This window comes from Hypanus sabinus, chromosome 17, assembly GCF_030144855.1.
Source record: "Hypanus sabinus isolate sHypSab1 chromosome 17, sHypSab1.hap1, whole genome shotgun sequence".
Classification (NCBI taxonomy): Eukaryota; Metazoa; Chordata; class Chondrichthyes; order Myliobatiformes; family Dasyatidae; genus Hypanus; species Hypanus sabinus.
Genome location: NC_082722.1, coordinates 18897224 through 19041402, shown reverse-complemented (window position 1 = coordinate 19041402; position 144179 = coordinate 18897224). Strand labels below are relative to the sequence as shown.

General features: G+C 42.1%; 1 protein-coding gene across 1 annotated transcript; it reads left to right on the top strand.

Annotated features, from left to right (window-relative positions):
* Positions 1–63034: 63034 nt before the first annotated feature.
* On the top strand, positions 63035–133480 carry LOC132407120 (adhesion G-protein coupled receptor G1-like). Its single transcript, XM_059993415.1, has 15 exons — positions 63035–63143; positions 101498–101539; positions 102482–102523; positions 111103–111144; positions 115991–116030; positions 119142–119283; positions 119991–120131; positions 120554–120673; positions 125054–125096; positions 125184–125287; positions 126704–126831; positions 128252–128520; positions 130418–130517; positions 132100–132377; positions 132672–133480. The coding sequence occupies exons 1-15, from the start codon at positions 63035–63037 to the stop codon at positions 132749–132751; spliced, it is 1680 nt and encodes a 559-aa protein (XP_059849398.1). The 3' UTR covers positions 132752–133480.
* Positions 133481–144179: the final 10699 nt, after the last annotated feature.

The following is a 144179-nucleotide window of genomic DNA, read 5'->3' as shown; positions in this document are numbered from 1 at the left end:
TTGGTCGGAGGCACTTCAGCCTAACTGTCGGCTCAAGGAAGGTGTAAAGGTCACTGCAAAACTCACCATTGTCTCTCCTAAACCCAACTACGTGTAAATCAAACTAACAGCATATTGGACCTATATTTAGTCATAGCTCTCGTCGTGGATACTTGCTTCGATGTTCAGCTTCACGTCTTCTTTAAAACATGTACATCTGCGTACGCTGCAAGTTCCTGTTTCTGACTAAATGCAGATGCAATTTTGATACTGAGAAGGTGCAGAGCGGCAGAGGCCAACTTGTTAATCTCGTAAATTGTGACCTGTGAAAGTAAGTCATATTGACCGTTAGTTCATCATGCTGCAGCTGCAGAGCCGCCCGAGTCTGAAAGAAAGTGGTCACGTGTATCTGTATCTCATTGATTGTCAGCGGCAAGCTGTAACCGCAGTGTTTGCCTTTTTAAATAATTTTTCTTTTTCTGATTTTCCCTTCGGGCTGAAATCTCCTGTTACGAGCCATCTCTCGCACACAGAGTAATGCTCGTGCGCATTTTAACATCCAACCTTTCATATGAAGGTTAATGCAATCTATTTAAGGGAGCAGTTGAATTCTAAGATCAAAGCAGCCTTTGTGCAACCGACGCTTTGCGATACTAATGTTGCAAATGATCATTTTAAGGATTGCCGATGGTCAAATTGACCTGCTGTTTCTGTGGGATTCGGGCATTTTGAAAACTGCAATTGTAAAAAAATATTTGGGAGATAAAGTTCGATCAAAAAGCTGCCATCTCATATTTAGAAGATTGAAAGGTGGGCATTCTCCCTGGGTCTCAGTGTCTTCCTGCTTTGCAGTAACTTCGGTCATTCTGGGAATAACCTGAAGCCGAGGTACTCTTGCAACTTTCGAGGCATTATCTGGCTATAAAAATTTTCGTGACGCTATTATGGAGTTGAGAAGATTTTCCCGTTTTTTCCCCCCTTTTTAATTTAAAAATTTTAATTTCATTGAAATCATCAACCATCGTCTAACACAGACCCTGGATGTAAAGCAAAGATAATGGTGACTGTGCAAAAGGGAAACATCGGTGATCGGGTGAAACATTTCCAGACATGTAGATTCACAAGCTTTGTAATTAGTGAAATTTCGTAAAATATCATAGGATTTACATTGTCGTACCAGGTTATAATGCTTGTTTTCACAATGTCAGGTTTTATTTAAAATCACATATTCCTATCAATATACGAATATCTACAAAAATTCTCACGTTAAGATCCACTCTCTGCATTTTTGCACAGTCACTTCAAACTGAGGAGCCATTTGTATTCCCGCCAAATGTTGAAAGCAGATTCTGGGGGTAAGTTGAAATAATCAGTGTAAGTATTTTACAAATAAATATATAATGCAGCTAGAATGGCTTCTTTGTGCTTGACAAAGTTCTAAGATTCTATAGAATTAACATCGATTTTGTTACCCAAAGTAAGATAGTCTAAAGATACTTTCTGAACGTGTGCAGCAGTACCTGTTATTCTAATATTGCGTTTTTTGCATTACATTCACCTTTATCTTTTGTGAATCTTATCCCCTCTCATCTAAAGTGTGTTTCTTTTTTTCCAGGCTGAGTTACATTGTGTTCTTAGCTACTTCAGAAGTACAGGTTACAAAATCTACCTCAAACTATTTACTTACTTTTTGCTCTTCACTCGATTCTAAAGATAACCATACGACTCAGTACCATGGTCCTACCTCCAGCAGAGTATCACTGAAGGGATTCCTTCATATATGAGTTTGTATTGTGTAAATGGCCATATCGGGTACCATGATGACAGTGAGAATCAATTCGGAATTGATTTACTTTGCTTCTGTTCATCATAATGAAGCAATAATACCTACCGAGCATTTAGTCGGAGGAAAATATTTCCTTCTCATTGGGGTGACTCCATAATAGCCATCATTGAAAATGTTCTTTTGTAATTTCAGTTCAGTTTCACAATATTATGAAAGCCATGAATTTTATTTATACAGTCCGGACACATGATGTGGATCACAACACGTTTCCATATTTGTTGTTAATATTGGGTTAGGTGCCAAATAATCTGATCAAGGGAGAAGCTTTGAAATAGAAATATTTATCATTTAAATCAAGGTGAATGCTGTACTTTATTTTGTAAGACCCAACACAAAGGAACCTGCGGCTTCGAATCAATAAATGCATTGCAAATATCACGAACTTACAGTTGAACGTTTCTGTAGAATTCCATTACTCAACTTGTATGCATCACAATATTGTTTGAAGTAAACCAAATACAATTCGGTTCTACGACTCACTCATATAATTTAATCGCTAAAGGAACATCGGGTTGATATTTGAAGAAAAGCTAAACAGTGCAATGTTTTCTTGAACTTAATTTTTCTCTTTTGTCTCCACTTTCATTGTCGCATTATGCTAATCACTTTATTTTCTCTTTTTCTCTCTCTGTTTTGCAGATAATTTCTGTTCTGCTTGTTTCTCTCCTGTTCACTTGTGAACTCTGGTGAACCTCCGGAATACTGCAAGTATCCAGGGTGATATTTCCTGTTGGCAATTTATTTTCCCTCATATCTCCTAAGAAGCAATGTTTCAAATTTTTTAAAAAATACGGGCTTTTGATATAGCATGCATTATCTTTAAGCCTCCGTATCAGAGAACTGAAAATCATTTTTATTCAGCAGTCATCAGAAAACTATTTAGTTACCTATTTTGATATTTGCTAACAGACGAAGTATTTGGTATGTTAGCTCTATGGGAATAGTCAAAATTTGAAGGAAGATAGAAAATAAGTAACCACCCTCGTGAGTTTCTATATTGGAAAAGTGATGGTTTATATTTGTGAAGCAAATTATTTTGTTTATTATCCCTGCTTTAAATGCTTGCATGCAGGCTGATATGGCAATAAAATCTGACGAATTTGCTGACCTTTGAAAAGTTTGTTAAAAATCTGCAGTTGTGAAATAATAAGCACAACATTTGGATTCCCGCGAACATCAAGATAATTTGACAACTGCAACTAATGGACGTTGGCGGAACACAAAACATTAAGTAAGTGGCAAGACAGTACTTTCCAAAAATGATCCATTTGGCAATAAAATGGAGACAAGACACTTCCGGCGCTGGAACATGGAGAAACACAATCAGCGCTAACGCAACTCAACGCGCCAGGCAGCATCATGGGAGGGAAATAGACAGTCGACGGCTGGGACCGAGGCTCTTCATCTGCACTTTATTGTACAGCCAGGAAATTAGATAGTGAGGAACATCGAAATTAAACCTTCCAATCTTCAGCCTCGGTCTTTCCCTTTCCGTTTTTGTAACTGTTGGAAGTTTGAAATAATTTTTAAAGATTTTACTTTTTATTATTTAAATAATTTATATTTGCTTACTTGAAACTTTATAAATGATTTAAATACTTTAAGAAGAATTTTTTTGGCAATCTATTTAAGATCAAAAATTGTCTCTCAAGTTACTTCTCCGTTTTATATGTGCGGGTCACTTAGACACTCGAACGCCCGAGATACCATCTATAATGCTGAACTCTTATAATGCACATGGCCTCGTTATACTGTATAGAACATTCCAAATATTCTATGATCTCAAATACGGAGAGTTTCTACAGATAATATTGTTCGGATATCTTGCCAAGGTTACTAATGAGTTCTGCTGGGATAGGACTCACCATAATCAACATAAGTTGGAAAAACACAGAAGAAAAGTAAATGTAGAAGGTTTTGGAAATAACCGATTAGTTTGGCTCCTTCGCTGGAGAGAAAAGTCTGCTGGGAAGCTTTCACCATGCAATAAACCCGAAAAAAATCTTAATCTGGCTTTTTCCACAGTTGCTTCCTGAGTCGCGTGGACTCCAAATTTGCAAAATCTAAGGCATTTGCGTCCTTCCACACGCAAATCACGCACACCAGATACTACCCAGCTCATTTACTACCTTGTTTCTTTCCATTTGTCATTTATAAATATAATGAAACTTCGTGGTCCTAGAGCAATCTCCAGATGCTCACCAGTTCGCCCTTTAGTCCAATATGAGTATTTTTTTCCTGAATCGCAGCTCTCGAGCCTTCACACTCGAATCATTTCAACATTCAACTCAAAAAAATAATCTTCAGTTCCCATTTTGTTAATCGACTCTGCTGTGGAACATTTCTGATACGCTTTGACAATACGGTATTAAATAAATGTACCATAATAAAATGCCAGTGTCCATAATTCAAATATAGCCTTTGTTTTAACTGAGAATCCGAAGATTTCTTCAGTATTTAAACTGAAATATTTCAAAATATTTGTCCACGTTCCAGAGCTCTGCTCTTGTTACTACACAAATGACAACACGGTAAAACACGGTTAATTGCCATTCAGCATTCTGAGAATTTAAACTGACTGAAAATACTATGCATATATAGACAATACTTGTCCAGCATTTTTAGGAACTGTGCATACATTCATGCAAGGCAATTTGTTCTCAGTATCTTATCTTACCCTTAAATGGTATCACCTAAATTTCGAGAGGCAACTGCATTAGCTAAAAATAATCGACATTTTTTTCCAACTGGACATTTTCACGATACATTTGTTCGGCGGATTAAAGGAGAGTTTCTCTCCTGGCATTGACTAGTCGAGTTCTAAAGAACGGTCTCTGTCTGAAATGTCGACTGTTTATTCAATTCCATCGATGCTGCCTTAACTGCGGAGTAGCTTCAGCATAGTGTACTGTAGCTCTGGATTTTCCACCTCAGCAGAAAATCTTGCATTTATAAATTTTATCCTGCCTAGGATTACAAATTGCAATTATTCGATGTTCTTAGAAAAATATTCGAATATTTAAAACAGGTGTTTAACTGATATAAAAATGGTTGATATCAGTTTGTTGTTTTCGAATGACATATCGTGAGTACAGAAACACATACTTTGCAGAAATAGCTTTACACCTAATTTACTTAAATTAACTTTCTTACTTTTCACTTAAGCGTTAAACGCGATAACGTGGTCACCTGCAACTTACTCTCCTGAGGCGGTGAAGCCTCTGACCGCATGGAGTTTCCATGACGTCACCAGCTAACCGTGAGTGCAGTTACTTTGCTGTGTGTGCGTCCTGTTTGGCAAATACATCTGTACCGGGTGCATCTTCTCATTGCAAAGGTAGAAAAGTTCGCAACCACACACACACCCACACACACACACACACACACACACACACGCACACACACACACATACAATATTACACAATAGGCGGCATGAACATTTATTTAGATATAGTTTCAAAATCTTGACCATATCTTGATGGAGAACAGCAAGAATAATAATTTTAAGCACTTTCATCAGGAAGCTTACTAACCCTTCCTTCCAATTCCTCATCCAGGTCAATTATAAAAATTACGAAGAGTAAGGGTCCCAGAACAGATCCCTGAGGCACTCCACTGGTGACTGACCTCCATGCAGATTATGACCCGTCTACAACCACCTTTTGCCTTCTGTGTGCAAGCCAGTTCTTGGTCCACAAAGCAATGTCCTCTTGGATTCCATGCCACCTTACTTTCTCAATAAGCCTTGCATGGGGTAACTTATGAAGTGACTTGCTGAAATCCATATACACTACATCTCCTACTCTTCCTTCATATATTTAGTTACGTCCTCAAAAAATTCAACCAGGCTCGTAAGGCACGACCTGCCCTTGGCAAAGCTATGCTGACTATTACTAATCATATTATACCTCTCTACATGTTCATAAATCCTGCCTCTCAGGATCTTCTCTATCAACTTACCAACCACTGAGGTAAGTCTCACTGGTCTATAATTTCCTGGTCTATCTCTACTCCCTTCCTCGAATAAAGGAACAACATTCGCAACCCTCCAATCCTCTGGAACCTCTCCCATCCCTATTGATGATGAAAAAATCATCACCAGAGGCCCAGCAATCTCCTCCCTCACCTCCCACACTAGCCTGGGGTACATCTCATCTGGGCCTGGAGACTTATCCAACTTGATGCTTTCCAAAGCTCCAGCACATCCTCTTTCTATATATCTACATGCTCAAGCTTTTCAATCTGCTGCAAGTCGTCACTATTATCACCAAGAGCCTTTTCCATAGTGCCCCTGTGCTTCAAATTTACAATCAGCAAGCTCATGCAAAGTATTATTATGATTATTTTGAGCTGGTAAAGCGTAAAGTGCAAGCATAGACAAACAAGCTATTTTCGCAACTGCTAGCAAAATTCAGACTGTTGTTTAGTATTTTGGCTATCTGGAGATGTTTCAAAAATACTACTGTGTAGACCTAATTGTTTAATGCTTTTGTATAATGACATTGGGTTGATATCATTGTACAAAGTGTAGGTATCAGTATTGGGACAAGGTATAGCCTGCTCATGTTCCATAGTCTCTCAATTATCTCTTTTAATATCAAGTTATTTTCACTCATTGATTTCTGTATATTGTGTATTTTTGGACTGGCTATATCTATTAAGTAAGTTGTTTTTGCTTGTTTATTCTGTAATATTTATATGTGAATGGTTATTATAAATGATCCCATTTGTAATAATGGATTAGGTGTAATATAGCTTGTGAGACTCTGACTATCAAGCTGAACCAGACGCACATTCATCGTAAGGTATGGTTCCACTTCTGAGTTTGAAATTTAAAGCAAGATTTTGGTAAATAATGTTTGCTGCTTGATTGCCCCTATGTAAGTAATCGGATTGACTTCAACTGCTGCAAGATCCTGTAATGTGCTGGATTGTTTCTGATTTCTCTGGACTTTTTCTGCATGAATCGTCTTACCTTTCTTGGTTTTCTTATTCTGTATTTTTGATAATTAACCACCTGGTCCTGTATGCCACGAGGAACCATTTTGTTCTGAGAAGCGGTCTCCAACTCCGAGCCAGGCATTCGATGCTTCCTTGATGACATCTAATCTGTCCAGATCCTGGGGATCTCCCCAAGGACTGTCATATTCTTCCATTAGTTAAGTTTTTTTTTCCCCACTACAGTTATTATTTCTTCATTTTTCTGGTCTGTACTTTAATTTCAGTTTAGTGGTGTGTTCTTATCAGAATTGCACATGCTCGACTAAAATAATGAATCCTGGTTTCATTGATGAAAGTATAGCCTCAGAAGTTTTATCTGCCTGTTGTAAATTTTATTTATGCATGTTATTCCTCTTCCCCCTTCTGTCCAAAGTAGTGTTAATCTAAGTACGTTCAAATGTACATTGTCTTTTCTAAAATTTATAATTTTATTTCTTACTTTTCCTTGTAAATTTTCCAGATGGGTTTCAACCCAAGATATTATGCTAGCAGAATATGTTTGTGGGTATTATTATTAATATTATTAGTATTATATAAATACCATAGTTGTCAACGTATGCGAGTAGCCAGATATCCTGTGCCGAGTGATCAGAGATGGTTCCTTTGAACAATTGACATTACCATTGCGGAGCTCTGCAGCCTTTCTACTGACTGTTCGATTTTATTCCCCATAAGCATCTGATCTTTATGGAATATTCATTGTAATCATTGCTTGAACATCGCAGGAAAGCTTACGTGAGCTTACTGTTGTTGGTACTGCTTTTCCTAACCTGGTATCAGGTAATTTTGCACACCCATCTACTTTAAATTAGGTACTCCCTTTCAAACAGTCCATTTGCACGATGATAGTTTGTCTGGATATTTTCACGTTCTAGATGCATCTTTTAAGCAAACTCCCATTCTTGAAATGTTCCTCCTGATTTTGGTAACAACAATTTTGGTATCCACAATATTAAGCTAAAATTCACAGCAGTAAGAATAGTACTCAACAAAATGTGAATTGATATCTTACAAAGAATATTTAAAATTAAAGGTATCTGTGCAATAGTTATTAACAATGACAGAGTATTCCACATTAACAATCACCAGTATTTTGGCATCAACAACTAGAAAAGAAACATAAATCAACTGAAGTTTAATTTAAGGTCCAAAATCCTGAAAATATATTTTCATACGACAGCAACAGTTTATCGAAGACTCAGCCAGTTTGATAGCATGAAAATAATGTGCAGTGCAATAACATCAGACAGATTGTTCCGAGATTGGTAATTTTCCTGTTCATATTTTCCCTTATATTCCTTGTTACGGAGTGTAGATTACACAGCAATTCTGTTTGCAATGTTTTATTTGTGCCCCCTCCCCCAATATGTAGGATTGATTTATAAATATTAGCCAACTCGTTGGCGTATGTAACAGCCTATTTTCTCAATAAATATCTTTTGCACCGTTATAAAGGTAGAAGAAGGATATACTGAGCAGGCAGCATTGTTTACCCTTGTTCTGTATTTAATTTATTTGCTGAAAGATTCAGCAAGAACTGAGCCTTCCTATTGTATGAGCAGCCCAGCCAGCAACCTACTTAACTAAATCCAGTCTAATCAGAGCAGAATTTATAATGATGGATTAACCTACAAACCGATACATCTTCAGACTGTCAGAGGAAACTAGAGCACCTGGAGGAAGCTCACATGGTTCACGGGGAGAAATTAGAAATTCTTTTTTAAAAATGGCGCCAGAATTGAACTCTAAACTCCGGAAAGCCCTGAAATGTGACAGTGTTGCACTAACCATTATGCTACCATAGCGCCTATAATTACAAAATCACACTAAATTGTCTGAAAATAAGTCGCATTTTAACACAATTTACTTTCAGCTATATTTGCACATGATCTGTGACTTATAATATGATGTGTGGTATTCACTGGATGTTCTCTGTGCTGGAATTTATGGAATTTCAAGAAGATGTTTTACAGTGATTGAACATGAATTGCATGTTGTATAAGCCAGTCTGCCTCTCAAATTGAACTAAAATGTGATTCATCTTTAGTCAAATTACAAATGGTGTGTACCATACTGTAGCCTTCAGCTCGAGAAATACTGTTAATTCTTGGTGACAATAGTTTTAAAACATTTCTTCACATCAATGATAATATCATCCTAATTCTTTCTATTTGCTATCCAAGTATCTCCCCCTTCATTCCATGATTATGAAACCTTCCCTAAAATTTTAAATTACCAAAATAGCCTGGTGCATGGAAGTTCACTGCTGACACCTTATAAGGTGTTGGTCAGTGCATATTTGTAATATTGTGAGAGATTTTGTTCACTATGGAAGGAGAGGTGTCCTGGGCCTGGAGAATGTCCACAGGAGCTTCACGAACATGATCCCAGACATAAAATGATTAACAGTTGGATGTCTCTGTGCCTGTCATGGATGGAGTTCATCGGGTCATAAGACCATCAGAGATAGGAGCTGAATTAGGCCATTTGGCCCATTGAGTCTGCTCTGCCATTGCATCAAGGATCATCCAATTTTCCTCTGAGTTGCAATCTCCTGCCTTCTCCCCATATCCTTCATGACCTAATTAAGAATCTATCAACCTCAACTCAAATATACCTAAAGACTCTCCCATCATAGGAGACATACTGTCCAGATACACTCTATCCTTTCACTATCTGAGAAGCTTCAATAAAGTTACCACTCATCCTTTTGAATTCTAGTAAATGTAGGCCCAAAGCCATCAAACGCTCTTCATATGAGGAGCAGGGTTGGGGGAGTGGAATGGTGTGAGTGATCTCAATGAAACATGCCAGATACTGAGAAGCCCATGGAGAGCAGACGTGGAGAACTGTTTCCCTTTTGTAGCAGAGCCTAGGATCAAAGTTTACAGGTGTACATTGACGGGATATTTCTTGGAATGAGCAAGAATTTTTTCCATCAGAGGGTGCTGAAACTGTGGAATTCGCTGCCAGAGAAGGCTGCAGCAGCCAAGTTATTGGACGTATTTTAAGGCAGAGATTGAAATGGTGTTAATTGGTAAGGCAATTAAAGTTTATGAGTAGAAGACAGGAGAATGGGATTGAAAAGTAACAACCTGGATTCAATGGCAGAGCAGAATGGATGAGCTCAATTTCCTGATTCTACTGTGTTCTCATAGTCTTTTCATCACTTCCGAACTCTTGAAGCATTATTAAACTAATTAACCTTTCTTATAAGAAGTCTTTGAAGGGACTATAGTAAGGCGTAAAAAAATTGTTGGATCGGTAATCAACAACTGGAGTTTTTGGTTTTCATTTGTAGATTGCTCAAAATGGAAGGTAATCAAAATGATTCACTTCTCTTTTTCTTTTGTATTTGAGCACTGCTGTCCCTAAAGCCAGTTAAACTAGTCAAATGTATTCATATATAGCTTCAAATGGAGTCTATTTATCAATTCATTTACTATTTATTTATTATTATTTTTAATTGCATTATGTTCCACAGTGGTTATTTGTCAATATTTCTCTGCAGTTTTCATTAATTTTATTATATTTCTCAGTTCTATCTCAATGCCTGCAAGGAAATGAATCTCAAGGTTGTATATGGTGATATATGCATACTTTGAAAATAAAGTTAATTCCAACTTCGAACTTTTCAGCTTTAAACTTTTCAAACAGTCATATAACAGGAACACACACACATACACACACACACACACACAGTGATTGATAAGTTCATGGCCTAAGGTAAAAGGATTCAATTTTAGAAAACCTAGCATACATATTTTTCAACATAGTCCCCTCCTACATTTACACACTTAGTCCAGCAGTTGTGGAGCATACAGATCCTTTCTCTGTAGAAGTGGTCCACAGCAGGGATGATTGATAAGTTTGTGTCTAAGGTAGAAGGAGATGAGTTATTAACTTCAAACTTTCTCCATTATCACGCAAAGAGTTGAACAGCATGTCCATGTAATGAGAGCGACTTGGACCTCTAGGTGGTCCACAGAAGGGGTGACTGATATGTTTGTGGTCTAAGGTAGAAGGAGATGAGTTATATAGCTATTTGTTTGAAGTTAATAACTCATCTCCTTCTACCTCAGGCCACGAACTTATCAATCACCCCTTGTATGTGATGTGTGTCTATTTATTTATATGTGTGTGTGTGTGTGTGTGTGTGTGTCTGCGCACGCGCGTATACGTATCATATCTTTGGGCTGGTAATGGGCACTCCAGGACTGTGTGCAGAGCCGGACAGCATTGGGCTACAAGGTGTTTAGAGTACCTAAAGCACCTAATTATTGTTTAACAAGATTTGTTAATTCCTTATATTTCCTTGTTACTTTTATTTCAAATAGCTCAGGATTTCTGTGTGCCTTGTATTATTGAAGAGTACAGTCTGCTCTCCCTATTGCTAATTTGGAGAAAGTTGCAGCGGTGGAGTTGCCCAGCTGAGTCACTGATGATCTGCTTTTATTCATGTGTGTAAATTCTGATCACCATATCTACAGGTGTGTCCACATGACAGATTACCCCTTCAAGACCCTTTATAATTTTTTTCATCCTCATCTGAAAGAATTAGGAGTCTGGCAAGATGCCAGAAAAGTCCACACAGTGTGATAAAGTTTGTGAGCTCCTGTGACATATCAGCTAAAGCTAAACCAATCTACAGAACCCTAAGTTTTCATATACTTTAGTGAAGAATTTTACTCCACCCAGAACACCCAATGTGTGCTCAACAGAGGGAAGAATAAACTTCTACCACCTCACTGCATTATTCAGTTTTGTTAGATCAACACAGACCTTCACTGTGCCATCTGGCTTGGATCAGGAACAGTGCCCTCACACCAGCCGGTAATTCCATTCACTCTCATTATGATGTCAAGCACCTCCAATCTCTTAAATTCAGTTTTGATGTTGTTTATCAGTGGAGGGTATACGCCTCGCGGTGGTCAGAGAGTAGGGTGTCACTCCTGGCCTCAGTAAGATAAGGTAATCTTCTTTCAGTACCACCAGACCACAGAACAATGACCTGTACATTTCCTGCTGCCGAGCATTGTTTAGCCAATCCATTCTTGCAGTGGTTCAGCTTCAAGATGGCTTGTCATTCCAGTAGTTTTGACAAGGGATTCTGAACAATATAGGCGTCCTCTTTTAACTGTTTCTCATTTTTTATGGATGAAAGCAGTAAACACCTATTTCATCTACAGGAACGGGGGTGTATACAGCAAATATGATCCCCTATGAGCTCAATATTTTTATATGAGATTTGGAAACTGATTATCTTTCAAGCAATCATACATTTTTCAATTCATCCTTCCTCCCCCCATCTCTGTCTTTTATAAGAAAACCAAGGGCATTCATGAGGATGTCAAAAAGGGGAACTAAACACCCCTGTAGTCCATCTCCAGGATGCATCTCCAGCATTCCACTGGATGTCAGGTGGCCCGAGGAATTGACGGACTTGATAGCTCACTCGAGGTGATCATTTGCTTTCACACACTTTCAGGTACAGAATTTAATCTGTGGCTCACAATCAGAAGCAGTAATCTCCCAAAGGCCTCATAGAGACTGACACACTGCTAACCAGAAGCATAATATTGTACCCTTCCACCAGGTCCAGAGTCATCCAGTCCCAAAGAGCCAAATATAACTCAACCAGCAAGTCATTGCTTCAGGGAGTTTTATTCAAGTCAAAGTTCAAAGCACATTTTTAGACAAGATATGCTTACTTTATACAACCTTGAGATTTGTCTCCTTACAGAGAGACGCAAAACAAAGATACTCAATAGAACCCATTAACAAACGAACGTAAAACAGCCAATGGCCAGTGAAAAATCCAAATCGTGCAAACAATAAAAGTAAATAAATTGCCTTCAGAACTGCAGTTCATGAAAGTGAGTCCACAGACATGAAACCAGGCATCACTACAGACAATTCATGAACAAGCCCCTGACTCAGTTCAGTGCAGAGACCAGTAAACCTCCCGGAGCAGTGAGCTGAACCAGCCGGTCCCCCACTTCCAGTCCCAAAACCCTCACTTTTTCTATCTGGCCCTGCGCTTAAATAATCCAAGTCTCCAGTCATTCCTTGCTCTCAGACCCAGGCACTGCTGCCTTAATGTCCTTTTGGACCCAAGCCCCCACTGCCTTAGTTTAACCCAAAGGCAAACTTCCAGTTAAACCCGACACTTAAATTGATCAAAATGTGGGTCTTTCCACGACCTTAGGTCTGGGTTCTGTTTTGCCTTGGTTTTGCCACATTGTCCTCCTAACAATGCCAAACATTTACTCATTTCCAGCTGTTGGATCCGGACCCCACCGCCTCGGTTTGGCCTTTATACGATACACCACAGCAGTCCTGCAATTCAAGATTTCAGTTCACACTCACAAGAATGTCAGGTCGCTCAAAAACTGAACTCCAATTGGGGAATTGCAAGCTATTGTTTGTACTAGATCTCTGGTTCCCCTTTATATTCTATTTGCTTATTCTCTTCTTCCTGTCTTATTTTCCTTTACACTTCTGCAGTTTATTGCACTCAACCTGGCCTTACAAAAAGCTCTGGTGGGACTGCAGATTTCCTGAAGGTAAATGCTTTGAGGAGAAAGGTGCTTCAAAGTAAAGCAGGACCTCCAAGAATTTAAAAAGCAGTGATGTCTTTACACTGTTGGTTTCACTCAAACTTTTTAATTAGCAAATTATGCAATTTCAGGGTAATTTCCTATGAAACTAGAAAAGAATAGTTATGTTCAGAATACTGTAGATAAGATAACGTTACCAGATATTACAAAATATAGAAATTTGAGTGTTTTTGCTGCAGTATTTAATTAACAGATTGGTTCAGAGAAATATATACTGAAATTTCAGCTCATTGCTTACTAAATGCTCTAGATTCTGAATGAAGTACTAGATATCAACAGATCTCTCCTTATTTTCAAACAGATGATTTTACTGATATACCACAATCGTTCTCTATGTTTTTATTACCTATGACTCTCCTGTAACATTGTCCTGTAATTTATTGTATTGTTCATATTCCTGATACAAATATTCCATTTCCAAATTTAGTCGCTCATTTTCTTTGGGAAGTTCCTTGAAGAGAACTCCCAAACAGAAAATGTTTCTGTTATTTTACTGAAGTTATTGTTCATCTTAGTTTGTTTAGTTAAAGATCTCTCAATCAACTTTGTTACTTGATTAAACATTTATCAGCAAAGTTAGAATTTTCTTTTAATATTCCAAGGGTATTATATATTTACGTATTTAATTCACCAATTTGTTTCAAAATTCTTAGTTTTCTAAACTATCCCTGAATATTCCTATGGGATATCTGGATTTGTACACAAGATCATCTAAGTAAGAAAAATAATATTAAAACTTTGCAAGTAAATCACCAGCTGTTAGAAATCAGAGATAAAAACAGAAAAGAAAATTCTCTATTTCTAAGACAACAAGGGAAGGTGGGAAAATGTTTAACATTTCATCAAATAAGGTAATCACCTAGAAGATTAACTTACTTGCAGCATATTTTCACCATTTTCTGATTTTATGACAACATAAACTGTTACAAGTTATGCACAATTCTCAGTATCATTCTTAAGGTCAGACACCAGGTCTTTAATATACAGAGATGTTGCAGGATTCCATCAAGGGATTGCGGACTTAAAAATACGTGATAAAAATAGTTTCTAAACATCAGTAGAAATCAGAAAGAGATGTTTGAAAAATGTGTGGTTTTTCCAGAACCAGAAGTTACAGCTTGTTCTGATGAATAAGTCAATAAAGAAGATGACACAGATCCAGAAATTTGGAAAGGTCTGTAGAAGAAGAGAAAAGAATTTTCTTCCTCGTGTGACTGCTACACTCAAGATTGTACTGCCCATTTTAGTATTGGAATCAAATGCAACAGAAATTATCAACAGCTTTTGCATTTCAAATACTAAACAGAGAGTTTCAGCAAGTAAGTTTGTAAAGCGAAACTCAAATATTCAGCTCCTTCCTGGAGCTGAACAAAGCAGAATAGAATCAACAGAATAGATAAAAGGGTTATGACAGTCCAAAGGAACTCTTCACATAAGTGCTGGAAGTCTTAGCATTTCTGGCTTAAAAAGTGGACATTTTCTAAATTGCAAATTGATTTCAATTAACCAATATCTGTTTGAAATGTAAACATGAATATTGAATTATGGCAAACTATAAACCTTCTTGAATAATATCAACTTTCCATCTTGTTCTTCCATTCAGATTTGGAAAAGATACATTACTGTGATGAAAAACATATCTGTATGAATCCCTGACTTATAACAACTTTAAAATAGAGGAGCAACATTCAGTAGTATTGAGAACATCAAATCCATTCATCAGAAGCAGAGGAGAAGGATCACACCTATTTTTTTCTAACAACAAGACATGAAATTAATTGAAAGGAAAAGAAGGAAGGTCTGGAATGTGAGGCTAACTTTGTTTTTATTTCAAGCGAGGTGATCATGTTGCCAAAGTTTAAAGCAAATTTTATTATCAAAGTACATATGTCACCAAGATTGACTTTCCTGTGGGCATATGCAGCAAATCTATAGAATACTAACTATAATGGGATCAGTGAAAGATTATCCAGACTGCAGAAGTTAACTGCAAACGCAAATATATATAAAAAATTAATAACAAGACCAGAGACAATGAGATAAAGAGTCCTTAATGTGAAATCATTGTTTGTAGAAAAATTTCAAAGATGGGACAACTGAGTGTAGTTATAGACAATAGACAATAGATGCAGAAGTAGACCATTCGGCCCCTCAAGTCTGCACCGCCATTCTGAGATCATGGCTGATCATTCACTGTCAATACCCAGTCCCTGACTTGTCCCCATATCCCTTGATTCCCCTATCCATCAGATATCTATCTAGCTCCTTCTTGAAAGCATCCAGAGAATTGGCCTCCACTGTCTTCCGAGGCAGTGCATTCCACACCTCCACAACTCTCTGGGAGAAGAAGTTCTTCCTCAACTCTGTTTTAAATAACTGACCTCTTATTCTCAATCCATGCCCTCTGGTACTGGACTCTCCAAACATCTGGAACATATTTCCTGCCTCAATCCTATCAAATCCTTTAATTATCTTAAACATTTCAATCAGATCCCCTCTCAATCTCCTCAATTCCAGCGTGTACAAGCCCAGTCTCTCCAATCTCTCTGCGTAAGACAGCCCTGATATCCCAGGAATCAACCTAGTGAATCTACGCTGCACTTCCTCAATTGCCAGAATGTCCCAAACCTGGAGACCAAAACTGTACACAATATTCCAGGTGTGGCCTCACCAGGGCCCAGTACAAATGCAAAAGGACATCCTTGCCTTTGTACTCAATTCCCCTTGTAACAAAGGCCATTTGCCCTCTTCACTGCCTGTTGCACTTGGTCATTCACCTTCATTGACTGGTGAACTAGGACTCCTAGGTCTCTTTGCATTTCTCCCTTACCTAACTCTACACCATTCAGACAATACTCTGCCCTCTTGTTCCTGCTTCCAAAGTGGATAACTTCACATTTATTCACATTGAATGACATCTGCCAAGTATCTGCCCGCTCACCCAGCCTATCCAAGTCTCCCTGTATTCTCCTAACGTCCTCTTCGCATGTCACATTGCCACCCAGTTTAGTATCATCAGCAAACTTGCTGATATAGTTTTCAATGCCCTCATCTAAATCATTGACATAAATCGTAAAGAGCTGTGGTCCCAATACAGAGCCCTGTGGTACCCCACTAGTCACCTCCAGCCAGTCCGAGAAACACCCATTCACTGCTACCCTTTGCTTTCTATCTGCCAACCAGTTTTCTATCCATGTTGAAACCCTGCCCCCAATGCCATGAGCTCTGATTTTACTCACCAATCTCCTATGTGGCACCTTATCGAATGCCTTCTGAAAATCTAGGTACACAACATCCACTGGCTTACCCTCATCTAACATCCTTGTTACACCCTCAAAAAACTCCAACAGATTAGTCAAGCATGATTTGCCCTTGGTAAATCCATGCTGGCTCGGCCTAATCCTATTACTGCCATCAAGATGTGCCGCTATTTCGTCCTTAATAATGGACTCAAGCATCTTCCCCACGACTGACGTTAGGCTAACAGGGCGATAGTTCTCCGTTTTCTCCTTCCCTCCCTTCTTGAAAGGTGGGATAACATTAGCCACTCTCCAATCTTCAGGAACTGATCCTGAATCTAAGGAACATTGGAAAATGATTACCAATGCATCCGCAATTTCCTGAGCCACCTCTTTTAGAACCCTCAGATGCAGACCATCTGGACCCGGGGATTTATTAGCCTTCAGTCCTACCAGTCTACTCATCACAGTTTCTTTCCTAATGTCAATCTGTCTCAATTCCTCTGATATCTTATGACCCTGGCCCATCCATTCATCTATGAGATTGCTTGTGTCCTCCCTGGTGAAGACAGATCTAAAGTATGCATTAAATTCTGTTGCCATTTCCCTGTTTCCCATAACAATTTCTCCCAATTCATTCTTCAAGGGGCCAACATTGTTCTTAACTATCTTCTTTCTCTTTTTTTCTCTAAAAAAGCTTTTGCTATCCCCTTTTATGTTCCTGGCTAGACTGAACTCATACCTAATTTTTTCTCTCCGTATTGCTTTTTTAGTTAAGATCTGCTGTTCCTTAAAACTTTCCCAATCATCTGTATTCCCACTCATCTTAGCCCTGTCATACTTCTTTTTCTTTAATGCTATACAATCTCTAACTTCCTTTGTCAACCACTGTGGCCCCTTCCCCCTCTTTGAATCCTTCCTTCTCATTGGAATGAACTGCTTTTGCATCTTTTGTATTATGCCCAAGAATATCTGCCACTGCCCCTTCTATCCAAGAGCCTATTGGTTGAGGGGTAGTAACTGTTCTTGAACCTGGTGCTGTGAGTCCTGAGACTCCTGTACCTTCTACCTGATGGCAGCAGTGAGAAGAGAGCATGACCTGGGCGATTGGGATCTGTGATAATGGATGCTGCATTCTAATGACAGCATTTCATGCAGATTTGGTCAGTGGTTGGGAGAACTTTACCCATGATGTACTGGGCTGAACTCACTACCTTTTGTAGGATTTTCTGTACAAAAGTATTGGTGTTTCCCTACCAGGCTGTGATGCAGCCAGTCAATGTATCAATACTACATTTCAATAGAAGTTTGTCTTATACCGAATTTCTGTGGACTCTGAAGGAGGGAGAGGCGCTGTCATGGTTTCTTCACCATTGCACTTGCGTGCTGGTTCCAGAACAGATCTTCGAATATAGTGGTACCCAGGAATTTAAAGTTGTTAACCCTCTCCACTTCTGATTATCCGATGAAGTCCGGCTCAGTGACCTCTGGTTTCCCTCTCCTGAAGTCTATCATCAGTTCCAAACATATTTTTCACTCTGCTTTCAAAATATAAACCTTTCCTTAAAAACAAACATTTTAAGTAAAGTGGAATACATTCAAAAACAGAGGATTAAATATCAATAGAATGTAACAAACAGATACATAAAATTCCTGGCTGAAAACTTACCATGCTTAGCTCAGGGTTCTGAAGAACAACTGTATACAAAATGATAACATGTACTCTTTGTTGACTATTTTGTCAGCTTTCAACATTTGCTGTTTTCACAAAAGTGAGTTTAAGGAAATTGCCATGATCACAACATTTGGCAATAAGTTTTTTGTTGAAAACATAAATCACTAGAATTGTTTTTTTCCTGGGCCTTTGTTTCTGTGATTACGCAGGTTATATCCTAGTGGCAAACCTCCAAGTTGTTGTAAAGTCACGGTGAGAAACGTAGAGCCTCATGTGGATTGGAGTATGATTATGAATACAGATGAACCAATGTTCAGAAAATATTTCCCATATACGCAATACCACATACTGGAGACAACCTTATTGTATAGTATAGGCTGTAGACCAGGGGTGGGCAAACTTTTTGACTTGTGGGCCACAAAGGGTTCTAAAATTTGACAGGGGGGCTGGACCAGAAGCAGATGGATGGAGTGTTTTGGTAATACACCTCATAAGAGAAAATAAAATATCATGAGATATGTAGAAAACATGTGCTTTAATTTCAATTGAAAATGAACAAATGCATTACAACGAAATATCTGTCTTTGAAGTCCCATGATATTTAGCTATTTATTGAAATGACTTTTAAAACACTGAAAATTACATGAATAAAATACAGCTTTTTTAATAGTAACAGTTATTATTTTAAAGCACTGAAAATTCTGTTGTCCTTCAAGATATTATCATCATCACTCTCCTCCTGACTGTCTTTATTTCAAAAACGGTAGGAGATGCAGGTCTACTTGTCCTGCTCCTTCTTATTCAATTCTCCCCTGTGCCAAAACTCAACAACGACCAGCACAAAGACAGAACAGTGACAGCGCGCCAGTATGCGGAGCGCGTTATTTGATCTGGAGAGCATTTTTTATTTTGAGAACGTACGTGCACCTGCGCACTACTCAGGTCCATCACTTAACAGAAATGACATGTAACATGTAAAGCTTATTGAAAAAAATATTTTCAAATGCATTTTTTACATAACACAACGAAGAAACTTATTTTTAATTTCAGTGGGAACAGTGTTGTTGGTCTCCCTTTTTAGCCAGCGCATCAAAGTCTGGATTTAGTTTTGTTGTCGCAATTCTCAGGATGGATCTGAGGTGTTGGTCAGTTAACTTGGATCTGTGGCTGGCTTTGTTGATGTTCATGACACTGAACGCCTGTTCACACAAATAGGTCGAGCCGAACAAAGAGTAAAGCGCAAATGTGGAGTAATACGCTGCACCTCAACAAAGGTCAATGTATATAGAGTGCATCATCTATTGGGAAAACGCCAGAATTGCGGGGAAAAAATGTTAACAAGGTTTATTAATATAATTTCATCAAGTTCTGCAGGCCGGATTAAAAAACTTAACGGGCCGCATATGGCCCCCGGGCCGTAGTTTGCCCATTCCTGCTGTAGACAAATGTAATTTGGAAAAATTAACTTCATTCATTACCTGTCTATTATAACTTGGCTGCAATGAATTTAAACTGGTTGTTTTTGTTGCTTCACATTTAGACTCAATATTGGCTGGAGTTAACTTTGAATGTCTCTCTGAACTTGTATTGGTCATAATTTTTGCATTCAGGTGATCAGTAAAGCATTCTTTTTGAACTAATAGAATGAAGTGATGTCAAACAGTTTTGTCTATCAACATTGCAGAGGGAAGATAATGATTCATGATGTGCCATTTGGCCAGTAGAAGGCACTCTTGATCTGAGGAAGCTGGCAGTATCATCTACACAGATACTTTTGCTGCTTCTGTATGTGGTATTCGTTTTCAAGTCTGGGCAGATTAAGAGAATGAAAAGCAGGAAATGATCATTTTTGCATTAAAAATTAACTTGATAATTTAGTATTATCAATATTCAGTTAATCTTACTAAACAATGAAGCTCTCTGTTACCCTTTCTTAGATATATATTAATGAAGAGGTTATTTGCTTTTATTTGGTAGAAATAGAAATTTCCCCTGGCCTAATGATACCTGTGATACTCCAGATTTACATTTTTGTTTTTCATTTAAATTTCATCTGAAAATGCTGCTCTCAATCCCTCACTGTAATGTCTACAAACTTTAATCCAACAGATTGTAAAGAGGATCGGACTGCTGATTGATACGCTCTGTAATCATCTCAAAGTCACTTTCTTCACTATCTGAAAAAATTGCACTCAGTTGCCACTGAATGTCTGTTCATGGCCTTTTGCTGCTGGAACACATCCACTTCAAGGTTCAACTTATTGTGCATTCAGAGATGCTCATCTGCATACCACTGTTGTAATGTGTTGTTACTTGAGCTTCTGTTACATTTCCCTCAGCTTCAACTAGTTGGGCAATTCTCCTCTAACTTCTCTTATTGACAAGATGTTTTTGCGCACTGAACTGCTGCAGATTGGATGGTTTTTGTTTTCCCACCCAATTCCCTGTAAATTCTCAACACTTCTCCCCCTCTCCACCTTAACAATGATAGCGTTCCTCCTGCCGTCCCCTACCACACAATGATCCTCTGTATCCAACACATCACCCTCCACAACTAACGCCTCCCCAAAAGTATGCTACCACTGAAGGTATTTTACCAATTTCCACCCCCAATTTTTCACAGGGATCACGTACACCGCTATTTCCATATCTATTCATCCCTCCCCACTGATCTCCTAAGTGCTACACCTCTCTTTTCACGTATTCCCTTCCCCTCCATTCAAGGTCCCAAACAGTCCTTCCAGCTGAGGCAATATTTAACCAGTGAATTTGCTGGAGTCATCTATTGTGTCTGATACTCCCAATGCAGCCTCCTCTGTATTGGTGAGATCCGTCGTAAACTGGGGGACCGCTTCGTCATGCACCTCTGCTCTATCTGCTGAAAGTGGTATTTCACAGTGGCAATTTTAATTCTGATTTATTCTTTAATAAATTAACATTTTTAATTACAAGTCCTGCTACAATAAGTTCTTCCCAAGAAACCAAAATGTACACAACATTTGTCTAACAGGGACACCAACTGAACCAACTTTCATGTTTTTCAGGAGTTTGAACACAGATTAATTTATCCGATAACCCAAACCATTCAAAATACTATGAAGGTTCATAAAGGGAATTAAAATAACTGAAAAAGGTTTCAAACAATGCAAGAAAATGAAATAAAACAGTGGAAATGTTTAAAATTATTTCAGAGTATTTAAGTGAACTCAGCAAATGAATGGCCTCACTGATTGCAATTTATTCCATGGTATCTACCTGATCATTATATCCACCAATGTCAGCCTGAGAAAATCTGGGAAAAAGGTGCTTTCAAGTTCAGTAACTTTCATGAGAAAGGCACATATACTGAGAAATAGTGAATCAAAATCAGGTTTACTATCACCGGTGTATGTCGTGAAATGTGTTAACTTAGTGGCAGCAGTACAAAGCAGTACAAGATAAATATAGAAAAAGAAATAAATATTTTTTTAATTACAGGGACTTTGCTCCAAACACCAATTGGAAAATACAGAACACAAAAAAAACACAGAAATATATACCAAGAAATATTTATCACCTGTTCATTTAATGATGATTGACAACCTTATTTAGGTAATTGGGGATCAACAGCTACACCAGTTGTGTCTCATGTAAAACTGATCCATATGCTACAAGGAGTAACTGGCTTCTCAGCAAAGAACATATCATCCCTGGACTCAATGAATGGAAGCCTGCAACTGGTTACAGTGCAGTTCTCTTATGGAACTGCTGGTTACCTCTCAACATGATACAGTCCATCAAAGGTTTAGAGATTTCAGTAGAAATAACTTCCTTACATCATTTTCTGCATGTTTTGCACATTAATATGATGTTATTAAGCAGAAACTATTGCAGATCCATATAAAATTATGCACCCATCTCATCCATGTTTCTGTCTGAACTCCATAAATCATTTAAATTATGATAATAAAGACTGAAGAACCCATGTTCTGATACAAAGTTGGAAGACATTACTTACCAAGGAGAAGAGTACATTTACCTCCAGATTGACAATTGAATTTCTTGACAAGTCTAATAATTTCAGTCTCTTGAAATTTAAAAATGCATCAGCTAGAATGGCAATTTTATCATGGTAGGATCCATGCAGTGACAGAGTCTCCACCTCATCTAAGCAGAAGGCAAATAATTTAAATGTATCTCTCCTTTACTCCTTCACCAATGACATATTTCTGAAATACAATGTGTATTTATTCATTCCATTTTAATGCAAACATCACAATTGTAGTTTGATGAAAACATTGAAGAGGATTTGATAACATAAGGATAAGGATTTGGAAAAACATAAGGATTTGATAGGATTGAGGCAGGAAATATGTTCCAGATGTTGGGAGAGTCCAGTACCAGAGGGCATGGATTGAGAATAAGAGGTCAGTTATTTAAAACAGAGTTGAGGAAGAGCTTCTTCTCCCAGAGAGTTGTGGAATGCACTGCCTCGGAAGACGGTGGAGGCCAATTCTCTGGATGCTTTCAAGAAGGAGCTGGATAGATATCTGATGGATAGGGGAATCAAGGGATATGGGGACAAGGCAGGGACTGGGTATTGATAGTGAATGATCAGCCATGATCTCAGAATGGCGGTGCAGACTCGAGGGGCCGAATGGTCTACTTCTGCACCTATTGTCTATTGTCTATTGTCTATTGATCATGAAGTATATTCTCAAAGGTTGTCTTAAGAAAATATAATCTGCAGAATTTTGTTGGAAAAATAAAAGACATCCATGAACATCGCACATGTTGTTAATTAGCAAGTTATTACCAATCAACTGTCAAGGAAAAGATATCTCTTACATGGAAAAATGATGGCAGGACATGCAGTGATTTGCTACTTTCCATTGTTTTAACTATTAAGCACAGACAAAGTCATGAAAGAAATCAAGAGGCACAGTATCTGACTTCATCATACATAAACATAAGTAAAGTCACTGGTATATTTCATCAGCAGAATAAACATAGTTACAAGTGAAAAATGTGTGAAATCCAAAGGTAATATTTTGAGAGGCTCTGAAAAAATGTTCTATTCGACATTGATATAAATACACTGCAGTAAATATCAAGAGAATAGGAAGCAATAATAATAATACTTTATTCATCCTGAGTGGAAAATTCTTTCATTACAGCAGCAACATTTAAAACCACACTTAGTGGAGAAGAAGCTCTGTGAGGCCTTTCCTTGGCCAGGGATGGTGAACACAGTGACTGAGGCTTTTGCAAATTTGCTAAATGACTGTTATAGTTACCTCCTCAATAATACAAAAGATATATTTATATACAGCAGATCAATGTTTTCACATGGACAGCCCCATGTTGAAGATAGACCAGTGGAGCATGTATTAATAGAAATATATATATTTTAAGTTAATTCCATTGTCTATGAACAGAAATATTCCTGTAACTTTTATTTTTTTCCGTTTGTATCACTGGGTGAAAATAATTACCTTAATCAGCTGCAGTGATCAGCTGCATTGAATCTCAGCCATCCACTTGTGACCACCAACATCCACAATTTCAAAAGCCAAAGTATCCTTGAACGTCTTTTCCAATGTCTACAGCAAATGAAGATCATTCTGCAGCTCTTTGCTACCCCCAGCCAGGCAGAACATCGTGCTTTATTTGAATACTTTTAATTTTGATGAATTGAGTATCTGAGGGTCAATCATCCAAAAAATAGTATAGAGTGTCTTTCCTTTGTCATTACTGTGGGCATGTGGAGACTGGATTCCAGTCTGGGATGGAGTCTGCAATGCACCAGATGCAAGGGGCTGCAGAGGGTTTTAGACTCATCCAGTTCCATCATGGCCACAGTCTCCTCACCAGCAAGGAGATTTTCAATAGGGGCTGCCTCAAGAAGGCCCATCCAGAACATCTACTTCACATTTCTACCATTGGTAAGGAGGTGTAGGAGCCTGAAGACACACACTCAATGGTTTAGAAACAGCGTCATCACCTCTGCCATCATATTTCTGAATGAAAAAAACACTGGCACCATCAGAATCCAGGAATATGTCTGACCAGAGTTCACATCTCTAATTTAATCTCGGAAATGATTTGTTGGATTCCAGCCGTTTCAATCACCTGGCCCATTGATCCACACTGGCTTCTGAAACTCTAATTTGACCTTTTAAAAATTCTTAAATCTGTCATTAATTTCTCTGACATTCAGCATTCAATCTAAAGGGTCCATGGGCTCCCACCCACACTTCATTTCATCTGCAACACTCACGTCCTTTCCACAGCCTTTTATGCAAGTACCTTCCGCCTCTGAGCAGAGTTCCTAAACTCCCTTCCTGTATATATAAACACAGGAGCAGGGACCTCTTTGATCATTCATGGAGATCATCATTGTTCTATGATGTACCTGCCAAGACCTCATATCCCATAATACTTATCAGCCTGAGGTGAACTTGACACTTGTAGAAAACTTCTACCGTACCTTTGTTTGTGCAAGTGCTTTCTAACTATTCCACAGCAAGACTAGGATGTATTTTCAGAGATCCTCACCATTGGACTCCTCTACCCTGATAGAGTGATTTTCTTCTTAACTACCTTCTCAGCTTCCCATTCATATTCAATGTTTTGATTGTCCTCTTTAACCTAGTAACCACAACTTCTTTTAGTGTAACTAGAAACCTCCTACAAGAAATATATTTGAACTGCTGGTAAACTAACATCAACTGAAAATCAACTGTAAGTTCAGTTCCAGAAGGTCACAAAGGACTTCTGAAATACAGACTGTAAAGTGAGGAAATTGACAAAAGTGGGTCTTTCTCAAACAAGATTTGACATAATTTATCTGATACATTTTCCCCAGAAAGGCTTTGAAGTGTGACTGCCGGCCTGGAGACTAAAAGCTTCTCCGGATGCTAATAGTTATGGAACTCTTTCCAACGTAAACTACTCTCTCATGAAAAATTGGTAACACAGGACTAATTGGAAGTAATGAGGTACATTCTGAAAGGCAAAGAATTTAGTACTGAAGAGCCAATCACAGGAGAGGGGTCTGCATCAATTGCCTGTCAGTGATGGATATCTGGGGGACAAAACCCTGAGCTACTTCCAAAGGACTCCATTCGAGTTTGGTGACCTGTGCAAACTGAGGAGGCAGGTCCCTTTGTTGGATCACCAGGCTGAATTGTCACCTGAACCAGAGTTGCCTTTTACCAGAGTTGGATAGGAAACTGCAAATTTCAATTTTGAAATCTCTCTGAAATTGCCGGTGTACAGAGACTATATCAGTGTTCAGCATTTACTGTTGAATGTTGTATTCCTTATTGTATAACCCTATATGATACAATCTTACTTTGATTTCTTATAATGGCCTTGTTAAATTAATTACATTGTTTATATTAGTTGCAGTGTCACTTGATTTAACTTTGCCTTTAAAGAGTGCTGGAATGTGCTGTTCCAGAAGTTAGCTTGCTTCTCTTTTCCTGGATGGGTCAGGCTCAACACAAACAGGGATAAGGCTAACTATTTTGGGAAATCTCATCTTATAATGCTGTGCACATGAACACCAACAGGATAGGTAGAAAATTGAAAGAGGTCTTCCAAAGTGAGTTGGAAAAAGGCCTGATGTTCAACTGCCAGACATATACATAGTTCTACTAGTGTCCATTTCCATAGAGCTAGTTGGATCTAAGGTGATTGATGAATTCGGGAACACTATTTGCATTATGTGGGACTGAATTGGCCATAGTGCTCTAACAATTATGAAAACCAGTGTGCTGTGTTTTCTTCTGCCAGTAATCTGACTTTCTATAACACAAAGCATCTTTGGAATAAAAATACCATTATGGCAGAGCTACTTGCAACTTGTGTTACCACATATTTACAGACATTTTTATACAAGGTCTTTCATCTAACCAACAGTAAAGCTATCGCTAAAGAGCTAGGCTTTATTTTATTTACTGAATGACTGGAGAGTTTTCTGCTTTCAAAATGCATCACCAAAAATTGAATACAATTGAATTGACTTTATTACTTACATCCTTCATATATATCAGAAGTAAAAGTATTTACATTACACCTCCGTTCAAATATGCAATGTATAATGATAGATAATAAATAAATAATAAATACAGGACAGTCAATGTAATATAGAAATACAGTCGCTTCAGCATAAATTAAGCAGTATAATGGCCTGGTGGAAAAAGCTGTCCTGGAGTCTGTTCGTCCTGGCTTTTATTCTGTGGTACCATTTCCCGGATGGTAGCAGCTGGAACAGTTTGTGATTGGGTGACTCGGGTATCCCCAATGATCCTTTGGGCTCTTTTTACTCACATATCTTTATAAATGTCCTGAATCAAGGGAAGTTCACATCTACCAATGTGCTGGGACTCTTCAGAGTCCTGCAATTGGGAGAAGTACAGTTCCTATACAGGCAATGATGCAGCCAGTCAGGATGCTCTCAATCATACTCCTATAGAAAGTTCTTAGAAGCTGAGGGGCCATACCAAACTTCTTCATCCATCTGAGGTGGAAGTGGCACTGTTGTACCTTTTTCACCACACAGCCGGTATTTACAGACCATGTGAGATCTTCGGTGATGCTTATGCTAAGGAACTTATGCATAAAGCTGTTCACCATCTCAACCCCAGATCCATTGATTGCAATAGGGGCTAGCCTGTCTCCATTCCTCTTGTAGTCCACAACTAGCTCCTTTGTTTTGGCAATGTTGAGGGAGAGATTATTTTCTTGACACCACTGTGTCAAGGCGATGACTTCCTCTCTGTAGGCTGCCTCATTATTGTTTGAGATTAGGCCAATCACTGTAGGGTCTTCAGAAAATTTAATTAGCAGTTTGGAGCAGACCACCCTTCAAAGCATTTGCTTATTATTGAGGTGAGTGCAACAGAATGCCTATCATTCAGATATGACACCTTGGTCCTTTTGGGTACAGGGACAATGGTGGATGTTTAGAAGCAGGAGGGCACTCTACACTGGGAGAGGGAGAGATTAAAAATGTCTGTAAACACACCTGCCAGTTGTGCAGTGGACATCCTGAGTACTCACCCTGGGATGCTGTCCAGTCCCGTGGCCTATCAACTGTCCACCTGCTGAAACCACCTGCATACTTCAGCCTCAGAGATGACCAAGCTGACAGTCACATCATCTGCTGATCTCCTCAGGGGCTCGGTATTGGCAACATTGAATCAAGCATAAAAAAGACTTAGCTCATCTGGGAGAGAAGCATCGATGTTGGAAACTCCATTGCGTTAAGCTTTGAAGTTTACAATGGTGTGCAGACCATGTCATAAACTGCATGTGTTGGTGGAAAAATGAGTCTGAATCTTGTCTCTGTATTGTTGTTTCACTGCCTTGATGACTTTGCGCAGATTGTAGCTACATGGGGCAGAGTTTGTTAAGTGTGTCCAGGACGGATTCCTGGACACACATTGTATGTTGACAGGCCGACTAGGAGGAATGCCATACTAGATCAAGTATTAGGTAATGAACTGGGTCAGGTCACAGATCTCTCAGCGGCTGAGCATCTACCTAGGGGACAGTGACCACTGCTCCCTGACCTTTAACATTATCATGGAAAATGATAGAATCAGAGAGGATAGGAAAACGTTTAATTGGGGAAAGGCAAATTATGAGGCTATAATGCTAGAACTTGCAGGTGTGAATTGGAATGATGTTTTTGCAGGGAGATGTACTATGGACATGTGGTCAATGTTTAGGGATCTCTTGCAGGATATTAGGGATGAATTTGTCCCAGTGAAAAAGATAAAGAATGGGACGGTGACGGAACCATGGGTACAAGTGAGGTAGCAAATCTGGTCAGATGGAAGAAGGCAGCATACTTGAGGTTTAGGAAGCAAGGAGCAGATGAGTCTATTGAGGAATATAGGGTAGCAAGAAAGGAGCTTAAGAAAGGGCTGAGGAGAGCAAGAAGGGGGCATGAGAAGACCTTGGTGAGTAGGGAAAAAGGAACACCCCAAGGCATTCTTCACTTATGTGAAGAACAAAAGGTTGACAGGAGTGAAGATAGGACCAATTAGAGATAAAGGTGGGAAGATGTGCCTGGAGGCTGTGGAAGTGAGCGAGGTCCTCAATGAATACTTCTCTTCGGTATTCACCACTGAGAGGGAACTTGATGACAGTGAGGACAATATGAGCGAGGTTGAAGTTCTGAAGCATGTTGATATTAAGGCAGAAGAGGTGATGGAGTTGTTAAAATACATTAGGAAGGATAAGTCCCCAGGGCCTGATGGAGTATTCCCCAAGCTGCTCCTCGAGGTGAAGGAAGAGATTACTGAGCCTCTGGCTAGGATCTTTATGTCTTCGTTGTTCACGGGAATGGTACCGGAGGATTGGAGGGAGGGGAATGCTGTCACCTTGTTCAAAAAAGTTAGTAGGGTTGATCCGGGTAATTATAGACCAGTGAGCCTTATGTCTGTGGTGGGAAAGCTGTTGGAAAAGATTCTTAGAGACAGAATCTATGGGCATTTAGAGAATCATGGACTACCAGGGACAGTCAGCATGGCTTTGTGAAGGGTAGATTGTGTCTAACAAGCCTGATAGACTTCTTTGAGGAGGTGACCATGCATATAAATGAGGTTACTGGATGTGATCTACATGGATTTTAGTAAGGCATTTGACAAGGTTCCACATGGTAGGCTTATTCAGAATGTCAGAAGGCATGGGATCCAGGGAAGTTTGGCCAGGTGGATTCAGAATTGGCTTGCCTGCAGAAAGCAGAGGGTCGTGGTGGAGGGAGTACATTCAGACTGGAGGGTTGCGACTAGTGGTGTCCCACAAGGATCGGTTCTGGGACCTCTACTTTTCATGATTTTTATTAACAACCTAGATGTGGGGGTGGAAGGGTGGGTTGGCAAGTTTGCAGATGACACAAAGGTTGGTGGTGTTGTGGATAGTATAGAGGATTGTTGAAGATTGCAGATAGACATTGATAGGATGCAGAAGTGGGCTGAGAAGTGGCAGATGGAGTTCTGAGATGGTACACTTTGGAAGGACAAACTCCAAGGCAGAGTACAAAGTAAATGGCAGGATACTTGGAAGTGTGGAGGAGTAGAGGGATCTGGGGGGTACATGTCCACAGGTCCCTGAAAGTTTCCTCACAGGTAGATAGGGTAGTTAAGAAAGCTTATAGAATGTTAGCTTTCATAAGTCGAGGGATAGAGTTTAAAAGTCATGGGGTAATGATGCAGCTCTATAAAACTCTGGTTAGGCCACACTTAGAGTACTGTGTCCAGTTCTGGCCACCTCACTATAGGAAGGATGTGAAAGCACTGGAAAGGGTACAGAGGAGATTTACCAGGATGCTGCCTGGTTTAGAGAGTATGCATTATGATCAGAGATTAAGGGATCCAGGGTTTTACTCTCTGGGTTAGAAGGAAGATGAGAGGAAACACAATCGAGGTATACAAAATATTAAGAGGAATAGATAGAGTGGACAGCCAGTGCCTCTTCCCCAGGGCACCACTGCTCAATACAAGAGGACATGGCTTTAAGGTAAGGGGTGGAATGTTCAAGGGGGATATTAGAGGAAGGTTTTTTACTCAGAGAGTGGTTGGTGCGTGGAATGCACTGTCTAAGTCAGTGGTGGAGGCAGATACTCTAGTGAAATTTAAGAGACTACTAGACAGGTATATGGAGGAATTTAAGGTGGGAGGTTATATAGGAGGCAGGGTTTAAGGGTCGCACAGCATCATAGGCTGAAGGGCCTGTATTGTGCTGTATTGTTCTATGTTCTCTGTTCTATTTTATGAGCTCTTGCTGATTACCGGCAGTGTGAGCTCTGTAACACTCAGTGAGTGCTGCTCGTACAGAACTGTTGATCCAGTGTTTCTGGTTTGGAAAGACCCTGACTGATTCCTGGGGGACAACATCCACAATTCACTTCCGGATAAAACTCCTGACCCCTTCAGTGAACTCGGAGACATCCTCATCATGGAAGACATTGCACTTGACATCATCAAAGCAGTCTTGCAGCATGGAGGCCGATTGTTCAGACCAACCATGGACGGTTTGAACTTGCTCCGGATGGACAACAGTGAACAGTTTTGCTCAGGATGGACAACAGTGAACAGTTTTGCTCAGGAGGGACAACAGCAGACGGTTTTGCTCAGGAGGGACAACAGCAGACGGTTTTGCTCAGGATTGTCAACAATGGACGGTTTTGCTCAGGAGGGACAACAGTGGGCGGCTTTGCTCAGGATGGACAACAGTGGACGGTTTTGCTCAGGAGGGACAACAGCGGACGGTTTTGCTCAGGAGGGACAACAGCAGACGGTTTTGCTCAGGATGGACAACAATGGACGGTTTTGCTCAGGAGGGACAACAGTGGACGGTTTTGCTCAGGAGGGACAACAGCAGACGGTTTTGCTCAGGATGGACAACAGCAGACGGTTTTGCTCAGGATGGACAACAATGGATGGTTTTGCTCAGGATGGACAAAAATGGACGGTTTTGCTCAGGAGGGACAACAGTGGACGGTTTTGCTCAGGAGGGACAACAGCGGGCGGTTTTGCTCAGGATGGACAACAATGGACGGTTTTGCTCAGGATGGACAACAATGGACGGTTTTGCTCAGGAGGGACAACAGCGGACGGTTTTGCTCAGGAGGGACAACAGCAGACGGTTTTGCTCAGGATGGACAACAATGGACGGTTTTGCTCAGGAGGGACAACAATGGACGGTTTTGCTCAGGAGGGACAACAGTGGACGGTTTTGCTCAGGATGGACAACAGCAGACGGTTTTGCTCAGGAGGGACAACAATGGACGGTTTTGCTCAGGAGGGACAACAGTGGACGGTTTTGCTCAGGATGGACAACAGTGGACGGTTTTGCTCAGGATGGACAACAGTGGACGGTTTTGCTCAGGAGGGACAACAATGGACGGTTTTGCTCAGGAGGGACAACAGCAGATGGCTTTGCTCAGGATGGACAACAATGGACGGTTTTGCTCAGGAGGGACAACAATGGACGGTTTTGCTCAGGAGGGACAACAGCAGACGGCTTTGCTCAGGATGGACAACAATGGACGGTTTTGCTCAGGAGGGACAACAGTGGACGGTTTTGCTCAGGATGGACAACAATGGATGGTTTTGCTCAGGAGGGACAACAGTGGACGGTTTTGCTCAGGAGGGACAACAGTGGACGGTTCTGCTCAGGATGGACAACAATGGACGGTTTTGCTCAGGAGGGACAACAATGGATGGTTTTGCTCAGGATGGACAACAATGGACGGTTTTGCTCAGGAGGGACAACAGTGGATGGTTTTGCTCAGGAGGGACAACAGCGGACGGTTTTGCTCAGGAGGGACAACAGCGGATGGTTTTGCTCAGGAGGGACAACAATGGATGGTTTTGCTCAGGAGGGACAACAGTGGACGGTTTTGCTCAGGATGGACAACAATGGACGGTTTTGCTCAGGAGGGACAACAGCGGATGGTTTTGCTCAGGAGGGACAACAGCAGACGGTTTTGCTCAGGAGGGACAACAGCAGATGGTTTTGCTCAGGAGGGACAACAGCAGACGGTTTTGCTCAGGAGGGACAACAGCAGATGGTTTTGCTCAGGAGGGACAACAGCAGACGGTTTTGCTCAGGATGGACAACAGCGGACGGTTTTGCTCAGGATGGACAACAGCGGACGGTTCTGCTCAGGATGGACAACAATGGACGGTTTTGCTCAGGAGGGACAACAATGGACGGTTTTGCTCAGGAGGGACAACAATGGACGGTTTTGCTCAGGATGGACAACAGCAGACGGTTTTGCTCAGGAGGGACAACAGTGGACAGTTCTGCTCAGGATGGACAACAATGGACGGTTTTGCTCAGGAGGGACAACAGCGGACGGTTTTGCTCAGGATGGACAACAATGGACAGTTTTGCTCAGGAGGGACAACAGCGGATGGTTTTGCTCAGGAGGGACAACAGTGGACGGTTTTGCTCAGGATGGACAACAATGGACAGTTTTGCTCAGGATGGACAAGAGCTGATGGTTTTGCTCAGGTGAGACAACAGTGAACAGTTTTGCTCAGGATGGACAACAGTGGATGGTTTTGATCAGGATGGACAAGAGCTGATGGTTTTGCTCAAGATGGTGCTGCTCTGTTCCAACTTTACAGTATACCTTTGATCTCTGTGATTTCCTTCGCATTCCTTGTTCAAGTAATTGATAGTCACATCAGATACTTAAGATCTTTTTATCATCTTTCTGTACCTTGTGGTCAGAATCAAATTATTTTAACAAGAATGACATATTCGCTATAAGACAACAACATACCCAGGTTTCAGGTGCAAGTAAACATTTCTGCTTATTTTCAAAGCAAGATGTATTAGACTTCACTGTTCTTTTAAAATATATTACAGCTAAGAATCTGGAACTCTTCATGCATCTCAGAGACTAGCATACTTTGAATATTTTGATTTGTTTCTCTTTCGACTTGTTGGCACTGTTTAAGCTCTGGGTTGGAATGGACAGAAGTAGTTTTTAGAATCATTCACTAATAGACAGGGTATTAGTCAGCAGTGCCTAAAACAAATTAAAACACTTTTATATCATTTTGAAGTCACACCTTGCTACACTGCATTTACCTCAGTCTCCAGTTCCTTCTGCATCGCACCCCGAATCAATTCACATCTTCACATCCTGTATCCATTTGATCTCCCTCCTGTGATCCCATCAAACATTTTGAACAAAATACTCATGTGCAACCTTGGCCTTCAACTCTGCACTCGCACCCTTGAAACACAGGCAGGCCTCTTGCCCTATGCACACCATTGGAACACCTGCACGTCACTGCATGTGCAACTTTGCAACCAGCGCACCTGAGATGCCTGCGCGCAACCGCGCAACTACCTTCCATTCCTGGTGTGTGCACACCTCAGATTCCAACCTCTGACCCCTGAATGGACACCTGGGAACATATGCACCAGATATATTGAAAGGAAAAAGATTGAGGGTCAATGGAATGAGAATATAGGAAATTGATGTTACTATAGAGTTTGCATGGTATGGGAAATTAAATTCCCTCTTCTCCTGTGTGATTCTACATGAGTCAGTAGAACACACATCAAGCCAGATTGGTGAGGCACTGTCTCCCGTGACTTCCCAATTGTTCTTTTTGCAGTTGTTATTTGATGTTCAGAAGGGTTTTGAATGTTATGGGCATTGTTGTAAGAATGTGTGAATAGAGACAGTGTTCAGGAAAGGGAAGGGAGTTGTCAGAGATAGACCAACTGAATTTAAGGGCAGGGTAGAAGTTACAGGCAAAATTGGTAAAAATGACAAGCTCAGCATGGGTGCATGAAGCAGTGCATATGTAGTAATCAATTTAGCAAAGGGAGAGTTAAGGAGTATAATTGGGGAAGGCTTCAAACATAGACTGTTCCACAAAACTGACAAAGAGGCAGGCTAAGCTTGGGTCCTTGCAAGTGCCCATGGCTACCCCTCTGGTTTGGAGAAAGTGGGAGGACCTGATGGAAAAATTGTTCAGGGTGAGGACCAGTTCTGCCAGATGGAGGAATATATTGGGGCATTAGTTGGTTCTTTTATCAAGAAAGAAGCAGAGGACTTCGAGGGAGGTGGATAGCCTTGCAGAAAAGACAGTGGAACAGCAATGGCAGGTATTCTTGGGAATAATGCACAAGGTGCAAAATCAGTTCATCCCCCAGCGAAGGAAGGATTCAAAGGGGGGAAAGAGGCCACAGTGGTTGACCAAGGAAGTCAGAGATTGCATAGCATTAAAAAAAAGGAAATATGACAGAGCTAAGGTGAGTGGGAGGACAGATGAGCGGGAAGTTTTTAAGGAACAACAGAACTTAACTAAAAAGACAATACAGGGAGAAAAAAATGAGTTACGAACACAAGCTAGCCAGGAATATAAAGGAAGATAGCAAAAGCTTTTTTAGGTATGTGAAGAGAAAGAAGATAGTTAAGAACAATGTTGGGTACTTGAAGAATGAATTGGGTGAAATTGTTATGGGAAACAGAGAAATGGCAGAAGAATTTAATGAGCACTTTAGATCTATTTTCACTAAGGAAGACACAAGCAATCTCCCAGATGTATGGACGGGCCAAGGACATAGGGTAACAGAGGAAATGAAACAGATTGACATTCAGAAGGAAATGGTGATGAGTAGACTGATGGGACTGAAGGCTGACAAATCCCCAGGTCCAGATGGTCTGCACCCTAGGGTACTAAAGGAGGTGGCCCCAGAAATTGCAGATGCATTGGTAATCATTTTCCAATGTTCCTTAGATTCAGGATCAGTTCCTGAGGATTGGAGAATGGCTAATGTAACCCCAATTTTTAAGAAAGGAGGGAGGGAGAACACAGAGAAGTATCGACCTGTCAGCCTGACATCGGTGGTGGGAAAGATGCTAGAGTCCATTATTAAGGATGAAATAGTGGCATATCTAGATAGCAGTGATAGGATTGGGCTGAGCCAGCATGGATTTATCAAGGGTAAATCATGCTTGACTAATCTGTTGGAGTTTTTCGAGGATGTAACCGGGAGGCTAGACGGAGGAGATCCAGTGGATGTAGTGTACCTCGATTTTCAGAAGGCACTTGATAAGGTCCCACATAGAAGATTGGTGGGTAAAATCAAAGCTCAGAGCATTGGGGGGAAGGCATTGACATGGATAGAAAACTGGTTGGCAGATAGAAAGCAAAGGGTAGCGGTGAATGGGTGTTTCTCGGAATGGCAGGTGGTGACTAGTGGGGTGCCACAGGGCTCGGTATTGGGACCACAGCAGTTTACCATTTATGTTAATGATTTGCATGAAGGCATAGAAAATAACATCAGCAAATTTGCTGATGATACTAAGCTGGGTGGCAGTGCGACATGTGATGAGGATGTTAGGAGAATTCAGGGTGACTTGGATAGGCTGGGTGAGTGCGCAGATACTTGGCAGATGGTGTTCAATGTGAATAAGTGTGAGGTTATCCACTTTGGGAGTAAGAACAGGAAGGCAGATTATTATCTGAATGGTATAGAGTTGGGTAAGGGAGAAATACAAAGAGATCTAGGAGTCCTTGTTCATCAGTCACTGAAGGTGAATGAGCAAGTGCAGCAGGCAGTGAAGAAGGCTAATGCAATGTTGGCCTTTATTACAAAGGGAATTGAGTACAAGTGCAAGGAAATCCTCTTGCATTTGTACAGGGCCCTGGTGAGACCATACCTGGAGTATTGTGTACAGTTTTGGTCTCCAGGGTTAAGGAAGGACATCCTGGCTGTAGAGGAAGTGCAGCGTAGATTCACGTGGTTAATTCCTGGGATGTCCGGACTGTCTTACGCAGAGAGGTTAGAGAGACTGGGCTTGTACACGCTGGAATTAAGAAGATTGAGAGGGGATCTGATTGAAACATATAAGATTATTAAGGGATTGGACAAGATAGAGGCAGGAAATATGTTCCAGATGCTGGGAGAGTCCAGTACCAGAGGGCATGGTTTGAGAATAAGGGGTAGGTCATTTAGGACAGAGTTAAGGAAAAACTTCTTCTCCCAGAGAGTTGTGGGGGTCTGGAATGCACTGCCTCGGAAGGTTGTGGAGGCCAATTCTCTGGATGCTTTCAAGAAGGAGCTAGATAGGTATCTTATGGATAGGGGAATCAAGGGATATGGGGACAAGGCAGGAACCGGGTATTGATAGTAATTGATCAGCCATGATCTCAAAATGGCGGTGCAGGCTCGAAGGGCCAAATGGTCTACTTCTGCACCTATTGTCTATTGTCTATTGCCTTGCTGATGATCTCAAGGACCATAAACTCCATTTTGAAATTCCACTTTGGTCCACCAAGGTTGTACACAATTGTCATAAGGAGAACACACTGGCAGCACCGGGTATAGTAGCTGACTGCAACACCCTCTCAGGTGAAGTATTGCCTTCCCTGGAAGGACTGTTTGGGGCCCTCAATGGTTGTGAGGGAGGAGGTGAAGGGGAAGGTGTGGAACTTGTTCCACTTGCAAGGACAAATACCAGGAGGGAGATCAGTGGTTGTGAGACCACTTCACCAAGCACCTACACTCTGTCCATCAGAGAAAGCCCAATGTGGTAACTATCCATTGCAATTCTACTTCCCATTCCCATTCCAACATGTCAGTCCGTGGCTTCCTCTACTTCAGGTAATTATCCCCCCATCCCCCTTAACTATTCTTCATTCCTGTTTCCCTCTCTCACCTTATCTCCTTACCTGCTTATCATCTCCCTCTGGTGCTCCTCCTCCTCTTTCCCTTCCTTCCATGGTCTTCTACCCTTTTCTATCGGATTCCCCCTCCTTCTGCTCTTTATGTCTTTCACTAGTCAAGTTCCCAGCTCTTTACTTAACCCTCTCCCACCTTCCCAGTTTCACTTCCTCCCACCCCACATCTACTTTCTCTGCCTTCTCATCCTTTTTCCCCAGTCCTGATGAAGAGCCTTGGCCCGAAACATCGACTGTTTCCTATTTTCCATAGATGCTGCCTGGCCTGCTGAGCTCCTCCAGTGTTTTGTGTGTGCTGCCTTAGATTTACAGCATCTTCAGTCATTTTGTGTTTGTCTTTAAGCAGAGTTGAATTTGAAGTTAAATTTGGAAATCTGTCTTGAGATTGTCAGAGTACATATATCAGCGTATATTATTGGTGTTCAGCATTCATTGCAGAATGTTGTAGTATTTCTTGTATAATCTTGTAATATTTTTTAATATCTGATAAATGGTTTGATTTATCAATTACATTGTTTTACATATGTTGCAGTGTCACTTGAATTTACTAAACTTTTAAAGGGAGCTGGAATGTTCTGATCCAATGATTAACTTGTTTTTCTTTTTCTGGATGGACTCAAACCCAACACAGACAGGGACAAGGCTAACTATATACTTTTGGGTGATCTTATCTCATAATTCTGTGCACATGAACACTAATGAGATAGGTAGAAAGTTGAAAGAGGTATAGGGAGTTAGAAAAGGGGTTGAAAAGCAGCACCTGAAAGGTGATAATCTCTAGATTACCTTCAATGACATGTCAGGGCAGAAGTAGGAAGATATAACAGATGATTGAGTGGCTGAAGAACTGGTGCAGACATAAGGGATTTCAGTTCCTGGATTATGGACATGACCTGTACCTAAACTGAAGGAGGACCAATGTCCTGACTGGGAAGTTCACTTGTGCAACTTTGGATGTTTTAAGGTTTGGTATGGCCCCCAAATTCTATAAACATTCTATCGAGGCACGATTGAGAGCATCCTGACTGGCTGCATCATTACAATAGGGGGGGGGGGGACCAGCATTCTGACAGACAGGTTTGCCACTGCAACATGGATGTGTTTAAACTAAGTAGTGGGGGGGGGGAGGGGATGAACTGGAAATATAAGGATGGAGTTAAAGGGAAAGTGAAAATAAGTAAAGTTAAAAAGGACAACAGAATCAATGGAGTAGAAAGCTCAGGAACAGATCATACAGTATGGCCAAGTGAAATAGGAATTGATATGAAAGGAGAGGGGAGTACCGAATTAAAAGTATTATATATGAATCACGAAGTATAAGGAATAAAGTAGATGAGCTGGAGGCTCAGTTGGAAATTGGCAAGTACAATGTTGTGGGGATAACAGAGACATGGCTTCAAGCGGACGGGGCCTGGGAAATGAATATTCAAGGATATACATCTTATCGAAATGACAGACTGACTGGCAGAGGGGGTGGGTTGGTTCTGTTGGTGAGGAATGATATTCAGTCCCTTGCGAGGGGGGACATAGAATCTGGGGATGTGGATTCAGTATGGATAGAACTGAGAAATTCTAAGGGTAGAAAGACCCTAATGGGAGTTATCTACAGGCCCCCAAACAGCAGTCTGGATGTAGGGTGTAAGTTGAATGAAGAGTTAAAATTGGCATGTCGCAAATGTAATGATACAGTTGTCATGGGAGATTTCAACATGCGGGTAGACTGGGAGGATCAGTATGGTACTGGACCCCAATAAAGGGAGTTTGTGGAGTGCCTCCGAGATGGATTCTTAGAACAGCTTGTACTGGAGCCTACCAGGGAGAAGGCGATTCTAGATTTAGTGTTGTGCAATGAACCGGATTTGATCAGGGACCTCGAGGTAAAGGAACCGTTAGGAGGTAGTGACCATAATATGATATGTTTTAACCTACAATTTGAGAAGGAAAAGCGAAAATCGGATGTGTCAGTATTACAGCTGAACAAAGGGAACTATGGAGCTATGAGGGAGGAACTGGCCAAAGTTCAATGGAACAATACCCTAGCAGGGAAGACAGTGGAACAAAAATGGCAGGTATTTCTGGTAATAAAGCAGAAGGTGCAGGATCGGTTCATTCCAAAGAGGAAGAAAGATCCTAAGGGGAGTAAGGGGTGGCTGTGGCTGATGAGGGAAGTAAAGGGTAGTATAAAAATAAAAGAGAAGAAGTATAAAACAGCAAAGATGAGCAGGAAACCGGAGGACTGGGAAGCTTTTAAAGAGCAACAGAAGAAAACAAAAAAGGCAATATGCCAAGAAAAAATGAGGTACAAAGGTAAACTAGCCAAGAATATAAAGGATAGTAAAAGCTTCTTTAGGTATGTGAATAGCAAAAAAATAGTTAAGACCAAAATTGAGCCATTGAAGACAGAAACGGGTGAATTTATTATGGGGAACAAGGAAATGGCAGATGAATTGAACAGGTACTTTGGATCTGTCTTCACTAGGGAAAACACAATCTCCCAAATGTAATAGTGGCCAAAGGAACAAGGGTAAAGGATGAACTGAAGGAGATTTATATTAGGCAAGAAACGGTGTTGGATAGATAGTCGAGTCTGAAGGCTGATAAGTCTGCGGGACCTGGTAGACTGCATCCCAGGGTACTTAAAGAGGTGGGTCTAGAAATCGTGGACGCATTGGGAATCATTTTCCAATGTTCTACAGATTCAGGAACAGTTCCTGCTGATTGGAGGGTGTCTAATGTTGTCCCAGTTTTCAAGAAAGGAGGGAGAGAGAAAAAAGGGAATTATAGACTGTTTAGCCTGACGTCAGTGGTGGGAAAGATGCTGGAGTCAGTTATAAAAGAGGAAATTACAACACATTTGGATAGCAGTAGAAGGATCAGTCCGAGTCAGCATGGATTTATGAAGGGAAAATCATGCTTGACTAATCTTCTGGAGCTTTTTGAAGATGTAACTATGAAAATGGACAAGGGAGAGCCAGTGGATGTAGTGTATCTAGACTTCCAGAAAGCTTTTGATAAAGTCCCACATCGGAGAATAGTGGGCAAAATTAGGGCACATGTTATTGGGGGCAGAGTACTGACATGGATTGAAAATTGGCTGGCTGACAGGAAACAAAGAACAGTGATTAACGGGTCCCTTTCAGAATGGCAGGCTGTGACCAGTGGGGTACCGCAAGGTTCGGTGCTGGGACCGCAGCTGTTTACAATATGCATTAATGATTTAGATGAAGGGATTAAAAGTAACATTAGCAAATTTGGTGATTACACAAAGCTGGGTGGCAGTGTGAAATGTCAGGAGGATGTTATGAGAATGCAGGGTGACTTGGACAGGTTGGGTGAGTGGGCAAATGTATAGCAGATGCAGTTTAATGTGGATAAATGTGAGGTTATCCACTTTTGTGGCAAGAACAGGAAGGCAGATTACTATCTGAATGGAGTCAGGTTAGGAAAAGGGGAAGTACAACGAGATCTAGGTGTTCTTGTACATCAGTCAATGAAAACAAGCGTGCAGGAACAGCAGGCAGTGAAGAAAGCTAATGGCATACTGGCTTTTATAACAAGAGGAATTGAATATAGGCGTAAAGAGGTCCTTCTGCAGCTGTACAGGGCCCTGGTGAGACCCCACCTGGAGTATTGTGTGCAGTTTAGGTCTCCAAATTTGAGGAAGGACATTCTTGCTATTGAGGGAATGCAGCGTAGGTTCACAAGGTTAATTCCCAGAATGACGGGACTGTCATATGTTGAAAGATTGGAGCGACTGGGCTTGTATACACTGGAATTTAGAAGGATGAGAGGGGATCTGATTGAAACATATAAGATTATTAAGGGGTTGGACACACTGGAGGCAAGAAGCATGTTCCCGCTGATGGGTGAGTCTAGAAATAGAGGCCACAGTTTAAGAATAAGGGGTAGGCCATTTAGAACAGAGAAGCAGAAAAACTTTTTCACCCAGAGAGTGGTGGATATGTGGAATGCTCTGCTCCAGAAGGCAGTGGAGGACAAGTCTCTGGATGCATTCAAGAGAGAGTTAGATAGAGCTCTTATAGATAGCAGCATCAAGGAATATGGGGAGAGGGCAGGAACGGGGTACTGATTGTGTATGATCAGCCATGATCACAGTGAATGGTGGTGCTGCTGGAAGGGCCGAATGGCCTACTCCTGCACCTACTGTCTATTGCAGGCATGGGCAAACTACGGCCCGGGGGCCATATGCGGCCCGTTAAGCTTTTTAATCTGGCCCGCAGAACTTGATGAAATTATATTAATAAACCTTGTTAACGTTTTTTCTCTGCAATTCTGGTGTTTTCCCAATAGATGACGCACTCTATATACATTGACCTTTGTTGAGGTGCAGCGTACTACTCCACATTTGCGCTTTACTCTTTGTTCGGCTCAACCTATTTGTGTGTTCAGGCGTTCAGTGTCATGAACATCAACAAAGCCAGCCACAGATCCAAGTTAACTGACCAACACCTCAGATCCATCCTGAGAATCGCCACAACAAAGCTAAATCCAGACTTTGATGCGCTGGCTAAAAAGGGAGACCAACAACACACTGTTCCCACTGAAATTAAAAATAAGTTTCTTTGTTGTGTTATGTAAAAAATGCATTTGAAAATATTTTTTTCAATAAGCCTTACCTGTTACATGTCATTTCTGTTAACTGATGGACATGAGTAGTGCGCAGGTGCACGTACGTACTCAAAATAAAAAATGCGCTCCAGATCAAACAACGCACTCCGCATACTGGCGCGCTGTCACTGTTCTGTCTTTGTGCTGGTCGTTGTTGAGTTTTGGCACAGGGGACAATTGAATAAGAAGGAGCAGGACAAGTAGACCTGCATCTCCTACCATTTTTGAAATAAAGACAGTCAGGAGGAGAGTGATGATGATAATATCTTGTAGGACAACAGAATTTTCAGTGCTTTAAAATAATAACTGTTACTATTAAAAAAGCTGTATTTTATTCATTTAATTTTCAGTGTTTTAAAAGTCATTTCAATAAATAGCTAAATACCATGGGACTTCAAAGACAGATATTTTGTTGTAATGCATTTGTTCATTTTCAATTGAAATTAAAGCACATGTTTTCTACATATCCCATGATATTTTATTTTCTCTTATGAGGTGTATTACCAAAACACTCCGTCCATCTGCTCCTAGTCCAGCCCCCCTGTCAAATTTTAGAACCCTTTGTGGCCCACAAGTCAAAAAGTTTGCCCATCCCTGGTCTATTGTCTACCTTGGATGGGAATTGTACTTCCCTCAATCACAGGACTCTTCAGAGAGTGGTGCGGACAGCCCAACACATCTGTAGGTGTGAACCTCCCGCTATTCAGTACATTTACAAAGTCAGGTGTGTACAAAGAGCCTGAAGGATCATTGGAGAGACCCAAGTCACCCCAACTGCAAACTGTTCCAACTGCTACCATCCAGGAAATGGTACCGCAGCATAAAAGCCAGGACCAACAGACTCCAGGACAGCTTCTTCCACCAGGCCGTTGGACTGCTTACTTTATGCTGATGCAACTGTATTTCTATGTTATATTGACTACCCTGTTGTACATACTATTTATTATAAATCACTATGCACTGCACATTGGAACAGAGAAGTGACATAAAGATTTTTACTCATATCTATGAAGGATGTAAGTAATAAAGTCAATTCAATTGTATTCAGTTTTTGGTGATGCATTTTGAAGTGCAGAAATCTATACAGTAAAGCAGCAAATACAATGCTGTTGGTCAGATGAAAGACCTTGTAGGAAAATGTCTGTTAATATCTGATAATACAAGTTGCAAGTAGCTCTGCTATAATGGGAGACATTTATTCCAAAGATGCTTTGTGTTACAGAAAGTCAGATTACTTGCTGAAGAAAGAACAGATTTAAAATGGTTTTCTCAATTGTTGTAGCACTATAGCCAATTCAGTCCCAAATAATGCAAACAGTGTTGCCGAAGTCATCAATTACCTTAGAACCAATTTATGGAAATGGACATTAGCAAAGCTATGCGTGTGTCTGGCAGTGGAGCTTCAAGCCTTTTTCCAACTCACTGTGGAGGACCTCTTTCAATTTTCTACCTATCCTGTTGGTGTCCATGTGCACAGCATTATAAGATGAGATCTCCCAAAATAAATAGTTAGCCTTATCCCTGTCTGTGTTGAGCCTGACCCATCCAGGAAAAGAGAAGCAAGCTAACTTCTGGAACAGCACATTCCAGCACTCTTTAAAGGCAAAGTTAAATCAAGTGACACTGCAACTAATATAAACAATGTAATTAATTTAACAAGGCCATTATAAGAAATCAAAGAAAGATTATATCATATAGGATTATACAATAAGGAATACAACATTCAGCAATAAATGCTGAACACTGATATAGTCTCTGTACACCGGCAATTTCAGAGAGATTTCAAAATTTAACATTTGCAGCTTCATATCCAACTCCAGTAAAAAGCAACTCTGGTTCAGGTGACAATTCAGCCTGGTGATCCATCAAAGGGACCTGCCTCCTCAGTTTGCACAGGTCACCAAACTCGAATGGAGTCCTTTGGAAGTAGCTCAGGGTTTTGTCCCCCAAATATCCATCACTGACAGGCAATTGATGCAGACCCCTCTCCTGTGATTGGCTCTTCAATACTAAATTCATTGCCTTTCAGAATGTACCTCATTACTTCCAATTAGTCCTGTGTTACCAATTTTTCACGAGAGAGTAGTTTACGTTGGAAAGAGTTCCATAACTATCAGCATCCGGAGAAGCTTCAGGCCGGCAGTCACACTTCAAAGCCTTTCTGGGGAAAATGTATCAGATAAATTATGTCAAATCTTGTTTCAGAAATAAACCACTTTTCTCAGTCTCCTCATTTTACAGTCTGTTTCAGAAGTCACTTTGAAAGTCTTTTGTGACTTCCTGGAATTGAATTTGTGGTTGATTTTTAGTGAACTGTGTTAGTTCACATAGTTCAAATATATTTCTTGTAGGAGGTTTATAATTATACAAAAAGTGGTTGTGGTTACTAGGTTAAAGAGGACAATCAAAACATCGAATGTTATGGGAAGCTGAGAGAGTAGTTGGAAAGAAATCTCCCTGTCAGGGTAGAGGATTCAATCATGAGGATCTCTAAAAATAGATCCTAGACTTGCTGTGGAATAGTTAGAAAGCACTTGCACAAACACAAGCAAGGTAGAAGTTTTCCACATGTGTCAATCTCAACCTCAGATCGATAAGCATTAAAGTATATAAGGTCCTGGCAGGTAAGTCATAGATCAACAATGATTTCAATGAGTGATCTAGAAGGAAAGAAAATTTTACAAAAGTTTCATAGAGCTAGGTAATGTTAGAGATCTAGAAGATTATAAGGCTAACAGGAAGGAGCTTAAGAAAGAAATTAGGAGAGCCAGAAAGGGCCATGAGAAGGCCTTGGTGGGCAGGATTAAGGAAAACCCCAAGGCATTCTACAGGTATGTGAAAAGCAAGAGGATAAGATGTGAATGAATAGGACCTATCAGTGTGACAGTGGGAAAGTGTGTATGGAACCAGTGGAAATAGCAAAGATACTTAATGATTACTTTGCTTTAGTTTTCACTATGGAAAGGATCTTGGTGATAGCTGTAATGATTTGCAGCAGACTGAAAAGCTTGAGCATGTAGATATTAAGAAAGAGGATGTGCTGGAGCTTTCGGACAGCCTCAAGTTTGATAAGTCACCAGGACCAGATGAGGTGCACTCCAGGCTAATGTGGGAGGTGAGGGAGGAGATTGCTGAGCACCTGGCGATTATCTTTGCATCATCAATGACAATGGGAGAGGTTCCGGAGGACTGGAGGGTTGCGGATGTTGTTCCTTTATTTAAGAAAGGGAGTAGATATAGCCCAGGAAATTATAGACCAATGCATCTTACTTCAGTGGTTGGTAAGTTGATGGAAAAGATCCTGAGAAACAAGGATTTATGAACATTTGGAGAGGTATAATATGATTAGGAATAGTCAGCATGGCTTTGTCAAGGGCAGGACGTGCCTTACGAGCCTGACTGAATTTTTTGAGGATGTGACGAAACACATTGATGAAGTAAGAGCAGTAGATGTAGTGTATGTGGATTTGAACAAGGCATTTGATAAGGTACACCATGCATGGCTTATTGAGAACGTAAAGAGGCATGGGATCCAAGGGGACATTGCTTTGCGGGTCTAGAACTGGCTTGCCCACAGAAGGAAAAGAGTGTTTGTAGACAGGTCATGTTCTGCATGGCCAATGGCGCGCCTCAGGGATCTGTTCTGGGACCTTTACTCTTTGTGATTTTTATAAATGACCTGGATGAGGAAGTGGAGGGATGGGTTAGTAAGTTTGCTGATGACACTAAGGTTGGAGGTGTTGTGGATAGTGTAGAGGGCTGTCAGAGGTTACAGTGGGACATTGATAGGATGCAAAGCTGGGCCGATAAGTGGCAGATGGAGTTCAACCCAGATAAATGTGAAGTGGTTCATTTTGATAGGTCAAATATAGTATTAATATAGTATTAATGGTAAGACTGTTGACAGTGTGGAGGATCAGAGGGATCTTGGGGTCCAAGTCCATAGGACACTCAAAACTGCTCTGCAGGTTGACTCTGTGGTTAAGAAGGTATATGGTGCATTGGCCTTCATCAGTCGTGGGATCATGTTTAAGAGGTAAGAGGTAATGTTGCAGCTATATAGGACCGTGGTCAGACACCACTTGGAGTACTGTGCTCAATTCTGGGTACCTCACTGCAGAAAGTATGTGAAAACTATAGAAAGGATGCAGAGGAGCTTTACAAGGATGTAGTCTGGATTGTGGAGAATGCCTTATGGGAATAGGTTGAGTGAATTTGGCCTTTTCTCCTTGGAGTGATGGAGGATGGGATGTGACCGAATAGACGTGAACAAGATAATGAGAGGCATTGATCGTGTGGATAGTCAAAGGTTTTTCCCCTGGGCTGAAATGGCTAGCACGAGAAAATTTATTTTTAAGGTGCTTGCAAGTAGGTACAGAGGAGATGTCAGGGGTGTTTTTTACGCAGAAAGTGGTGAGTACATCGAATGAGCTACCAGTGGTGGCATGGTGGTAGAAACAATAAGGTCTTTTAACAGACTCCTGGATGTCTACATGGAGATTAAAAAAATAGAGGGCTATGGGTAAAGCCAAGGTAGTTCGAAGGTAGGGATATGTTCGACACAGCTTTGGGCTGAAGGACTCATATTGTGCAGTAGGTTTTCTATGTTTCTATGTTTTTTACCTATATTCCTGGTATTTGCTGCAGTGTATTATCTCCAATGCCTAAAAGGAAGTTAGTTTTGAGCCCCTCACATTACTACCTTTGGTGTCCACACAATTTTCGCTTCTCACAAATGCTTTTGTTATGCTAATAAAATATGACTTTACTAATGTCTATGTATGTAGAAGTGACTTACCATGACAATTCTTTTCATTAATGACTTTGGATGTCATTTGTGTTGGTAAAAGCATAAGCAATCAGGTTGAGGGAGAATGTAAACAGAACATCTTTTATTGAAGCAGATAATTCTGAACAGAACACTATATTACAGTTAATGTATCAGAATCATACCAGGTACCAAGGTCAGTCCTTGGGAGTATATTGTATCTGTATACACTGCATTGTTTTCCTCTGAAATGGAAATAAGCCCATATAATCCATTCAACTGAATGTTTATACATATAAAATGCTGGAAGAATTCTGCAGGCCAGGCAGCACTTATTAATTTGGGGATATACAATACAGTATATTGTTATACATACAAGGGACCCTTTGAAAAGGACAAGCCAGCCTCCTCCATGTTTACATTGGAACAGTAGATAAATGTCCTGTAACAGGCGAAGATAAACCTGGATTAAGAAAGAGGAAAATCTGTTTCTTTACCAGGAGAAATTAGTCTTTAAAAATGCAATTTATTTAAAGGAATATTGTGAGTTGCTTGTCGGATATTAAAGATGGGTAAGCCTTGTTGATGTTTATGTTGTCCACATATAAACTGGTGTTCATTAATTGTTCTGACTTCAAGATCCCACTGTGTCTTTCTAAGTTCATGATTTATTCATTATTTATTCACTGGGTTTTGGACTTTCAAACCAATAGCTTTTGGATAGATACGATAAATAACTGCTCTTCCCCTCCATCATCCTCAACATGAATGCCCCCCAGGGCTGTGAAAACACACAAGTAATGACATTGTCAAGTTTGCTGATGTCATGACCGTGGTGAGGCTCATCACAAACAATGATAATATGGCCAAGAGAGGGGAGGTGGAAGAAGCTGACACCTGGTGCCAGGCAAATAACCTCCTCCACAATGTCGACAAGAGAAAGGAGATGCTTAATAACATCATATTAAAGCCCAAAACATGCAGAAAATAATGTGAAGAAGTTATTGTCACTGAAATCTCTAAACCTTTGATGGACGATATCATGTTGAGAGGTAACCAGCAGTTCCATAAGAGAACTGCACTTTAGCCGGTTGCAGGCTTCCACGCATTGAGTCCAGGGATGATAGGTACTTTGCTGAGAAGCCAGTTACTCTTTGTAGCATATGGATCAGTTTTACACGAGCCACAATTGGTGGCCATAGTTCCCCATTGATCTAAATAAGGTTGTTAATCATTAAATGAAGAGGTGATAAATCTTTATTGCTATTTATTGCTGTGTTTTGTTGTGTTCTATATTTTCCAATTTGTGTTTGGAAAGAAATCCCTGTAATTAATTTATTTGTTTTTTTTCCTGTATTTATCTTGTAAGTTTTGTACTGCTGCTGCTCGGTTAACAGATTTCACGACATTTGCCACTGATATTAAACCTGATTCAGATTCACTCTTTCTCAGTATATGTGCCTTTCTCATGAAAGTTACTGAACTTGAAGGCACTTTTTTCCCCAGGATTTTCCCAAGCTGACATTGGTGGATGTCATTCATTCAAATGGAAATGAAAACTGAGGTCACTTAAATACCCTGAAATAAACTTAAGCATTTTCACTGTTTTATTTCATTTTCTTTCACAATTTAAAAACTTTTTCAGTTATTTTAATTCCCTCAATAAATCTTTATAGTATTTTGAATGCTTTGGGTTATCAGAAATATTCATCTGCATTCAAACTCCTGAAATACAGGAAAGTTGCTTACAGGAAAGTAGCTGATCCTGAACCTTCAGATGTGGAATTTTAGGTTTTTGTACTTCCTGCATCAAGAAGAGCGCATGATCCTCATGGTGGTGATACTTGATAATAGACATCCAGAAATTCAGGTAGTATGGCACTACCAAAGGGCCAAGTGTGGTGGACAATTGGAGTTTTACTGGAAGTACTTTCTTTTTGAATTTGTTAATATGGAACAATGGAGCATCAATGACTGTAACCTCTGGAAGAATCTACAGGTAGAGTCTGAACCTACAGAGATTCCATCTGTACAGAGTATACGGTATATACCAATGTGCTAAGTCTTCATCTCTGTATTTATGCAGCCATAATTGTTTGTATCCTTTTGGATATGCAAAACATTTAAAACAAAGGGTGCATAATGTGCACAATGCTTGTTTCTTACGATTTATTTTCTAAATCTTCCTCTGAATGACAAAAGTATTGTCTATTTTTTGTGGATATATAACAGATAAAGTTGCACGAGAGTATAATTAATTAGTTAAATGAACAAGAATGATTAATTAAACCACACACACACACACACTCACACACACACACATGCATGCATATAGAAGGTCACTCAAATATTATTGAAATATTAGATGCACAATAAAATTTACAGTCTAATATTTGCAATGGCAGTTTACTAGAAAAAGTGATTTAAGTTTTTAACTTGAACGCAACACTCCTTTGCAATTTAGGTTACTTTTCTTAAGACATGTAACAATATGAAATTTAAGCATCCAATTAAAATATTTAATCATTTTTGGAGCTAGTCTTTCAACTCCTTATTGAAAATTTGTTAGCTTTTGAAGCAGCTATTTTGTCACATATTGCCTTTGAGATGATTACAGAACTTATCAATCAGTGGTTCGATCCTCTTTACATTCTGTTGGGAAGTATGTTTGCAATTGTTCCAGTGAGGGATTGAGAGTAACATTTTAAGCTGAAATTTAGATGAAAAACAAGAAACTATATCTGGAGTGTCACAGGTTTCATTCTGCAAAGGGAAATTTCTATATCCAGCAAATAAAAGCAAACAATCTCTCAATTAATATATACCTAAAAAAGGGTAAGTGAGAGCTGCATTGTTTTGTAAGATTAACTGAATATTCTATTGTAAGTACTGAATTAAAAAAAATAATTTTAATGCAAGGTACTGATCATTTCCTGTTTTTAATTTTCATAATCTGCCCAGACTTGAAAACAAATACCACATACAGAAGCAGCAAAAGTATCTGTGTAGATGATACTGCCAGCTTCCTCAGATCAAGAGTGCCTTCTACTGGCCAAATGGCACATCATGAATCATTATCTTTTCTCTGCAATGTTGATAGACAAAACTGTTTGACGCTGCTTCATTCTATTCGGTCAAAAAGAGGTTTTACTTATCACCTGAATGCAGAAATTATGGCCAATACGAGTTCGGAGAGACATTCAAAATTAACTCCAGCCAATTTTGACTCTAACTGTGAAGCAGCAAAAACAACCAGTTTAAATTTATTGCAGCCAAGTTATAATACACAGGTAGCAGATGGAGTTAATTTTAGCAAATTACATTTCTCTACAGCCTATACTGTACAATAAGGTTATATCCAATATTAGCATACTGACGTGATATTGTGTATATGGGAAATATTTTCCAAACATTGGTTGACTTTATTCTTAATCATTCTCTAATCCCTTTGATCCAACTCATGTGAGGCTCTACATTTCTAACCATGACTTTACAACAACTTGGAGTTTGCCACCAGGATATAACATGTGTAATCACAGAAACAAAGGCCCAGGAAAAAACAATTGTAGTGATTTTTCTTTTCAACAAAAAACTTATTGCTGAATGCTGTGATCATGGCAATTTCCTTAAACTCACTTTTGTGAAAACAGCAAATGTTGAAAGTTGACAGAATAGTCAACAAAGAGTACATGTTATCATTTTGCATACAGTTGTTCTTCAGAACCCTGAACTAAGCATGGTAAGTTTTCAGCCAGGAATTTTACGTATCTGTTTGTTACATTCTATTGATATTTAATCCTCTGTTTTTGAATGTATTCTACTTTACTTAAAATGTTTGTTTTTAAGCAAAGGTTTATATTTTGAAAGCAGAGTGAAAAATATGTTTGGAACTGATAATAGACTTCAGGAGAGGGAAACCAGAGGTCACTGAGCTGGTCTTCATCGGAGAATCAGAAGTGGAGAGGGTTAACAACTTTAAATTCCTGGGTACCACTATTTTCGAAGACCTGTCCTGGAACCAGCACGCAAGTGCAATGGTGAAGAAATCACGACAGCGCCTCTCCCTCCTTCAGAGTCCGCGGAGATTGTGTTAAGACAAACTTCTATTGATATGTAGCATTGATACATTGACTGGCTGCATCACAGCCTGGTAGGGAAACACCAAATCCTTTGTGCAGAAAATCCTTCAAAAGGTAGTGAATTCAGCCCAGTACATCATGGGTAAAGTTCTCCCAACCACTGAGCAAATCTACATAAAATGCTGATATTAGAATGCAGCATCCATTATCACAGATCCCTATCGCCCAAGTCATGCACTCTTCTCATTGCTGCCATCAGGTAGAAGGTACAGGAGTCTCAGGACTCACAGCACCAGGTTCAAGAACAGTTACTACCCCTCAACCAACAGGCTCTTGGATAGAAGGGGATAACTACACTCACTTGTCCCATCATTAAAATTTTCCTACAATGATCTCACTTTAAGGACTCTTTATCTCATTATCTCTGGCCTCATTATTTATTACTTTTTTACATTTGCATTTGCAGTTATCATCTACACTCTGGATAATCTTTCATTCATCCCATTATCGTTACTGTTCTATAGATTTGCTGCGTATGTCCATAGGAAAATGAATCTTAGGGTAGTATATGATGACATATATGTACTTTGATAATAAAATTTACTTTGAACTTTTGAAACATGCACACCTTGCTGGAAATAAAAACAAAATTAGTCTCACATTCCAGACCCTCCTTGTTTTCCTTTCAATAATTTCATGTTTTGTTGTTACAAGCCATAAGTGTGATCCTTCTCCTTTGATTCTATTGAATTAACTTGATGTTCTCAATACGACTGATGTTGCTACTTTATTTTTTAAGGCTGTTATAGGTCAAGGATTCACACGGGTACATTTTTCATCGGAGTAATATATCTTTTCCAAATCTGAATGGAAGAGCAAGATTGAAAGATTATTCAATTATGGAAGGATTATAGTCTGACATAATTCAATATTCATGCTTGCATTTTAAACAGATATTGCTGAATTGTAATTAATTTCCAATTTAAGAATGTCCACTTATAAGCCAGAAATGCTAAGCCTTCCAGCACTAGCATAAAGAAATCCTTTGGAATGTCATAACCCTTTTATCTATTCTGTTGATTCTATCCTGCTTTGTTCAGCTCTAGGAAAGAGCTGAATATTTGAGTTTCACTTTCCAAACTTACTTGCTGAAACTCTCAGTTTAGTATTAGAAATGCAAAAGCTGTTGATAATTTCTGTTGCATTTGATTCTAATACTGTAATGGGTAGTAGAATCTTAAGAGTGTTACGAATGTGCCACAGCTCTGAGGGGTCAAAGGGTGTGGGGTAGCCCCCTCCTTTTTGAGAATCGTAAGATCACTATTGAGTCAGTTCAAGAGACCCAGGAAATGAGAGAAAGACATGCAGAATCCACAAAGAGTTGGAATGTGCCCTGGCCTCCGAAAGGCGGAACCATTGATACCGGCTATTGTCTCTTGGAGACGGACTTGTGTATTGAATCCTGTACAATGCATCAAAGCCCCCAGGCAATGAACCAAAGGTGGGGTTGGTGGAGGGATTGCATCATCCCAACCTGATTGACATCTGAGACCCTGTGAGTCAGGATAAAAGAGGGTCTGTGGGAACAGCCCCTCAGATGCACCAGAAGAAACGCTAGCGATCCCGTAATAGCGAAAGCCGGTGGGAAGGCCACGTGCATCCGTTTCCATTTGCCCTGGAATCAGTGGTCCTTTACCACGGAAGAACGGTTTTTAGCTAACAACGGGGAAATCAACACCCAACGACTATTGAAGGATCAACATCATAAAAGGAATGGGCAAGTTTTAACCCGTCTTTCTCTCCAACCAAAAAGCTGCAGCTTGAATGAACTAAAGTGACTTTTATATTTCCATCGGACAATACATTATCCCCTAGACAACAATACAGCTATTCCTTATTGATTATTATTATACCCGTGCTTTTAGATTTAGTATTGATGACGTATATTATCTGTATGTTTGCATTGATATTATTTTTGTGTATGTTTATCAATAAATACTGTTAAAAATAGTACCATCAGACTTCAATGGACCTCTCTATCTTTGCTGGTCAGTGACCCAGTTACGGGGTACATAACAAGTGTAACAGTCACACAGAGGAAGAAAATTCTTTTCTCTTCCTCTATAGTCCTTTCCAAATTTCTGGATCTGTGACATCTTCTTTACAGACCTATTCATCAGAACAAGCTGTAACTTCTGGTTCTGGCAAAACCACACATTTTTCAAACATATCTTTCAGATTTCTACTGATGTTTAGAAACTTTCCACGTATTTTTAGGTCCTCAAGTCCTTGATGTAATCCTGCAACATCTCTGTATATTAAAGACCTGGTGTCTGACCTTAAGAATGGTGCTGAGAATTGTGCATAACTTGTAACAGGTTATGTTGTCATAAAATCAGAAAATGGTGAAAATATGCTGCAAGTAAGTTAATCTTCTAGGTGATTACCTTATTTGATGAAATGTTAAACATTTTCCCACCTTCCCTTGTTGTCTTAGAGATAGAGACTTTTCTTTTCTGTTTTTATCTCTGATTTCTAACATCTAGTGTTTTACTTGCAAAGTTTTCATATTATTTCGTTACTTAGATGATTTTGTGCTCAAATCCAGATATCGCATTGGAATATTTAGGGATAGTTTAGGAAATTAAGAAATTTGAAACAAATTGGTGGTAAATATATAATACCCCTGGAATATTAAAAGAAAATTCTAACTTTGTTGATAATTATTATCATAAAGTTTATCCATCAAATAACAAAGTTGCTTGAGAGACCTTTAACCTAAAGAAACCAAGATGAACAATTATTTCAGTAAAATAACAAAAATATTTTCTGTTTGGGGGTTTTCTTCAAGGAACTTCCCAAAGAAAATGAGAGACTAAATTTGGAAGTGGAATATCTGTATCAGGAATATGAACAATACAACAAATTACAGGGCACTGTCACAATGATACAGGAAAGTTATAGGTAATGAAAACAAAGAACGATTGTAGTATATCAGCAAAACCATTTATTTGAAAATAAGGAGAAATCTGTTGGTGCCTAGTACTTCATTCAGAATCTAGTGTATTTAGTAGGCAATGTGCTGAACTTTCAGTATATATTACTTTACATTTTTCTGAAACAATCTGCTAATTAAATACTGCACCAAAAAAACTTCAGTTTTCTATATTGTTTAATATCAGGTGACATTTTCTTATCCAGCGTATTCTTAAAATAACTTAAGACTATTCTTTTATAATTTCGTAGGAAGTTACTCTGAAATGGCATAACTTGCTAATTAAAAAGTTTGAGTGAAATCAGCCGTGTAAAGACATCACTGCTTTTTAAATTCTTGGAGGTCCTGCTTTACTTTGAAGCACCTTTCTCCACAAGGCATTTACTTTTAAGGAATCTGCAGTCCCACCAGATCTATTTGTAAGGCCAGGTTGAGTGCAATAAACTGTAAAAGTGAAAAGGAAAATAAGACAGGAAGAAGAGAATAAGCAAATAGAATATAAAGGGGAAGCAGAGATCTAGTACAATTATTATGTCTCATTCACACAGGTTCATCCTGATTGCTCAATGCTTGGGGGAAGAAGAAAGAATGACCGGGCGTAATTTTGTCAATAAAAGTCCTTTACCCATCTAATAAAAATGACTGTATTTTTGTCAAGGAAAAGGCAGAGTGAACCGAGAATGGACCATGTCAGGCACAGAGAGAAGAGGAGCAGGGAGACCCTCCATACAGATCAAGCATTGTTTAAGGGGGAAAGCAATAAGGAGTGAAATGGATCTGAAAGAGGCACAGCAGAGTGGGCTCAAGCGGACATGAAAGGGAGAGGAGGTAGCGGACCGTGTGGAGTGAACTAGGATTAGGGATGGACAGAGTGAAGGGGCAACTAACCCAAGAATATGCGACAGTGATGGTGTTTGGAAGTGGAGTGATGTGAAGGGAGGTGAGGCACCGGGTAGCAGAAAGCAGAGACAAGCTGGGAAGGTAGAGCAATGCGGGAATGAACCAGGTAGAACACTGAGGTAGTGGGCAGCACAGACATCCTACGTGATCCAGAATTTTGGCAGGGTGGAGCTCCGATGCACGTAAAAGGGAGAGGGTGGCGTGATCAGATGCAGGGTGAGGCAGCGAGAGCAGTATGTTTGGAAGCGGAGCACGTAACGTGAAGAGGCACAGGGTGGTGAACCGGTGCACCAGGTGGTTGCAAGCAGAAGCAAGCTGAGAAGGCAGAGCTTTTTTACCATTTTCAGGCTCTAGGGATGCAGACAACAGGGAGAAGTGGCGGCACAACCAGGAGTGCATTTGGCAAACTGGGTGCAGTCCCTGTAGGGCAGTGAACAAATGGACTTGAAAGACAGACAGTAGGTTAGAGCTCAGGCAGACCCAATAGGGTGAGTGACATTGCAGTGTTCAAGTGGATGGGAAGCAAGAGGGGAGCGTGGAGCTCCAGAGGACCTGAAGGAGACGCATCAGCATGGAACTAAAGGGGGTGTGAAAGGGCTTAATGGGCTGTGTAGGGTGAACCATGATGAGGGATTTACAGAGTGAAGAGGCAACCCATAAAAACTTGTGTCTATTGTAAATCAGCTAAATACTGTGTCTTGTTCTGTATCCGACAAGATGGAGATTAATTCTTAAGGCTACCAATTGAGGAAAAGTTCCTGCTAAGTACAGTATCTTTAGCAGGGATGTCATCTGCACCAATGAACTTCCTGTTTCCATTTGGTTCTTCTCACCATCTTCGTCAGTCAAGAGCTTGTAGATCCAAACCAAGAACGTAAAGCTCATTGCACTGGTTAGCAGAGGTCAGGGACTTCCTACAGCAGGCACTTTAAAGCAGAAAGACCCTGCAAACTCCTGCAAATACAGTGGCAGGAGAAGCAAACCAACATTAGCATCATCAGAGAACTGCTCCACTGAGGCCATAATTATGCCATCATCCAGTATGCAAATGAGGTTCCTTGCTGACACTGCATTTCCAATCTAGATACCATTCACAGCTCCATCATAGGAATAGATGTAAATAGCCAGGTGGACAGAAAACCAAAGATGTCTGTCTCCTTCAAGCAAATGCAACATCCCTACACTTGGAGTAAACATTGACTCATAGCTAACAGAACACCTTAGTGGATCCAAGGCGTGGATAAGGCCAATGTATGCAAAACCACCACTCAAATGCAACACAGAAGGCAATTCTAGGAAGTTTCTAACATTGGAAATGTGAAACTAGTCTAACCACACTGAAAATGTCAAAGACTTGACAAGACTCATAGGATTACACATTTTCACCAATCCATTGTCACACGTGTAGAGTCATGTATTGATACTTTTACTTGGTTTGTTCTGACAATTTGAAGGAGTCTTCATGTTTTCATTACTTCAGCCAATGTAATTGCAAGGGCAAAGACCACCATGGAAATTATTACAGATAGGGATGATAGTGGGCACAAGGTCTGCCACAGATTATTGAAAAGAATTATGCTGGTGTAGTTGCATTAAGAATAATTAACAGCTGGAATTTAGAAAAGCTCATCCACTTGCCTTGGAATACCAATCTCTGTCCAACTGAACACATTCAGATCTGAGTCTTTGTGTCGGTTGGGCTTTAAATTGCAAGAAAATGTGCACTTGTCAATAAGAATTGTAGAGAGAAAAAAGATGTGATCTGCAATAATCTGTTGATGAAACTCAGGAGATCAGAGTACTTATGTCTATTGAAATACTCAGTATCCAACAGGGAAAAACATTGCCAATTGACAAGTAGATACAGTAGCTGATATTAATACTGCCAAACTTATTTAAATTAAGGCATTGGTACTAAGTGTTGTCAGGCTATTAACTTTAGTTGAAATAAACACAAAATTACTAACTGTTTAGTCAGTGGGTTTGGGGAAGGAGGACGTATTGTGCTAAGATCAGGGTTGGGCAGTTGTTTTATTACATTGCAATACTGTGAAAAACCTGTGGCCAGTCTTTAATTAGGTAGAACCTTGTACAAAGTAAAATCTTACTAACAAAGATTTGGCTTTCTTTTTACTACATAATACACAAAAATGCATTCAGCTTATGAATTTTGTCAGATGTGACTGAGGATGGGTCCATTGAATAAATCCATAAGGCAACAAACCTTTACAGATGTTGGTCTCCCTTTTCATTTTTGTGATGATTAGCCAAGGAATTTCTACATATTGGGAATAAAAATAAAAAGTAAACATGAATAGTTTTAATATTTTTCATTTTGAGTCTAGGGAAAAACAAGTGCTTAATTTCTACCAAGTTGGGGACAAACAATTTACATTGCAAGGCTCCAGACTGTCAGGAACACAAATTTCAATTCTATAATGCAGAAACACCACAGGATACTTGGAAAATCAAAACGTTTGCACGCTGAAGTTGGCTGTGGTTTCATTTCCAATTTGATTATAATTTTGCACAGTCTCATCAGTAGGACAGCTACTAAATATCAATTCTATCCATTATATAAAATAGAAACATAGAAACATAGAAAACCCACAGCACAATACAAGCCCTTCGGCCCACAAAGTTGTGCCGAACATGTCCCTAACTTAGAAATTACTAGGCTTACCCATAACCCTCTATTTCTCTAAGCTCCATGTGTCTAAGTCTCTTAAAAGACCCTATCGTATCCACCTCCACCACCATTGCCAGCAGCCCATTCCACGTACTTACCATTCTCTGCATAAAATCTTAGCCCTGACATCTCCTCTGTACCTACTCCCCAGCACCTTAAACCTGTGTCCTCTTGTGATAACCATTTCAGCCCTGGGAAAAAGCCTCTGACTATCCACATAATCAATGCCTTTCATCGTCTTATACACCTCTATCAGGTCACCTCTCATCCTCCGTCACTCCAAGGAGAAAAGGCCAAATTCCCTCAACCTATTCTCATAAGGCATGCTCCCCAGTACAGGCAACATACTTGTAAATCTCCTCTGCACCCTTTCTATGGTTTCCAAATCCTTCATGTAATAAGACAGCCAGAACTGAGCACAGTACTCCAAGTGGGTTTTGACCAGGGTCCTATATAGCTGCAACATTACCTCTCAGCTCCTAAATTCAATTCCACAAAAGATGAAGGCCAATACATCATAAGCCTTCTTAACCACAGAGTCAACCTGTGCAGCTGCTTTTAGCATCCTATGGACTTGGACCTCAAGATTCCTCTGATCCTCCACACTGTCAAGAGTCTTACCATTAATACTATATTCTGCCATCATATTTGACCTACCAAAATAAACCACTTCACATTTGCCACTTCTCAGCCCAGTTTTGCATCCTATTGATGTCCCACTGTAATCTTTGACAGCCCTCCACACTATACTCAACACCTCCAACCTATGAGTCATCAGCAAACTTACTAACCCATCCCTCCATTTCCTCATCCAGGTCATTTACAAAAATCATGAAGAGTAATGGTCCCAGATCAGATCCCTGAGACACAAAAGTGGTCACCAATCTCCATGCAGAATATGACCCATCTACAACCACTCTTTCCCTTCTGTGGGCAAGCCAGTTCTGGATCCACAAAGCAATGTTCCCTTGGATCCCGTGCCTCCTTACATTTTCAATAAGCCTTGCATGGGGTACCTTATCAAATGCTTTGCTGAAATCTATATACACTACATTACTGCTCTTCCTTCATCTATGTATTTAGACTGTTACGGATTCAAGCAACAATAAATATATGAGTGAGGCAGGGGTTTTTATTTCAAATAACATGTTTATTGAACACTGAAAACAAACCCCCCAAAAGTAAACAAACCACTCATGTAACCAGAAATCAGCTGCTGTGCAGCAGCTTAAACAGTTCTTAAAGCAAGGAAGCTTAAACAATTCTTAAAGCGATGTTGCAAAAACAGTTCTTAAAGCGATGTTGCAAAAACAGTTCTTCAAAGTAGTATTGCAAAAGTTCAAAATGCTCACAGTCCATTTAAGGGAGAGACATTTTAAGACGATTTAAATTCTCTTTCACGTCATGTCACCGCGGTTCCAAATCGAACTTTTCCCACGAAGAATTTAGAAAGATGAAGAATGAAACAGCTTAAAGGCACTGACCTTTCCTTTACAAAATTGTTCCCAATCCTTTCTGCTATTCACAGGGATTAACATGGGCACAGTCAACGAATTCCTTCCGAATGAGGATCAAACAAGGTCGAACCCGTTTCACCGTCGAAATCTACTCCCCTCGATCTTTTAACTCCCGAACTCCAATCTTCACTCTCCATTGATTCTCAACTAGCAGTATTATACAGAAACTGCTGGCAATGACCTTTTAAACTTTCGGCATTAAATAAAACTTCATCTTTCAACTAAACTGCGTCATAACATTAAATCACGCAGTGGCATGAAGTCAACATGGCAAATCCAGCCACAAACTGCCCCTCCTCACAGGGAGGGGTCCTCCTTTTACACCCTGTAAAAAAAAAACTGTCACATGACCTCTACTAGTGGGAAAATGACATCACTCCACCATTACAAAACCATTACCTCAAGTCCAGTATAGCTTCAACACCAGTTACGTGACAAGTACACCACTGTCATGTGTCATGGGTACGTAACAAGACACATCCTCAAAGTAGTTCATTAAAGTCAACAAGTTTCAATTTCAATTGGAGAACTTAAAAGCATTGATTATCTATTTCCTACAATTAGAATTGTGAAATCAATTAATCCACTTTCCAGATTAAATTACTGGAAAACAAGGTAGAGGGTATATATAAACATTGACAAACTTGGAGTATTGAAAAGACCCAGTGATGCTGGGCACACTCCAGAGTCTATTTGATTTAACCATTATCTCCTCATGAGAGAAGTAATTTAAAAAAAAAAGAAATTTAAAGGTACTTGATGTAATAGCCATGATTAGTTTAGAGCCACTATTCACAGGAACTTTTGATTTGTACAATATAAACAATTCACTAACATCAGCTGAAAAACTTAGAAAACCACTGAAGTTGTTAGTGAGGTACACTATTGACTTAAAACAGTATGTTATACTATCATCATTAAGAGTTAGGAATCATTCTTACCCATTCTGTATTTGGTAATATCGGGGAAAATCAGCTGGATCTTTGATTGATGTAGGCCAACAGCCGTTTCTAACCAAGACAAGGAAGTTCTGCAGACCAGATTCAAAATTCAAACTAATGTTCAATCACTCTGACCAAAGTACAGCTGAGAATTCCACAGAACTAGTCTCATACATGCCACTTTCAGAGTGCAAAGCTTGAGAATCATCAATGAATTCATTCATCATTTATAAATGATAAATGAGATACAATCAATCTATGTATATTGGGTTCAACCTGGATAAGTGTGAGGTGGTTCATTTTGGTAGGTCAAATTTGATGGCAGAATGTAATATTAATGATAAGACTCTTGGCAGTGTGGAGGATCAGAGGGATCTTGGGGTCAGAGTACATAGGACACCCAAAGAAGCTGCGCAGGTTGACTCTGTGGTTAAGAAGGCATACGGTGCATTGGCCTTCATCAACTGTGGGATTGAGTTTAAGAGTCAAGAGGTAATGCTACAGCTATATAGGCCCCTGGTCAGACTCCACTTGGAGTACTGTGCTCAGTTCTGGTCACCTCACTACAAGAAGGATGTGGAAATTATAGAAAGGGTGCAGAGGAGATCTACAAGGATGTTGCCTGGATTGGGGAGCATGCCTTACGAGAATAGAAACATAGAAAATAGGTGCAGGAGTAGGCCATTCAGCCCTTCGAGCCTGCACCGCCATTCAGTATGATCATGGCTGATCATCCAACTCAGAACCCTGTACCTGCTTTCTCTCCATACCCCTGATCCCTTTAGCCACAAGGGCCATATCTCACTTCCTCTTAAATATAACCAATGAACCGGCCTCAACTGTTTCCTGTGGCAGAGAATTCCACAGATTCACCACTCTCTGTGTGAAGAAGTTTTTCCTCATCTCGGTCCTAAAAGGCTTCCCCTTTATCCTTAAACTGTGACCCCTCATTCTGGACCCCCAACATTGGAAACAATCTTCATGCATCTTGCCTGTCCAATCCCTTTAGAAATTTATACATTTCAATAAGATCCCCCCTCAATCTTCTAAATTCCAGTGAGTATAAGCCTAGTCGATCCAGTCTTTCTTCATATGAAAGTCCTGTCATTCCCAGGAATCAATCTGGTGAACCTTCTTTGTACTCCCTCTATGGCAAGAATGACTTTCCTCAGATTAGGGGACCAAAACTGCACACAATATTCTAGGTGCGGTCTCACCAAGGCCTTGCACAACTGCAGTAGAACCTCCCTGCTCCTGTACTCAAATCCTTTTGCTATGAATGCCAACATACCATTTGCCTTTTTCACCGCCTGCTGTACCTGCATGCCCACCTTCAATGACTGGTGTACAATGACACCCAGGTCTCATTGCATCTCCCCTTTTCCTAATCGGCTGCCATTCAGATAATAATCTGTTTTCCTGTTCTTGCAACCAAAGTGGATAACCTCACATTTATCCACATTAAATTGCATCTGCCATGAATTTGCCCACTCACCTAACCTATCCAAGTCACCCTGCATCCTCTTAGCATCCTCCTCACAGCTAACACCGCCGCCCAGCTTCGTGTTATCCACAAACTTGGAGATGCTGCATTTAATTCCCTTGTCTAAATCATTAATATATATTGTAAACAACTGGGGTCCCAGCACTGAGCCTTGCAGTACCCCACTAGTCACTACCTGCCATTCTGAAAAGGTCCCGTTTACTCCCACTCTTTGCTTCCTTTCTGCCAACCAATTCTCTATCCACATCAATACCATACCCCCAATACCATGTGCTTTAAGTTTGCACACTAATCTCCTGTATGGGACTTTTGTCAAAAGCCTTTTGAAAATCTAAACATACCACATCCACTGGCTCTCCCCATCCACTCTACTAGTTGAGTGAACTCGGCCTTTTCTCCTTGGAGCGATGGAGGATGAGAGGTGACCTGATAGAGATGTATAAGATGTTGAGAGGCATTGATTGAGTGGACAATCAAAGGCTTTTTCTCAGGGACGAAATGGCTAACATGAGAGGGCACAGTTTTAAGGTGCTTGGAAGTAGATACAGCGATGTCACTGGTAAGTTTTTTTTATGCAGAGGGTGGTGAGTACATGGAATGGGCTGCCAGCGACAGTGGTGGAGGCGGATCCAATAAGATCTTTTAAGAGACTCCTGGATAGGTACATACAGCTTAGAAAAATACAGGGGTAACCCTGGGCCTAGGTAATTTCTAAAGGAAGTACATGTTTGGGACACCATTATGGGGTGAAGGGCCTGCATTGTGCTGTAGGTTTTCTTGGTTTCTATATAAGCCATCTTAAACAAGAGAAAATCTGCAGAAGTTGCAAATCAACACAACACACACAAGATGCTGGGGGATCTCAGCAGGCCAGGCAGCATCTCTGGAAAAGAACACAGTCAACACTCGGGGCCGAGACCCTTCATCAGGAGTAGTAAAAAAAATGAGGAGTCAGAGTAAGAAAGTGGCAGGAGGGGGGAAGAACTACAAGGTGATACGTATTTATTGTAAAACACAAAATGCTGGAGGAGCTCAGCAGGACAAGCAGCAACTGTGTCTTCTATGTGTGTTGCTTTCGATTTACAGCATCTGCTGATCTTCTGGGGTTTACGTACTGTGTTCTTTTTTTTATTATTGTGCTCTTTATCTCTGTGGTTTTTTTGGGCTGCATCAGATCCAAAATACAATTATTTTGTACTACATTACTCTTGTGCACTGGAAGTGACATTAAACAATTTTGAATCTGAAGTGTGGAAGGAGTGTTGAATGAATGGGCAACTTGAGAATTCTCAAATGCATTCAGTTTCAGTAGAATGAAGCAATCATTTAGACCCTATCAGTTCCTTCAACAGTATTGTGACACTCTGGCAGGAGAGCATGGTCGACAGCCTGCCCCTACGTTTCTAATGACCAGCACTGTCTATTGTTCTTGTGTTAAAATGCTTTTGTGTGATTATAGCAGGAAATTCAAATTCATTGATTGTTGCTTGGGTTTTACAGTTATCTGCTTGCATATTTATTGGTCACCCTAACGGTAACCCGGGTGTGTGATGGTCTCCTCCCCTGACTGCAAGAGACTGGTTGGGTTCACTTTCTGGGTCAAGGTGCCCGGTCTGTTTTGAGTCTATCACAATTAAGTGGTTGTTGAGTTAACAAGCCTTCTCGACTGTCGTTATGGACTAAATGCTCGCCACATTTGTGTCAGGAGTGGGATGTCAGATTGAAGAGCTACGACGTTGGATAGAATGCCTTAAGACCCGGGGAATAAGACAAGGATCCAAGCAGAATGCCATCAGTGCACCCATGGGCAGGACCCATGAGGACGATAGCCAAAGGGAGGACCTGCAACCTAAACATCATGCCCTCCCAGGGGTCCCCAACAGAGTAAGCGTACCCAGGCTCTGCAACCCCACAGAACGGGGCGCATCACCCACCTCCATTGCGACCTGCTAAAAACTACACATCATGTTTTCCCAGGGGTCCCCAACAGAGTGAGCATACCCAGGCTCTGCAACACGGGGAACAGAATGGCGCACATCACCCGCCTCCATTGCGACCTGCTACAAACTGCACATCATGTTTTCCCAGGGAGCCCCAAAAGAGCAAGTGCACCCAGGCTCTGTGACATGGGGGACAGAGCAGAGTGCATCACCCACCTCCATCGCAACCTGCGCCGGAGAACCCAAGCCGCCATAGCCATGAGAGGATGGGCACCATGGCAGATGCCACCAGAGCAAGAGGAAGACCAAAGGGCCTTGACAATTTGTGCCTCAAGGTTTATCCTGAAGCTCCCCAGATACAATGGTACCAGCCGCCTGGAGCCTTACCTGATACATCAAACTTGCTGCCTGGCACAACGGGTGGAGCCCCACTGAGACAGCGGTACACCTTGCCCTGGCACTGGAAGGAGATGCCCTGTGGGCCCTCCTCGATCAAATGCTAGTGGAGCAGCGTGACTACAGGGCCCTTGTAGTGGCGCTTGAGCGGCGTTTCGAGCAGAGGCCATTGGTGGAAGCAATGAGGATAGAACTTTTATTAGCAAAATGTACTTTATTCACAAATTAATTACTTACAATAAACTTTTCAATAACTAAATTATTTACGTACCATTACATTCTACACAGTTTAAAAATTTCAACCACTTCTGTGGTGATCTGGTGGTTCATATTATACAAAACAACCGTAGCTGAGAGGTATACTCCCCACCACCCAATCTCTCACACTCCCCTGAGAGAAGAACACTAAACAGTGGTCCTTCCCCACCAGGCCCTTGCAGTGGCTGCACCAAGTTTCAGTGCATCACTCTTTACAGACCCAGTTTCTGCTTTACCTTCGCAATCTGCTTCAGCAAATTCTTATTGTTCACCTGTGCCCCTCCGAATCAGATCCCCCACACCTCACATAATGAGACATAGGACATCAGGGGCCAACACCTTTGACTCCATGCAGTTGAACCTGGCCCCTGATGTCAGCTCAAACTGGTTGCAGATGCTAATCAGCCTGCAAACTGACCTTGGATCAGAGCAGAAGATGGAGACATTTTCTATGTACAGGGTGGTTTTTACTTGGGCCCCTCTGCTGCCTGGCAGCGTCTCTCCTTTTCTGCCTTCATCCTTCCTGATGGCTTCGGCAAAGGGTTCTATACAACGCAAAAGCAAATCAGGGGAGAATGGGCAGCCATGTCTGTTTCCCACTCAATGACCTGGACTGCACTACAGATGCCTGTGTAGAGCAGTTTGATCCAATTCCAGATTTCCTCCCCAAATCCCATTTTGGAGAGTAGGTCAGTCATGTACGTCTGTGATTTCCTGTCAAAGGTTTTCTCCCAGACCAAGCTGACTAGACAGTCGTTCATTCCCCTGTCCTGCACAGAAGTGATGGTGTCCCTCAGCCGTGTGAGGCTATCTGAGATCTTCCTGCCCGGTACAGCACAGGTTTGGTCCAGGTGGATCACCTGTCCCAGAACAGACTTGACCCTGTTGGCATTAGCCTTGGACAGGATCCTGTAGTCCACATTCAGGAGTGAAGGGCAGTATGGCTAGATGATGTTGAATTCAAGATAATGAACATTTTCATATCTAACTGTGACAAAAATCTTCACCCGGTTAGATTGAAGAAGGCTATTCAGAAGGTCAGAAGAACATTGATTAAGCAAAGTCAGCAATATGCCTTCACAAAGGAAGGGTTTTGATTTGGTTTAAAACAAGAGAAAATACTGAAAATGAAGATGCCGCACAGGAGTATCATTGTTAATACATTGATAGAGGGACAAATGAAGGTTTGATGTGTTATATCAGATGCACCTCTGTGTGTATCTATGGAGGATATTGGAGACAACCTGAGAGGGGGAAAGGTAGTTTTGTCTAACAGATTACGGACTTGCAGAGAAGGGGAAAATGTGGTAGTTTGTTCTGATTAAGTGTTTCTCGGATGAAGCGCTACTGTCAAAAATCTCTTTAGCCTGCATTAGTTATTCGGTCAGAATGTATGACCCTCTAACGTTGCGGTGTTTTAAATGACAACGAGTGGAAGATGTTGCTGCTTCTTTCAGGGGGAAATTGTGATGTGCAAAATGCGGAGGTGGACACGAACATGGGAATTGTGGAGTTGGCGCTGAGGCAAGATGCTGCAACTGTGGGGGTTTGCATCCTGCTGCTTTGTTAGGATGCCCTGTTTTACAAAAGGCTCAGGAAATTCAGAAAGTGAAGGTAATGTATAATATTTCTCATCCTGAAGCTGCACGAAGATCTGATCCTTCACTCACAGGGATTCAGATGGCATCTAGTGAGGTATTGATTCTTAACAATTAAATTTTCTTGCATTTTTGATTTTGCTGATCAAAATGGGAGAGAAACTGACCTGACAGTGGTGTGGAGAATGCTAAAGAAAATGAATGGTGTCAGAGGTTATAACCAGATTCCAGTGTTCATAGAGAATGGAAATCTGGCTACAACAGACAAAGGAAAGGCTGAATGTCTGGGTAATGCATTTGCAAAGATACATACGTAGGCTGGACAATTTAGGGACTGAGTATATTAGAGGTGACAGCATATTTTAATGGACAATGGAAAGATTTGTAAGAAACAAGAGATGTTTGAGAGTGCCATAGATGATTGCTGAATTGAAATTTGCTGCAAATAGTGCAGGCACTACAGCTCCAGGCAGTGTATGGTCAGCTATCAGATGGTCCAGCAAATGCATGAGGCAGTCTTAAAGAAGTTGCTTGACTTTTATCTAAGGTCTGGAAGCAACGGCCAATGTGAGATTCATAAAGAGTTATGATACACTTGTACTACTGGGAAATGATATTTGGAAAACTTTTACAGTGGAAGAATCAGCAGCTGTAGTGTTTATAGGCATTGAAAAAGCTATGGAGGGGCTTTTGATTAAACTCGGTAAGTTTGGGAGTCTTGGGTATTGGATTTTTTTTGTTTGACCAATTGTTTAGAATGAAGGTGAGTGAAGAAATGTCATCAGAGTTTGTGGTGAGTGAGGAGACAGCCAGGGTAGCGTTATAAGTCCAATAATGTTTAATCTAATGATTTATATTTCTGATGGTGTTGGTTTTGCATCAAATGCTGATGATGGGGTTCTATGGAAAAGGGATCACAGAGCTGCCTATGTGGTAAGGTCTGTGCAAACAGCATCATCAGTGAAACCCACTGGTTTCCTTGGCTGTGTAAGTCCAGGGAAAACACTCACCAGTCCCACCAAACTCATGAGATTGAGATAGCTCTCCAGCTCCAAACCCCGGATGTTGTGTAATTTGCTACCCTGATAAAAATAAGTGCCATGAATTATCAGGCAGTACACTGCATATGATTAAAGGAATTATATTTATGAATCTTAACTAAATGATTAGTAATGAAAAACAAAAAGAAAAGGGCCATTTTAATTAAACATTCAAATGTGCACAAGTTGCAGCTCATATTGAACTTCTCTGTCACTCGCATGCTGGGCCCTCGGTCAGCGTGAAAGTACACACAACCTTCCGAACATTGCTCACAATCCATCTCAAACAAACAGGTCTCCCACTGGGTCGTATCCTATGACAGGTTCTCCCCAGCATCTTCTCTCTTCATCTCCTGCTGAACCAAAAAAAATCTCAAGACCAACCTTAGTGTCCCTCCCCAGGAAAACCTCCCACTAATTCGACCATCCTAATTGGATGGCGCATGTTCCTTATCTTCAACAATAATCCAAACAGCTTGCCAGCAGAACAGATGGCTCACACAGAACTGCTGAATGAAATAATACAGCACAACAGTAAAAATATGAGCCAGGGTGTTATGAAAGAATGGTCTCTGGACTGGGGTTTTTAATTTTCTCCTTCTATGTCAAAATATATGGGTTTTACTTGGAAAGATGCATTGTATAATATTCAACTTACTCTGTATGGGTGTTTGCTGTCTAGGGTTCCTGGGTTTAAATTTTGGGACTATGGAGGAATGCAAGACTGACTTGGAGACCACGCCTGGAGATGTACTGCAGATTGAACTCAGTGAGATGCCTCTTAACCTTCGGAGAGAAAAATTGAGCAATTCCATAGTAGGGTGGGGGATGTCCCATTTGATGTATTCATTTTTAATGAGTTGTTAGGAATGCTAAAAGGGCAGCTTGTTAAATAATTTGCACAGATAATTAGGGATACAGGAATATGGTGTTGGAGATTTGCAAATTAGCCCAACTATAACCTGGCAAGGAGTTCTACCACAGAAATTTCCAGATGTGGGAGGAGATTTGATGTTACTGGGGGATAGACAGTGTCTTGCGAGAGGTGGCGGGGTGCCTGGTCATTTATGGCAGCAGTATTTTACTTTTTTGCTTGTCTTTATGAACGGTCTAAAGACCTGGTTAGCAAAGGGTGAGCTCTGAAATATTAATCCCCTGGTTTAATGCTGAGGTGGGGAAAAGGCTGACAGATGGGTTGTCTGTCTGTACAGCAGAATTTATGGCTGTTATAATCACTTTGCAAAGTGTCAAACAAGTTAAGCCAAATAGAGTTGTGATCTACTCAGAATCTGCTTTGGTATTGCAGAGTTTGGAATTGAAGTGTTCGAGGAGACCTGATCTGTTGATGTAAGTGTTCTATATTTTTATGTTCTGTAAAGTTTGGGAATAGTAGAACAGTTTTTTTTTTGGGGGGGGGGGGTACCTGCACAAGTGGGTGTATCAGGTAATGAAAGGGAAGATGTGATAGCAAAAACAGGCACTTATTAAGTCAGAGGTAGATATTATAGTTAATATGGGAAAGTATGAAACAGAATTTTGTATCATGTTGGCTGGGATTGGGAAATGGCAGAAATTAGCAGAAATTATGGGATAGGAGTAGGGCAGGGAGGTGGTGTTACAATTTGTTTCCATCAGTTCAGGGGAGACGCCTTTTAGGAAGATGTGTGGTTGACATGATTGAGGTTGGTAAGCATGGGAATGGGTGGTGTGACTTTTGTAAGGTACCAGAGACAATGGAGTATGTGATCATGGTGTCCCACAGGTACATGCTGGAACATAGAAAGCAGTTCAGGCATTATTAGGTTGGTCTGGGACACCTAGTTTATGTGGTTTTCTGGCACTTGAGACAGGGATGGTTCAATGGTGTAGGGGTCTGGTGAACTTTTTAATTAAATCAGGTTTGGAAGGAAAGATCTGATCCTTGTCATTACACACTTCATTACAGTAGGTGGTGGTAATGCACCTTCCCCAGTGCACAAAGGAAAGAATGTTGTTCCACATAGATTGTAGTATCAGTGCCTGCAATGAATTTATTTCTGCAGCTACAATAGTGACACTAATAAATAAACAATCTACTTTAAGGTAGAATTCATAAAGTGGTCAAAACATGTCTGAAAACTGTTTTTGGACCTGAACCTGAGCTTCCAACCTGAAGAGGCCACCAAAGAACAGGCCAAACCTGCAGCAATTGCCCGGTTTTGGGTAGAATATTCCACCCAGTCAATGCCTCCACTCCAGCCTTGCCAATCAGTCTTAATCACATCAAGGTTTTATTTCCTTCTCCCGTGTGCTTCTTCAGCTCACCTTAAATATAAATTGATTTCAACTACTCTTTGTGTAAGGAAATTTCTTTTGAGTTCACTGTTCCAGAGAAACCAGTCGCCATGAGACTCTTGTTACCTTGACACCATGGATAAACAGCTGTGTTTGATGTGTTCTTTTTTAGGCCCTGTCATTGGGTTATTTTTATGGTCATGTTGTTCCACTCTCTCACCTTGTTTCCTTCCCACCGACTGTGGAAGGGATAATTTTTCCAATCAAAATTTACAAACTTACGTTACTCAAACAGATTGACAACACATACCAGCACATACCTGGACTGTATTGGTCATTGACGCTAACAACACATTTCACTTATCAAGATTCACGATTGCTTAATGTCATTTCCAGTACACAAGTGTAAACGGGGAAATCATTTCACAGTTATTACTGCAGATCTGATGCAGCAGAAAAAACAATAAGATAAAGAACACAATAATAAAAAGCACAGTAAATGTGAATACATAAGAAAACTAATAGACATCGATTTTATGTCTGTAAAGTTATGCTCGGCCTACGCATGTCTGTGTTTAAGGCGACTGACAGGAAATGATAAATTAGTGGTGGTGGGGGCTGTGGAGAACTGAGATAGTGGGTGGAGATGTTGATCAAGCTTAATGCTTGGACTGTTTTTGAGTAACTTTTTGAGTCTAGTTTTCTTGGTGGCATTAGTGGCAGACCAATCGATTCACAGAGAGAGTGAGTGCTTCGCACAGGTCGGGCAGAGGAGTTTAAAAACAGAGCATTTTGCTGGACTTGGCACGTTAGCGGCGGGCCAATCGATTGGCAATTCATTAGCAGGAACTAATAAAAGTGAAGCAGGGTCAAAGTGGGGAGGCCATTGTGTAAGTGGGCCAGTGTAGGAGTGAGATCTTGAGGCTTTCGGCCATGAGCCTTCAGCAGGGAGGTGTAAGCAAGGCTGTTGTAGTGGTTGACTAAAAAGTCCCTAAGTTACAGCTAATTAAATAAAAGGGATGATGCAGGATCAGGTGATATGCTATAGCTGCATGATGTGGGGGCTGGTGGACCCCATTGATGTGGCTCCTGGTGACCACATCTGCAGCAAGTGTTGGCTACTCGATAAACTTGGGCTCAAAGCTGATGTCCTGGAATCTGAGCTTCAAACACTGTGGCACATCAGCAAGGAGGAGAATTACCTAGATTCTCTGTTTCAGGAGGCAGTCAAACCCATTAGATTAACTGCCTCAAATTGATCTGTGGTCAGGGACAAGAGGGTGTGACTGTAGTGGGATCAGAGAGACAGTGCTGGAGGAGCCTGAGCCCTTGAGCTTGTCCAACAGGTGTGAGATTCTTGCTGCCATCATGGATGAGAATGGGGGCGGCAGGAAGGATGAGCAACCTAACTGTGGCACGTAGTTCAGAGAGCCATTCAAGAAGGGTGAAAGAAGAGAAATGTAGTGGGAAACAGGGATAGTATGGTCAGGGAAATAGACAGAGTTCTCTATCGTGAGGATAGAGTGTCCCGAAGGCTGTGTTGTCTGCCTGGTGCCCAGGTTCAGGACATGCTATCTGACCTGCAGAGGAATGTGCAGTGGGAGTTGAAAGATCCAGTTATCATGGTCCATGTAGGCACCAACAACGTAGGTAGCATGAGGAAAGAGGTTCTGCTGAGGGAATTTGAGCAGCTAGGGACTAAATTAAAAAACTGAACCAAAAAGGTGGAAATCTATTGATTACTACCTGAGCCACATGCAAATTAGCATAGAGTGAAGAAGATTAGAGAGTTAAATGCACTGCTCAAGGATTGATGTGGGAGAAGCTGGCTGCAATTCATGTGAAATTGGCACCAGTATTGAGGAAAGAAGGAGTTGTACCATTGGGATGGACTCCACCTGAACCGTGATGGGACCTGGATCCTAGCGAATTGCATAACAAGGGCTGTGGATAGGGCTTTAAACTAAATAGCAGGGGGTGGGTTTAACAGATTAGAAAAATATGGATAAAGTAAAAGAGAAAAGTGTGGATAAAGAAAAAACCAAAAGGTAAAAAAGAGAAAAGTAAGAGTGGAGTGAAGAAAAATCAAGTGCAGAAGAGTAAAAGCTTACAAGATTTTAAAAGCACAATGAGTGCAAGGGCACTTTGTCTGAATGCTTGTAGTAATCGAAGTAAGGTCGGTGAACTTGTGGCAGAAATCAATACAAAGGGGTATGATTTAGTGGCCATTATAGAAATGTGGTTACACAGTGGAGAGGACTGTGAATTAAATATCCAAGGATATCAGGTAATATGGAAGGATAGGCAGGAAGGTAAGGGAGGAGGGGTAGCTTTCTTAAGTAAGGATGAAATCAGGGCGATAGTGAGAGACAATATACTATCTAAAGAGCAGAATGTTAAGTCTATCTGGGTAGAGATTAGGAATAGTAAAGGAAAAAAATTACTGGTGTGAGTTGTCTCTAAGCAACAGAATAATAACATTACAGAGGCCCAGGAAATAAACCAAGAAACATCTGAGGCATATTAGAATTGAACAGCAGTTATCGTGGGGGACTTTACCTTGCATGTAGATTGGGTAAATCAAGTTGATCGAGGTAGTCTTGAGGAGGACTTCATACAATTCATCCATGGTAGCTTTCTTCAACAGCATTTTACTGAACCTACAAGGTGTTATCATAGATCTGGTCCTGTGCAATGATACAGGTAAAATGAGTGATCTTGTAGTTGGGGATCCTCTTGGAAAGAATGATCACAGTACAACTGAGTTTCTCATACAGATGGAGGGTGCAATAGTTTGATTGAAAACCAGTGTATTACACCTAACCATGACAACAATGGGATGAGGGAGGATTTGGGTAGCGTAGACTGGGAACACAGGCTATATGGTGGGGCAGTTGAGGAACAGAGGAAGGTTTCCAAAGAGACTGTTCATGGTGCACAACAAAAGTATATTTCAGTTAAAACCAAGGACAGTAATGGTGGGGAGAACCAGCCTTGGATAACTAAGGGAATAAAAGAAGGCATTAAACTAAAAGCTCATGCGTAAAAAGTCGCCAAGAGTAATGAGAAACTGAAAGACTGGGAAGATTTTAAAGAGTAAAAAAGAACCACTAAGTGAGCAATAAAGAAAGGGAAGATGGATTATGAAAATAAACTAGCACAAAATATAAAAATGAATAGTAAAAGTCTTTATAGTTTTATAAAGCGGAAAGCGTGGCTAAAGTGGTCATAGGTCCCTTGGAGGATGAGAAGGGGGAATTGATATTGGGTAATGAGGAAATGGCAGAGGCTTTGAATGACTATTTTGTGATGGTCTTCATGGTGGAGGACACATCTAACATGCCAAAGAGAGATGTTATGGTTGCAATGGGAGGTGAGGACCTCTAAACACTAGCTACCACTAAAAAGATAGTGTTGAACAAACTTGTGAATCTGAAGATAGATAAGTCCTGATGGAATGCATCCCAGGGTACTGAAAGAAATGGCAGAAGTTAAAGTAGAGGCTTTGGTGATAATTTACCAAAATTCTTTGGACTCTGAGCAGGTCCTTGCAGATTGGAAGACTGCGAATACAACACCACTTTTCAAAAAAGGATTGAGGCAAAAGACAGGTAACTATAGGCCAATTAATTTAACCTCTGTAGTTGGGGAAATACTTGAAGCTATCATTAAAGCAGAAGTACTGAGGCATCTGGAAAGAAATGTATCCATCAGGCAGATCATCATGGATTCAGCAAAGGTAGGTCCTGTTTGACAAACTTACTGGAGTTCTTTGAGGATATAATGAGCGTAGTGGATAGAGGGGAACAGATGGACATTATTTACTTGGATTTCCAGAAGGCATCTGATAAGTTGCCCCATAAAAGTCTTATCCATATGATAAGGATGTATAGAGTTGGGGGTGATGTATTAGTATGGATAGAGGATTGGTTAACTAACAGAAAGCAGAGAGTTGTGATATGTGGGTGTTGCTCTGGTTGGCAATCAGAGGTAAGTGGTGTATCACAAGTATCAGTGCTGAGCCTGCAACTGTTCATGAAATACATTATCGATCTGCAAGAGGGGACCGACTACAGTGTATCTAAGTTTGCTGATGATACTAAATTGAGTGGAAAAGCAAATTATGCAGGGGATACGGAGAGTCTGCAGAGTGATATAGATAGGTTAAGTGAGTGGGCAAGAGTCTGGAAGATGGAGTACAATGTTAGTAAATGCGAGGTCATCCACTTTGGAAGGAAAAATGAAAAAGCAGATCATTACTTTAATGGTAAAAATTTGCAGCATGCTGCTGTGCAAAGGGGCTTGGGAGTGATTGTGCATGAATCACAAAAAGTTGGCTTGCAGGTGCAGCAGGCAAATGGAATGTTGGCCATTGTAGAGGGATTGGATTGAAGAGGAGGGATGTTATGCTGCAACTGTGTAGAGTACTGGTGAGGCCGCACCTGGAGTATTGCGTGCAGTTCTGCTTTCCTTACTAGAGGAAGGATATACTGGCTTGGAAGGTGATGCAGAGGAGGTTCAGCATGTTGATTTCAGAGATGAGGGCATTATACTATGAGGAGAGATTCAAGTCGCCTTGGACTGTACTCACTGGAATTCAGAAGAGTGAGAAGAGATCTTATAGAAACATGTAAAATAATGAAAGGGATAGATAAGGTAGAGGCAGGAAAGGTGTTTCCACTGGTCGATGTTACCGCTATTTTTCCTGTACTCTTTTCAGCTTCCCATTCTCACTTCCATCTCTCAGTCTATTTATTTTTATAACTAGTTTCTATAAGATGAGACAAGAACTAGGGACATAGCCTCAAGATTCAGGGTAGTAGATTTAGGATGGAGATGAGGAGGAACGGATGGTGATGAATCTGTGGAATTCTCTGCCCAATGAAACAGTGGAGGCTACCTCGGTAAATATACTTAAGACAAAGTTGGATAGATTTTTGCATCGTAGGGGAATTAAGGGTTACGGGGGAAAGGCAGGTAGGTGGAGATGAGTCCATGGCCAGGTCAGCCATGAACTTATTCAGTAGCGGAGTAGGCTCAACAGGCCAGAGGGCCGACTCCTGTTCCTATTTCTTATGTTCTTATGTTGTGGAGGCTATGTTGCTTCCTTCCTGAAGGAATTAGGACAAACCATCAACGAGCATGGTAAGTGACTAATCCTCATGATGTTACTGGCCCTTTTCTGGCACCTTTCTGTATATACATCCTTGATGTCAGATAGGCTGATGGCAGTGTTGGATAGTTTAGCTACCTACTGTAGAGAAAAAAACTCACAAATCATGCAGGCAACAACAACAACAACATTTACAAAGCAAATTAAGTCCTTGGTTCCAAATCCCCAGAGCAGCCCAGAGTAGGCTCAAAGCTTTGGTATTCAGTTCATCATCTTAGTGGGGCAAATGCCTCCAAGTTCTCAGACATGAAGCACAGGCATTCTCAAAGCCTTAGCATTGCAGAGAGAGGAGTCCCCAGTCTATCTGCGCCAGAGTTTAAATTGTCAGAACAGTGAACTGTACTTTGCATTAGGAGCTGCGGTCTGCCACAGCGAATCACTTTGGGCCTTGAGTTTGATACTGATGAAGAGCCACTTTAGACCTCCAAATCATCTCAGTGCTCAGAAAGATCCAACGTCGCCCAACTCTCGACACCCTGCCTTTCCATCTATCTGGGATGCCCTTTAAATTCTCCAAGCAGTGGATCATGCCTTGCATTGGGACTCGAGTCTCGCTGCGGCAAATTATTCCCGGCCTAGAATGAGCCACCCAGTGATTCACTAAGAACCTATATTTCACTGTTGAAGAAGCCATTCTCGACCTCTCCAAATTGACTCAATGCTGAGAGCAATCCTGTCTCATACACAGGTTAATTGAATGGGAATCAGAAATCCTCTGCCTCGCCTTCTCCCCTTCGAATCGTTCACTCAAACCTGCATGTCTCCATCTCCAAGTGCATCCATTTTGCAGCACACCAGCAGGGCACATTTATTGAGCTAACTTTGCTTTCTCTCCCCTCTCCATTATTTGAAGTGATCGTTTAACACAGTTTAGTTTAAAAAAGTATTATTAGTAACATTTTAAATCTAATTTCCTTGCTTTCGAACTACTGAGTAAGCTGTTGCACACCTTCAGTAGAGACATCTTAAACCAGGAGAGATTGTGCAAGATATGCACTCTCTGGAGTTTGAAACTGCTTCGGTTTCCATTGCTGTGCTGCTGACATAAAGGTGGATGTTTCAATGTTTCCAAATAAAGCTAATCTTATTTTTAAAAAATGCTGCTTCAGTGACGAAATCCTGTTCGGATTGAATGTGTGCACAGATAACAGATGGAAACACAAGAATAACAACATTCCAGTAATTCTAAATGATCACAGAGTAATATTTATTGGAAAATTAGTTTGGAAACAATTGGAATGCAACACTCAATCCATTGTAAATGCCATTTTGCAGCAAAGTTTTGAGCTATTTAACTATGATGTAGCCAGTCTTCTGGTGACAAAGACATTTGGACAGGACTTGCTAACTCTCAGGCCGACTTCCACTGACACGTCCCAGTCTCCACTAAGCAAATAGGTTTTATTGGCTGCTTGTTCCAGATTCATCACCTGCAAAATATTTAACCCCAATATTTTCATCCATAGTCCTTTTTCACTCATCAAACCAGCTGGCCTCAACCAGTTGCCCCCAGGTTTTGCTCTCCTGGCCTAAAGTTTACCTTGTTGCTTGGTGTGTTTAGTTTTAGTTTTTGTTCCCTCTTGTTTTGTGGCCCTTGGGGTTTGTTATTTTGTGGTCTACTTTTTAAATTATCATTCGTTGCTGAAGTTTCTCTGCTGCTCTGCTTTTGGGTCAAGCCTCCACTACATTTCCTGACAGGATGAATCAACTGTTAATTGACCCAGCAGAACATGCTTACCCCAAGTAGTCATCTTCTGACACAAGCACATGATCTAGAAGCAACAGGAAATTATTGGCCATCTGTCCACCTCTTTCATCCAACTCTCCACCATTTGCAACAAATATGGGTATTTCACTGCTAAGATGTGCTAAGTTTTTGACCATCAAGGAAGTTGAAGGGAGGTAGTGGATCTGATACTTTGCCTGCACCAAGGCTCATGCTCTGTGTGGGATTACACTGTGGGATTACCCTCGCGATGGAGTGAAGCTGAACCATGGTAAAGCTGCTGGCCCATTATCATCACAGATTTTGAGTGCTTGAAAGATGAGCTGTCTACCCAGGAGATGTCCAAAGACCTTGAAAGCCTCATCACTCTGGTTGTCCACATTGAAAAACATCTTATGGAACAACCCTCTAGATCAGTTCCCATCCTAGGGTCCAAGGCCACCTTGCTTAATGGTATTGGTCCATCGTATTTAAAATTTGGGAACCCCTGCTCCACATCATCACCAATTCCTCCAGAATACAGGCAGTTAGGATGAGCTTCCTTAACTCCCCACCCCCCAAGAGCACGAGCACCAGGGTAGAAACGACATTTGCGCCTACAGTGGAACAGCCGAACATCAATGCATCACCTGTCCACATTATTCAGAAAAACAGCACTTCTGGATAGAAACAAGAAACCTCCTATCTGGCATTATCTACTCAAACCCTCATTCTGGTACCATAGCATTCTCTCTGTCCTCTTCCACGCTCTGTCGGCCCTATAAGCACAGGCGGCACTAGTGGATTCTGGTGTCACAGGCAACTTCCTGGAACAGATTCTGTGTGTGCAGCATGGACACCCTACCAACCTATCTCTCATTCAGTTAACATCAAAGCCATTGATGGATGTCCCTTGGGATCTTGGATAGTCTGATGGCATACAGCGTCTGTACACAGGGACATCAGAGAACACTATGATTCCATCCAGTTTTTCCTGATTGACTAACCCAACATTCCCCTTAACCTGATTTAGTCTTGGCTGTCCACTCATGATCCTCACTTTGCCTGGTCTTCAGGTGCTCTGCTGAGTTGAGGACCCACTTACTGGATCATCTGCCTGCAACCTTAGTTGACTACCCCATAAATCTATGGCAATGGAGGAGGCCCTGAATCTCATCAAACTCGCTCAGGAGTATTAGCCATTATGTTCGGTAAAAGGGAAGCCAGCACTCTGCCACCTCAAACACCACATAACTGAGCAATCAAACTCCTCTCGGCACCGTCCCTCCCTGAGGCCACCTTTTCGCACTCTCTCCTCCTGAGAACAAAGCCATAAAATGAGTACATCGCCGAAGTGCTGCAGCATGACTTCATGTACTCATCCCAATCCCCAGCCAGTGAAGGATTAGCTTTGACTTCGATGGACTTAGTAAGATCACCATTAAAAACTGCTACCTGCACCAAAATGAATATTAACCATAGCAAATGTTAATTTCAATAGCAACCAGTCTCAGATCTGAATATGGATTGTAGATTGAAGTTGAAATACAGCTCAGAACAATGGCCTTCCTGCACTAAGTTACTGGCAGGATTAAATTATTTGACCTGTCTGTGGACTCAGACAGCAGTCATTAACATTCATTTTGGGTGACGGGATGCTGGTGTGATGATCTTGGTGTTTGAAATTTATATGTAATTCAAAGGAAGCATTATGAATGCATTGTAACTATAGAAATTGACCTGCTGTTACCTTTGATCTTAGCACATAAAATTGTGCTGTAATGTTGGATCAGGGAGCCTCCCTGTGTTCAGGAGATTTACAATAGTATGGGGTGTGTGTAGTATGCATTGTTCTATCACCTCAACAGGTTTGCTTACACTCTCTGCCCACACTGCACTGTCTAAACCTGATATGCAAGGGGAAACCCTGCTACAACAAGCGTCCATTTCATTAAATAAATGCCATTGGTCTTCTTGTGTCCCCAAAGTCCTGCACCACCACTGCATTGTAATACTCTCCCTCATTGCTGCAGTATAGGTGAAAAGGGTGAGTCACATCTGGTAATCCTAATGCAGATGCAGAGACCAGGGCTTATTTCTCTCAGGTCGGCGGTGTTTTTTTAAAAAGAGAGCTTCACAGGCATTTGTCCATTGTAGGGGTCCTATCAGTGGGGTCAACAGTGCTCTACGAAGAGGTATTTCTTGCAGGCTGTCAGCAGATACTTAAAAAGAGAGCTTCATGGGCATTTGTCCATTGTACAGAGCCAATCAGCAGTGTCAACAGAGCTCTACCAACTAAATAAAATTACAGAAGGGATAAGCGGAGTGTCCATTGGTGGGAGTAGGTCAGCTGCAAGAGTAGAAGTGACAGGCTTTGGCTCAAAAGAGACGTTGCCTCGGAAGAGCTCTCAGCTCTGGCTAAAACATTTGTTAAGGTTTCCCTTTTGTTTTTTTTCCCTCTCTTAACTGTACCATTTAAAATGCCTGTTGCATGCTCTTCATGCCGGATGTTGGAGTCTCCCAAGAAACTACATCTACGTGAAGTGCATCTGGCTGGAACTCCATGTTAGGGATCTGCAGCAGCAACTGGATGCCCTTCAGCCTGTATGGGAGAGTGAGAACATATTCGATCAATATTACCGGGAAGTAGTCACTCGATTGTTGCAGGAGGCAAGTAGCTGGGTGACTGTCTGGAGAAATGGAAATAGACAGTTAGAGCAGAGCACTCATGTGACCATTCCCTCAAAAACAAATATACCACTTTGGATACTTTTGAAGGGGATGACCTCCTGGGAGGATGCCACTGCAACTGGGTTACAAACACTAAGCATGAGTTTGTGGTGCAGAAGGGAGCGATAGTGACAGGGGACTCAATAGTGAGGGGAACAGACAGGAGATACTATGGATGTGAACGGGATGTCCGGCTGCTTTGCTGCCACCCAGGTGCCAGGGTCAGCACGTCTCAGATCGTATCCACAACATTTTGGAGATGGAGGAGGAACAGCCAGATTGCTTGCTACATATTGGTACCAATAACATAGGAAGGAAAAGCAATGAGGTCCTGAAAAGGGAATTTAGAGAGCTAGGTAGAACACTGAGAAGCAGGACTTCCAGGGTAGTAATTTCTGGATTGCTGCCTGTGCCATGCACAGGCCAAAACTGGATGATTTGGCAGATTAAATGCATGACTGAGAAGCTGGTGCAGGGGGCAGGGCTTCAGGTTCTTGGATCATTGAGATCTCTTCTGGGGGAGGTATAACCTGATCAAAAGTGACAGATTGCACCTGAACCCAAGGAGGAACAATATTCTCATGGGCAGGTTTGTTAGAGCTGTTGGGGAGGGTTTAAACTAATTTGGCAGAGGGGTGGGACCTGGAGTGATGGGACTCAGGATGGAACAGATGGTAAAAAATTAAAGACAGTGCGCAGTCAGACTGTCCGATGGGCAGGTAGGTGATGGGACTTAGTTGCAGCTAAAAGGATGAGTATCAAATCATTAGGGATGCAGAATCAGAAAGGATAGCAAATACGGTACTCAAGGTGTTGTGTCTAAATGCACGTAGTAGAAGAAATAAGGTGGAAGATCTTGTTGCAATATAATAGATTGTTAGGTATGATGTTGTGGCCATCTCTGAATTGTAGCTGAAGGATGGTTGTAGTTAGGAGCTGATGTCCAAGGTTACACATTGTATCGGAAGGATAGGAAGCTTGGCAGAGGGTATGGTGTGGTTCTACTGATAAAGAATTGCATCAAATCTGTAGAAAGATGTGACAGGAACAGAAGATGTTGAATCCTTGTAGGTTGAGTTAAAAAACTGCAAGGGTAAAAGGACGTTGATGGTGGTTATATACAGGCCTCCCAATAGTGTCTGGGAGATATACCAAAGGTTACAACAGGAAACAGAAAAGGTGAGTCAAAAGGGCAATTTATTGTAGTCATGGAGGATTTTAACATGCAGGACGATTGGGAAAATCAGGTTGGTAATGGATCTCAAGAGAGTGAGTTTGTAGAATGCCAAAGAGATAGCTTTTTAGAGCAGTCTGTCATTGAGCCTACTAGGGAAGCGGCTATACTGGATGTTATGTTATGCAGTGAACCAGAAGCGATTAGGGAACTTAAGATAAAAGAACACCCAGGAACCAGTGATCACTATGTGATTGAGTTCAACTTGAAATCTGATAGGGAGAAAGTGAAGTCTGATGTAGCTGTGTTTCAGTGGAGTAAAATAAAGAAATGCCAAAGTAAATTGGAAGGAGCTGCTGGCAGGGATGTCAGCAGAGCAGCAATGCATGCGTTTCTGGGAAAAATGAGGAAGGTGCAGGACTCATGTATTCCAAACATGAAGAAATACTCAAATGATAAAATAGTACAACCAGGACTGAAGTCAAAGCCATTGTACAAGCAAAAGGAAGGGCATACAACAAAGCAAAAATCAGTGGGAAGATAGAGGATTGGGATCTTTTTAAAAACCTACAACTAAAAAAATCATTAGAAGGGAAAAGGTGAAATATGAAAGCAAGCTAGCAAATAATATCAAAATGGATACTAAAGGTTTTTCAGCATGTTAAAAAAAAGAGAAAAGAGAGTGGATATAGGACAGCTAGAAATTGAGGCAGTGACTTAGCTCCCCAAAGCAGCAGGGGCCACAGTCTTTTCCCCCTGATGCTACATAGGCTAGGCTATCCGGTGGTTTCCTGATTCTGTAAGACCTCTGTTCCCCATTATCTACCTCCTCATGTTCCAACACTACTGGGGATACTTCTGGTCAACCTGGCAAGGTTTCCCCTGGCCTGTCACTCATGCCCACCTGCAACTCAGACCCCTTAGCTGAGCCCCACTTCATCCCTTGCAGGGTCCTGCTGCAACCCAGGCTGTCCACAGACAGAACCCCCTCCCCCCCGCCCCCCGCCAATTTCACTTGACTCAGCATGAGAAGGGTTGGAAGTCTCTTACTCAATCAGAGGGGAGTTATAAAACGACGGCATATACCACGCCTCCATGTCCTCATCCTCTGAGTCCATATCCCACTCAGGGGCAGGAACTGGTCTAAACTCCCCCACGGTTGGTCCTGCAATCGCTCCATGTTGCTGCAGAGTCCTTTTACAAGGTGTAGGCTCTAAGTCAGACTCTGGCTCAACCTGCATCTCTTGTCTCAGAGGCAGCAGGTGGTTCCGATGGAAAACCTTGACAGGCCCATTCCATCCTTTGATTTCACCCAGAAAACTGGTACATCTGGCATCTGACTCTTCCACACATAGGGCATAGCTGCCCAGTGGTTGGCCAACTTATGCTTTCCAGGTAGCCCCAAATTTCTTATGAGGACTCTGTCTCCTAGCATGAGTTGGGAGAACCTAACCTTTTGATCATACCTCCTCTTATTTCCTTGATTATGCTTGGCAGCCGCGACCTCAACTAATTCAGAAGCCTTTTTCAGCTCCCTTCTCATATAAGACACATACTTCAGATGAGTCTCCAGTGGTAAGTCATCCTTGTCAGTCCCAAAACAAAGGTCAATGGGCTACCTCGCCTTGCACCTAAACATCAGATAATATGGCGAGTAGCTGGTAGCTTGCTTTCGGGTACAGTTGTAACAGTGGCCAGACGTCCAATATGTTGACTCCACCTGCTGTTCTTGCTGATCTCCTAAGTTCCAAGCATGCCTAGCAAGGTCCGATTAAACTTCTTGGGCTGGGGTCACCCTGCAGGTGATAAGGAGTAGTTCTCAACTTCTTGACTCTGAGCATGCTCAGTTACTCATAGATGAGCCTACTCTTGAAATACCATCCCTGATCACTATGTATCCACCTGGGAAGGCCATAATAAATCAAAACTTTTCCCATAACACATTGGCCACTGTGGACGTCCTCTGGTCCTTGGTAGGGAAAGCCTGTGCATATCTGGTGTAGTGATCCGTGATGACTAAGACATTCGCCACATTGCTGACAATGGATTCTATTGACAGGAAAACCATACACACCAGGTCCAGAGACCCTGCACTCTGCAAGTCGAACAAGGGAGCTGCTCACATAGGTGGCGTCTTCCTCTGTATGCATCAAACGCACAACTTGCAATATTCTTTGACCTCCAGCTTCGTTCAGGGCCAGTAGAACCAATCCATAGGAGTTTTCAACCCCCAAATGTCCAGAATCATTGCGAAGTGACTTCAACACCATCCTCTGATACTTCTCAGGCAGAACCAGCTGGGACCACTGAGGTCAGTCCGGAGGTGATGTAACTCAGTATAGGTTCCTCAACTCCAATCTGGGCCATTCTCTTATTAATAAAGGCATCACAGCATGTTTCATCTTCTCCATTTGGGCCATATCTCCCTTTTCGACCGCTGAACAAATGGTATCAATGTCCAGGTCATCTTGCTGAGCAGCTGCCAGTTCTGCAGAACTCAATTGCGGTAACTGGTTTGTCTTTGGAGCAGTCAGGTTACAATAAACTTGTGGAATGGCATCATCCTAAGCTCCCAATTGACCTACCTCTCAATCCTGCCCCTGCTTTCCATCTGCCTTCACTGTGATTGCAAACGGACACATGGTTTTCACCCCCAGGGCAGGAGCACTCCCACCCCCCTGTCCAGCCCTTCATGTGCACGCTGGGACAAGGCATCAGCATCAATGTTCCTACTTCCTGGCCGGTAATTCCAGCTGAAATCAGGTTAGCATCTCCTTCAGTGACTGAAAGATCTCTTCACATTTCGCATCCCACCTCGATCCAAACAGCTCCAAAAGGCTGAAGTGCTCTTTACCCTCCTCTCCTTTCATCCACCTCCCTTTCTTCCCCAAGGGAGGGTAACTCCACAGAAGCTGATTCAATAGGTAACTCACATAACCATTCACGAACCTCCAATAGTAACTGCAAAACCCGAGGAACTCAGTCTGGGGCCGTGGCCAGGTGATCACCACCACTGTCTTAGACAGATCTGTAGCTACTCCATCCCAGGAAAGTAAGTGCCTAACATAGCTAACAAATGTCTTGCAGAACTAGCACTTTTCCAAGAAAAGTTTTAACCCCTCAGCTTTCAAGCGGCCCCTCACCTTCAGTAGCCTCGCTTCATGTACTTCCAAGGTGGACTCAAACACTATGAGGTCATCCAGGTACACCAATAAAGCAAGCAAATTCATATCCCCCACTATATTCTCCATGACTCACTGGAAGGTTGCAGGGGCTCCCGATATGATCTGGGATATCCTTTCGAACTGGAAGAATCCCAGTGGACGTATAAATGCTTTGTCACCCTCACTCATGGGGATCTGGACTCCTCAAGTCCAGCACACTGAACCACTTCGCACCAATCAGACAGGCCAGCACGTCTTCGACCCTTGGGACCGTATACTAGTCAGGGACGGTATGCCTGTTCAGTCCTGTAGTCCGCACACACCCGTACCTTCCCATTCTTCTTTCGGGCCACTACTACTGGGGACGCATATGGTCTTCTGGACTCAGTGATGATCCCAGCTTCCTTCAACTGACACAAATGTAGCCGAACATCTTCCACCTCTGCAGGGGCCAATCGTCATGATCTCTTTCTGAACTGTGTGTCCTCAGTCATCCGGATAGTGTGTCAAGTGCTCTTGGAACAACCCACATCAAACTTGTCAGTGGAAAAGACACCTTCCAGCTTCAACATCTTCTCTACCAGCCTCCTTTTCCAACCCGCAGGCACCAGGGAGTCCCGAAAGTTGAATGACTCAGTGGTCAACTTTCCCCCTTTTCCATGAGTTCCTCCCCAGCCTGACTCACAGGGACACTAAACATTACCGTCACCGGGAAAAGATCTGCCAGGGGCATCCCCACCTTGAAGGTGACCTCCATCTTCGTAGTGTCCCTGGCAATCACTGCCATCCTGTTCACCTGTACAATGAGGCTTCTGCAGTTCGGGCCTCATTAGTACCTCAGCAGGCACTCCCAACTCCTCTTCATGGTCTTCCAGAGCATGCACCAAGAAGGCCTTGCCCTCTGGAATTCCGGGAAATTTGGGGTTTCCCATTACTCTTGCTACTTCCCTGGGCTATCACATGATTGTCTTTGTCTGGGTGACCCACACAGCCCCTTGTCTAAACTCATTATCCAGCCCATTGCAGCCATGGACTTCCTCAGAAGCAGCTTGAAACATCGGGTGAATGGACAATGTTCTCAGGAAGCTCTCTCCAGCTTTCTCCTTGCAGGCTCCTCACAATAAGTGTTGGTCCCCACAAGCACTAATGTATCAAGGACCTCAGCCACTCCCACATCGGCCTCCAAAAACTCCAGCTTCATTGACAAATAACCTTCATACGGATAGTCACCTGCACTAAGACCCCAGATCTCCAGTGCACTCAATAGCATCAATGGTAAATACGTCAAATACTGGTTGTAAAATGAACGGTACAGCAAAGTGACCTGTGACAATCTGTCAAGTATGGCTCTAGCATAATTACCTTCTATCTGTAGTGATACCCTAGAACTTGGCCCCACTAAGCTTTCAGGAATGTCTCCCTCCCGATATGCCAGACCACCCCCTCACAGTGCCCCTTTTTCCCAGCGGCTCTCTCTGCTTAGGTACCCAGGGGCTCACTCTCTGGAGGGTTTCCCGTCATTCACGCTCCCATCTGAAGTGTCCCTCTTCACCACAGTTATAACAGACAATACCAGCCACTTCCCTTCTTATGTGCCACCAGCTGTTAGCTGCCCTCCGCATAGTCTGTCCCCATAGAGGATTTGCCTCCCTATCAGTTCCATCATATGGGCGTCACACCTGCTGATAACCAGCGGGACATCTCTCTGCCCCAATCTCCTCTACCACCCCCTGGGGCAGGCTATCCGTGGTCACTTCACAGCAAGGGCCCACTACCAAGGATTATACCCTGTTGACGGAGGCCTGCTGCACCTCTGGCGCATTCTCCTCCTCTCGTACATCTCTGATCAGCTCAACAAATGAGGGGGCAGGAGGCACATCTTACGAGACAGTTGGAGACCCCAAGTGATTAGGTCCTGGGACTGGGTGCCCTTTGCGACCTGGTCCATTCTTAACTGATCTACCTCAGCAACCTGAATGATCCCTCTGTGCCACAATCAATTTCTCTAGGTGAAATATATAGGCAGAAAGCTTCTCCCCCTTCTTCTGATGCATGTTCTGGAAGCCCACCATGCGCTCTATTTGTCGTGCCAAATGCATATTCCAGTGCTCCCATGTAATCAGCAGCAGTGGCTAGGGGGTACCAGAACTTTACATCAGCAGCCCGCCTCCTCAAACTCTCTGTCGCTTTACGTCATCAGAGCAGTGCCACTCATCTAGCAACTGAGAGGTCTGCTCCGCCCAGTTCTCATACTCCCCTTCCCCCTCGGGGGTGGCCGTTATTCCAGAGAATAGGCGGAGCCGACCATAGCTGGAACTTTGGACCTCGGCATTTTTCCATTTATTCACCAAAGAGGTAAGGGTGGATATAACTCGGAATTCTCACTCTTCTCTGGGGGATGGGGACTAATTAGACATTCCAAATCCAACCACTCCTTCTCCTGACTCCTCATAAATGGTAGAAGCCTGTCTTTGAATTCCTCGCCCCCAGCTACAGGAAAATCAACTTGTGCTTCGGCCAGCTCCGCTGCCGTTATGTCAGCGCTAGTCTGCAGTAAAATGAATTCTGTACCCGCCATTTTATCAAGCCTTGGCCTCACAATCATAACATTGTCGACAACTTTACCAGTACTTAACAGGTGAATTAACAGTTCATCCGGAGTACGAGTATCTGCCCCACTCACCACGCACGCGTTATTTACCGGTAACCCCTGTGGATGAACACCACTGTTCCACCCCGGCAACATCCATACCAGCACAGACTTAAACACTCAGCCCACTGGGTCAATGCTCAGCGCAATCGCACAGCATCCAATGAAATCAATCCCGGAACAATATCCCCACAATTGTAACCCTCAGGTTCCATCAGCAGCATTAGTCTAGAGGGAGACACTCCCCAGACCGTTAAACTTGTGAAATCTCGTTTGTGTGGATGCTGCCTGATGTTTTCCCCTGTTACAAATCAGTGCACTAAATAACCAAGAGTACAACATGTACAACTAAATGATTGAGCTTTATAATTCTTAACTTGACTATAGGGTTAGTAAAGAGAACAAAAGGGGCCCATTTTAAGGAAACAGTCTAATGCACACATTGGAGCTCACAATCTTCCTGTCTGTTCATTGTCCATCAATTTCCCCCGGGCGTCTTCAACTCCTGTAGTCTATGACCTCTCTGTTCTGGAATCTTCTCTCTCCATTTTCTGCTGAGCAAAGGCCTGTGAATCCCTTGCTCTCGAGCACACAAGAAAGAAAAACGTCCCCTAATTGGATGCTGCACATTCAAAAGCCCACATTATCTCAAGTTGTAACCCAAACACTGTTGCTACAGAGAAACCATTACATTAACAGTGAAATCTTTCCCAGGGTGTTGCACGTGACAGGCTCAGCAGCTCTCTAAAGCACTGACATTATCATTCCCCAGTCACCTCACAGCTCCCCCTCACCCCCCCTCACCACCCCCTTAAAGAAGCAATATCTATCTTCATTGACGGCTTTCCTGGTAATTGCCCATGTACAATTCTGCAATCCCTGGGCCATATTCTCCCACATATTCCTCATATTGCTTTTAGCAACACATGAATATCTTTGGTGTACATCTGGTGAATTTCAATAGTTTCCTTGAGCTTGCATTAGAATTCTGCATTCCTAAAGTGACTAAAGTGAAGACATCTCTGAAAATATGCTTTCCTTTTCCCTAGGGCTGATGGGCTTATGGATGGTCATAATCAGGGTCAAGGGCTGGCTTGGGTTGTTAGGGCTCTTGACTTGATGCTACCTGACTTCAATCGGTGCCTTCCTGGCAGATATATCTGGGTAAAACACCCACCAAATCTCTCCACATTAACTCCCACACTACGCAAAATATAAATAACAGATAAAAATTAAACAGTATACACTTCAAACAACAGAATATATACTCTGCACCTGAACTCACAATGCCTGTTGTATTCCTTTTCATTTAAAAGTTACATTAAGACTTATGCTTAAAGACACAAACCCACTCACAAATGAGTCTGCTACTTTACAATTCCCCCAAATGATCAGTAACCACCATTTTCAACTGGTGGCCCTGTTTCACCACGTTAACCCAAAATGTATCTGGTCTCTTACACAACGCATACGCATGCACACCACACTACTTTTCTATTTGCTAGTTCAGTTCTCCGCCGTATTTGCAATATGCCATGATGTAATGGTTATTGACCTGAACAGATCTAAGCATGGGTGGTAACCTCCAAGACCTTAGACTACAGAGATTTATGGGTCATAAAAGTATCCCGGATGAGCCTCCAAATGTTGTGACGGTCAATGAAAGTGACCAGAGAGACATGCTGTTGGTGGTATAAAAGTCTTTATTGGCACACTCAAACTGACAATATTTGGAGTTGCTCTGGAGAGAGGCACCCTGTCCCCAGATTACATCACAATTTTATTTGCTAGAGATCAAAGGTAACAGCTGGACAGTTTCTATAGTTACAATGCATTCATAATGCTTCCTTTAAATTAAATATAATCTTCAGACCCCTAGACCTTTTCACCAACATTCCAGACACTCAAAATGAATGTTAATCACTACTATCTCTGAACAAACGGACAGGTCAAGCAATTTAGCCCATACATAAGCTTAGTCCAGAAAGACCATTATTCTAGATGCATTTTAAATTCAATCTGCAATCCACATTCAGATCTGAAGACTGGTAAGTGTTGAAATGAATATTTGCTATATTCCCTAACTCCAAAATATGAAGTTGGTCCAGCGCACACGGATCATCTTTTCTTGCATTCACATTGCCACAAACTGGGACTGCAGCACTTGGTTGACAGAGAAGGGGACAGCCCTGAGGAGAGGTCTTGGGTGGTGGTCAGTTCCATCTTGGATCTATTGCTCATCTATGCGCTCCAGCAAATCCACGTGGATCATCCTGGGCCGTGGGCGGCCTGCCATAGGCGGAAAAGTCCTGTCAGGCTTGCCCTTGCTGACAACTCCAAGACTGCACAAGGGAGCCACTCTCATTTCCACCCAGCTAACAGGATTCACCTGCCACTCATTTCAGACTCCTCACCTGCAACCAATTTAACCCCAGTTCTCATCCACGGTCCTTGTTCACTCATCAAACCAGCCGGCCTCAACAAGTCACTACTAGGTTTCACTCTCCCAGTCTAAAGGTTACCTTGTTGTCTGTTCTGTTTAGTTGCTATTCCCTTTTGTTTTGTATCACTTGTGGCTTAATACTTTGTAGTCTATTATTAAATTTGTCATTTGCTGCTGAATTATCTCCACTGGTCTGTTTTTTGTGTCAAGCTTCCTCCATGTTTACTGACACTAACAGGTAGCAATGGATACCTAAGGTTAAATGCCAAATCATGTGACTTGGTTTATTGAGCAGTAAAAGGAACTTCAGTGGCAAAGAGTAGGAGAAGCATTGTTTCCACTTTAACAAATTCAATGACACTATAGAATCTCCAACAGTGATGAGGAGATGCACAGGAGAGAGAGGTATTGACTGAGTCATGTCACAGTGTCTCTGTAAGTTGCATCACATGCACAATGCTCCCCACCATCGAGGACATATTAAGAGGTGGTGCCTCAGAAAAGGTGGTATCCATTATTAAAACCCCTCACTATCCAGACATGCCCTTTTTGTATTTCCACCATTGCAGAGAAAGGACAGGAACCTGAAGACCCCCACTCAATGCTTTAGGAACAGTTTCTTCCCCTCCGCCATCAGATTTCTGAACAGTTTATTAAACCAGCAGCACAAACTCATTATTCATATTGTGCACCATTTAATTTATAACTTAAAGTCATTTTTGTTTTGCTCTGTACTGCTACCACAAAACAAATTTCATAACATATGACAGTGACAGTGATAATAAACCTGATTCTAATTTGGATTCTCAGCCATGGTCTCTCCACTCTCTGTCTCTGTACCTGCCTCCAGCCCTCCAAATTACTGGAGTTTCTCAAGTGCTGGTCTTTTGAAAGTAGTCACTACACCTTAGCCAGTCACACCTTCTGCACACCAGTGGTCTCGGGAAATCATTCCCTAAACTCCCTGCCTCTCAACCTTTCTCTCTCCTTCTTGGAGTCCTCCTTAAAATCTGTTGACCTCATGTAAGCTGGCCAGCCCCAGTAAGTGATCACTTGGTACCAATTTCTGTTTGCTATCTGATGGATGAATTATGTGTTAAACCTGCAGCCCTGAATCTGGTTTTCACCTGGGGCCTGGTGACCCTCTTCGTTATGGCTCAGAATAGGACAGCACACAAAGGAAACATTTTGTACAGCATTGCTGAATTTCTCAGACAATCTGGTTTCCTCAGGCCTGTTGCAGTATGCATTAGGGAGCACTTAGTGTGACAGCTCAACCATACCCCAGTGAACCAAAGGGGCTTGTTTTGCTGGTGTTGTTGCTTTCTCTATGTTGGCTGTGAACATTGAGGGCATGCTATGTTGTTGCCAGAATGTGTGATGACTCTTGTGGGCATAGATTTTTAGATATATATACATATATCATACATTTTTAGAGAGAAATATATATATCAAAACATATATATTCTGAACTAAAAATAATTCCAATCTAGAAGTAACTTATTCCTGATTTTTATTTTCACAGTGTCATGGCAGGAGTCTTGCGTGTCATCAGGGGGGCTGCAAATTCTTTCGCTGTGGACCTGAAGACCCAGGGTCTTTGAGAAATTCGGACACAGAGCTTCGGACTTTTAACATCGTAAACCAGTGGGTTGTTGTTCTGTCTTCTGCTCACTGTGAAACTGGGGGTCACCTCCCTCTCCTTTGCCATGGAGAGAGAGAACCTGTGGTTTGTCAAATGTCGGATGAAATGTGAAGCCTTCGGGGTAACTTTGGCCTGCTTTCTTGCTATTGCTTTGTACACTCTTGGGCTTGGTGATGGTACTGATCTGCCTTCTTTTTGCTGATGGGTGGGAGGGGGGATCATTGCGTGCTGCTGCTTACATGCCAGAGGGGGAGAGCTGGTGGGGGGACCTTGGGGTTCTCACGTTTAACTGTTGTTCATTCTTTGGGGCAATTCTCTGTTTTCATGGATGTTTGTGAAGAAAAGGCATTTCAGGATGAATATTATATACATTTCTCTGACAGTAAATTTGACCTTTGAACATTTGAAAGTATTCTTAGAAATATTTCCCAGTTTGAAGAGCACATGAAGTTTTATCCACCACCATGTGATTTCAACAATACTTAGTCTTTTACATGGAAACTTCACTCCTGAATTAGACTTTGCATGTTCTTCTTATGAGTACATGTGTTTCACTTGGGTTCCTCTGTTTCCTCCCTCCCCTAAAGGACCCAAAGCCACGCGGGTTGGTGGCTGAATTGACCTGTTCAAATGGCACCCACCCCAGAGGTGAGTGGTAGCATATGGGGAAGATTGGTGGGAATGTAAGGAAAACAGTTTACAAGGATAAGTTTGTAGAGGAGTGGGATTGATCACTGAGCCAGTATGAACTCAAGGGACAGAATAGTTTTCCACCAATGCCGTGAGGAAATTTGACACTTCCAATGCCACCTCAACATTTTGAGATCAAATTCATTTGTGTTGAATTTTTTTTCAGGGGATTTTCAATGTTTTCTTGATAGACAAATGAATTTACTCCAATACATCATCAGTAGGTTAATAATCTTCCACAGTAGTGGGGTTTTATCTTGTAAGCTTTGCTTTTGAATCAGCAGGTCACCTCCGGAAACGAATATTATCAGTTAATCTAGAAAAGCAGAACTGTAGGTTTCTACATTTTTTTCTGAAGAAAAGAGAACTGGTGTCAGAGATACCCCTGCATCTTTGAAAGCATTGTCTCTCCAGGGTAAGTGCCAGTACATCATTATTTTTCATTATTTGTTAAGAATTTTAATGTTTGATATCAGACTAATCCCATTAGAAATTTACATAGTAACTAGAAATCAAATGCTGAACTTTGAGCATTTTCACAGGAGGAAAATAAACATTTACTCCTCTGACCTTAGTGTTTTCTGTAAAAAAAAATATGTCCCTTCATGCTTTCAACAAGACATTAATGTTTCTTCTGAAGTTATAAAGTATATTTCCTCCAATGGAATATTTAACCATGATGTCAAGGTAAACATTGAAATCCTTGGACATTGTTGAAAGGGATCAGATGCTTGAGAGATGGTTGGTAGTGGAGGTTTCTTTTGAGTTCCATTGTGACCCTATGGAAGTGAATGTTTTTTAAGTCTGTGAGTCCTGATGAACCTAGAACTCGACCAAGGGGCAAACCAGTTCCATGTGAGGCATGTTCTTGAAGCATTCCAAGGGGAAAAGTGAAGATGAAAAATTAACTGAAAATTAGATGACATCAGGTACTGCAAGTCTGAGATAAAAACAGAAATCCATTCTGAAAGTCTTTGCTTTCCACATGTGCTGTGTGCCCTGCTGAGAGTTTACAGCTTTCTCTGTTTTTATTCAGTTTGGAAACAGTAAGTGCCTAATAGGTTATAGTGTTGCCAGAGTTGGGAGGGTGATAGTAACCAGGGAATTCAACACTTGTATAAGAAGCTGGATCTCAGAAACACCATTGTAAATGACTTAAGATCAAGTTTATTTTAAGAAGACATGTAGAATAAAGAGTCATGACAAAGACCCAAAAATCACCCACTACACAAAGGTACAGGAACTTCAACACAAAAGAAACTATATGTGATTTAATTTAGAGCTTTAAGTTTTTTGTCAGAAAGCTGAACAGAATTAAGCAGGATTTCCTCTGAAATGCCTGACCATTATTATTGTTTGTGTAACTTCTACATTTGAGTTTACTTGCAATGTGCGATTTATCTTAGTTCCTTCCTGGTGTTCTACACTTGTGAGTAGACTCTCAGCCATCTTGTCTGCATCTGTTTATGAACATAAGTTCACTTATCTTCAAAACAATTGTGAAATATTCAATGGTCGGGTCCCTAATGTGTTGCTTTACAAATGGATTAGTGTGGAAGTTACTCAATATTTGTAATAATTGTCTCAAAACCATTAATTAGTATTTTCAATTTTTATTTGCATGCTTTGTGAAAGATCAAATGAATGAGTTTGTGGAGGGGATGGATAGATTAACCAGGGAGGAGGATCTACAATTCTGTGGAAGAACAAACTTAGCTTTGTTTTTCATACAGTTAACTCTAACAGGTACCTGCTTCATTCCATTGTCACCAACCCCAATGCTCTCCCTGGCAGCAGTCTGAATCTTAAACAGATAGTTTGTATCCTTCGGTTCTGTAAAAACTTTAAGCTCAGCACTAATTCCCAGTGTTTCTTCTCCTGTGATGTTCCCTGCTATGAAAGCACATTGATGAAACAGAATGTAAACATGAATAACAAGTCCTTTTCATGAGCATCTGTTACAAGGTGTGAAAGAGAATGGATTCCATGACTTCTCAAAGGATAATGGTGGTGTGTAAAAGGATTTGGTAATTGGTTAACTATTGTCACAAGTATGGAGATACGGTGAAAAGCTTTGTTTATAGACAATCCAGACAGACCATTCCATACATATATACTGTAAGTACAACAGGGTAGTACAAAACAATGGGAAAAAAAGAGTATACAGAATCTGGTGTGATGCTTGTTGAGTTCACAAAGATAATTACAGTGCAAGTGTTGCAATGAGGTAGTTTGAGAAAACATAAAAGATCTGTTTCAGAGTTTTACAACAGATAGAACATGTCTTTGAGCCTGGGGGTACATGTTCTCAAGCTTTTGTGCCTTCTCTCCCATGTGAGTGAGGAGAAGGGAGAACAACAGGGGTGTAGAAGGGGTCAATGGTGAAAATGTATTCAACCTCAGTAGCACACATAAGAATGGAATGTCTTCCATGATGAGAATGTCTCCAAGTTCACTGACAGAGTCACATGCTTCATCCAGAAGTACATTGATGATGTTGCCCCCAGAAGTTGGTCAGGGTCTTCCCGAAACCCTGGATCAATAGTTCCATGCAAGCAGCACTCACAACATGACATCAAGCTTACGTCACTGAAGATCAACTAGAGCTCAAGAAAGGCAGCTATGATATGCACAATAGCAAATAGGGAGAAGATTGAGTCAAGATTCACAACGAATAGCACATGTGACTTGTGGCAAGGGCTGCATTCCATCGCAAACTTCAAAACCAAATGTTGTGGTGCCACCAACATTATGGCCTTTCTCCCAGATGACCTCAATTGCGTTTATGCTCGGTTTGATGTCGTTAACTCTGAGCCTCCGAGGAAAGCCACCACTATAACCTGCAACCTGGTCATCTCTGAGGCTGAGGTACACAGATGTTTCCAATGAGTGGATTGTTGCAAGACTGCAGGACCGGACAGCATCCCAGGGTGAGTACCTAGAAAGTGTGCAACACAACTGGCAGTCTGTTTACTGACATTTTTAATCCCTTCCTCTCCCAGAGTAGAGTGCCCTCCTACTTCAAATTATCCACTATTGTCCCTGTACCAAAAAAGACCAAGGTAACATGCCTGAATGACTGGTGTCCTGCTGCACTCACCTCAATAATAAGCAAATGTTTTGAGAGGCTGCTCAAGGATAACATCTGCAGCATGCTACCACCCAAACTTGTCCCCCTACAATTCACCTACCAACACAACCAATCAACAGATGACACAATGGCCACTGCTCTACATACCATCCTTACACATCTGGATGCTTATGTGAGAATGCTGTTCTGGGTCTACAGTTCAGCATTCAACACCATAGTTCCATCCAGGCTCGACAAGAAACTCAAGGACCTCAGACTTGACCCTGCCTTGTGCAGCTGGATCCTGGACTTCCTGTCAGATCGCCAGCAGGTTGTAAGAGTAGGCTTCCTCACCTCCAGCCCTCTACAACTCAATACAGTACCCACCCTCATGGCTGGGAACTGAGTCCCCTCCTTTACTCCCTGTATACCCTTGACTATATTGCCACCCACAGCTCCAATTTGCTAATTAAATTTGCTGATGACACTACATTCATTGGCCTTATCTCAAACTATAACAACGTGGCCATCAAGGAAGAAGTCATCTCTCTGACACAGTGGTGTCAAGAAAACAACCCCTTCCTCAATGTCACAAATACAAAGGAGCTGGTTGTGGATTACAGGAAGAATGGAGAGGGGCTAACCCCTATTGACATCAGTGGACCTGGGTTTGAGAGGGTAAACAGCTTCAAGTTCTTTGACATACATATCACCAACAATCACATGTGGTCTATACACACCAGCTGTGTGGTGAAAAAGGCACAACAACACCTCTTTCACCTCAGACGGTTGAGGAAGTTTTGTATGTGGCCCCAAATCCTAAGAACTTTCTACAGAGGCACAATTGAGAGCATCTTGTCTGGCTGCATCACTGGTATAGGATGGGAACTCTATCTCCCTTAATCGCTGGACTCTGCAGAGAGTGGTGTGGACAGCCCAGCACATCTGTAGTTGTGAACTTCCCATGATTCAGGACACTTACAAGGACAGGTGTGTAAAAAAGTGTGTACAATCATTGGGGACCCAAGCCATCCAAACCACAATCTATTCCAGCTGCTACCATTCGAGAAGTGGTACTGCAGCATAAAAGCCAGGACCAACAGGCTCCAGGACTGCTTCTTCGACCAGGCCATCAGACTGATGAACCCACACTGACTTGGGTGTACTCTATATTACATTGACTATTTTATTTATTTTAAATTACTATGATTGCATGTTGCACACTTAGATGGAGATGTAACGTTAAGATTTTTACTCCTCATGTATGAGAGGGATGTAAGAAATAAAGTCGATTCAATTTGATACTTATGACCCAGAGTACTTTCTGGCCTATTCGCCCTGACTTACAGATTCAGGCTAATATACAGTATACTGTAACAGAGCTTGGTATACATGTGTGACGTTTCTTTAACATAACGTTATCAGAAATGACTCCACAGTGTAGGATAGGATTAACACCAGAGCAACAGGCAGAGGATGGTGTTGTGAACTTCATACATTTTCAGAGGCAATGCATTTACTAGCTTCTTCCTCCATTGAAAACTGTCCCAATCCTGTGACTTCATGAATACAACATATTCTGGTTTCAAATTTAAGCCAAGGAATGTTCATTAGCAGCAGAAGGTTAATTTTGCAACCTGCAACTGATTTTGTACAAAGCTGCATCTAGCTTAAGAACAATTCAATATGTCATTCAGGTTTGCCGATTGAGGACATAAGGCATTGACTCACGGCAGTTTGGTGTTTTGAGCAGTGGCCGATCAGCAATCGAGCTCGATTGGCAAGAACAAATTAAAATAAGGCGGAGCAAGTAGAGAGGCCATTGCTGGAGCGGCCTTTGTGTGAGTGAGAAGTGTTAGAGTGGGGATTTTTGTGGCTTTAGCTCTTCAAGGCTTTGGAAAGGAGAGGCTTAAGTGAGTGAAAGTCAAAAGAAACCTGGAGGTAGATTTTCCCCCAGTTTATTTGTTGAGTTTAATTCTTTAGATCTGCACATTTAAAACAGTAGAGAAGCCAGGCAGGATAGTTGAATGCTCCTCTTGCACAATGTACGAAGGCAGGGAGACCTCCAGTGTCCTTGACAGTACACCTGCGCAAAGTGCATCCAGCTGCAGATTCTAATTGTCCATGTTAGGGAGTTGGAGCTGGAACTGGATGAACTCCGGATCATTCTGGAGGCTGAGCGGGTGATAGAGAGGACATACATTGAAGTAGTTACACTCAATGTGTAGGACACAGGAAACTGGGTGACAGGAAGGGGAAAGGGGTTAACAGTAAGTGCAGAGTACACCTGTGGCCATCCTCCTCAACAACAGGATACACTCTGGATACTGTTCTGGGGATGAGCTAGCAGAAGGAAGTCACAGCATTCAGCTCTTCGGCACTGAGTCTGGCTCTATGGCTCGGAAGGAAAGTGAAGAGAAGAGATGTACTGTGGTGACAGGGGATTTGTTAGTTTGGAGACAAGAAAGGATGTTTTGTGGGAGAGAATGAGATTCCAAGATGGTATGTTGTCTCTCAGCTGCCATGGTCCAAGATATCTTAAGTTGGAGGGAGAGCATCCAGAGGTCATAGTTCTTGTAGGTACCAACAACATAGGTAAGAAGAGTGATGAGGCGCTGTTAAATGGCAGAACTACCCAAGGTTGTGATCTCAGAATTGTTACACATGGCACGTGCTAGTCAGGCCAGAAATAGGAAGAATAGATGGTATGAGACGTGGCTGAGGAGTTAGTGTATGAGGAAGGGTGTCAAATATTTGGATCATTGGGCTCCCTTCCAGGAAATGTAGTACCTGCCAATCAGCTTTCTACCTCTTATCTTCATCCCTCCCCCTCCTGTCTTCTCCTATCATTTCGGATCTCCGTCTTCCCCTCCCACTTCCAGATCTCTGACGATCTCTTCTTTAAGTTAGTCCTGATGAAGGGTCCCGGCTCGGAACGTCGACTGTACTTCTTCCTATAGATGCTGCCTGGCCTGCTGTGTTCCACCTGCATTTTGTGTGTGTTGCTTGAATTTCCAGCATCTGCAGATTTCCTTATGTTTGCACCTGCACAGAAGAGTTGGTTTGCACCTGAACTGGAAGGACACTAATATTGTAGTGGGAAGGTTTGCTGGTGCTGCGCAAGGAGGGGTAAACTAGAGTTCCAGTGGGATGGGAAACAGAGCGTTAGAACAGATAATGGAGAGATTGCGGAGACGGATATTGGTAAGACAGCAAACAAAGTCAGGTATCAAAAGATTGAGCATAGTGTGACTAATCTCCTGACCTGCATATATTTCAATGCAAGAAGTAATGTAGGAAAGGCAGATGAGCTCAAGGCAGAGATCAACACATGGAATTATGATGTTGTAGCCATTAATGGGGCTTGGTTGCAGGAGGGGCAGGACTGGCAGCTCAGTCTTCTGGAGCTCTGCTGTTTTAGACGTGCCTGATAGGGAGGGATTAAAGGAGGAGGGGTGGCATTACTAAGCAGGGAAAATATTACCACAGACTGGAGAACTCATCTCAGAAGGCATTATAGGTGGAGCTGAGGAATAAAGAATGTACGATCACATTAACAGGGCTATATTATTAACTACCCAGCAGTCCACGGGATTTAGAGGAACAAATTTATAGAGGTTGCAGACAGTTGCAAGAAAGATTGTTAGAGTAGGTGATTTTAATTTTCCAGTTATTGACTGGAATTCCCATACTGTAAAAGAACTAGTTGGGTTAGAATTTGTCAAATGTGTTGAAGAAAGTTTCTTTATTCAGTACATAGAAGTCCCAGAGAGAAAGGGAGAGTGTGAGATACTTAGGGATTGAAACAGGGTAGGTGACAGAAGTTTTTGTAGGGGTACACTTTACAACCAGTGATTGCAATGCCAGTAGTTCAAAATGAACATGAAAGAAGTAAGTCTGCTCCAGGGATTGAGATTCCAAATTGGAGAAAGGACAACTTTGGTGTTATCAGAAAGGGTCTGCCAAATGTGGATTGGGACCAGCTGTTTTCTGACAAAGGTGTACTTGGTAAATTGGAGGTCTTCAAAAGTGAAATTTTCAGAGTAAAAAGCTTATGTGTGCCTATCCAAATAAAAGGTAAAGATACAGGTTTAGTGAACCTTGGGTTTCCAGAGATATTGAGGGCCTGGCTAAGATTTTTTTAAAAAAAGAGGTTCTTGGTTGGTGTAGGCAGGTAAGAATAAATGAGATACTTTTGAAGAATAGGAAATGCAAGAGAACACTTAAGAAAGAAATCAGGAGAGTTAAAATAAGGCATAAGGTTGCCTAGTGGATAAGGTGAAGGAGAATCCTAAGGGATTCTATGGACAAGGTAAGCGCAAAAGGATTGCGTTGGTCAAAATTAGTCCTATGGAAGTTCAGAATGATAATCCAAATGAGACGGGGGAGATCTTAAAGGACTTTTTGCATCTGTATTTTGTTACGAATCCCGTAACTGGAGAACTTACCAGCAAAGATAGAGAGGTCCGTTGAAGTCTGATGTCACTATTTTCAAACGTTTTTATTTATAAAGGGGCACAAAAGTAAGGATAATGCAAACATTCAGATAATGCACATCACCAATACTCAATCTAAAGCGCGGGTATAGTCATAATCATAATTACGAAGTAATCTCGGCTGTTGTCTAGGGGATAAATTTTTTGTCCATTGGAAATATAAAAAGTCATTCAGAAGTCTGCAGACTTTAGCCTTTCAAGGAATCGTTGGGTTTCACATGTTTTAGAGGGATCGGTGAAAACGAAAAGAAAACCTGCCCGTGTCTTTATGACCACTCCGTTAAAATCAGGGGAGTGTTGGTTTCCCCGTTGTTAGTTCGAAGTCCTTCTCGGTAGTATCGGCCACCCGCTCCCCAGGCAAAGGAGTTAGGAGCACACGTGGCGTTGAGTGGCTTCCAGCTCTCACGGGAGCCTTGAGCGAGCAAGTTCCTCTGGTGCATCGCTAGGGTACTGCCTCCTGCAATCCGCGTTTATCTTTACTTGCAGAGTTGTAGCTGTCCATCAAAGTAGGGGGATGCAATCTCCACCCCCACATTGCCCGAGGGTGTCCATGTCCATGGCAGTTGTCACGTAGTAGGGACACACAGGTGTCTCTTAGAACAATGGCCAGAACCGTTGCATTGTCTCTCACTTCCGAGACCCGAATTAATAGCAATCTTGCAATTCTCCGGAAGGAGGGGGCTACTCCCGCTCCTTCGGCCCCTCAGAGCTGTGGTAACTTCATAACAATTTACTCAGGAGGCAAACTTCAGGGACCCTATCCAGATTACAGAGGAGAAGGTATCAGTTGTCTCAGGGTATATAAATCCCCAGGGCCTTGAATATATGTGTAGGGTCCCTGTGCGGATTTGTGGAAGGCAAATGTGGAAATTGCAGGGGCTGTAGCAGAGATATTAAAATCATCCTTAGTGAGTGGTGGGGTACCTGAAGATTGGAGGATAGCTATATTTCACCATTTAAGAAAGGATCTACTGGTGAGCCTGACATCAGTAGTAGAAAAGTTACTGGAAGGTATTGCAAGGGACCGTATTTATGAGTATTTGGATAGATATGGGATAGTAAGCAAGGCTTTGTGCATGGTAGGTTGCATCTAAGCAAACTTATAGAGTGTTTTCTGAAAGTACCTAGAAATTTGGTAAAGGCAAGGCAGTGGATATTGTCTACATGAACTTTAGCAAAGCACTTGACAAGGTCCCGCAAGGGAGGTGGGTCAAGAAATTTCAAGAAATTTGCTTGGCATTCAAAATGAGGTAGGACATTGGTTTTGTGTGAGATGCCAGTGAGTGGTAGAAGATGGTTGCCTCTCCGACTGGAGTCCTGTGACTAGTGATCTGCCACAGGGATCGGCACTGACTTCATTGTTAGTCATCTAAATCAATATCTGGTTGATAGTGTGGTTAACTGGACCAACAAATTTGTGGATGACACCAAAATGGGGGTGTAGTGGACAGCAAACAAGACCATCAGAGTTGGCAGTGTGATCTGGGCCAGCTGGAAAAATGGGCTGAAAGCTGGCAGATGGAATTTAGTGCAGACAATGCGAGGTGTTGCACTTTGGTAGGAATAGCCAGGGTAGGTGGTACACGGTGAATGGTAAGGCGCTGAGGATGTGGTAGAACAAGGAATCATTGGCCTTAATAAATCAATGTATTGAGTACAGGATGTTACGTGGAAGTTGTATAAGCTATTGGTGAGGCCAATAGCTTATACAGTTTAGTATAAACTATTCAGTTTAGGTCACCTAACTGAAGGAAAGTTTAAAATAAGGTTGAACAGGTTCAGAGAAAACTTTCAAGGATGTTGCCAGTATTGGAGGATCTGAGTTATAAGAAAATATTGAATAGGTTAGGACTTTATTACTTGGAATTAAGAAGACTGGGGGGAGATTTGATAGAGGTATACAAAATTTAGGGTTATGGATAGGGGAAATACAAGCAGGCTTTTTCCACTGAGGTTGGTTGGGACTACAACTGGATGTCATGGGATAAGGGTGAATGGTGAAAAGTTCAAGGGACCATGAGGGGAAACTTCTTCACTCAGACGGTCGTAAGAATATGGAATGAGCTGCCAGTGGAATGGTCTGTTTTTGTGCTGTAGCTTTCTATGACTATGAAACTATGACTGTTAGAAACACCTCTGTGCAATATAATTTGCTGTAATTCATTGGTTTTATTTCTTTAGCCATTTAATACTTTCAGAATGGAAAACCCAAGGGGACGTACCTGCAGATGGAGAACAGGAAGCATTATTTTGTTTATCTTCATTATTGGAATGCCATCTGGTAAGGTACATTATTCTTTCATTTGTGTTACATGTTTGATTGCTTTCATGCTTTTACAATTGGTAGAAATAAGTGAATGACTTGTGCATCTTATATTCAACCTTCCTCAGTCTTAGCTTGAAAAATGTACTTTCAAAACATTCTCAACTCAACACGAGAAATATCCCACAATAAATAGCTTTCACAGAAACTCACTAAAAATAAATGAGCTGTGTTTAAGCTACTTCACCAGCTGGATCTATCCTCTCCTTGGTAGGGAGGGGAGCCCACTGCTCGTATAGTGGGTATTGGCAGCTAAACTCACCATGGACAATAAAGAGGGAAGAGGTCTTTGAAGAGTAGGTGGCTACACTATAGACTCCCCTCTAGTGAGGGCACATATCAGAGAGGGCTTAAGATCTTTGTTTGAGTTCAAAACTTCATGGAGCATACCAAATACCATCACAGTGGTATGTAAATTACTGTCAAGATGGTGGAAGTGGATGCCTTGTGTAGAAAAAGGAAACTGGATTAAATTAAATTTGTTTTTTTTATTATTAACTGATTGTTAATCCACAACTGCCATGTGGCATTTGTGTGGAGATGGGCAGTTCAATGGCAGATCCAACTTAATCCAGGCAAGTGTGCGGTAATTCTCTTCTGGAAGTCACATGCTGGAAGGAAATACAAAGTGAATGGCAGCATCTTTAGAAATATTGATGGAGTATTCTGTAAATTTCTGGTCAGCACACCACTGGACGGATGCACGAGCAATGGAGAGAGTGCAGAGATGTTCACAAGGATGTTACCTGGAATGGAGGATTGCAGCTATAAGGAGAAATTGCATAGGTTCGGCTATTTCTCTTTACTATGTATTGTATCAAGAGTGACCTTATAGAGCTTTCCAGAATGATGAGGGTCTTGGATAAGATAGATGCTCATAGACTCTTTATGAGGACAAGAGAGTCTACAACTGGAAGATACAGGATGTGAGAGGTGAAATTTAAAAGAGATCTGAGCTTCTGCAGCAATTCTTTCTTTCTGTCTCTACAGAGATACGTTGCAAGTGTAGATCCAAAATAGGCAACCAAAAAGATCAGTAACTTAAATGTTAACATGATTAGAAACTTCCAGCTCTATAAATCCTTTCATTTTTAACCAAACTAATGACAAATCTCAATAATCTACAAGTTGTCAAGGGAAAGAAAATCCCTGATAAATGGTGAGATGAAAATACTGGTTGATATGGAAAAAAATATTAGTGCTTTATAATCAATGAAACTGAATAATTTCAGATTTTCAAAACTGATCACTTTGTTTGTTTATCTCTACGGTCCCCATAAAGGGTCAGATAGTCATTGATTACATTTTTATTGATATTTGGGTCCACTAGCTCCTTGAATACTCAGGTAACCTCAGGTGAAATAAAAAGATGAAAAATGGTCATTTTTGTTCAGCTGAATAGTTGCAAAGGCTGTGAACTTGCAATTTAAAGTCCTGCTTCATGATATCCCAATATGAGATACCCTGAGAGGATGAACCTTGGTACACTACAGCTGAAGATGGGAACTGGATTTCCAGAGTAAGTATCCACAATCTACAATTGGGTGATTTATTTAAAGATCCCCTCTATAGAGTTAGATATGGGATAAAGTAAAATAAGTAATTGTGGCGATGGGAGACAAGACTGTCCTCCATGTAATAAAGTGTCTATTGGGTGCATTATTTCAAATTCATTGTCTATGATGTTGGATGTGGATAAAGGACAAAACTTTATTTCAAATTCATCGTCTATGATGTTGGATGTGGATAAAGGATAAAGGACACACTCATCCTTGAGTGGAAACACAGGATTACTTCAGTGTCAGTGGATACTTGATGTACAATATAGAAAGGAAAAGATTAAAAATTTAAGTACAGGAAAAGTTTGCTCCTCACTTTGACAGCCTCCTGACAATCAGTGGGGCCATAACTGATTCTTGATCTCCATAGCATGACTGAATTGTGGATAGAGTTACAGTGCTTTGATAATAATCTATTAACTGTAAATAGTGTGAATGGTAAAATATTGTAGAATTGCAATAATGTGATGCTGTAATCAATGAAGAAACTTGCTTTGCAAAAAAGAAAAAAAAGAGGATTCATACTGCTGTAGCAACTCTGAACAGTGGCTGTTTCTTTTTGTCTCTGTAGGGAAACAGAACAAAGACGAATGTGAAAGAATAAGAGTCAAAGGTCAGGTACTTAAATTTAAAATCAACTGGAAATTCCAGCTATATGAAAATTTTCCGTATTAACTAAATTCATAGGAACTAGTTCACAAATTTTCTGGTCCTCTAAGCTGAATGTTTACCTGAAGTAAATCAGAGTGAAGTAGTGTGTAACTGATTACAATGTGGGTAAAAATGACAACTATATTTGTGCAGTAAGTTCCGAATTCAGACATTATGGTGCATGGTCCAGACATAGCATGAGGCCAGTGGTGCTCCAGTTGACAGGTGGGATCCTACAAACTGCTCACCAACTGCGACCATGTGTGTGAGGTGACCGAATCTTTCCCACAATGCACCGTGTCCTCAGTGCTTTCCTCTACCACTGATCTCATGAGCAATCTCTTCCCACAGTGACTTCATGGTGATGAAGGATGGCTGCCACAGTCCCAGAAAACTCTGCACCTCTCTCCTTCTCATACATTCCCTGGCTTTGCTGAGATATAAACTGTCACTGATTTGTACATTGAACGTATTAGTAACTGAACTCCCACAATGCAATGATATACAGAGACCCAGGCATTCACAATGTATTGGTCAAAGTGGCCATTCACAGATCCAGGCAGCATGTAGTCGAGGATTCTTCCCAAGCTGATTGCCTGCCCCCCTTTGAAGGGTATGTCCATACCCACACGCCCCAGAAAAAGAAAATTGTGGCATTCATGTCTACACTGAGCACCTTCCCGGACTCATGGGTGTCACAGGGTACCAACTGAATTCTCAATAGAGATAATAGTGCTTTCACTATAAACTTTTAACTGTAAATAGTGTGAATGGTAAAATATTGTAGAATTGTAATAATGTGATGCTGTAATCAATGAAGAAGAAACCTGCTTTACAAAGGGAAGAAAAAGGATTCAGTGTTGCAACAACTTTGAATAGTGGCTTTTTCTTTTTGTTTCTGCAGGGCAGTGTATCAAAGAGGAATGTGAAAGGATGAGATTCAGAGGTCAGATACTCAATTGTTAACATCAAGAAGGATTTCCAACTATTTGAAACTTTTCCTTTTTAACTACATTCATGGGAATTAATTCACAAACCTTGTAGTTCTTACTCTTCACTAAACTGCATGTTTACCTGAAGTAAATCAGGGTCAAACAGTTTGTAAGTGGATTGCAATGTGGGTAAAAAAGACTTTTATATTTTTGTAGTAAGTTCCTCATTCAGGCATTATGATGCATGGCCCAGACACAGCTTGAGCCCAGTGGTGCTCTGGTTGTCAGGTGGGATCCTACAATCTGCTTGCCAACTGCGACCATGTGTGTGAGGTGACCGAATCTTTCCCACAATGCACCGTGTCCTCAGTGCTTTCCTCGACCACTGATCTCATGAGCAATCTCTTCCCACAGTGACTTCACAGTGATGAAGGATGGCTGTCACAGTCCCAGCAAACTCTACACCTCTCTCATTCTCAACTTTACAATCCAAATGTCCAGAATGATACAAGTAATCACACTGCTGCAGATGCTGCAAATCTGAAATAAAAACAGTAAATGCTGGCAGGAGCGGAAACATTTGTGAAGGGACAGAAATAGAGTTAATATTTCTGCTCAGTCATGTTATTTCATGGTGAAAACAATAACACTGAGTTACACCTTACTAAGTGTTGTTATCATCTTTAGATTCCCAGTGATTGACCGCATGTTAATCCACAGCTGCCATGTGAGATTTGCATTCAGGTTGGGGTGTTTGGTCTGGCAGTTCAGATCATTACCATTGATACTAAATGTCCGACACTTGGTTTTACTTTTCAAAATAGATCAGCTCGCAGTTAGCTGTGATGGAATCCATTTGCCACTCATCAGCCCGCTTCCCTGGTGGTTGGGAGAACAAAGGGAATGTCAGTGATAGAGGGGAGAAAGGGATTAGTAAACCTACACCATCCTCACTCAGCTGTCCCTCTTGATCACCCTTGTATTGACGTTGCAGTTGTTTTTCCACCCTGTTTCCTTCACTGAAACCTAAAACATATTTGATGTTCATCCAGAACTTCCCAGAACTGTGTCCAGTTATATACAGTGACAGTGTGTACTTACATTATCAAATGGAACCAGACTTAAATTCAACAATACTTCACATCTGTGTTGTACAGATTCTGAGTCAGAAAGATTTAAACTTCTTCAGGGTCCTGATGAAGGGTCTCAGCCCGAAACATCGACTGTTTACTCGTTTCCATAGTTGCAGCCTGGCCTGCTGAGCTCCTCCAGCATTTTGTGGGTGTTGTTTTGTTTTCCAGCTTCTGCAGATTTTCTCTTGTTCATGTATAGATTCTGACCTGTACTCACCAGTATGGGATACACCTGTTATACAGCAACAACCCATGTCCGTCCGTAGTGCACTCCAGTTTAAAGATTGACTTGTCACTAGCAGCTCAGCACCTGAGTGACATACAGCAGATACTGTGCCCAGTGTAACACAGTGACAGACCTGCCTATGCCTGTTGGGTGCATTGTTTGAAACAGATCCTCTGTGATGTTGGATGTGGATAAAGGATAAACAATGCCACATTCATCTTTGAGTGGAAACACAGGATTACTTCAGTGTAGGTGGGTACTTGATATAGAAGATAGAAAAGAAAAGATTAAGAATTCACAGCAGGAGAAGCTCACTTTGAGACTCTTCTGACTTTCAGTGAGGTAATAGCTGATTTCACTATCAACCTGTAGAAAAGTAGGAAGTCATGGAGGGATTGTCTACTGAGTGTCTATGGGTGGAAGTTAGAAACAGGATGGGGTCGATAACTCTGGTGGGTGTTTTTTATAGACCACCCAGTAGTAACAGGGACATCGAGGAGCAGATAGGGAGACATATTCTGGAACGGAATGAAAATAACAGGGCTGTCATGATGGGAGATTTTGCTTTCCCCAATATTGATTGGCATCTCCCTAGAGCAAGGGATTTAGATGGAGTGAAGCTTGTTAGGTGTGTTCAGGAAGGTTTCCTGACACAACACATAGGTAAGCTGACAGGAGGAGAGACTGCACTTAATCTGGTATTGGGAAATGAACCTGCTCAGGTGTCAGGTCTCTCAGTGGGAAAGCATTTTGGAGATAGTGATCACAGTTCTATCTCCTTTACCAGAGCATTGAAGAGGGATAGGAGCAGACAAGTTAGGAAAGCGTTTAATTGGAGTAAAGGGAAATATGAGGCTATCAGGTAGGAACTTGGAAGTATAAATTGGGAGCAGATGTTCTCAGGGAAATGTACAGGAGAAATGTGGCAAATCTCCAGGGGATACTTGCATGGCTTTTGGTATGGGTACGTTCAAATGAGACAGGGAAAGAATGGTAGGGGACAGGAACCATGGTGTACAAAGGCTGTTGAAAATCTAGTCAAGAAGAAAAGAAAATCTTATGAAAGGTTCAAAAAACTAGGTAATGATGGTGATCCAGAAGATTATAAGGCTACCAGGAAGGAGCTTAAAAATGAAATTAGGAGACTCAGAAGGGGCCATGAGAAGGCCTTGGTGGGCAGGATTAAGGAAAACCCCAAGACATTCTACAAGTATGTGAAGAACAAGAGGATGAGAAGTGAAAGAATTGGACCAATCAAATGTGACAGTGGAAAAGTGTGTATGGAACCGGAGGAGGTAGCAGAGGTACTTAATGAATACTTTGCTTCAGTATTTAACACGGAAAAGGATCTTGGCAATTGTAGGGATGACATACAGCAGATGGCTAAGTTTGAGCATATAAACATTAAGAGGATGTGCTGGAGCCTTTGGAAAGCATCAAGTTCGATAAATCACTGGGACCAGTTAAAATATAACCCAGGCTACTGTGGGAGGTTAGGGAGGGCATTTCTGAGCCTCTGGCTATGATCTTTGCATGATCAATGGGGACTGGAGAGGTTCCGGAGGATTGGAGGGTTGCAGATGTTGTTCCCTTATTCGAGAAAGGGAGAAGAGATAGCCCAGGAAATTATAGACCGGTAAGTCTTACTTCAGTGGTTAAGTTGATGGAGAAGATCCTGAGAAGCAGGATTTATGAACAGTTGGAGAGGCATAAAATGATTAGGAATAGTCGGCGTGGCTTTGTCGAAGGCAGGTCATGCTTGATGAGCCTGATTGAATTTTTTGAAGATATGACTAAACCATATAACAACCATATAACCATATAACAATTACAGCAGGGAAACAGGCCATCTCAGCCCTTCTAGTCCATGCTGAACGCTTACTCCCACCTAGTCCCACTGACCTGCACTCAGCCCATAACCCTCCATTCCTTTCCTGTCCATATACCTAAACACATTGATTAAGGTAGAGCAGTAGATGTAGCGTACAGGTATATGGATTTCAGAAAGGCATTTGATAAGCTACCCCATACAAGGCTTACTGAGAAAGTAAGAAAGCATGGGGGGGGAGACATTGCTTTGTGGATCCAGAATTGGCTTGCACGCAGAAGGCAAAGAATGGTTGTAGATGGGTCATATTCTTCATCGAGCACATTGACCAGTGGTGTGCTATTAGGATCTGTTCTGGGACCCTTTCTCTTCATCATTTTTATAAATCACCTTAATGAAGAAGTGCAGGGATGATTTCGTAAATTTGCTGATGACACAAAGGTTGGTAGTGTTGTGGATAGTGTGGAGGGAGCCAGACCTGTTTCTATCTCCTTCTCACATATTCCCTAGCTCTACTGTAATATAATCTCTTAGACAACATAGAAAACCTACAGCACAATACAGGCCCTTCAGTCCACAAAGTTGTGCAGAACATGTCCCTGCCTTAGAAATTACCAGGGTTACCAATAGCCCTCTGTTTTTCTAAGCTCCATATACCTATCCAAAAGTCTCTTAAAAGACCCTATTGTATCCGCCTCCACCACCATTGCCAGCAGCCCATTCCACGCACTCACCACTCTCTGCGTAAAAAACTTAACCCTGACATCTCTGTACCTACTCCCAAGCACCTTAAACCTGTGCCCCCTTGTGGAAGCCATTTCAGCCCTAGGAAAAAGCCTCTGACTATCCACAAGATCAATGCCTCTCATCAACTTATACACCTCTATCAGGTCACCACACATCCTCTGTGGCTCCAAGGAGAAAAGGCTGAGTTCACTCAACCTGTTTTCATAAGGCATGCTCCCCAATCCAAGCAACATCCTTGTAAATCTCCTCTGCACCCTTTCTATGGCTTCCGCATCCTTCCTGTAGTGAGGCAACCAGAACTGAGCACAGTACTTCAAATGGGGTCTGACCAGGGTCCTATATAGCTGCACCATTACCTCTCGGCTCCTAAATTCAATTCCACGATTGATGAAGGCCAATACACCATATGCCTTCTTAACCACAGAGACAACCTGAGCAACTGTTTTGATCATCCTATGGACTGGGACCCCAAGATCCCTCTGATCCTCCACACTGCCAAGAGTCTTACCATTAATACTATATTCTGCCAACATATTTGACCTACCAAAATGAACCATTTTACACTTATCTGGGTTGAACTCCATCTTCCACTTCTCAGTCCTGTTTTCCATCTTATCAATGTCCCTCTGTAACCTCTGACAGCCCTCCACACTATCCACAACACCCCCAACCTTTGTGTCATTAGCAACCTTACTAACCCATCCCTCCATTTCCTCATCCAGTTACTACCCCAATATAGTCTGGCACAACATTATAAGCTATAGTATCTGTCCTGTGCTGTACTGTATAATGTTCTATTTTCTGTGTTCTGAAGGGATTAACAAATCGTCAGCAACCTCTCTCAACAAAATGCCAAAGGAACTCAGCGGATCAGGCAGTATCAGAAACTGATGAAGAATCTCGGCCTGAAACGTTGTCTGTTCATTTCCCTTCATAGATGCTGCCTGACCTACTACAGCATTTTGTGTGTGTGATTACCTATTTCCAACATTTGCAGTCTCTTCTGTGTGAGCAACCTCTCTCTGCTGTCTCTCTTCATCACCCCTTTCCTGATACTCTCTTTGTTCTCTCCACCCTGCCTCCTTTACTGGAGCTTAAAACAGGTTCTGATGTCCATCCAGGACTAATACACTTAGTGGATACTTTATTAGGTACACCAGCTCAATAGTACATATATCTCTAATCAGTCGAGCATGTGGCAGAAACTCAATGCATAAAAGCATGCAGACGTGGTCAAGAGGTTCAGTTGTTGTTCAGACCAAATATCAGATTGGGAAAAAATATGATCTAAGTGACTTTGATCATGGAATGATCATTAGTGCCTGATAGGTGATTTGAGTATTTCAGAAACTGCTGAAATCCTGAAATTTTCATGCACAACAGTTTCTAGAGTTTATAGAAAACAACAATAATATCCAGTGAGCAGTAGTTCTGTGAGGAAAAATGCTTTGTAATGAGAAAGGTGAGGAGGAATGGCCAGACTGGCTTGATCTGACAGTAACTCACATAAACACGCGCTAGTGTGCAGAAGGTCATTGCTGAATGCAGAACATGTCGAAGTGGATGTGCTGCAGCAGCAGAAGACCGTGAACCTACAATTCGTGGCCACTTTATTAGTTATAGGAAGTACCTAATAAAGTGGCCACTGAGTATATGTTATCATATGGAGAACTATTTCCATCAATACTTTTCATTGTTTTACGAACTCTGAGCTGTGGCAACAACTCAAGTCTATCAGTACTGCTTCCCAGTTTAAAGAGTAACTTGTTTCCACCAGTCCGGTGACCAAGTGACGTAGAACTGATTGTCCACTGGTACTGTGCTCAGTATAATGCAGTGACAGACCTGTCTGTGCCTGTTGGGTGCATTATTTCAAACCCATTGTCTATGATGTTAGATGTGGTTAAAGGATAAAACAGTGCCACACTCAGCCTTGAGTGGAAACACAGGATTACTTCAGTGTCGGTGGGTACTTGATGTACAACATGGAAAAGAAAAAGAGTTGTGAGAAGGAGGGCCTAAAGCTCTCTTTGGTCTTCTCGTAATAATCAGTGAGACCTAGCTGATGTTTGATCTCAATACTGGGTTTAACTTCTACCCACATATCCTCCAGTTCTGCTGAGATCTAAACTTGTATTTATATTGCACACTGAATATTTGGAGCAAATGAGCTCCTGCAATCTCTCGCTATGTCGAATGATTCCAAAAAGTTGCTGGCTTTTTAAAACTGTGCATGTGCTCTGGAATTTCAAGAATTGCATTTAAACAGAACCAAATACAAGTTCAGTCCCAGGACACCTCACCTGACAGCACACGTGGGTACTTGCTGCACAACATAGAATGTATGGAAAATGGAGTGTGAGCAACAGGGGAAGTCTACTCCTCCCCGAATCATGTTCTGCCTGTTATTGAGATCATCATTGACCATCTAGCTCAATGCAAGTTTTCCTCAGTCATCCCCATATCTCCTGGTACTGCTCAGGCCTAAAATGCTATGGGTTTGTGAACTGAATCTACGTAGGAACTGGACATGCATGACTCTTCCTGGGAATCACAGTGCTGCTGTCACAATTACAGACACTGCCATAGGGTCTGTGTATTCTCGCTGGTGGGCTGCAGATTGAGTTTGGCAATCATGCTCATGAGTATACACATTCAACCAATTAGTGTTCCCTGCAAGTGTCTTCCCCTAATCATATAATGCTCCCTGCTGGTACTTGGCCTTCCTTAGCTATCTCAACACTACAACAGATAGACAGAAAGGCACTCCAAGAGTGGGGATCAGCATGTCTATATGTCTAGATCCAGCCCAGGCCCCTGCCAATGTTTCCCCTTCTGTGCCAACTGCTAGTGTAGACCTGTCTGTTGTTCTGGCTGAATATGTTGACCTTCTTGAAGTCTTCAGTAAGAAGGCCACCTTCCTGTCAACACACCAGCCATACAACTGTGGCATTGCCAGTCCAGGTGAGGAATCTTCCAAATGACTGCTCGTCTCTGCCAGTCTGTGCCCCAGAGTGTTGGAATGGGGTCACTTCCCCCAACTAGCTGGTTATCCAGGAATTCAATGGACCTTAGAATTTATCAAGAGATGATTATGGTGACCATCTATATCCCAGGATGTCCATGACTTTGTCTCAATTTGTCCTACTTCTGCCCAGAACAAGACATCGCGCCAGCACACTGCAGATCTGCTATGTCTGCGGGCTGTGTCTCAGTACCACTCGTCCCACCTGTCTGTGGATTTGATCACTGGTCTCCCCCCATCTGAAGGAAACATTACCATTCTCCTGATTGTGAAACAGTTCTCCAAGGCTGTCCACTTCATTGTTCTCCCCGAGCCTCTGTTGGCACGTGAGACTGCCACCCACATGGTTCAGTATGTGTTCAGGCTACACAGCTTCCCCCAGGATATAGTGTCTAATCAGGACTGAGAGAGAGAATCAGAAACTGGAGACAACCCTGCACTGTCTTTTCTCTTCTATCCCCATATCCTGGGAGCTACCAATTGGTTGAGGAATTATTGCCCAAAATAAACTCCAGTTTTTCTCCATTGGCATGTCCCCTTGGAATGCCAGGAGGAATTCGAGTCACCACTGTTACCTGATCAAGAGACTGACATGGGAGTTTCTGCTGCTGAACATTTGGTCCAACACTATAAGTGCACGTGGAGATGGGTGATGGATTCTCTGCAGCGCACTCAGAAACAACATGCCCAGCACGCTGATCAGTTCCATCGACAAGTGAGGCCTGTCAAGTCAGGACAGAAAGTCTGGCTGATATCTGGAGATCTTCCCTTGGAAGCTGAGTGCTGCAGGTTGGCCCCATTCTAAATGGGACAAGTCATAATGGAGAATACTATCAACAAGGTCTCATATATCTGGTGCCTATCTTCATCAATGAAGATTCACCCATTGTTCCATGTTTCCCAGCTCAAGCCGGTGACTAACCCTCACCCCATTCCCAGCTCCAGTTATCCCATCTTCCTCTTCTCCCCGTTCCTTGGTCTATTCTATATTGCAACTCCTGGCATCTTGCTGGATGCCTGACTTGTAAGGGGTATGGCCTGAGGAATGTTGTTTGGTTCTGATCCACATCATCCTGGACAAGCCTCTCATCCAGGAATTTCAACAGGCACGTGTTTCTAGCACTTTGGGAGCTGCACCTAGGGAGGGGGACCCTGTTACAACCACAGACTCTCCTGCAGGGTCTATGTGTCCACACAGACAGACTGTGGAATGGGTTCAGCAATCACACTCATGAGTATGCACGTTCCAGCCAATTAGTGTTTCATTGTGGTGGTATTTAACTCCCTGCCTCTCATTCCAGTCTTGTTGAGACTTTACCAAAAGCACAGCAAAGTCTATGCTCCCTGCTTACCTCTGTCCTTGTTCTGGGAAAGAAGTCTACTGCTTGACTGACACTGTAAAGGAGCAGTATTAATTTAGTATTAAGTTATTGATTCTTCATTGCAATGTCAGCATTAACTTTCTGTTTGAGAGTTTTGGTTAATGGACAAGCATTTATGGGCTTTCCTTTAATTCTGCACAGTCTTATTATGTCAGTGAACTGTTCATCGGCTTCAGTGTCTCTCCCTCTGCACTTGGGTCATAACCACTGCAGTAACTCCGTAAAAGTGTCTCTTTAACTCTGTCTCTGCAGGTATTTGTTGCATATATCAATGTATGAGGACAGAATGCCAAGGTCAGTAACTTAAATTTTTAACATCCTGAGAAACTTTCAGCACTTTGAATCCTTTCAGTTCCATTTCCCTTTTATTCAAATTAATGGTGATTAACAAATCACAGATTCACGAAAGTTCAGATATCTAGCCATTATGAATATCTTTTCTCAGCCACAGATTTTTATCAAAGTAAATCAGAAAGAAATACTTTTGAAAGTGATTGCATTTTGGGGCAGAGAGAGAAAAGAAAGGGAAAAAAAGAGAGGAAAAAGGGGGATAAATAAATAAATAAGAGATGGGGTAAGAAGGGGAGGACAGGCATTAACGAAAGTTAGAGAAATCAATGTTCATGCCATCAGGTTGGAGACCACCCAGCCGGTATATAAGGTGTTGTTTCTCCAACCAGAGTGTGGCTTCATCTTGACAGTAGAGGAAGCCATGGATAGACATATCAGAATGGGAATGGGACGTGGAATTAAAATCTGCGGCCACTGGGAGATCCTGCTTTCTCTGGCAGACAGAGCATAGGTGTTCAGAGAAACGGTCTCCTATTCTGCGTCAGGTCTCACCAATATACAGAGGTCCGCACCAGGAGCACCGGCGCAGAATGGGAGACCGTTTCTCTGAACACTTCTCTGAAGCGTCGCCTCACCTGGAAGGACCGTCTGGGGCCCTGAATGGTGGTGAGGGAGGAAGTGTAAGGGCAGGTATAACACTTGTTCTGCTTACAAGGAGGGAGATCAGTGGGAAAGGATGGGGGGACAAATGGACAAGGGAGTTGCATGGGGAGCGATCCCTGCAAAAAGCAGAAAGGGGGAGAGGGAAAGATGTGCTTAGTAGTGGGATCCCAGTGGAGGTGGCAGAAGTTACAGAGAATTATACGTTGGACCCAGAGGCTGGTGGGGTAGAAGGTGAGGACAAGGGAACCCTATCCCGAGTCGGGTGGCGGGAGGATGGGGTGAGAGCAGATGTGTGTGAAATGGAAGAGATGTGTTTGAGAGCAGAGTTGATGGTGGAGGAAGGGAAGCCCCTTTCTTTAAAAAAGGAAGACATCTCCTTCATCCTGGAATGAAAAGCCCCATCCTGAGAGCAGTTGCAATGGAGACAGAGGAATTGCAAGAAGGAGATGGCATTTTTGCAAGAGACAGGGTGGGAAGAGGAATAGTCCAGATAGCTGTGAGAGTCTGTAGGCTTATAGTAGATATCAGTAGATAAGCTTTCTCCAGATATGGAGACAGAAAGATCAAGAAAGGGGAGGGAGATGTCGGAAATAGACCAGGTAAATTTGAGGACAGGGTGAAAGTTGGGGGCAAAGTTAATGAAGTCAGCAAGTTCAGGAGGCAGCGCCAATGCAGATGCCAATGTAGTGAAGGAAAAGAGGGGAACAGATAACCGGATAGGCTTGGAACATGGACTGTTCCACATAGGCAACAAAAAGGCAGGCATAGCTTGGACCCATATGGGTGCCCATGGCTACACCTTTGATTTGGAGGAAGCAGGAAGAGCCAAAGGAGAAATTATTGAGAGTAAGGACTAATTCCGCTAGACAGAGGAGAGTGGTGGTAGAGGGGAATTGGTTAGGTCTGGAATCCAAAAAGAAGCAGAGAGCTTTGAGACCGTCCTGGTGGGGGATGGAGGTATATAGGGACTGGACATCCATGGTGAAAATAAGGCAGTAGGGGCCAGGGAACTTAAAATCATTGAAAAAATTCAAAGTGTGAGAAGTGTCACGAAAATAGGTGGGAAGGGATTGAACAGGGAGGATAAAACAGTGTCGAGGTATGCAGAAATGAGTTCGGTGGGGCAGGAGCAAGCTGAGCCAATGAGTCTACCTGGACAGGCAGATTTGTGGATATTAGGTAGGAGGTAGAAACGGGAAGTGTGGGGTGTAGAAACTATGAGGTTGGTAGCAGTGGATGGGAGATCCCCAGAGCTGATAAGGTTGGTGATTGTGTGGGAGACAGTGGTCAGGTGCTCCTTAGTGGGGTCATGATCCAGGGGTAAATAAGAGGAGGTATCAGCAAGTTGTCGCTGTGCCTCGGCCAGGTAGAGGTCAGTACACCAGACTGCAACAGCGCCTCCCTTATCAGCGGGTTTTATAGTGAGATTGTGATTGGTGCTGAGGGAGCGGAGAGCAGAGCATTCAGAAGGATTTAGGTTGGAATTGGAACAGGGTGTGGTGAAGTCAAGACGGTTGATGTTCTGTCGGCAGTTAGCAATAAAGAGATGCAGAGCAGGCAGAAGACCAGAGCGGAGTGTCCATGAAGAGGAGGAGGATTGAAGACGGGAGAAGGGGTCTTCGGTGGGGGTAGGAGAGTCCTTGCCAAAGAAGTAGGCTCGAAGACAGAGCCAGCTGAAGAAGAGTTCTGTGTCATGGCATACGCGGAACTTGCTGAGGTGTGGGCAAAGGGGGACAAAGGCAAGGCCCTTCCTGAGGACAGAGCACTCTGCCAGTCAAAGGTCGAAGGGAATGGTAAAGACCCGGCACAGCTGAGAGATGGGATCGGGGGGGGGAGGGAGGCTGGTAGTATCAATGGAGAGGAATGGTTGGGGTGAGAGGAAGATGGAGCCTCTGAGGGCCCAGGAGCTGATGATGGGATCTGAGGGAGACAGGGTTGCAGAGCGGTGGTGGGGGTAGGGGAGACCGGAGTCACAATCACAGCACGTGAAGACCTGGGCTGGAGTCGCAGTTGGAGGCTATGCAATCATTTGAAGGTGTCCATGGTCATTGAACTCGCACTGATGGTGCTGGAGTCCATGGAATTCCTTCCTGGATTGCTCCAGATGCAACTTCCAACAGTTACTCCTGCTGCCAATAAAAATTTAAAAAAAGACTGCTGATGCTTCTCTAAAATCTAAAATAAAAAACAGAAAATGCTGGAAATTTACTTTTATTCTACACATACCTAAATTAACCACCTCTCTCCTTTTACCTTCTTTCTATCCTCCTCTGCAACACTCCATCTGCTCATCATGTGCACCCTCCTCCCACTGGTTCCCCATCCCCTCTATCCCATCTCCCTCCCCACCTTCCTTATTGGTTTTGATGCTTCACCTGCCTCTCCTGTCAGATTCTATCAACTGTTCCCTTCAAGCTCTGTTCCATGTACACTTGTCTCCTCCATGTGCTTATCACTCCATCTCAATTAGACCCACCTATCTCTTGCCAGCTTTTACTCCACCCCTTCCCCTCACCCCTCTATATCATCTATCTCCCCCTGTACCTTTTCAGTTCAAAAGGATCTCAATTCAACATTTCAATATCCATTTCCCTCCACCGATACTGGCTGATCTGCTGTTCTTCTTATACAGGGTTCCCAAACTGGGGTCAATAGACTCCTCGGTTAATGATGGGAGCCCATGCCATATAAACATTGGGAATCCCTGCTGTAGCAGTTCATTCTTTTGCTCTACAATAGCATGTCATTCAAGAATTTCACACATCCCAAAGAGATTATATCTCGTTTTGAAAATATGGAGCATGTAGATCTTGTGCAGTGTCTCTGCATAAGGGAACCTCCCTTCCCAAGATTCATTTTTACTTCTCAGATAATGTTAACGGTTGCATCAGTCCTTTATCCCAACAGAAGCTACTCCACTCAATGAATTTTTTTCTGGAGATTGTTTGCTGCTGCTGATTCCATCATTTGCATTCTCTGCAATCTGTCACAGCAGACTTTTGGGCCATACACTGGAGTGACCTGATTTAATAATCTATAATTGATTATCACTCTCCATTCTCCATTCTGTTACTTTGCCAGCCAACCCAGTGAAATATGTCATTGAGGCAATTCTGCCCTGTTTGGTGGTTTGACCATAAGAAATGTTCTGGGTTTATTGGGATTGTAAAAGGCTGATGAATAGTTTCACTCCAGGTAAGGTCTGAGCATTGAGGGATGAATGCAAACTCAGTAGAACCATGTGGCTGGTTCTCTGTGGATCTGTACACTTTGTGGGTAGGTCATATTTCAGGGTCTCAGAGAACGATACAGATAACTTCAGGAACAACTGTATATAGAATTACCATTTTTCACTGTAACCATCTGACCCCTTACATACATTTGTTTTTTTTTTCAGTTAAATTAACTCTCACTGCATTTCTCTCTACAGTTGCAGTTTTACCCGTTGTGGTGCTCCCCATGTGGTCTGACTGTCCATGGTGCCATGAGCTGAACTGTCCTCTGCCACGGTGCCATCATCTCCATGAGTCTCTAATACTGAGAACTGATTTGAGAATGGCTGCTGCTGTTTTACCTGTCTCTTTCTACCCTTCAAATGACCGCTCATTTATCATTTAGTCAATCTCCCTCATGCTCCATAAATGCTTCTGAAATCTTAAATCTGAGTGTGGTCAATGAGAGACACTACCTGTGCAGCATGGCATCCGGAGACACAAGGAGCAGAAATTCCCATACATTCAGGAATAGTTCCCAGTTACCCAGCCATGATCTAAGAAATATTTCACTCTCCTTTCTCTTTCATAAAGATGCTGATCTTTCATTTGTATCCTTAACTAAACCACTCTTTCCTTGTTATTGTTGTGTTAGCTTCTAGGTTAGTGATTAATGCTTGATAATTTCTTCTTAATTTAGCACTGTATTTTTGGTGAAACACTTACTTGACTTTGAGTAACTTAATTCTCTTGCTCTCTTGTCCAACAAATTCCAATTCCTTGCAGTTGGCACAGATTGCACTTTGTGTAAACCTGTCCTCACTGCCCAGTACAACACATTGATTTCCTCTATAGAACTGATGACCTGTTTAATCACTGGCTAACAAAGGAGTGAAGTGTGGGTAGATAAAGCCACAGGAACACAAATTATTTCTGAAATACTTACAACAATTTTTTCTACCATTTCATGTCAGGTTTTCCAAATGTGATCAATCAACAAACAAGTTTTAAAAAGTATGTTATAATTGAACTATCTTTTTCACTGTTGTTAGATATGAAGTATAAAGATTTACGGCTGAGGAGTTGTGGTCAGGAAAAATAGGACAATTTCAGAACTGTGTTCTCATAATTTATGATGTATTTTGTACATTGTTTACAATAGTCTGAAGTGCAGATTATTCAAATCGCCATTACGCTGGGGATGAGTCTCTCGATGATACACTATAAGAAGGATCGTTGATCCAGCCTCAGTTGGTCAGAATGTTCCCATTGCTCTGGGTGGAGGTGGAGAAAGTGCATTCATCAGCTTCCTCATATCACCTCACTGAATGTTAACAGAAAATGCATGAACAGGGGAATTCAGTACAATCAAGGTCAATGAAGTTTCCTCACCATCAAATGGCGGCTTGACACTGACACTTACAAGGGATGGCAGAAAGCATAGGTAGAAGCTTGCTAGAGTTCTTAGAGATGTAGGCATTCTATGTTAAGCAGTGAAGTAAATACTTGCTGGATCCTGCCCCACTCATATCCAGATTGATGGCCAGATTGATGGCAGAAGATATTTGACCAAATGTTTGACCAACATTGAAATACAATGTTGGAAAGTGGATGGTCATGCACTTTGGTGGAAGAAATAAACAGGCAGACTATTATTTAGATGGGGAGAGAATTCAAAATGCAGAGATGCAAAGGGACTTGGAAGTCCTAATGCAGTATACCCTAAAGGTTAACCTCCAGGTTGAGTCTGTGGTGAAGAAGACAAATGCAATGTTGGCATTCATTTCTAGAGGTATCGAATATAAGAGCAGGGATGTGATGTTGAGGCTCTGTAAGGTGCTCGTGAGACCACACTTGGAGTATTGTGTGCAGTTTTGAGCTCCTTACTTCAGAAAGGATATAGTGGCATTAGAGAGGGTTCAGAGAAGATTCACGAGAATGATTGCAGGAATGAAAGGGTTACCGTATGAGGAACGTCAGGCAGCTCTTGGACTGTATTCCCTGGAGTTCAGGAGAATGAAGGGGGGAATCTCATAGAAGCATTCTGAATGTTAAAATGCCTGAACAGGTTAGATATGGCAAAGTTATTTCCCATGGTCGGGGAGCCTAGGACAAGAGGGCACGATTTCAGGATTTTAGGATGTCAATTTAGAATTGAGATATGGAGAAATTACTTTAGTCAGATGGTGGTAAATCTGTGGAATTTGTTGTCACCAGCAGCTGCAGAGGCCAAGTCACTGGGTGTATTTAAGGCAGAGATAGATAAGGTTTTCATTAGCCAGGGCACCAAAGGGTATGAGAAGAAGGCAGGGGAGTTTGATCAGCCTATGATTAAATGGCAGAGCAGACTGGATGGGCTGAATGGCCTGCTTCGGCTCCTATATCTTATGGTCTTCTGGTCAAAGCACAAGTACTAGTTCCATGCCGCAAGTGATTGGTATGGATTTCCTCACGGAGCAACAGTAAGGTGGGTTGCAGAGACGTAATTGTTCCATCAGAGAATGTACAAATTCTCTTATTTTATCATAAAGAACATAATCAGCCATTCAGCCTCTCAAGCCTGCCCCACCATTCAATATGAACATGACTAATCTGCCTCTTCTTCTAAGCTAATTCCCCATAGCGTTAAATTTCCTATTCCCTCAAAAATGTATCTACATCCTCTTTAAGTATCCCCAGGGATCCAATCTCTACCAACCTCCAGGATAGAGTATTCCAGAGAGTTACATCTTCTGCAAGAAAACATTTCTATGTAATTCAGTTTCAAGATTAACTATTTATGTAACCATATCCCCTTGTTGTAGTTTCTCCCATTGGTGGAAAATTGGAAACATATCAACATCTTTTGTATCTGTTGGATCTTTAATCATTTCAGTTAGATCAATGTACATTATCCAAAGTGTATAGATCTAATTTCTTCAAGCACACATGACAGAACAACCAACTCATCTGAGGAATAGTGATGGTGATGTTAGAAATAACACACATGATGTGACAAGGCATTTGCAGAGCTATATTTCTGTGTGAAGGTGCTATCAAAATATCAGTGTGGGAGTGTAAATGCTGTCATCTTTAAAGGGGGGAGGATTTTTGTTCATTCCACAGATCTACTGGTCCTCGTCTGAAAAAGGGCATCAGGTAATCTTGCCGTATAGTCATGTAATGTTAAGATCTATGACAATTATTGATCTATCCCAATGGTGGGTGTGTTGTGTGCACGTGTGTGTACATGTGCTTACAAATGTGTATACATTTGTGTATGTGCATGTAGGAGGGGCGATTGATAAGTTTGTGGCCTAAGGTAGAAGGAGTCAATTTTAGAAAGCCTCATACATTTAATTTTCAAAATAGTCCCCTCCTACATTTATACACTTAGTCCAATGGTTGTGGAGCATATGGATCTTGGACCTCCAGAAAGTGTCCACAGCAGAGGTGAATGATAAGTTTGTAGCCTAAGGTAGAAGGAGATGAGTTATTAACTTCAAACTTTCTGCATAATCACTCAGAGTTGAAGTGCATGTGCATGTAACTAGAACTGTATAACTCATCTTCTATTTAGGCCACAAACTTATCAATCACCTATGTTGTGGACACTTTCTGCGGGTTCAAGATTTGTACGCTCCACGACCACTCGACTAAGTGTGTAAATGTAGGAGGGGATTATGTTGAAAACCGAATGTGCTAGGAAAATTGACTCCTTCTACTTTAGGCTATGAACTTATCAATTACCCCACCCCCACCATATGTACTTGATATGTTCATATAGTGTGTGTATCTTCATGTGGTGTATGCTTGCTTGTGTTATGTCTGCTCTGTGTGTGTGTGTGTGAATGTAGCAGCATCAGTGGTGAGGATGTGCTGTTAAACTTTACTCTGTTCATTATGCACTGATCACTGGAACCCACCTGCCCTTTCAATCACATAACTGTACTAATGTTGATGTGATTGTAGATCCTTTCATCAATATGACTGATGAAGGTTTGGGTGAGGCAGGGAGAATAGTGAAAGAGGGTAAAGTGGAAATGACTGAATAGAGATGACATAAATTACTCTCCCATCCATTGAGACAGTAAATTTGCATGTTACATTACTGTTTATACATTTTCATATCTTATGGTTTCACAGATACAAAAGCAAATGCATGAAGTTATATGACTGCCCAGAGTTAAAGAATGGCACTATGCAAACACAAGGATATTGTATGGTTATGAAAAAACAGGAAATCCCCAGAAAACAACCAATAAGACTGATTGCTAATTCATCATGGGTAAGTACAAGGAACTCACAAACTGTCCACCTATGCTGCAGCTACATATACAAGCAATCTTTAGATGACTCATTAAATGTATCTCGATTAACAAAACAGAAAGGAAATTTGCCTAAAAGAAGCCACCAATGATATTTATGTGTCATTTTAAATGTTTCCATCAAGATAAATCAATGTGTTTTTCTTTGTGATGGACAGCCTAAACTACAGAGAGAGGTTGGATAGGCTAGGACTTTATTCCTTTGGAATGAAGGAGATTGATGAGTGACTTTATGGAGATAGATAAAATCATGATGGGTTTTCATAGGTCTTTGTCCCAGGAGTTGGGAGCTAAAAATCAAAGGGCATGGGATTAAGTTGAGAGTTGAAGTATTTAAGAGAGACCTGAGGAGCAATTTTTTTTTCATGCAGAAGGTAATAGATTTATGGACTAAGACACCAAAGAAGGTGGTTGAAGCACATACAATAACATCTAAAAGACTTTTGAATAACTACATGGATAAAGGAGTTTAGAGGGATATCGGCCAATGTGAGAAATTGAGACTAACTTAATGGGCACCACGTTTGGAACAAAGTTTGCATGTGGTATTACTCCACGATTATAAGACTTTCCTACTTTATAATCAGATCAGGTAGTGATAAATCTGTACCTATTATCAACAGAACACGGAGTGAATGGTGAAATTGTTTCCCTTTAACTTGTATAGGTGGGTGAACAAACCACTGATAATCAGGATGCTGATGTTGAGGTGATCCTTCCAGCTGAGCTATCTGAGAGAGCTGAAGAGCAACAGAATGACCTTTCAAGGCTCATTTTCACCGTATTTAATGGCAGCGAATTATTTGAGGTAAATTGTTCAAAAGTGTCATTGTAGCCTGTACACTTGAAATGAAATGAGATTTTTGTCAGCCTACATTGCTACCATTCAGTCGAAAAGGGCCTGGTGCCTGTGGTGGTCAGTCCTCAGTTTGAATGATTTTCCACCCTGACCTCGCCATCTCCCATGTTAAGGCCTTTCCTTGTGGTTCCTGGTTGGGCTGGGAAGAAATAAATTCTGAAACAGTGCTGGAACCAGGTGAATGTAGATCCCAGTCTAATTTGTGATGGTTCACCAGAGGCAGAGGAGCAAACTTGGCCAGATATTTTGGGCAAAATATAGTTACTCCAAAGTTAAAAATCTCTAAAAATAGTGGAAATTGTGAAAAGTATCTGATGCTGTATTCTTCAACACTGCACCTTGCTGAAAGGACTCTTGGTTTATTTCTCTAGGATGAAAATAACAGCACACTATTAAATGACCAAGTGTTTGGAATTACTGTGGGAAACACAAGCATTCAGAACTTAACGGAAGGTGTGACTATTAAGGTTAATCATGGCAAAAATATGAAAGTAAGTATTTTGACAATAATTGAGAAAAAAAAATCTTTCAAGAATGATGAAAGGTCCATAGGTCAATCAAAGTTTATCTCTCTATTACCCAGACAGAGACTATAACAACCCACATGATTTTGTACAGTATTTCTGATCAGAATTCTCAGCTAAGTCAAAACATTAACCACCCTAGCTAATTATTTAATTTATACATTTAATTCATACTATCAAAATGATCTGTAAACAGCTCCTTTGTATCAATAAACCACCCTAGAAAAGGCTTGTAATATGACAGTGTAACATCTGTGCCTCCAATTTACTCACGTTCGTCTGGGGCGAACCATTGTCGCCCCACCAATAGTGTAATACTTTGGTGTAAATATGGTGTAATGCCCCCCCAGTACATGCTCACAACACAAATACCAGACAATATGCCAAAGGAGAATAAATAATTCCAACTTTATAGTTATTTCTTAGTGATGGGTTAGTAGAAACAGATAACCTAAAGGTGCCAAAGCAGTAAGTTTATCAGCTTGTGCACATAATATTTTAATACTTTGGAGCTCACACCTCCGGTGACATTCCACAATGATGTTCTGAGCCTTCGGCCATCGTCTGAACCGCTGACGTCCAGTTTCCGCTGCCCTGTAACCGCTGTCCGCTCCTCACATGTCCGTCCTCCTCACTTGCCTCTCGAAAAAGACAGTGAACTCCTGCTCAGCTTACACCTACAAGATAGCATAATAATTCTCCATTGCTTGGTTCCTGCCTTATCTGCAATCATAACCCAAACATTCCAGATATAGAAACCCATTACAGCATTAAACAACATTACAGAGAAGCCATTTCATTATAACAATACAGAGAAGCCATTTTGTTAGCCTGAACAGTTAACACCACAGTTACTGGTACTCAGAGCTCCACAATAGTGTTCACCTTGCAGGTTGAGAGGGAGAAGATAAACTCAGATGCATCAGTATTACAGTAGAGTAAAGGGAATTACAGAGGCATGAGAAACAAGCTGGCCAAAGTTGATTGAAAGGGGTCACTAGCAGGGATGACAGCAGAACAGCAGTGACTGGAGTTTCTGGGGGTCATTCAGAAGGCACAGGAAAGATACATCTCAAAGACAAAGAAGGACTGTAAAGCAGTGGTCCCCGCCTACTGGGCCATGGACCGGTACCGGACCACAAAGCATGTGCTACCAGGCCGCGAGGAAACAAAATGATTTGGCAGTTTGAAGCGAAATGAATCAGCTGCACTGTTGTAAAGGGAGAATGACACAACCCTGGTTGACAAGGGAAGTCAAAGACAGCATAAAGAAACACGAGAGTAATATAGCAAAAAATTAGTAGAAAGTTAGAGGATTGAGAAGCTTATAAAAACCAAGAAAAGGCATATGGAGAGAAAAGATGAAATATGAAGGAAAAGTAACCAAGAAGATAAAACAGAATTCCAAAAGAGTCTTCAGACATATAAAGTGTAAAAGAGAGGCAAGAGTGGCTATCAGACCACTGGAAGCTAACACTGGAGCGGTAGTAATGAAGAACAAAGAAATGGCAAATGAACTAACAGGTACTTTGTATCAGTCTTCACTGTGGAAGATATTAGCAGAATGCCTGAGATTCAAAAGTGTCTGCGGCAGAAGTGAGTGCAGTTGTTATCACTAAGAAGAAAGTGCTTGCAAAGACCGAAGGTAGAAAAGTCACCTGGACCAGATGGACAACAGCCCAGAGTTCAGAAAGAGGTAGCTGAAGGGATTGTGGAGGCATTAGTTATGATCTTTTAAGAATCATTAAATTCTGGAATGTTTCTGGAGGACTAGAAAATTGCAAATTTCACTCTATTCTTCAAGAATTGGTGGGGACAGAAAGGCATAAGATCAGAAATTATAGGGCAATTAGCCTGACTTCAGTGGTTGGGAAGATGTTAGAGTCTATTGTTAAGAATAAGGTTTCAGGGTACTTGGAGGCACATGATAAAATACCCCTAAGTTAGCATGGTTTACTTAAGGAGAAATCTTGCCTGACAAATCCGTTAGAATTCTTTAAGGAAATAACAAGCAGGATAGATAGAGGAAAGTCAGTGGATGGTGTCTTCCTGGACTTCCAAATGGAATTTGACAAGGTGCTGCACATGAAGCTGGTTAACAAGGTAGTAGCTATAAAGGAAAGTTACCAGCATGGATTGAAGATTGACTGGCAGGAAGCAAAGACTGGTTGGCTCCCGATGACTAGTGGTTTTCTGCAGAGGTCGTAGGGACCACTTCCTTTCACGTTACATGTCAGTGATTTGAACGATGGCATTGATGGCTTTGTGGCCAAGTTTGCAGATGATATGAAGATAGGTGGAGGGGCAGTTAGTGTTGAGAAAACAGGGATTCTGCAGAAAGTCTTAGACAGATTGGAAAAGTGGCAAATGAAATATAGTTCAGAAAAGTGTATAGTCATGCACTTTCATAGAAGGACTAAAAGGCTATTTTCTAAATGGGGAGAACATTCAAAAAGGGACTTGGGAGCCTTTGTACAGAATTCCCTAAAGCTTAACTTGTGATTGAGTCTGTTGTAAGGAAGGCAAATGCAATGTTAATACTCATTTTGAGAGGACCAGAATATAAGAACAAGGATGTAATGCTGAAGATTTATGAGGCATTGGTGAGACAGCACTTAGAATTTTGTGAGCAGTTTTGGGCCTTATCTAAGAAAAGCTCTGTTGGCATTGGAAAGAGTCCAAAGAAGGTTCACAATAATGATTCAGTGAATAAAAGTGTTTATATATGAGCAGTGTTTGCTGGATCTGGGCCTGCAATCACTGGAGGTTAGAAGAATGAAGGAGGATCATATTGAAACCTATTTAATATTGGAAGGTCTAAACAGGATGTGGAGAGGATGTTTCCTACAGTGAGTGAATCTGGGACCAGAGGCCACAGCCCAGGAATAGAAGGATGTCCATTAAGAACAGAGATTATGAGGGACTTCTTTAACCAGACACTAGTAATTTGTGGAATTCGGTGTCACAGACAGCTGTGGAGCCCAAGTAATTGAGTATATTTAAAGCGGAGGTTGTTAGGTTCCTAATTAGCCAAGGTGTCAAAGGTTACAGGGAGAAGGCAGAAGAATGGGATGAGACAGATAATAAATCAACCATGATGGAATGGTGGAGCAGGCTTGATGGGCCAAATGGCTTCATTGTGCTTCAATGTCTTATGGTCTGATGGCTTTATTTAATTCCCATATATTTGAGCTGTTAAATTAATTTCTATCCATGCACATTATTGTTGATGTATTATTAATACTTACATACTCAAATTGATATGAATCAGTTTGGGTGCAGTCTGAGGCTCCAATTCTGATACTTCAGTGAAGTAAAGAAGGAACAATATGACAGCACTGAACAAGACATCTAATTCCACTTTATAATTGCATTGGGTGAAATTAAGTTGGAGAGATACATCACAGAGAAAGGCCCTTTTTCCCACCAACTAGCAACCATTCCATATTTCTCCTATATTTTGTCCTTCCCACATTCTCAGTAGCTCACCCCATCTAGCTTGCACAGACAGGCACCTCCAGTCTCCAATCAGCTAACAGGACTCACCTGTCACTTGTTTCCAACTCATCACATGCAGCCTATTTAAACCCAGCACTCATCCCCAGTCCTTGTTCACCCATCAAACTAGCCAGCCTAATCCTGTTGCTCCCAGATTCTGTTTTTTTGTCGTATTAACTATCAGTTCTCTCTTGTTTTGTGGCCCCTCCTGGCCTGTTATTTTGTAGTTTATTAGTAAAATATCATTCACTACTAAATCATCTCCACCGCTCTGCTGTTGGGTCAAGCCTCCTCTACATTTCCTGACCACCTCCAGATTCTAAAGACCTGGTAAATTTACAAAGGCCAATTAATTTGCCAACCAGCATGTGATTGGAATGTAGGAGGACACCTGAGCACCTGGTGGAAATATATATGGTCATAGAAGAAACCTGCAAACTCCACACAGAGAGTACCTGAGGCTAGATTCAAACCCAGGTATCTGGAGCTGTGGGGCAGCAGCTCTACTGTGCCACCTCTGATAAAAATCCAACTTTGAGATTTACCATCAATATTTTGAGAGCATCTCTTGCTTTCTTGAGACTTTTCTGAATTTGTTTTCTGTCTTTAGACAACATCAGAAAGTGACATTATTGCTAATGTTTACATCACAGTAAAAAGAATTAAGCAGACAAGTGGGACAGCTGAGTTGTACAGTATTATCAATCAGTAATTTAGTTCTGTTGTACCAGTAGGACTCTTTTGTACAGATCCTGGTGCCCACAATGGTACATGCATACATTGCTGAACAGTCATTGCGACAGGTTTCTGATAACACACAAACTAACTAAACAAATCCATATATTTCAGAAAGCATCATATCGATGTGTATTCTGGTTTGAAAGTGACAATGGTAAGCTGAAAACCAGTTTAAATATTACAGTCAGTGTTGAAAACCTCACTTACAGTGTAATCTTTAAACCTTGAATTGATGTTACAGAAAACATATCAGACTCCTGGAATTCCACAGGCTGTAAGACAACAGTTGAGGGTCATCAAACCATTTGTGTGTGTGACCATCTGACCTTCTTTGCTGTGCTGCTGGTAAGTTTTATATCTGTTGTCCCACCATTCCCTCCAAGATAAGGATGACAGTGTGTCTGTCACCTGTAGAAGGCGTAGCTGTCTGTCCCTTTAACTTTCATTGAGTTATATTGTTAATTTCTCCAGCACACCACAGACTATTCAGTCGAATTCTGATTTGAGCACCCAGATCTCATTTACACCAACCTATAATAATCTAATTATATTCTCCCCATAACCCCCCAAATTGCCCCAGATTCTCCCTATGTGCCCTAAAACTCCCCCCAGGTCCTACATACTCACCCACATGTTGGGGCAACTTGCAGTGGCCAAAAACAAACCTACCAACCTAGAGGACCTTGGGATATGGGAGGAAACCAGAGGGACCAGTGGAAACCCGTGTGGCCTCAGGAAGAACGTGTAAAATTCACACAGACAGTACCCAAGGTCAGGATTGCACCTGGGTCACTAGAGCTACCAGACAGAGGATCTGCTAGCTCTGCCACTGATCTACCCTCTTCTTTCTTTCCAACACTTCATCTTCAGCCAGTCCTATTTGTCCTTCAAAGTCCTCAAGGTCAGCTGCTTCACCCAGTCACCCTGTGTAAGTCTCCTCACCACATTGTACACATAATCAATCTCCCTTCCCTGATCAGGGTTCAGTCATTCTGGTACTGAGAATTGGCACCTACATGGTTAATGGTACAGCAAATGTAAGCACTTGGCTGGTAGTATGAGCAGCTCTGTACCCCTGTTCAGTAATGGGCACAGCAGTGATCATGGGGTCATACAGCAAGGAAACTGTCAATCAGCGCACTGTCCATGCTCACCGTCAAGCACCCATTTACCCTGATCCCATTTTAGATCAGCTCCCAATGAGGGTTGACATTGTAAGCTCCCTACTGTAGCTTTCATATGCTTCATAATACTGACACATAACTGTATGCTAAATATGCTTGTAGGAAAACAGGATCATTTAAAAAATTAACTCAACTTCCTGTTTGCCTCCTAACCCATTGGTGTGCAATCCCCCTTCAAATCAATGCAGTCTAACAACCTGTGCTAACCTTGTCCTGGTCTAGAATTCAAGTGATGATTTCCATCTGCAGTAACAGGGAACATAGAGAAAACATAGAACCTTAAAAAAGATTGGGGTGTATCTGCAGACACTGAACAAGATAGCAGTGTCAGATTCCATGTCTCCCCCTTGTGTGCCCAAACTACTCACTGGGAGGTGTGGCCTCATTTCAGCATGAACATCTGCTGTCTGGGACGCCTGTTTCCTGGAAACAGTTCTAGTTTACATCAGACGCATTTCGGGCATTGTTAATTTTCAACCAAATTTATTTTCAAAAATTTAAATCACCTCCAGGAATAGACAAATCAGACTGAGAAAAGGTTTAATCGTTGCTTAATAATCACCATTATTTCTCAAAGGACTTACGCTTGGACAGCAACTCGTTGAATAAAAAAGATGTGATATCATTAACATACATCACAATGATTGGCTGTGCGATCTCTGCCGTCTTCTCAGTCATCACAGTATTCCTTTACTGTGTGGTGAGGTGAGTGACCCCATCCAGTGAGTTCTGTGGGAGAATCACTGATCAAACTGCACCTTGTCATAACCTCAGTCCGCACAGGAGCTTGTGTATTTCACAGATCAGTCTCTTCTGTGAACCTTCTAATTATCCCTCCATGGAGCAGTAAAGAAATGGACACTGATTATTCATCACTCACACTGTCACTAACTATCTCTGTATAAATTACCCAACAATGACCCTGGCACTAACTACAGATTACCCAGCTCCGACACTACTTTACAAACCAGTTGACGGCTAAGCTGATTCCTTTACAACACAAGGGTGTTGACAGTGGTGTCCTCAGTGTTAAAAGCTGAATGCTCATTGCTTACTGGATGCACAACGTTGAGGTAATCAGCATCGGAATGAGGAGCTGGGTGGAAAGGGTATCAATTAGTGCCTTGGGAATGTTTGCACATCATTTGACCATCAGCGAACAGAAAAACTGGAGACGCTGGTCCACCTCAGGGCCAGTCAACAGCATCCTAGCTCAGCAGTATCAACATATCCATTGTCTGGTGAAGGTTAACTCTTCAGGTGTCACCTATTCCTATGAAGCCTAAAAACAGTTAAGTCTGAGACATGACCTTGACAAAGGTCACCACTTGGCACTATCAAGTGCTTGCCAAACACATTTCACCATGCCAGGACAATCAGTGACACCCTCACACAGTGGAGATGCTGTACATTGACTTTAGCTTACTGCTGAGGTACAGAGCTATTCATTAACTTGAACACATCGCATGTACCTGCTAAAAGTTAACTCCTTCTGTGCCATCGGCTGTAACCCAGCTGTGTCCCCCTTGCCTGAGTCACTGTTAAACCAAAGGGGTGATCGATTTCTTTACCACCTGGCTGCTGATTCCAGTGTGGATCCCACACAAGCACAACAAAAGCCTCGGTGATGGCTCCAGGCTCTCTGATGAAGTGTTTCAGTGTGTGAAACTCTCCGGAGGAGCTTGGCACCACAGTGGCTCGTGGTCACTGCACTCTACAGAATGCAGCTCAGCCTCTCAGTTCAGAGTCTCAAAGGGCTGGGGAACAGGAGCCGAGGGAGCAAGGGAGGGAGAGGAGGAACGGGGGAGAAGCAGGGGAGGAAAAGGAGAAGAGAAGACTGGCAGAAAGGGGACATTCCAAGTCAATGCTGAGAGATGTTTTCTACCTGGAATTCAGACTGTCCCTTCAGTAAACACAGTTCTGAATTTGGTTCTCCATTCCACCACCGTTCCCACAGTAACTTCCCTCTTGTTCTAACAGTCACCAAGCCTTTGAAAATGACTAAAATGGCTGTGTAAAGCTGAATTGTCTGTTTCCATGAGATATTATCTCTGTAGGATCAGAAAGGTTCTTGAAGTATGACTACAGTTCACAATGTTGGTATCTGGTTGTCTCTTTGTTTTAGGAAGACTAAAGGTGATCACACCACCCAGATCCACATTAACCTCTGCATTGCTTGCTTTCTACTGAATATGAATTTCTTGACCAATGAGTGGATTAGTAAGCTGATGATTGATGGTCTCTGTAAGACGATGGCTGTGCTCCTTCACTATTCATTACTGTGCACTTTCACATGGATGGCAATTGAAGGACTTCATCTCTACTTGTTGCTGATCAAAGTGTTCAACATCTATGTCAAACACTACATACAGAAACTGGCTTTAATGGGTTGGGGTGAGTATTGGGTCATTTATTTTACTTTCTTTTGAACACTCGGTGCTTTACACATTGGATGTCAGTTGGTCCAGTAGAATGGACAGTAGAATGTGAGGTTATCCACTTTGGGAGTAAGAACAGGAAGGCAGATTATTATCTGAACGATGTAGAGTTAGGTAAGGGAGAAATACAAAGAGATCTAGGAATCCTTGTTCATCAGTCACTGAAGGTGAATGAGCAAGTGCAGCAGGCAGTGAAGAAGGCTAATGGAATGTTGGCCTTAATTACAAAGGGAATTGAGTACAAGAGCAAGGAAATCCTCTTGCATTTGTACAGAGCCCTGGTGAGACCACACCTGGAGTATTCTGTACAGTTTTGTACAGGACATCCTGACTGTAGAGGAAGTGCAGCGTAGATTCACGAGGTTAATTCCTGGGATGTCTGGACTGAGAGGTTAGAGAGACTGGGCTTGTACACGCTGAAATTAAGGAGATTGAGAGGGGATCTGATTGAAACATATAAGATTATTAAGGGATTGGACAAGATAGAGGCAGGACATACGTTCCAGATGCTGGGAGAGTCCAGTACCAGAGGGCATGGTTTGAGAATAAGGGGCAGGTCATTTAGGACAGAATTAAGGAAAAACATCTTCTCCCAGAGAGTTGTGGGGGTCTGGAATGCACTGCCTTGGAAGGCAGTGGAGGCCAATTCTCTGGATTCTTTCAATAAGGAGCTAGATAGGTATCTTATGGATAGGAGAATCAAGGGATATGGGGACAATGCAGGAAGCGGGTAGTGATAGTAGATGATCAGCCATGATCTCAAAATGGCGGTGCAGGCTCAAAGGGCCGAATGGTCTACTTCTGCACCTATTGTCTATTGTCTAATATTTTTTTCTAAATATTACAGGATGGACAGGTGTGTGATGTCAATTGGGCATTGGTACTCCTAAACACAGCACCGTCATGAGACCTATGTATGTCCCATTTCTGGAGCTGGTGTCAGTTATTAAATTCTATGCCCTAACTAACTTCATTTCATGGAAGGTGCTACTTGCTTCTGAGTTGCCCCAAACATTAGTCATTCATTAACTTGTTCTATATTTTGCTTCCTATCATTGTATCATTACTGGTAATAGTGCAATATTACCAGTGACCATATGCTTGCCTGCTGTTCTGTGTTTCAGCTGCTTTCCACTCACATCAATATTTTTTTCTCTCCCTCCTGAGAATCTGACACTGCTTTGCTTGATATTTATTTATTTATTATTCTCCTCTGCCTTTCCCTCCCAACAGTTTTTCCCTAACATCTCCTCTGCAGGTTCTAACATTTTCCTATTTACCCTACTGCAAAAACAGAGAAGGGAGAGATGTCTATTTGGTGCACATTCCCATTATAACAGAGGCAAAATTGAATAAGATTTTCAGTTCCTCAGCCTTCTTCCCAGATGTAACTCTTCTACCTAAGGAATTCCATGGCCTCGACTCAGTAATTGTGTGATCAGACACATCATTACCCACTTCTATATTAATGACGCTGTCTCCAGGAATTTGAAATTGTTGCAGGATTGGACAAGAACTTTTGTAGAGATTGTGGTCTGCATCACATTCATCATTCAACAGTAACCGGGGCTGAATTATGACTGTCACTGGGGAATCTTCAAGAATAGTCCAATTGCAAAGTTTGGTGCTGAATCAACAATATATTTAAAGTATGGTTTTTAAACATCATTATTCTAAATCTTTCATCTGCTATTCCTGGACATGGCATAAATGCAATAATTGGAAAATAACTTATCACTATGCCAAACCTCCAATCGATAAAGCAATTACAGCTTAAGATTCTCAACAACATGCATAGTGAATTATATGTGATGATCACAGGATGAATACATGTCATTTTCTTCTATTGACAGGCATCCCTGCTGTGGTGGTGTCTTTGTGCATTGCAGTGGACAAGGACAATTATGGACAATTTCAAATCAAAATGCAGGACAATAACAGCTCTGTTTCCATGTAGGTCTGGTTAACCATGCCAACAGCAATAATGTTGATATTTATCTCCATTGCTCAGTCTGTGACAAGAATTTCAGCTGAACTAGATGTGTATAGAGTCATACAGGCAAGAGCACTCCGAGGTTCTGAGTCAACTATCATTGGGCATTAGATTGTGACCCTGTGAAATCTGTCAGGAAACAGGTTCAGATTAGCTATGTTGTACCCAACAATGAAACATTCCACTGGCACTTTTTATCATGGGGAGTCATTGGAGGGTGACCAGTAGGTCAGTAAAGCATCAACATCCTTTGGATAGAGTTAGAGTTTATTCTTCTGTAACTCAGTATTAGCTGGAGAAACATCATACCATGTTTGCCATTTCCTTTCCATGGACAAAGGAGATAAATGGTTGCATTTGTGGATGTGTAACAGTAGGTGGCATGTTATCAGAGGAGGTTCCTTATCAACTTTCCATGAGTTCTCTTCAATGAACTAATTTTCTTCTTTCCCCACCCTTGTCACAAATGATGGACCTGAAATATAAAGAAAGGATTAAGATAAAGCTTTATCTGTTCAAGATGCATTTTTGGATTAGATATCACTTTTCAGTGATTGGTCAGGGTACTGAACATAAAAATTGGGAAGTCATTTTGCAGTGGTATAAGACTTTGGTTAGGCCACATTTGGAGAATGGTGTGCTGTTCTAATTGCACCATTACAGGAAAGATGTGGAGTCTTTGCAGAGGGTGCAAAGACGTACTCCAGGATGTATCATGGGTTATAGAATATTAACTCTCAGAAGGGGTTGGACAAACTTGGATTATTTTCTCTGGAGCCTCAGACTTTGAGGGGCAACCTGATAGAAGTAAGTAAAATTATGGAGGTACGGATAGGGTAGATAATTAGAACCTTTTTCCAGTATGGAAATGTCTAACACTAGAGGACTGAGATTTAAGATGTGGGGATGAAAGCCTAATTGATATTTTCAGCATAAGACATAGGAGCAGAATTGGGCCATCTGGCGCATTGAGTCCGCTCCACCATTCAATCATGGCTGATCCTTTTATTGTATCTGCTCCTCAACCCCAGTTCCTGGCCTTCTCCCCGTAACCTTTGATGCCATGTCCAATCACAAACCTATCAATCTCTGCCTTAAATACACCCAATGACCTAGCTTCCACAGCTGCATGAGGCAATGAATTCCACTAATTCACCACCCTTTGTCTTACCTTTACCAGGTAAGACTTTAGACACAGAGTAGAAGGCACCTGCAACGTGATGCCATGGGATATGATGGCAGTAGATAAGATGTTAAGATTTTGAAGGCATTTAGACAGGCACGTGATCAAGCAAGGAGTAGAGGGATATATTCCACATGCAGTGCGATGGGATTAATCTAATTTGACATTGGGGCTAGCACAGGCATTGTGGAACAAAGGGTCTGTTTCTGTGCTGATCTGTGTTCTGTGTTCAGAGACCTCATGGCGTTGAAACATTAGGCCAGAGTTTGGGAGCTGATTAGACGCTGGATTCAATGGGAAATTAATTCCAAACCAAATCTGCATATTGAATATTTCATGGTTTATATATTTTTACACAGGTGCTGGATAACTAATGATAAAGTTCATTATGTTACAAACTGTGGTTTTTTCGGCATGATATGGTTATGGAACCTGACAATGCTAATCACCGTCTGTGTCAAACTAGCTGAGATGAGTAAAGGAATTAATTCTAGGTCAAGATCTGTGTGGAAGGATCTGTGGATGGTCCTCGGCCTCAGTTATTTGCTGGGCATCACGTGGGCTTTGCCATTGATTTCACATGGACCAATGTACGTGGTTCAAACGTACCTGTTTTGCATCTTAAACTCCCTGCAAGGTTAGTGAGAGATTTGCCACGTATATTGTGACAAATATAAGTTAGTGGCTATACAATTGTAACAAATCTTCTAGTGCTTGTGCAATTTTATTAACTTATTGTTTAAATTATTTATTTTAATGATGAGCAGAATTAACTGAAAGGGTTTTTAAGTTAATGGCCACCCAGAGGGTATACTTGATATGTCTTGTTTTTATTCATATCTAAAATAACTAGCTGATTCAATCATAGCTGTAGACAAATTCCAAATAATGTTTCACATCTTGATACCAATGTCTTCTTGAATCTTTGCAGGGTTTTCTATATTCCTGTGGTACTTTGCCACAAAACTATCATCCAAAGAGCAAACTATAAATGATACATCAGATAAGTAAAGAAGGAATGGAAGTGAAACTGGATTTGTTGGAAAAGACCCTGCTGATTATAAACTTTAATTAAGAGCAGCATTTGTTATTTCAATTTGCCCTAAAAGTCTAACCCAATATCTTTGCTCTGTCTTTGTCTGGATGCTCATTTGGTCAGAATATCTGATGAAGTAACCATGGTCCTCCCTCTATCCCACCACTGCTACTCTGGGGCTCCCTCACTCCTAACCCCATTATCCTTGAATGATCACTCCTGCACCCAGCACCCTGGTGCTCCTTCACTCCCAGCTCCATTAACCAGAGACTCTCACAATCCACCAATGTCACACTGGGACCATCACTCCTGCCCTTGTCAACTTGAGACTTCCTCACTCTTGCTCACGTCCTCACGGAAACCACTCAATTCTGCCCTTAATACTCAGGGACTCCCTTACTCCTGCCCTATCAAAGTGGGTTCCCTCATTCTCGACCCCTCACTGTGGGACTTCATCACCCCTGCCCCGATGTTACTGTAAAACACTTTGTTTTTTTTGAAGTCTTTGTGCTATATTGTCTGTATTATTATAGTGACTGCCCTTCTAAACAGATTTCATTGGCCGTGACCCACTTTTATGAACTTGGAGGAAGATTCTTTTGATGTTCAGACTCATATAAAACTCACATTTAAATCATAAAAGCCAGAATGCTATTCAGAGCAGAACTGAGTCTGTTCAGGTGGTTTGAATCTTGTGACTGCGATGCCAATGGAGAGAATATGTGAACATTGCTATTTATTTCATGTTGTGTATGGCAGCTTCTTTCTGCAATTGCAATAAAATGCTTATACCTGTTTTAAAGATTCTGCAGAGTTTTGGGTTAAAAAGAAGGAACCTAAAATACATCTTACATTTTCTCTCAACAAGGAAGGAGGCTATTTGGCTTATTAAGTATTTGCCAGCTCTTTGAACAATGCCATCAATCCTATTTCCCCAGTTATTTCAGCGTAACATGCTCTCACACGTTTGCCAACTCCACCCAGATTCCTTTCCCACCTAGCTCCTGCAGGGCATGTTCAGTGATGAGTTAACCTACCGACATACTCTTCTTTGGGATGTGGGAGCAAATGGGAGTATCCTGAGGAACTCCAGCAGTCACTGGAAGATCGTGCGGATTCCACACAGACAGCACTGCAGGACAGGGCTGAGCCTGGGTAGGTGGAACTGTGAAGTAGTACACTACCTGCTGAGCCACAGGTGGCAACAGCAATCTTATAGTGAAGGGCAGGAATGAGGAAGGGCCAGGATTCTGAAGTGAGTTACACGGTGAGTTTCTGTAGATTTCATCAGAGATGGAATTTCAGTGAAGATGCTGCCCTCAGGTTGCCCATCAAACAGATGCTCCGGTTCCATTTAAGAGTGGTGTTTAGAGTGTTTGTGGGTGTGTGGGGTGGTCAGGGATAGCACCTCTGGAGCAGTGCACTCACCTTTACACTCAGCTCTCACCAAGTAGTTGTCTGCATGCAACAGTGGCCACACGCTGGTACACCATTTCTATGGGTGGGCTAAACCAGGAGAGGGTTACCGGTGGGCCTCGTACCATGGAGAGATAGGGACATGCCTATCCAAGCATGTGAAGTCACCTCTGGTGGACTGGGTGGATGAGATCAACAGTGAGATCCAATGGCTAGGAAGGAAGTTCTGCAATGCTTCATGGAGAGTGAAGCGTGCAATGGGGCACAGGAGAAGTCATGGTCATCTATTGCAACCAAGGAAGCCCCCAGTTTGTGATGACCACTTGTATCACTGGACATGGACTTCAGAGGTCAAGAAAACGGAACTGCCCCAGTGCAACAGCTTTTCCACTTTAAGAATTCTCCCCACAGGTTTTCTGTTGTTATTGGACACAACGGACAACCAACCACTGTAGGGTGTTGGTGATTGCTGGCAATGGTGCAGGATGAATGTGAACCCATTGCCAGGATTCACTTCAAAACTGGCTAAATACACAAAGAGAAAAAGAATCTAGTGCTTTCCCGGTGTATATGACAAAAACACCTCTTGGGCTTCATGACCAGTACCTGGCTGGAAGCCTGAGAAAATTTAATACACAAAGAGTTTTTGAATATCTGTTTGTTTATTTTAAAACAAATAGACTAGTTGATCAACTAATTGTGGAACCTACTGCTAAGAGATAGCTGAAGAGGAATGGGTTGCTGCTGAAGGCTGAGGTGTTTATGTATGAAGATAACCTGCAGTAAAATGACAGCATCTCTAGTTTACCGTGTCATGGTCCCAATTGTTAATCCCCTATCTTGCCTCTAATCTCCTTTGATTATAGACAATAGACAATAGACAATAGGTGCAGAAGTAGACCATTCGGCCCTTCGAGCCTGCACCGCCATTTTGAGATCATGGCTGATCAACTACTATCAACTTCTATGCCTTGATTCTAATTGTTAATTTCTCATTTACTGCCAATTTGCTTGATGACAGCACACCTGGTCTCCATCAAGTACTGTAGAATAAAAACCCTGGCATCACAACCACTGGTTGCCAGTTCATTGATGTATTCCCATGTGATTACTTCATTTCCCAAATGATCAGAACCGTTAGTTCTAAGTTCATCTCCAGTTTCAAGATACTCCATGAAAACCCCATCTCCGTGTCAAGATTCCTCCTCATTGCTGTTAACGTTTACATCTGCACCAGCAACCCCAACTCAATCTCTATGCCTGTGCTCTGCACTTGGATTCTCCTCAGTCGCTCTGTGCAATAGAACAAACTGGCCATAATGAAGCCATTGAACATGAATCCACTGCAACAAACCCTCACCAGCCAGTGCTCCCTACTGGGCCTGCATGATCAGCTGATCTGGGATGTCATGGAGAAACTCCATACCCTGTCAGTAAACCTAAAAAAGGTCAGTGAACAGGTCGACCGAATATCCACTCAACTTACCCTGTCCAATCCAGGAACTCTGTCTAACCAGCCCGGACAGCCTGTAGTGGGAACACGACCACTAAGGGAGCTGCACATACCTGAACCAGAACCCTACGCTGGGGATCTGGGGAAGTGCTGGGCCCTTCTGCTGCAATGCTCCTTGGTGTTCGAGCAGCAGCCATCCATGTACGCCACTGACAGATCAAAGATAACTTACATTATGGGGTTGTTGTGAGGAAGTGCCTTAGCGTGGGCCACCATGATCTGGGATAATCAGCCAGAGACCAGCTTTTCATTCCCCACCTTCATCTCAGAAATGAGAAGGATTTTTGCCCATCCCATCTGCGGTAAATATGCCTCTAAATATCTACTCACCCTTCATCAGAGTTCACGCAGTGTTGACGAATACTCTGTGGAATTCTGGACGTTAACAGCCGACTCGGGTGGAATGATGAGGCACTCCTGGAGGTATTTCAGCAAGGCCACTGTGACATGGTAAAGGACGAGTTGGCGGCAAGGGATGACACAAGCAGCCTGGATTCACTGATCTCTTTAGACACCAGGCAGGATGACCGACTCCGAGAACATCAGAGGGAGAGGACTGGTCATCCTACACCTTTGGTCACCCCATGGCACACCACCATCTTCTCCCAGCCCTAGCCGCTCTCCTCCTCCCACTCCTAGAATAGCTCCCGCTCCTAGCCATTTCCACCACCCTGGGAGAAGAACCAATGCAGCTGGAATGGAACCTTCTTTCTCCCACAAAGCGACTCCGGAGATTGAGAGCAGGGGATTGTCTCTATTGTAGTCAGTCTGGCTATTTTCATGCTACTTGTTCCCTTTGGCCAAAATCAAGGGCTCCCTTCTGTCCCCCAATCCCGGATGCAGATCCGAGCCACTGTAAGCTACCACCAACAGTCCCTGTCCTTGTCTGCTTTGATAGACTCCGGTGCTGAGGGGAATCTGCATGAGAACACAGCTTCCCAGGCCGGAATTCCTTGGGAGCCGTTGAGTACCCCTCTGGAAGCCCGGGCACTGGACGGAAGACCTCTGGCCCAAGTCGCTCACGATACACCACCACTGTCTTTGGTTCTCTCTGGGAATCATCAAGAACAGGTACAATTTAACCTAATTTCCTCTCCTCAAGCTCCTATAGTTCTTGGGTACCCCTGGTTAAGCTGCCATAACCCCCACATTGATTGGTCCAGTGGGAAAATAGCCAGCTGAAGTCCATTTTGTCAATCTACTTGTCTACAGTCAGCCCTTTCCCCTGTAAAAACCACTGCAACCTCATCTGCCACTGAGCCCCCTGGGTTCCAACAGAGTACCACAACCTGGGATAAGTGTTTAGTAAGCAATGGGCCCTTTCCCTGCCTCCACACTGAGGATACGATTGTGCTATTGACCTTCTCCCCTGAGATCCTCTACCCACTAGTCAGCTGTATAGCTTGTCCCAACCAGAGAGGGAAGCAATGGAGGGTTACAACAGTGAATCTCTCGCGGCAGGCATTATCTGACTTTTATCCTCCCCGGTGGGCACAGGGGTCTTCTTTGTGGGGAAGGAGGATGGTTCACTACGTCCCTGCATTGACTACCGAGGCCTAAATAATATAACCATAAAGAACAAGTATCCACTGCCCCTCATAAACTCTGCTTTTGAACCACTTCATGGAGCCACCATCTTCTCCAAGTTGGACCTACAAAGCATCTACCGTCTGGTCAGAATAAGGTGGGGGGGGGGAGACGAGCGGAAAATGTCATTCAATACCCGTCTAGGCCACTCCGAGTACCTGGTCATGCCATTCGGCCTCACCAATTCCCCTGCTGTCTTCGAAGCCCTGATAAACGATGTCCTAAGAGACTTTATTAACCATTTTGTGTTTGTTTATCTGGATGACATCCTAATCTTATACAGCACTTTCCAGGAACACACCCATCATGTCCGTCAGGTTCTAAGGAGGATTTGGGAGAAAAAATGATTCGTCAAAGCTGAGAAGTGTGAGTTCCATGTCCCCTTAGTCAGTTTCTTAGGGTACATCATCGAGAGCAGGCGAGTGAGAGCGGATCCCAAGAAGATCCAGGCGGTGGTGGAGTGGCCAAGACCCACGACACACAAGCAACTCCAACGATTGCTGGGGTTTGCGAACTTCTATCGCTGGTTTGTCAGGGATTATAGTCGGGTGGCGGCGCCCCTTACCCAACTCACCTCACCTACGACCCCTTTTTCATTGGGATCCTGAAGCTGACTCAGCGTTCTCAGAGCTGAAGAGGCATTTCACATCCGCTCCCATCCTGGTCCAACCAGACCCCTCTTGTCGATTCATTGTGGAAGTCGACACCTCCGACTCTGGGGTGGGAGTGGTCCTCTCCCAATGTTCAGGCCCTGATCAGAATCTTCATCCCTGTGCTTTCTTTTCCCACCGACTGTCCCCTGCCAAACAAAATTACAACATAGGGAACCAGGAGTTGCTTTGAATCAGACTTGCTTTGGAAGAGTGGAGGCACTGGCTGGAGGGAGCAGAACATCCGTTTATCATCTGGACTGATCACAATAGCTTTGAATACATCAAAATCGCAGAACTCCTGAATTCCCGCCAAGCCCATTGGGCATTTGGCTGGTTCAAGTTTACACGCACCTATCATCCGGGGTCCAAGAACGGGAAGCCCAATGCTCTCTCCCATCAATACATTCCCGAGGAGGGTCTTCCCAACCTCAAGACCATCCTTCCCCCATCCTGTGTGGTGGCTGCCCTCACCTGGGAGAGTGAGGCCATAGACAAAGAAGCCCAATGAGCCCAACCTGACCCAGTCAACGGAACCTCCAATCACCTTTTTGTGTCCGATTCCATTCGATCTCAGCTTCTCCAGTGGAGGCACACATCTCGTTTCACCTGCCATCCCAGGATTGATCAGACACTATCCTTTCTGAAGAGGCACTTCTGGTGACCCTCCATGGACACTGATACACATTCCTTTGTCTCTGCCTGTTCTGTTCGAGCCTGTGGAAAAGCCTCCTACCAACCACCTGCTGGATTGTTTTGTCCCATACCTGTTACTAGCCATCCTTGGTGTGACATAGCTCTGGATTTTGTTACGGGACTACGCCCTTCACATGGGAACACTACAGTACTCACTGTGGTGGACCGCTTCTCCAAAGCTGTGCATTTCGTAGCCCTTCCCAAACTCCCTACAGCTCGGGAAATGGCCGACCTACTCGTCCACCACGTCTTCCATCTTCACAGGATTCCTTCGGACGTTATTTCTGACCAGGGTGTCCAATTCATCTTTCAAATCTGGAGATCTTTTTGTCAAGCCCTTGGTACCTCAGTAAGACTGTCATCCGGGTTTTATCTGCAGGCGAATGGTCAAACAGAATAGGCTAAGCAGGATTTGGAAGCAGCACTGCGCTGCATAACTGCCAACAACCAGTCTGCCTGGAGCACCCATCTCACTTGGGTAGAGTATGCCCACGACTCCCTGATCAGCACCACCACCAGAAGGTCTCCCTTTGAATGCTCCCTCAGTTACCAACCCCCTCTGTCCCCCGCTCAAGAGGATGACATTGCTGTGCCTTCTGTTCATGCCAGTCTCCGCTGGTGCCGCAATGTCTGGTATGACAGCCGACCACAACTGGGGGATTGCTGATCGCCATTGGATTCCTGCACCTGATTATCGACATGGACAGAAGGTTTAGCTCTCTAAAGACATCCCCCTCAAGAAAGTGCCCAAGAAACTCGTCCCTCACTTCCTGGGACCTTTCAAGATTGAGAGTATTATCAACCACACGGCAGTCCAACTCAAACTGCCTAGATCTGCACATCCATCCTACATTCCACATTTCCTAGTTGAAACCGGTATCTGTCAGCCATTCCGGCCTTCCGGCCAAATACCCTCAACCTGCCCAGATCATTGACGGCCACCTGGCGTACACCATCCGACAATTACTGGATGTGTGCCACCAAGGCAGGGGCCTCCAGTACCCGATCAATTGGGAGGAACATTCCTGGATTCCCCACTCTTTCATCTTGGGCCCTTCCCTCATCTGTGATTTCCATTGGGACCATCCAGACAATTCTGGTGGATCACCTGGAGGTTCCCGTTGGGTGGGGGGTACAATCATGGTCCCGATTGATAATCCCCTATCTTGCCCCAATCTCCTTTGATTATGCCTTGATTCTAATTGTTAATTTCCCATTTACTGCCAATTTGCTTGATGACAACACACCCGGCCTCCATCAAGAACTGCAGTATAGGAACCTCAGCATCACAAACACTGGTTGCCAGTTCATTGGTCTATTCCAGTCTGATAACTTTGTTTCCCAACCGATTAGAACCATTAGTTCTAAGTTCAGCTCCAGTTTCAAGATATTTCATGAAAACCCTCATCTCCATGTCAAGACTCCCTATCAGAGCTCCATGTCAAGATTCCTCCTGTTTGCTGTTCAACGTTCATGTCTGTGCCAGCATCCCCAACTCAATCTCTGTGCCTGTGTCCTGCACAGTTCTCATCAGTCGCTCCGTGTAACATATCGAGTTGTGTTTCTGCCCATTCCACAGACACTACTCGGGTCATTTCTGGAGGCTTCCATTAGGTGTTATTGCAGAATCAATTACCCTGTCCTACTGAGAGAGAAGAAGCATGATAGCTGGCTGGCATATTTGAAATTAACCCAGGCAATATTTCTGTTCTTGTTTTCTCTCTCTCTCTCTCTCACTCTCTCTCTCTCTCTCTCTCTCTCTCTCTCTCTCTCTCTCTCTCTCTCTCTCTCTCTCTCTCTCTCTCTCTCTCTCTCCCTCTCTCTCTCTCTCTCCCTCTCTCCCTCTCTCTCTCTCTCTCTCTCTCTCTCTCTCTCTCTCTCTCTCTCTCTCTCTCTCTCTCTCTCTCTCTCTCTCTCTCTCTCTCTCTCTCTCTCTCTCTCTCTCTCTCTCTCTCTCTCTCTCTCTCTCTCTCTCTCTCTCTCTCTCTCTCTCTCTCTCTCTCTCTCTCTCTCTCTCTCTCTATCTCTCTCTAATATTTGTGGAATTTGATAGTGTTTCTGCAGCACTTTGTAAGAGCAATCTACTTAGGATCATTCCTCCAGCTAAATACCACTGGCTGTGTGAAGAGTATTTATTCCTTTTCTCAGTACCTTAATTTACTTCCCCTGGTTCAGCGATTTCATGACATATACCCGTGATATTAAACCAGATTCTGATTCTGACCCCTCCACCAATAGAAACAGTTTCTCCCCATTTACAAAAGTAGAAACATTTTGCAATTGAATACTGTGTATGTATGTGTCCTGTTTGGGCTCCCTTTTGTACAGTACATGGCAAAGACTGCAGGATACCTCACCAGGAATAAATCCAGAGAAACAGCAATGTAAAATAAATGAGTGAGAATGCAAAGGATTGGTCAGTGACACAGTTTGCCAAGTGATTCCCTGGGATGGCAGGACTGACATAAGTAGCATTGTTTGGTCAATTCATGTCATATTTACAGAGTTTAGGGTCAGAGCAGCTCTCATCGAAACCAGTAAAGTTCTAACACGACTTGACAGACTTGTTTCAGGGAAATATTCTTGACTGTAGACTGTTCCAAACCAGCTTCAGGATTCGGAGGCCATGCTATATTTAATGGAGATCAGCTGAAACTTCTTCAGTCAGAGGCTGGTGAATCTGTAGAATTCCACACTTGAAGGCAGTGGAGGCCAAGTCATTAAACATGGTTGAGGGGCTAGATACATTTCAGAATGTCAGAAAGATTGAAGAAGATGGGGAGATGCTGGGAGCAGGTGACTGAGGTGGATCAGCCACATTCATATTGGATAGAGTAACAGGACAGATGGCTGAATGGCATCCTCATTTCCCTTAATTTTCTAAGTCTCCACTGTGCACAAACCATTCAGCCCCTCGCCACAGCACATGGTGTCACCCTGGGTAATCTACCAGGAATACAGAGACAAGGAGAATGTATCCCACTCTCTTTCCCTCCCATACTACACAAAGCTTGTTCCTTAAGCTATTCTATGTGAAATTATCTTTCCCATGTGAGTTTGAAGCTCAGCTGATCAGATTTTAAAATGCTTCACCCTGCTGAAGTGGCCAGGCATGGAATTGGGAAGAGGGTTTTCCGGTTCCTGGTTGGGTTTGGAGAATACCAGCCCACTCATTTCCATCTATGACAGAGCTGCAAAACCACTTACCTGATGGACCTGACCACTTGCCATCTCTGACCTGACAAGCATCCCAAAACCAGGGAAGCCTGGTATGGTAGGTCTGAAGTAGTCACAGTAAGAGGCCTATAAACTCCTTAAAGGATTCAGAGAGTAGATCAATGCCTACCTGCCATCTCATATTTCCTGAAAACTGGAATTTAAAACTACCTCCTTGCTTCCCCGTGCCCCCACCACCACCGACAGTTAGAGGGACTCTGGCGCCTCCTAGTGTCTGCCCACAGTTTGTGTCTCAGGCACCAATGGTGCTCTCAACTTCTTAGTTTTAAGTTTTACTTTCAATATGAAAGTACTTACAGTACATCTGATTACAAGAACCACGACAGACCTGAAAAAAGTCTATAAAATTCTGAGAGGCATAGACAGAGTATAGCTCAGGTATCTTTATCCTCAGGGGCAAACTATATTTTAGGTGAGGGGAGTGGGGAAGTACAAAGGAAATATGTGGAGCAAATACTTATTTACTCCACACAGAGAATGCTTAGTGCCTGGAATGTGCTGCCTCAGATAGCAGTGGGGGCTCCTGCTGACATCTCCCAGACCTGCACACGTAGGCATCCCCCCAGTCTCCACCCAGATAATAGAATCAGCTGCCGCTCATCCCAGATACATCACCTGCAGACTACTTTACCCCAGTTCTCATCCACAGTCCTTGTTCACTTATCAAACTTGCTGGCCTCAACCAGTTGTCCTAGGTTTCATTCTCCCTGCCTGGAGTTTATCTAGTTTCTGTTGTGTTTAAGTTTCTGTTTCTCCTGTTTTGTGGCCCCTTGTGGCTCATTACTTTGTTATTATCATTCACTGTTCACTGTTGAGTCGTCTCCACTGCTCTGCTTTTGGGTCAAGCCTCTTCTACGCTTCCTGATAGGATCAGCGACCCATCAATTGACCCAGCAGAGTATGCTCACTTAAATGAATTCATCCACTGACACAAGTACATGATCCAGAAACAGCAGGAAGCTTTCTGTCTGCAACTCTCATCCGAACTCTCCCCCTTGGTGTAGCATCTCTGCTCCAGTCAACCTCCTCCATCTGAGCCCCTGATTGTCGTGCCCAAATGCTTCGATAGATTCCTAACCTGATGCTGCAACTTCTGTCTTACAATTCAAGCTCCAGAGCCAGGATTTCCTTCTTCATCTTTTTCTTGACTGGGTGAGCTCTGACCTTGGTCACTGCTATCTGGAATGATAAAGCCACCACTTGCAATTAAGGATTTCACAGCTGAGATGCGCTGGGTTTTTGACCATCTGGGAAGTGGAATGGAGGCAGCAGAGCAGATACTTTGCCTACGTCAAGGCTCACGCTCTGTGCTGGAATGCATCATGGAATTCAGGACCCTCATGATGGAGTGTGGTTAGAATGCAGAAGTGCTGCTGGGCCATGAGCACCACAGCCTCTCCAAGTGCTTGAAAGATGAACTGTATACCTGGGTGGTGCCCATCAGCATCAAAATCCCCATCGCTCTTATTGACAAGCGTCTAATGGAATGACCCTCTAACATCATCAGGCAGAGCCCTGGTTATGCTCTCAGAACCATTTCAGGCTGTTGGACTTCATCACCTATGCCTCTAGACCCATGCAGTTATAAAGAGCTGCTTGAACCCCCTTTGCGTGTGAGTGCCAATGGAGAAACAACTTGTGTCTGCTGTAAAGCAACTGACCTCTAATGTATCAAATGCCCAGTGCATCTGGAAAATAGCACCTCCAGGTACAGGCAAGGGGCATTTTATCTTGCAAGCTCTCCCTGGTATCTCATTCCAGCACCATCAGCCATCGCACTCTCTCGGTCCTCCTCCACACTCTGTCAGCTCCACACACATAGAAGGTCCTGGTGGATTTGGGCACTGCAGAGAATTTTCTTGATTGAACAGACAATTTGAGAGAACACTTAATTGGAGTTGAGGGAAATATAATGCTATTAGGCAGGAAATTGGGAGCATAAATTGGGAGTAGAAGTTCTCAGGGAAATGCACATCAGAAATGTGGCAAATGTTCAGGAATATTTGCATGGCATTCTGCAAAGGTCTGTTCCATTGAGGCAGGGGAAAGTTGGTAGAGTAAAATACAAAGAATGTAGAAAATCTAATGAAGAAGAAAAGAAAAGCTTATGAAAGACTCAAGAAACTAGTTACTGATGGAGCTCTAGAAAATTACGGAGTTGCCAAGAAGGAGCTTATGAAGGAGAGCTAGAAGGGGCCATGAGAAGGCCTTGGTGAGCAGGATTAAGGAAAACCCTAAGGCATTCCACAAGTATGTGAAGATTAAGAAGTTGCACCACCTGGGAATAGGACCAATCAGGCGAGA

Coding starts and splice junctions, on each gene's coding strand:
- LOC132407120 (XM_059993415.1), top strand. CDS start 63,035: ATGCTAGTGGAGCAGCGTGACTACAGGGCCCTTGTAGTGGCGCTTGAG. Junction 116,031..119,141: donor CAACAAACAAGTTTTAAAAA/GTATGTTATAAT, acceptor ATGGTTTCACAG/ATACAAAAGCAAATGCATGA. Junction 119,284..119,990: donor TGATTGCTAATTCATCATGG/GTAAGTACAAGG, acceptor TAACTTGTATAG/GTGGGTGAACAAACCACTGA.